We start from the raw sequence: 144179 nt of genomic DNA on the forward strand, positions 1-144179 counted from the left end.
AGAGATATTGTTCAATAGACTCACTAGGCCTCTGTAAATGTTTCCCAAATTGGTATAGTTCTAAAACTCTTGAAATATTTGGTAAATAGTGTAAGTCTAATTTTTTATGCAAATTTCGTACTCATTTAAATTATTACTCAAATCATCAGGCAAGTCAGGAAGATGTTGGAAGACTTCTTGCCCTTCTGAACCAAGACAATGAAGCAATAAAGCCGTCTTGCGTTCTGCGCTTAAAGATGTTCCACATACTCTTGAATAGTTGAAGATTTTTTTTCCCACTTTTTCCAAGGAATTTGTGGTTCTCCTGGATTCATGAGAAAAAAAGATGGAGCTGGAACGTTTTGCATGTTGTTGAGGGTGAGATACCTTATTAAAATGAAATATTAAAATGAATGTGTATAATAACAATAAATAGATATTTTGTGCATCCAGAAACGCTCCGCACGTAAAAGAAATGAGAAGTATGTGTAATTGAATAACAGTGGATAAGTTGTGTAAAATTGTAGTAGATAAACTGTGCGTATCAGCAAAGTTAAAAGACATGCAATAAACATAAACAAGAAATCACAAGCTGTGCATGTCAGCGAAGGTGATAAATGCTGAGTGTGTCAGCAAGAATGCAGTAGACAAGCTGTGTGTGACAGCGACGTTGAATAGAGCTGCACACAAAAACATTAAACACTGTGTGTGTCAACATTTCAGAAGTAAGCAATGAAATTGAAGTAAACAAGCTGTGTGTGTCAGCAACATTGAATATAGCTGCACACCAAAACATTAGACACTGTGCGTGTCACCATTCAACTGGAGTAAACAATTGAGAAGCTGAAAAATAACAGGCTGTGTGGATCAGCGATGTTGAGCAGTTGCTAAGAAACAGAGCAACGCCAATATCCGGTGCAGGATTGGCTGAGGAGGACGTGCGCATCGGCGGTGTGGAGCGGTTGCTAGGAAACAAAGCAACGCCAATACGTAGCGCAGGACTGACTGAGGAGGCCAACGTCGGCCCGAGGTGTCACGTCAGAATGGGCGTGTAAGGAGCGGCAAAGTTCCAATGAGAGATGACATCAGCCAGAATGTGAGATTGTCACGTGTGCTTCTCATTCACAGGCTCGTGCAGAGAAAGCGCGAGTGTCGTCACGCGAGTTCACAGGCCAGTGAGTGTTAACGTGGAGTGCGCGCGCCGACAGGCTCACTCTACCGGAGGACGACGGCGGGACAACAGGTACAAGGCAGGCACTGACCAGAAAGACTGTGAGTATGACAAACCTGACAAGCCTCCAAACAACAAACTGGGTAAGCGCACAGGTCCCTAACCCCTACAGCCTATCTCTTTTTCTCCCATAGGGTCATCCCCTTACCGCTTCCCTCCAGGAAGCCTTGGCTAATAACCCAAAGCGTAAGAACAATTTTCTTGCGCCCTGCCACACTAAGTCAACTCCTTTCAGTGTGATTTCCGTGTTTTAGCCACACCACGCTCCTAATTAGTCGCGTATTTTCACTCTGATGGCACCACCAGTACCATCACACCTAGCCGACTATAGCCCTCTCACCTTGCACTATAGATCTGGCCACCTAAGCATTGTTGACCATATGTCTAAATTGACTACTGACTCTCTCTGTAAATGTTTTGTCCTTGTTCTTAATGTTTGTTTGTACAGGTATGCATGAGAAGGGAATCCCCCTCTCACATATAGAAAAACGCCTTAGTGAGTGTATCACATAGTCTGTACCACAACACTAAGTCTGTTTTATTTCACCACACCTTTTTAAAAAAAACGGTCCTGAGGAAAGCCAGAATACTCTAAGGCACTGGCTGAAACATGTCGACCATCTGAAGGACGCAGGGGGCAGTAACTCGCCACCCTCACGCGTCCTGTAGCCTTACTTTTAACCGCTGGTGACGGCCCAGTTCTTAAAATTTAATTTACCCTCGGGTACTGGGACCACCACCAAGCCGTTTTAAATCACAACTCACCCAACCTCACTGCACTCTCAGCAATATACCAGCTCCGCTGTAATCAGGCATCGTAGCACACCCGGGACATACTAGGTGTCACTGGGTGGGCCCGATGATGAAGCATGCCACCAACTAGGTTGGTGGGTGAGGGCTTCATGAATACACCAACAAGGTGCCCGTGACAGAACTAATTTGAGTACTGTAACACTTTGGTCAACTTAAGCTAACTTTGAGCACTAACATTCGGTAACCTGGGACAACCAAGTAGCAGTCCCAACATTCTAATATTCTAGAGGGCTATCACTGATTCATGCTGTACATCAGTGTTAGCTATAAGATACTACAGTGCTGCATTATTTTCTTTTTCTTTCTGTATAATTTACTCAACCCTGATCCATAATTTGGTCTTCCACTGCCACGTAATTTGAGTGGCACTGAGTATAGGACCCAGTTTAAACCTGTACCTCGTTATGAAAATAGCACGCAATATCATTTTATATCATGTTGAACTAGTGTCAAATCTTTACATAGCATGATCCACCCACAAAACATATTCGCCATATGCCCCGTGACTCTGCTAATCAGTGCCACAGTTTGTGCTCAGGCTCTAAAATGGTAGTGGTTAAAATGTTTTCACCCGAAATGGCCTAATTAACTTCCCTGTAAGTCCATTTTAAGTGCTGCCTCAAATGTACCTACAGCATGGAAAGTAAAATGTTATATGTGAGCTGCAGTGTGCAGCATGTATTTATTTACACCACCTACATTACTAACTCTTACGAGCACCACTGTTATCTGGCTGGGCTGCAGTTTGAATGCACTGCCAGGGGTGGCTCCTCCGTAATGGCGGAGAGTGTCTTGCCACGGCCCAGAGCCAGCAGATGATAAATAAAATGATAATAGCACAATGTTATTATCATTTTATTTATCGCTGTCTGAGCCCCGCCATGACTATAGGGTGAGGCAGGGCTGGGCATGATAGGGAGAAGGAGTAGTGTGCACTTATAAGTGCGTATGTTAGTTTGGTCAGCCGTCTTAGGCCTGCCAAACAGACCTGTGCACTAATGTTTCTCCAACCCAGCTCTGTTGCACATCCGGGTTGGGCACTGCCTGAGCGGCAAACGAGCCCACTCAGATTAACTCTGGCACTTCTCTTGTGCTAGGTATAGCATGAGAGCAGCATCTGGATTGGATGGGGAGCCTGTGCTGAGAAGTCCCTTCCACTTTCAAGCCGGACGAGAGAGCAACGAGGCGGCCGGCAGCGTCAGTGGGAGTGGAGCGACCGTTGAGTCTTTCTTATTTTTATTTTATTCCCCAACCCCATCCTCTCATCCCCCGGACATCCTATCACTTTAGAAAGGCGATGGCCGCCACTGTGTATTTTACTGACAGATGGCAAAGAAAGCTGTATTTTGCATATAAGAAAAACAAATTATGTTTTTATAAGCCACCATAAAATGTGCTCTGCAGAAATGTGCGTTTGGAGTACCATCAATATTCTAAGAATTGGGTGAGGTTTATAGGGTCCAAGGGCCAGATGTACGACCCTATTTTTCATGCGCAAATGGGTTTGCGACCCGTTTGCGCATGTAAGATCTAATAGGGCCATGTACAATCCCTATTAAGTGAGTTGCAATTTTTTTGTGATTCGCTAAATAGGAATTATGAGTCACTTCCTGATAGTGAGTCAGAGGCCTATGTAACAATGTTTGTCAAACGCAATTGCGGTCGCAAAACACTCACAATTTACCACCCTCTTCAAGAGGGTGTTAAAGCACTTGTAAATGGGAAGGGGCCACCAGGGGATCCCTTCCCCTTTGCGAATTTAGGGCAAAAATATTTTTTAGGGGCAGGCAGTGGTCCCAGGGCCCACTCCCTGCCCTTAACAAATGAAACGAAAACGTTTCATTTTTTTTTGTTTAAATGCATCCCGTTTTCCTTTAAGGAAAATGGGCTGCATTAAAACAAAACTGCTTTATTTAAAAGCAGTCCCAGAAATGGAGGTCTGCTGAGCCTAGCAGGCCACCATACCTGGGAGGGCCAGCCATTCCTAATGGGGTCGCAAATTGTGAGTGCCTCAATAATATGCATGAGGCATGCAATTTGTGACCCCATTAAGGAAGCGCTAACAGTGTCTCAGAAACTGTTGTATATGGCATTTAGCGACTCGCAAATTGCGACTCGCAATTTAGCGCAATTTGAAAGTCGCTAAATGACATGGTCGTACATCTGGCCCTTAGTGCCTAGTATGGTCACATCACCACAAAAGAGGCACTGATAGCAAGCTTGCTCATCTTTAAAGAGTATGTAAGAGTGATAGATCACGTTTCATGCAGCCATGTTCCAAGACTAAGTTGAACTTTCATTCTGTGATCCAGAAAGAATCTTTAAGCAAAGGTGCATTTCTTAACAAGCACAAAATGTATAGCATAACTTCAATAAATTAGCTGACCCACCTCTTCATTCATAGGCTACCCAAAGTGCTGAAACATCTTTTGCTATGGATTTTTGTCAAACCACACATTATTATACACTAGCTTGTTTCCTAAAGGTTAGGCAGTCTTGGTGTTTGGAGCAAATATATTTTTGTGGTGGCAACTTAATTTTAGGCTACCCTGTCACCTTTTGTTAAGTGGTCACCATTTATGGACATAGCAAAGAGGAAACATGGAGTGGATGTATGATTTGCGGCAGAGCCTAAATAGAGACTTAGGGGCTCATTCCGATGTCAGGCGGAAAGCTTCCTGCAGACAGTCGGAATATCCTCGACTGCGTCGGAGCCCTTCCGACCGACTTGGTTGGTTTACATTCCAACCGTCCGATTAAGATGTTCGCGATCGGATTGTAAATCACGCGGTCATTCCTAATCGGTTCTGGGCGACTCGCAGAGTATTTCTGTTGATCAGAACCGCATCGTACATCCCTATGGACAGGGTTTCCGTCCTGGGGATTACGATGTTGATTTCCAACAGCCTTTCCGCGCTGTCCTTTCTGACACAAAAAGGCTGTCGGAAAGTGATTTTTGGGGCCTCTGGCAGGGCTCCCTAGGCCTTGCGGCCTATGGTTGATTACCGAGGGTTACCTAAGAGACCCTACTGTAAAACCCTGCACTATGTGGCAGGCACTTGTGGGTGTCTGCGACAGGGGGAAGGTTTTCCCCAAACACCCCATTTCCCCACAGGAGCCTGTGTTATTGCCTGTTTTGTGGTGGAACACGAGTTCCCATAGGGAACAATGGGACTCCGACCGAACAGTGTTTCGGTCGCATCGTAATCCGGCGGTTGGAACCGTCGACAGCAAGTCCTGATTCTGAGTTGGTGTCAGACAGAGACTTTCCGCCCCACATTGTAATGAGGCTCTTAGTACTAGATGGACGTGCATAGTCTGAGGGTGGTTCGAAGAACGAGCATTTGCAAGTTTGGTATGTTTTTTTGAAGACCCTGCAGTGAAAGTGTTAGTGCCAGTAAGGACATTCTCTGGTAAAGCTTTGTGCAAATGTAGGTCCATGAATGGACTCTATTGTTGATAACTCAACCTTGTTTTTGGTGAAGCCTGACCTTTCAGACCTTCATGAGCAAAAGCACGCATAAGAAATATTTACTCTTTAGGGGGGCGTGGCTTGGACTCCGCCGAGCATGGACGCGTGAGCTGAGAGCTCCGTGTCGGCCTCGGAAGTTATCCTGAATTAAAACTTCCCTGGCGGCGTTGCGGACTCCGAGGTGGTACCTCCGTGCTTGTGAGACGCCTGCCTGCGGATCGAGCGGGGTGTCGGGCCCGGGAGGCTGCGCTGCTCGGCGCTCGCGGCGGCTCCGGCTGGGAGAGGCCCGGCCATCTTAGTTGGGGCCTGCGCGAGGCCTGCCATCCCGGCCTTGCGTACATTGGTGTCCGGCGGAGAGGAACGGCGCCCCGGCTACAATGACGTCCGGCCCGTGCTGCGGTGCCCAAAGGCGGAGGCAGACGGAGTGACCTGTGTGGGCCCCTGAGGTCGTCGGGGGCTTGTGGCGGACTGCTGAAGCTGCAGCCTGCGACGGCTGCGGAGATCCGGGAGCGGCCGCAGTGCTGTCGGTGACCGAGGCGGACCGGGCCTAGCGGTGGCCGCAGTCCGCCCACCAGGCCTGGTGGGCGGACTGCGGCCTGGTGTGGGACTGGAGACGGAGGTACTGCGCGGGCGCGGCAGGAACTTTAGCCTGCGAGCTTCTCCCCCTTCGCCCCCCCACCTCTGGCGACATGGTCTGGGAGAGGGCCTGGCTGCGGGACATTTGGAGATGGGGGGCACGCTGCTGCGGGGGATTTTGCCCTAAAGACGTTTGATCCGTGTTTCCTTGCGGGACTGGTCCCTGGAGGGTACCCTGCGCTGCCTGCTTTGGGGACGCCATAACTTTGCTGGAGACGTGGTGTGGGCTGCTCCTTTGTGCCCCGGCCGAGCTGCCGCCCGACGGAGTGCGCCGATCGGGGCGCCTGGGAACTGGCTGGCTTCACCTGTGGCGGCGGAGGACCCCGGTGGGTGAACTGCGGCATGCCTGGTGTGACAGCTGCTGGCTTTGCGGAGGTGCCCGGGAATACTGCGCCCTGTGTCCTGGGAGTGTGGAGGGTGGCCGAGGTGGACGACTTCCGGCGAACACGAGGTTGACGTGGGAGGCTCTTCCCTGCTGAGGTGTGTCGAGGCTCTTGTGGTTGGCCCATGGGGAAGCCGCGGCGCGGCATGGGGGCGACCCCGCTGGATCGTGCGGAGACCCCGCCGGACCCTCAGGCCCAGGACCCGGCTGGAGCGCTAGTGGCGGGGTTGCGGCAACAACAGATGGACCGGATCCTCCAAGCCATTTCGGACTCGGGGGAGGCGCTACACTGGGACATAGCACAGGTGTCCACGAGCCTTGGGCTGTTGCGAGCTGACCATGGCAAATTGGCCGACCGCGTTGAAAATGCGGAACTTAAGCTGGTGGCGCTGGAGCCGGCCCAGAAGGCGACGGAGGCATTGCTGGGTGACTTATCGCGCAGAGTGCACCTACTTGAGAAGAGGGCCGAGGAGGCGGAATGGCGCAACAGACGCAATAATGTACGGGTGGTGGGCCTGCCCGAAAGAATCGAAGGGGACAACATGGTCGGCTATCTTGAGAGGTGGCTGCGAGAGGTGGTGGCGCCGGAGGGCCTGTCGCAGTTCTACACCCTTGAAAGGGCCCATCGAGTGCCGGCCCGCCAGCCGGCTTCGGGCCATCCCCCGAGACCGGTGGTCGCACGCCTGCTGCATTTCAAGGATTGCGACCTTATCCTGCGGAAGGCCCGGGCGTCTGGCCCATACAGAGTTGACAATGCTCTAGTCTCTCTTTACCCTGACTATTCCCAAGAGGTTCAGCGGACTCGCTTTTCTTTCATGGCAATTAAGAAGGCCCTTCGAAAGGAGGGGATCCAGTATGCCCTGTTCTTTCCGGCTCGATTGAAGGTGATGGCAAATGGGACTGCTCATTTCTTTGATGCACCAGATGATGCATGGCGCTGGTTGGAACGGTACCGCGAGCGTCAGGGCGGTGCTGGATGGCGAGACTCGGAAGCAGGGACCCAGCCGAGACCTCGTCGGGACCGCCGACACAGGAAGCGTATGGTGAGCGGACGATCTCCACCGCATTCTCAGACGGAGTTGGAGAGGCAGGCGGCTTTGCAGGCGATCTCCATCATTTCTGGAGCGGCGGCTGCAGCCTCGATAGCGGATTCGGGATCCCGGCGAAGCTCTGAGTAAGAGGAGTCGGAGGAGTTGGTGGCTTCTGAGAGAGCCGGTGGACACTTGCCGGAGGTCACGCCGGCCACTGCGGATGGAATGCTGGATGCGTGAGGCAGTCTCACTATGAACTGTATGCTGTGCAGGGTGGCGAGCCTATCGATGCTTTGTGGACCAGTGAGGGGCGAGTACGGTTCTGCTGTTGCTGTTGAGGGGCATAGTTCCTGGGTTAAGTGGGGGGACAGGGCTTTTTGCTTTGGGGGGCCACTGGGGGCGGGACGCTGCCGGGAGAAGGAGACTTTGACTCTTGAGGCCGACATACAGACTAGCTTGTTGGACCGCTGTCCGGCCCGTGCTGGTGTTGGGTCACCCCCTCTACCTCACACATATTATGAGACTCTGGTGGCTACCAGGGTACTTTCTTGTTAGATGGGTAACTGTGGTTTAGAGCCTGTTCTGGGGATGGGAGGGGTTTGGGCTTGTTGGGTGTGGTTTGTGTGTGGGGATTTGTCAGTGTGCCCGCTAGGTTGCTTTGGACTGTGTTCTGTGGTATACTTCCGTATGGCGACCCGCCCTGAATTGAAGTGTATCACTTGGAATGTGCGGGTGCTGAACTCCATGAGAAAACGTTATAAAGTACATGCATATTTGGTCCGCAGGGGGATACAGGTGGCCTTCTTGCAGGAGACGCATGTGGACCGGGCTGAGGGGCTGGCGTTGCAGAAGAGATGGAGGAGTCAGTTGTTTTAAACTACCTTTTCTGCTTTTGCTAGAGGAGCTTTGATCTGGGTACGCTCCGGGGTTCCTTTTCAACCTACAGCCACACTGGTGGATCCAGAGGGGAGGTTTGTAGTGGTGTCTGGTCGGTTAGATGGCAGGGACGTGACCTTCTGCAGTATTTACACTGCCTTCTTTGCACGGCTCTCTGGGAGGCTGGCGTCCTTTCTGGTTGGCACGGTGTTTCTTGGGGGGGACTTTAACTCGGTCACTGATGTAGAACTGGATCGCTCTCACCCCCCGCTAGCTCAATCAGCAGTACACAGGGTGGCCAAGGCAAGGCGGGACTGGCAGGCAGCCTGGGGACTTGTGGATGCTTGGCGGGTGCATCACCCGTCTGACAGGGATTACTCCTTCTATTCTGTGCCGCACGACCTCCATGTTCAGCTGGATGGCTTCTTGTGTACCCCGGGAGCCCTGGAACTTATGTGCCATAGCGAGTATCTGGCAAAGACACTCTCAGACCACAATCCCTGCTTGATAACGGTTCTCTGGTCCCAGCAGCGGCAAGTGATTCCGACCTGGCGTTTGAATCCGGTGGCGCTGGAGGACCCTGTGTTTCACGCGGAGCTTGGGGAGGGTGTGGAATGCTACTTTACGGGTAACTCGGGGACAGCGACGAGCAGAGCCCTTGAATGGAATGCGCTCAAGGCGGTGGTGCGAGGGATTTGCATCTCGGCCGTCGCCGGGACGCGCAAGGTTCTGTTGCGGGACATTGACCGAGCTGAGGCGCGACTGCGCCAGGCGGAACTCGTTGGTCATACTGACGGGGGCACCCAGGGGGAGGTCTTGGCGGCGCAGGAGGAGGTAGCCGCACATGTGGAGCGGCTTCGCTGCTATGACTATAAGGAATACATGGTCCGCGCGTACGCTGAGCGGGATAAGGTCGGGTCGTTATTGGCCTGGCTGGGTAACCCGGCTCTTAGGGGCACGCCTATACTGTCGCTGGCTACTCCCACAGGGGGCCTGGTTTACTCGCAACGGGAGATCAATGACCAATTCCGGGACAACTACTCTCGGCTGTATCAGAGTAGAATGCGGGCCCTGCCTGATGGGCTGGACGCTTACTTAGAAGCTGCTGAGTTGCCACGATTGGATCCGGAGCAGGGGTCTGCACTGGGGGCGGAGATCTCTATAGGAGAAATCAGAGTGGCAGTTAAGCACATGGCCCGGAAAAAGACCCCAGGGGCGGACGGTCTCCCAGTGGAGTTCTATGCAGCATATTTGGATGCCTTAGCTCCACGTCTGCAGGCGGTGTATAGGGAGGCGTGGGACGTGAGTAGGCTACCAGGTACTTTGAGGGAGGCGATCATAGTTCCGTTGCTGAACAAGGATGGGGTCCCATCCTCCAGGTCGGCGTAATGACCGCTTTCCTTGCTTTCGGTGGATTATAAGATCCTTAGTAAGATCTTGGCCACGCGACTCATGGACCACATGGGCGCATTGGTACATCCGGATCAATCGGGTTTCATTCCCAAGAGGAATACCGCAGCATGCATTCGAAGGTTAGTGCGGATCATGGGGGACCGGGAGGAGGGCCCATCGGAGGCCATGGTACTGTCGGTGTATATCAAAAAGGCATTCGATAGCATGGAGTGGCCGTATCTGTTTCGGGTCCTGAAGGAGTTCGGCCTGGGGGACCACTTTGTGCGCTGGACCAGATTGTTATACCGTTCTGCCATGGCTAGAGTCCGCACGGGGCGTACTATCTCGGCGGCTTGTCGAGTAGAGAGAGGCACTCGTCAGGGTTGCTTGTTGTCCCCACTTTTGTTTGCTTTGGCGATCGAGCCCTTAGCGGCGCATGCTCGTAAGGGACGTTTCTATGAGGGGGTTCAGTTGCGTGGAGAGCTACACCACATCTCCCTGTACGCGGATGACCTCTTGTTGTATCTAGCGGATGTGCGGGATTCTTTGCGGGGCGCTAGACTCCTGCTCCGGGAGTTCGGCTCCTTCTCGGGGTTGCACGTTAACTGGGCTAAGACTTGCCTGTTTCCTCTGTCCCCTGGGACCCAGGCGCCTTTGGCGCTTGCCGACCTCTGCTGGGAACCTGTTTGCCTACCATACCTGGGAGTCCGCATATTCACGCTCCTGCCGATCTTTTCGAGGGCAATGTGGGTGGCGCGCTGAGGGGGCTTAAGGGGAGTATGGCGTTCTGGCGCACCCTCCCGCTGTCGGTGGCCGGTCAAGTAGCGCTGCTGAAAATGGTAGCGCTGCCGCGATTGCTTTATTTCTTCCGCACTTTACCGATCTGGATTCCGGCTTCCTTTTTTAAGACGATCCGGGCGCTGATGACAGGGTTCATTTGGGGAACAGGCAGACGTCGGGTGGCGTTGGCCACTCTGATGAGACTGAGGTTGGAGGGGGGGCTGGCAGCTCCAGATTTTGAATGGTATTATTTGGCGGCGCAGCTGCAGTGGCTTACACAGGCCGTGGCACGCGAGTTCAGAGGCCTGAAGGGCCCACAGGGTAGGATCATCCCTAGACATGTGCTGTCATTCATTATGTTACAGCAAAGACTCCGGTTAGACCATCTCACGCTCGAGGAGCGCACGCTTCGGCTCTGCTGGATCCGCAGTCAGAAACGAACGGGCTTTGTGGCCCCATATGCCCCGGAAATTCCTCTGGGCATTTGTACGGCTCTCCCACATGGCGGAGACTGGTCGGCATTGGCGGGCTGGGAGGAATGTGGGGTTCACATGCTTGGGGATCTATATAGAGACGGGGTTTTGTTGCCGTTCCAAGAATTGCAGAGGGATTTTGACTTGCCGAGGGGGGACTATCTCCTTCATTCTGCCTTGGTGGCCGGGATTTGGAAACACTGGAGGGTGGGGCTGTCGGAACCCCCAACGTCCTTGGGATGCCAGTACGTCGTTATGGCGGCGGGCACCGTGAAGGCCATCACCTGTCTCTATGGGCGGCAGTCCACGGAAGGGCTCACGCCCCTGGCGACCCTGCGGGAGAAATGGGAGGGGGACCTTGGTAGGCCTATCCTGGAGACGGCGTGGTCACAGCTGTTGCGGTGACCCTGGAAGGGCACACGCAACGCTAGATTTCAACTGGTCCAATTCTACACTCTTCACAGAGCCTACTTAACTCCGGCAAAGATTTTGAGGTATTTCGGAGGCTCCTCATCGGGCTGCCCTCGGTGTAATACGGAGGGGGCTGACTTTGGCCATATGTTCTGGTCCTGTTCGGGTCTGGGCTCTTACTGGGCGGATGTGGTGGCGTGTCTGAATCAAGTGACTGAGCGTGAGCTGGCAGTGGACATGGGAGTTTGCCTTCTGCTTTGGTTCCCGCACACCCCCGTACAAAAATCACGAGCAAATTTATCGATTTGGGACTGATAATGGCAAAAAGGGAGCTTACCATGCACTGGAAGGCAAGAACGGGGCCGAGCATTCGGAGCTGTAAGGTGAGTTTCCTGGTTTGGGCGGGGACTGAGGGGACGCTTCGCATACAGTTGGCCAGGCGTGCTTCTAATGACAAGGTGCTAGACGATGCCAGGGTGTGGGGAGCTTTGGTGGAGGAGCTTTGTTGCCCGGGGGAGCAGGAAGAGGAGGGTGGGGATCAGGCACGCATGGCCCAGAATATGGGGAGTGAGGAGGGACCAACTGGGACTGCCGGGGAGACTGCTCAGGAGGAGGCCGCTTGAATATTTTCCGAGAGACATCGATATTTGTACCGTTTCTTAGGATGTGCAGAGTAGTCGAGCCGCGGGGTGGTATGCATGTGGGTGGCAGCGTGCAGCCTTTGGTCCTTTTGAGAACACTGATGGGGCTCGTCCCATAATTCTGAGTTCGGCTCCCTGGCTGCGTGGGGCGCTATGCGTCTCGCTGGGAGGGGGGTCCGATGCGGGCACACTGACAGGGGGGGTGGGGGTAGAGAGGGGGCGGGGTGGGTGTTAGGGATGACAATGCTGCGGAACTACTTTCTCCTGTACTGTCCTCAGTTGCCTAGTTCTCTTGCACAAGATTACTGTATGTAACGCTGATTTCATGCTGCAATAGTTGGGGGAAAAACCAATAAAAATTATTGTTAAAAAAAACGAAATATTTACTCTTTCTTACAGGTGCTTCATAAGTTGCCTTTTTTTTGTATGCATTTATGTCTGCTTCCAAGATGCTTTTGACTCAGCGTGGCAGCCTGTGCCCTCCGTCAACAATTCTGGAGTTAACCAGACAGAGTTCTGCACCCTATGCCCTATATTACATTTCCAGTTAGGCGCAGCTTTGATAGGCCTAGACTGCAGAATACTCACTAGAGCAGTCTACATCCGTCTGATCTTTGCTAAAAAAAACTGCCCTAAGTATCAAACCCTTGTGTCCCTATCCTCCCAGAAGCCCAGGCTCAGTAGGGAAATGAGAAACTGGCATTCTTCCAGCTCTCCCTCACACTGATACTCTCTGCAGTTATTGGCTCAACAAAAACATTATAGCTAATTAAACTGGTGAGAGGGGAGCTAATTTCTTCCGCATGCAAATTATATTGATTAGTGACAGGTTACAACAAGGACTCTGCCCCTCCAGTTCCATTGGGGCATACATCTGAGAATATATCAGCACCAGGACAGTGAGTAATCTGTCACCCAGCCAGACACAGCTGAAATGAAAAAAATCCTTAGCTGCTTTATGTGACATGCCAATGTGGTGCATTACCTGAGGTGTGCTAGTTGGTCCAATGAGGTGTTATGTGCAGATGGTTGATTGCAAAGTTTAGTCTTAAAGGTGTGTAATAGTGTTGAGTAGTGTGCAATATGAGGTGTGCTGGTGGTGCAGCTGGGCATGGTGTAGTGTTGAGATGTGCTCCATGTGATAGGAGAGCAGATCATTGATGACACTATCCACCTGAATGATAGTGCAGCCTAGCATTTTCAAAGTGGAGTATTCTAGTTGGTTTTGGTGGTGTTATTTGGGGTTGGTTAGAGTGCTGCAGTGGGGAGTTTTGTGTCGTTTGTAATAGTGTTGAGCAGTGTGGAATTTTTATTGAACTGGGTGGTCTAATGAAGTGCTGTGTTCCAGTCTTGGTGCATTGTAATGTAATAGGCTGGAAAGGTATGTGGTGTGAAATGATCTGCTGTTGTGTTTGTTGGTATGAAGTGAACTATGTAGGTTTTTATGATGTTAATGTTATTATGTGGTATGAAACTTTGGTTGTGCCTCGAGGGCTCCTGCATTGTTATGTATATATGATTTGTAGCAATATGGTTTTAGGATGTGTAGATTTGATGTAGTATAGCACATTGAGGTGTGAGATCTGATGTGGTGGTATATGCTGTGTTGTTGTATGGTTCTATTACTGTAATAATGTTGGGTGAGTTTTTAGAGTGCAGCATTAGGATACAACAGTGTGTTGATTTGGCGCATAGTGCTATAGTGCAATGGTGTGAAGTTTATTGTCTGGAGTTGTTGAGTGTCCTGTAGTGTCAGGTATATTTCAACATAATAGAGTAAATGTGATGTAAGGCATGCTGTTATTATTTTAGTTTGTGCTAATTTCAGTGATGTTATTGTTAACTAGTATTAATATAGAAAATAACTTCAATTATTAGGTGGATTAGGGCAGCTTCCTAGTACAAGAGTGAATAAAAAAAAAATAGGTTGAAACAAGTGGCATAATTAAGATGACAGTGTTGACTGACAAAGAAGCAATGATTTTATGATGAACCATAGAATATGGCTGAAGAGTCCATCTATGAGGGGCAGGGAGCAATGTATTGGATTAGGAAGAAATATTATCAGCTGAAGTACATTCTCTGAGGAGCTCACCCTGGAACATCAGTGAGCAACCCACAGGAATTGGCGCCACACAACCAGCAAAAATGGAGGGGCCATTGAGCAACAGAGGAACCACTATTATATGACCAGCAATTGTGAAAACCAAAGGAGTCCTCTCAAGACCAGAACATTAGTGACAAGTATGAATGGGGGTTATAAAACTAAGCGTAGCATATGTTCTGAGGAGTCTACTCAGGAGTGACAGAGAAGCAACCCAAGGGAATGGATTTATACAATCAAACCTATTATTTGTGAGAGGGCGTCAGTCTATGAGAGACTGGAATCAACATGTGGGAATTGACCTTACACAAGCATCCAAGGTATTTGCTGTGAGTCTTTCACCCAGGAGTGGCAGTTAAGCAAATTAAACAAACAACAGAGACCGCTCATGGGGTGTACCCAGGATTCCTGAAGGTACGACCTAAGGAAATGAGACAGTCCCACAAAAATCAGTAGACACTGCACATACATTGGTCTGCAGACCCCATCTAGGACCAATGATAGCACACCCATCAGTTTAGAGGACTTTTAGGAACTTAACAAGGGAGTGACCAATTACTGAATCAGTGCAAGGATTGCATTTCAGTAAGAGAACAAGTGAGGGGAAGGCAGGGGTTGTGGTAGAGGAAGGAAGGATTGCCCCTACAGGAAATCTCATACAGGAAGGCCCATACAGAAAGATGCCACAGAGTAAGAAACAGGATTTCTGGTTGTGGGGGTGAAACCTACTCAACAGCAACCACAATCCTTGTCAGGGTGAAGTCACAAGCAAACACCAAATTGACCTGTGCTCAACCCTCTGGTCGATTGGCCCAGAGAAGTCAGGCTTAACTTAGAGGCACTGAGTAAAATATTTATGCAGCACTTCAAAACGTAATAAAGTGTAAACAACACACAAGGAAATATCCCACCCCAAGTTAGAAATAATTGATGAAGCCTTATATATAACGAGACCAAAACAACAAAAATACAATCAGTGGAATCAGAGATAGGTGCAAGTTTAAATATGTAAGTGAAAATAGGTCCCAAAAGCACAAAGCGGTTATCTGGTTGCCCCGGACTGGGGCAAAGTCACAAGTTCCGGCTGACAGCAATAGAGCACGTGCCAGCTATAGGGACCCAGGCAGGCCATCTGAACAAGAGTACCTTCAATCCTGGCAGCTGTGATGCGAAGTCCTGCATCAAGGATGCCTTGCCAGCAGAGACAAAGTGGGTGAGGAGATACGTTGCGCAGCAGCATTTCTGAGAGCATCAAAGTGCAATGTGCAGTCATTGCATCACACAGCAGTGGAGCCAATGGGCTGCTGTAGGTGATACGAAGTTCTTGCATCAGAGAAGTCTGCGTAACAGAGGCAATGCGTCAGTTTTGAGGGCAATGCATCGAGCACCAAACGAGATGCACTGGTTCTGCGGGAGATGCATCACTTCTGCTGTATCCACAAATGGGCTAGCAGAGCACCTTCAGGCCCACTCCCAGTGGTCCAGGACTGAGGTGGCACTACTTGGGAGGGCAGGACTCACAGATGGCAGAGTCCAGGTGGTGGAAAGGACCTGAAAGGGGAGGTGGTGTGGTGGCTAGTACCCTAGTTAATAGGCATGAAACAAAACAAACAGCATCTAATAAATCATGTCCAGTCAGCGCTTTTACTTATAAAAAAGGAAAAGTACTTCATTACACACACTACTTAAAACTATCACTTACTTTACATATATATACATGATGGCAGATGGAAATACCTATGGTGACACCCTCCGAACAGTTCACATCCCGAGTGAGCTCTTAGCCCTCAAATCACACTACTCCCCATATATTTTAAACACAATCTAAGGGATGTAGTAATCAAAGATTGGCCTAGCAGCATTGTCAGTGTGTCATCACATTAATAAAAAAGTAATATATCACAATAAACCAATATAGCACAATTAAAACCACTAAGGATGGTACCATCTTAATCACTTAATTCCTGCAATGATTAACTGAAAGTTGTGTTTTGCGCCTGGTGGTGTCCCCCAGGCAACAAAAGTGGTTTCTTCAGGCCTCAGCCTTCTAAATTTGGTAATTCTTGGGAAGCCTGATTTTATTTCTGTAAGAGCTTTCACTTTCTGTACTCCCTTCTTGCACAGGACCCTTCTTGCACAGGACTACCTGGCCACCTAGTACTTCGCCTGGGCCAAGAGTCTTTTGCTGTAGCACTCCTAGGCCCCAAAAACAGAGTGCTTTCCTACAGTGTGGGATGGCCTTTGAGCCTTCGGTGGCCAGCAGAGGAATTGACTTGGCCCAGCAGGGTTATTTAAAGGTCCAAATCTCAATAGGAGCTGAGTCAATGAATAATAATACATTTTTAAATGCCACTAAGTGTGCAGATGTGTGTGTATTAATGTCAGATCTGGATTCATGATCCCAATGTACCATAATACTGATGTTTCAACTGGGTCTCTAGATCTAACTATGGTAAACCTGTAAGAAAGTGCAGGTTCTGCCCATAAGGTATAATAACTTAAGCACATACTCTTTTCAGTTAAGACAGACATACACTATAAATACCCCCTCACATTATAAGGCATTGCACAGATCAACACTGTAGGACTTGGCCCTTTTTGGCTAAAGTCCCTAAACTTTTTGATTTCCCCCTAGACCTTTTTCTGACATAGTGTTGCCAACTTAGATGCTTTGGACACTTTGCCACTGCTAAACAGTGTCAAAGTGTAAGTGTTCCCTGTATAAAGTAATGGTAATTGGTTATCCATGATTGGTATGTCTGCCTTGCTTGTAAAGTCCCTAGTAAAGTGCACTATGTGTGCCAGGGCTGGCAATGCAAATGCTACTAGTGGACCTACAGCACTATTTGTGCCACTCACACAAGTAGCCTTAAAAAGGGAACTCAGGCCTGTCATTGCAGGGCCTGCGTGCAGTTTGTGAAACTACCATGTTGTTCTGTCAAGTGCAGTCACTTGCCAGACCTTACCCGTCCCTTTCTGTGCACCTAAGACACCCCTATGGTAGGCCTGTGGTCTCCCTTGGACAGGGTGTAGTGCATGTGAAAGGTAGGACATGTACTAAGGTGTGTGTCATGTCCTGACAGTGAATTAATTTCCATTTTGTTTTTCACTGTTGAAAGGCCATCTTGCCCATAGGACAAAATGGGAGGGCTGTGTAATATGTTTTCCAGCCTGTCTTCCCAAAGGCTTAAGATGGAAAGGTGAAGTTTAGTATGCCTGAACTCACAATGTAATAACACATCTTTTTTTGTAGGTGGTGTTTGCATTGTGTGTTCAGAAGCCACTCTTTTGAAAGTGACTCCCTTTTAGTGCTCTGACATTTCTGTGTGTCTCTGCCTGGCTGTGAATTGACTGTCTGGATTTGAAAGCGATAGGATCTGGGTAATGTTTTCACCCATGGGAGGAGGTTAGACAGTAATAGGCTGACCTGCATCTGGAGTGTAGGAGGAGGAGACGCCCCTAGAGGTGAAGAGGCCTGGGCTGCTGCTATAAAACATCTCCTGCTGAGTGATTGGGAATCCAGATCTCCACTAATTAAAGGAAGAGAGGTGTCACTGGCAGGGAGGCATCCAGAACTGGTTTGAGCAGGGGTCAGTGCCCCCTGAAGCACAAAGACTTCAAAGCCATTGAGGGGTATAACTAAGAGAACTGAAGCCCCTGAACTTTGGAGAATGGCTTGATCAAGTGTGAACATGACTGGAGCTACTTCATGGTCAAGAGGACCTTTGCCAAGGACGAAACAACTGAAGAGACTGGTGGATAGGACTGCTCTTGCTGTGTGCTCTGGGGCTGGCCTGCAGTTTGCTGTTTCAACCAAGGAAAGGCTAAAGGGTTTTTGCTGTGTGCTGTGTCCCCCTGCTTGAAGAACTTTGCAGTGTGCTGTGTCCTGAAGTAACTATCCCCAAACACCTGAGGTGAGCTGGCTCCCTGTTCGGAAACACAGGAACACAAAAGTTTCCAAGGAAGACTCTCAGAGACGCTGTGTGCATGTGCTCTATCCAGCCTGAGATCTAAGTAAGGCGTGCCCTGTGAGCGTGGCACCTGGAGTTCTAGTGTGTCTCAGAGATGCTGTGTGCGGGGTGCTCTGTCTAGCCTGAGACCCTCGAAGGAGTCGCCATGTTATAGTGTGCACAGGAATCCAAGTGAGTCTCTAAACCATTGTGTGCGGGTGCGTTGGGCACCGTGAGAACTTCGTGAGGATTTGCCTTGTCATCGGGTGCACCGAAAGCCAAGTGAGTCTCAACGCCATTGTGTGTGGGTGCGTGGTGCACCGCGAGACTTTCGTGAGGATTGGCCTCGTCATCATGTGCACCGGAATCCAAGTGAGTCTCAATGCCGTTGTGTGCAGGTATATTGGGCACCATGAGACTTTTATGAGGATTTGCCGTGTTATTGTGTGCACCGGAGTAAAGTGAGTCTCAGCGACACTGTACGTGTGATCTTCGTGCCATCAGAGACTCGTGTATGGAGTGCCCAGTGATTGTGCACTCGGAGTGAAGGAAGATTCAGAGATGCTGTGTTCGTGTGCTTTGTGGCAGCCTGAGATCTTCATAAAGTGGAGTGGCCCGGACTGGCAGTCTTGGAGGAGCTGAGTTGCCGGCCCGAGCTGCCATTCCCATTCCACAAGCTGGTTGGAGGCCCAGCTGCTGGACGAGGAGAGGAGAGTGGGTTTGCGCCCCCAAGGTAACGTGTGTCGAGTCCTGGGGTGGGGCGCGGACTTGGAGGGAGATGTTCCCGGCCTCTTTCTCGTGTTGGTAGCGCGAGCCTCCACTTTTGCTCATGTAGTGGCCCGTATTGCCAAAGGGAGTGGCGGTCCCGGGGCCGGAGTGCGAAACTGCACTTTGGAATAACATTGTACTGTGTTGGGGGCAACTGTGAGAAGCTGACTGAAGGTCAGAAGAGGAGGCTGAGAAACCGCCTGAGGCCCGGTAATCGGGGCCTGAGTGTACTACGTAGTATTCCATTTCTGAGAGCGGAGTACTTGACTGACGTATTACACATTGCAACATTTCTGTATAACAAACTACTTGATTGTCGTATGACGCATTACCTTTTTTCCTGCATAACGGACTACCTGATAAGCGTATTGCGCATTGCATTATTCCTGCAAAACAAATTACCTGATTAAGTGTATATGCATTGCCTCATTATTGCAGAACAAAGTATCTGGTGGTTGAATTACGCATTGCATTGTTTTACCTTGCAAAGTGCCTGATTGTTGCGTTACGCATTACATTCTTTTTATTGCAGAGTGTCTGATTGCTACGTTACGCATTACAGTATTTTTACAATGCAAAAGTACCTGATTCCAGCATTACGAACTGTATGACATGTAATTAGGAGTACAGGAGAATGTTTAGAAGTGCTCACTGACACCGCCAGAACTTACAAGGGCTGGCTGGCCTAACAACCGGCCAGGAGAAATATTACACAACCTCATATGTTGGTTTTATATCGTGTGGTCTTATCGTATATCTTTTTACATAAAGTTTGTACTAATTTTTACAAAACTCCTGTGCAGTCTATTTGTGGTGTCATCATTGGATTATTGTGAGCATGGTTGCGAATACTTTACATATTTGCCTTGAAGATAAGCCTGGCTGCTCGTGCCAAGCTACCGAGGGGTGAGCGGGGCTATTTGAAAAGGTGACCTTCCTTTCCCTGACGTTGGAACGCAGGTCCCTACTTCGCCTAAGGTATCTACCTCAGCCAACCAGGGATCCCGGGTCTAACAAACACCAATCCCTGAAGGAACCCTTCTGCGGAAGGCTACCTTTGCACAGATCACTAGTTGAGTTAAACAATAGTCTCCCATACTCAGCTTGTATATGTGTACAAATGTGTGTGCACAGGTATTCATTTGCAAGGAACACAGAGGCTTTTACCCTGGCTGCACAGCACCACACCCTATCTTAAAAGGAGGACTGTGGCATATAGCACTCCCAATACAATATAACAGAACTTATAGTGAACAAGACTCAAGTAGTGAGACTCACTCATGGAAGAAGTGCATAAACTAGGTGGTGCTAAAAGCAAAGAATCTAAAGGGATTCAAAAGAGTGGAAGCCATTTCTCACATGAAGTAATGTGGGTTATATGGTCACCTTTACGTGTTTTATGGTGGAGTGGTGCATGGAGAGCTAGGGTGTAAAGTGTGATGGTTTAGAACATGTTACATTTGTGTGAAATGCTAGTGAGATGTTTCATATGGTATTATAATAGGAATCTGTGAACATGATATGAAGGGAATTCTGAATGGAAGTTTAGAGTACTCTTGTAGAATGTTATGCATTAAGTAATAGTGAGATGAAGTGACAGAATTATACCATATAACTTCCTTGGGTATAGGTGGTGGTATGTAAGTGTGATTAGAGAAACTCTTGGCTTCCTTAGATGGTTTTCAAGAGACATTCTTTCAAACTTGGTGTTGAGAATAAGTAGGGTGGGAGAATAGTACAGAGATTTATTTTTATTGATTTATTTAAGGGTTTTATGGATCGCTGGTTGGACCCGAGGGTATCATAGAGCTTTATATCAGTACATGCTTATATCAAAATAACGAGTAAAATCAGTACAGTTGAGTTAAATCAGATTAAACCAATTTTTGGGCACAAGGGAAAGAGAGTACGGGGAAACTGGGGGGTAAAAGTCCTGTCTGGTTGGTCGGTTGAAGTCCATTAGTTCAGATGCTGGTTTAGGAGGAGATCCTTCAGCTTTTTCTTGAAGCTCAAGAAGGAGGGGTTTGTCCTGATATGTGTAGGTTTTGAGTTCCATATTTTGGGGGCGTTGCTTGAGAAGGATTTTGGTTTGTGCACTTTGGGTGAGAGGAGGAGTAAAGTGTTTGAACTTCTTAGGTTTCTCAACTGGCCTGCCTTTTTCAGTTTTGAGCAGAAGTGGGCTGGTTTCCCAGTGTGAAGGGCTTTGTCAGGAAGACAAGCAGTTCTGAAGCTGCAAAGAGCTTCAATAGGGAGCCAGTTAATTTATTTCAAAGCAGGGGAGATGCGGTCATACTTTTTGTTTCCTGTGACCCTTATGGCTGCTGCATTGAGAGTGGTTTTAGGAGGTGCATGGTGGGATTCCGGAGTGCCTGTGAGGGTGGCATTCCCGTAGTCTAATCTGGATAGTACCAGTGATTGTGTGGCAGATTTAAGATCATTTAGCGGTAGGTAGGGTTTGATTTTGTTCAGAAGTTTCAGGTTGTAGAAGACGTTCTTCGCATTATTCTTTATATGACCTTTCATGGCCAGTTTAGAGTCCAGTATGATTTGTTAGATTTCAGTCAAGAGTGTGGACTTTAGCCATTCTTGCATCTGGGGTGACTGCTCTGCTTTTGATATGAGAAGAACTTCTGTCTTATCTTGGTTGAGTTGTAGGTGGTTGCGAGATAGTCCTACTTGGACTTCTTTGAGGGTGGCAGTTAACCGGTGTACGTTGTCTAGTGAGGAGATGTCCATGTAGAGCTGGGTGTTGTCCATGTATAGATAGAAAGGGATATTTGCTTGGTTGAGAATGATGGTGAGGGGCTCTATTTAGATAATGAACAGAGTGGTGCGAGGACAGAGCCTTGGGGGACACTGCTCCAATTACTATGATGTGTGTGCCCCAAGGCCTTTTTTATTTCAAGTGTGGTTTAAATTGGCCTAGTAGTTTATAAGTGCACAAGTCAGAAGAGCTCCAACTGTAACCCATAGCTTGCCCCTTGTTAGTACTAGTACTGTGTTTGAGACCACTGGTCTCAAAGGCAGTGAAATGTTTGTGGAAAAATTATCTTCTATTTTACACAGTGAATTTCAAAAGCAGCAGCTGCTTGAGGCTCAGCTCAGTGCAGGGTGCAGTTTCCAACTTGCAACTGTTGCCATTTTTGTCGGTACAGCAGAAGTGTTACACTGGCAACAAGCCTTTGCAAAGGACTCCCTGACCCGAAGCACGACCATGCTCTGAAGGCTCAAGCTTACTTGTGTCACACAGCATCAGACATTATTGGGCCTAGATTAGGATCCTTGCATTCTAGAAAGGCCAGGTGCTGCTCCTTCTTTGCCCTGTTGCAGAAAATATTTTTTAACCCAGCAATTCAACCTCCATTTGCTATAATATTTATTTAGGAGGGGGTTGCACATCTCTAAATTACCTTTGTATTGATTTTTTTGATTGCTGTTTTAAGACTATATTTCAAAGAAGAACAATACTGGATTTTACTGTTATTCCAAATGTTTTTACTGGTGTTGAAGTAAAATTAGAGGCCGGGCCAATAATTTATTGACCAGGGGCTGTATTATGGATATGAAGAAATGTACCACTCTGCCCGGCGGCAAACACTTAAGTTTGAGTGACGGGCACAGGCTAGAACAGTGCACCCTATCACAACAACAGACGCACCTGCACTTGGAACAGTGCATTAGGGAAAGGTGAGCTGACTTATTAAGCAGCCAATCCATGTTTCACTGTGTGGCAAACTAGCCTACATTTGAAAGAGGAGCAGAGACTCCATGTAGGAGGGTACATCGAGTGACTACACTCGCTTGTAGGGTGTGCCTCGGGGCCCCTGGGACCCACTTTGCCCCTTGTGAGGGGTTCCCTCAGGGGGGGGCACTGCCTGTGTGCCACCACAATGTGGCAACAATCAGTGTACCATATTGCAGATTTTTTTATCTTGCTACCAGTGTCAGTAAAATGCCACAGAGGCAAAGTTTTTCCTCATTTTCTTGAAGTCTGTCTCCATGCAAATGATGCAATGCTCCTTTACCTCTTGCCGGTGCACATTTAGTGCCAGCGCAATCTGTATTTCAGAAGGGAGTGCACAAGGGTCAGCATCTCTTTCTGTGATACAAAAGTAACCTGGGTGCACAGAAAGAATGTGCACATGCCCTTTGCACCCGCCCACCCCCAGGGCACTAAGCGGACTATAACCTCAGGTGGCAACCATAATTGCCCATTCATTAAAAAGGTGTCAGGCCGCATACTCTTGGCCTTTCCTCTGTTATTCCTCCATTGTCCTTGTGACCCCTAGCTCAGAGATTGCATGCAGGACAAGTAAACAGGGTCCTATATGAGTCAAATTTACTTTAACAACTTAACATCCCTTGTATCTTCCATCGCTCCTCGACAACAAAAAAGAAGACTGTTGAGGGGTTAGGAGCGCTACTTAATTCCCCTCCAATATGCACTTGGCAGCCTACTATGCAGCCTACTATTTGCTACTGGGAGTATACATAAGGAATAATGGGGGATACAACCTTAAGTAAGCAGGGTGTAGTAAAGGAAGAGACTGACATCCAAGAGATCTTCTCTGTGTCCATCACCACAAGGGAGTGCATGGCAGTGAAGTGGATCTTCACTTTTATAATCCTGGCCATGCAGCTTAGTCTGGCTTCTCATTGGGAATTCAGAGCTCCTGCTTTTCAGCTGCCATGGATATCCCAAGGGAAGCCTTCCTTGACACCAACCCTAAGCAAGAAACTGACACTCTGATTTTCATGAGCACTTACCAGTCTATGTCAGATAATATCAGAAAAATTGTCATTAGAAACTGGCATATTCTCATATCTAGCCAATTAGACTTTTAAAAACCAATGGACAGACTAGTACGCAGTAACACATGCAAGAGGAACCTGACCGCCAATCCACATTATGGGACCTACCCCCAGTAACAGGCCACTAGCCCTGTGGCAATTGTTCAGTATGCCCCACGACTGAACATACATGAACGCTTGACCTGGGTTTGGTGACAGCATAGGAACAGAACACCCACACGGACTGCAACAGCAGCAATGTGGTCGGCATGATCACATGCCCATGTGGACTGCGTTACATCAGTATGACGACCAGGAAAAGTCAAAATACGAAGAAGTGAACATAGAAGCACTGTGCGTTACAAAAAACTGACACACACTTTAACGGGAAGAGTCATTCGGACCAAGATCTAGGATGGTCAATCATTGAGAAACTGACCCCACTAAAATACATCACCAACAAGCTCTTGGACAAGTAACAAAGGTGGGTCTATAGGTTATGGACAAATGTAACAGGATTGAACAATGAGATTCCATGGCATCTACTGAATCTATGATAGAAACAGTGCATGCCCACCTTGAGCTGACCACACTCAGATATGAACCCATACAAGGCAAAATGTTTTTTTATATGGCAAAAGATTGATGTAAAAATATTTACTCAAACATCCTCAATAGAAATAGTAACCAGGCAAAAATACAGGGTAACAGCACCCCAAACTCTCTTCTGATCTCAGTAATAACATCTTACAGATCACCCATGCTAAAATTTCTCAGGGGTTCCATGGATCTTTAGAAGTTCTGATTAGGCCACTGATTACCAAAAGTCCAAGAAAACAAACCATCACCCTTGATGTCGGGTGATAAAAACCACGTAATATGGGCAGTCTAGACACACATACTATGAATTGACGTAAACTTAATAAGCATAGAGAATCGCATCTATAACTCGAGGCATATGCGATGGGACTACATATCCCAGAATGCCAGACTTGTCTTATGAAAGTGGGACTCCAAACTAACCAGCTACGTGATGACACGTGCCCCAGAACTGAGCTACGCTTCAATGCGGGGTCACGCTCAGGACAAAAAGACACACTAACACTTACCGAGCCACACTGACGCTATCACGGTGATGTAGAAACAGGCCAACCATATTGGCATGCACTCCTCCACATTCCCCAAACTCCTCACGCGGAAATACCTCTGCTCTGGCTCGAGCGCAAGGAGTATCTACCTGACTCAGCTAAACTCAATGAGAGCAGAGGCGAGAAAGCGCCTCACCAATCACGTGACCATGAAATTCCTCCCAGCTGGCAGGCACCAGGGGATATAATGAGCACTCTGGCTATTGCACGACCACCAGCCAGAGGGAGCAGAGTAACAAGCAGGTTTGCAGAGGGTATGGACCCTTGAACATGTAAGTAAACCCAGCCGTTGGGCCACAAAAAGGGTAGGATGGTAGACGATAGCACACTTCCGGTTTATTCAACCTGGGTTTCTTCTGTTTTTTTCTTCTCCTTTTAAATTTATGTACTAGAGTTTGACTACACGGCCTAACCCCACCGCCACTTTAGTAAATCTATTTACAGCTGGGGTAAGTCTGGATAAAACTACAGTAATAACACCTTCACGCACATTTTCTGAAACTGTTGCATGACACAGCCAAGTTGCTTTTTTTCTCCTGTTTTCTTTTGTATGTTGGGTTTACATTAAGAGCATGAGAGTGAAAGTCTCTTCTTTCAAGGTACTAAAAATGTACCCACAAAAAAGACTAGTACGAAAATCGTATGTATGCTAAAATGAATTAAAGCATGGTATACGAAACAAGACTTGCAATAATATTAACAGCAAGGCATAAATATAGATTATAAGGACACTATTCAAAGACAAAATATGTCTAAAACTAAAAATACTTAGAACATAAAGAAATCAGATTTACCTACAAATTTTATGTATGCATGGATTACATTGTAGTATACCTTTTGCTTTCTGTTTACTGGTACTTAAAACACACAGCAAGCACACCTATTTTGCATGCACAAGCTTATCTTTTGCATGCTGCACATCTATCTACAAATGTTGTAGGAGTGCGTCACTGGAGAATTATTTTTTAATAATACTGCCCTGAAGAAAGCGCAGGACCTTTTTAGGCCAATAGAGTAGGGCAGAAATATGTTGGTGTTTTTAGGTTAGGGTCATAGAACCACAGTATCCTGATTGCCTGTCATATTCATAGCTTTAACCATTCCCACTCACCCCACAAATAAAGGGATACCTTGGGGTGAATGCGGAATTCTTATATCTAATTGTATATAAACCCCCAAAACAAATACGTCTTCAAAGAGCTTCCTGGAATATGGTTGAGCCCACCCTGACCTTTAGGAGTCAGGGTGAAGCCGATGATGAAGCATGCCACTACTAGAGTGGGTGAGGATTATATATAAAAAACATTTTTTTCTTTCCTCACCTCTAAGTGTGGTGGAGTATAGGTACATCTTTGTCTCCGTATTATAGTGTGTTTTTTCAAGGGAGGAGTCCATTTAGGTTTTTGATCTCCAAGTTGTGAGCAAAGGAAGCAAGATAAATTATAAAAAGTGTTGATTCTTTGTGCGTGTGTGAATGCATGTTTGTGAGTGTGTTTTTATGGGAATGTGAGTGAATGAAATTGGCTGAGGGGAGTGTGTGTTAGCATGTTTGAGAATGTGAGTGAAAACACTGAGAGTAAAATACATTGAGTATAAATAAGTGAAAGTACGAGGGATTAGAAGAAGGCTTGTCAGTGGGTTAGGAGTGAGTGAGGGGAGATTGTGAGAGGAAATAGAAGTGAGTGAGGGTGTAGCTGACAGTGGTGCAGCTGATGCACTTGCCTTGGGGCCTACTGAATCCTCCTTGTTAAAGCAGATTGGCTGTACATCAGGTGTTGTGAGTGAGAGTCAGTGAGTGTGAACGGATGAGTCTTTGAACTAGTGAGTATGAGTATATTTGTGTGTGACTGTGATTGAGAGTGAGTATGAGTGAGAATGAGTAAATTAGAGAGTGTTAAAGTGAGTGAAGGTGAAGAGTGAATGAGAGTAGGAGTATTAGAGAGAGTAAGTGAGAGTGTGAGTGAGTAAGTATGTTTTTTGGCATGTTTTATGATTGAGAGTTTTGAGCTGTCCATGGCATACTCAAGATAATTATTGGCTTATGTAGGTAACAAATGGAAAATAATGCTCCTGGTATTGGAGGCAATTTTTAGTATAAGGGAGGGCATCCATGGCAAAATACAGACCCTGAAATACTGGAAGTAATACTTTGCACATGGAGGCACTTGTGTCAAAATGTTGGTGCTGGCATACTGGAGATAATTCTTGGTCACAGAGAGGACAACCATTGCATTTTGAGGTTAGAGAGCCGGGTCGGTGGAAGTTAACCATGATAAAATTGTAGCTCTGACATACTGGAGTCACTTCTTGACATATAGGTTACTCATGACATATGGGCAGTATCTATGGCAAAATTCTGGCACTAGTATATTGTATGTAATTCTTGGCATAAGGTGATACTGTGAGAAAGTGGATTATTAGTTATGGGGATGGTAGTCCACCACATGTAATAACGTCACTATTCTTGTTAGGTCCAGTAAAGCTTCAAGCAGTTTAAACCTGAGCTCAACCTCTGGTACCTATGGCACAGAGAGACATGCCTAACTTGACAAAATGTGTAAAACATTTAGAGGGACCAAAAAAGTTAATAAGTTGAAATCTCAGCACAATAAAAACCCTTCTCCAATTTGTAAAACAGAGAATATTTCGATGGACAAAATGATGCCAAAATGACAAAATTCCAATAAGGGGAACGGGAGATGTGAATTTTAAAGTTTTGAATGAAAATAGTATAAAAAAGCCCAAAGTACCAACTGAAGGCACCTGGCCATGCTATACTTAGACAGAGGTAAGTTTTAAGGCCAAGTGTAATGGAGTACAGGTCGGATACACATGTCTAAGTGTTCCAGAAAAAAATGTTAGCTTCACGCTTCAAACTTTCAAGAAGGTACAGTCATCAGCTTGGCTTGTTGATAAGGGGTTGATGAAGGACGAGGTATCAGTGAAGCCGTCAACAAAGGAAAGAAAAGCTCAGAGTGGGAAAAGCCCAGAGTTTATGCCCAAGAAGTTATCACCATAGATTAGATGCTGCTTGGCTTCTGGGTCAGTGTGAATTTCTTCCTTTGGACTTACTCTTTTCTGGCAGTTGTATTTCCTCAGCAGGGCAAGGCAGCAGGCTGTAACTAAAGAAGCTTCAATGTCATTGGATGCCAGTCAGAGTCAGCCTGCTGAGTCAGATTTGCTTCTGTGGAAAAGATTGTAGTGAGAGCTGTGGCAAAGTCAGGCCCACCGGCAATGCACCCTCAGCGGATCGCCTGGCAGCTTGGTTATGTTCCCTCAATGGTTCTCTTGGCAAAAAATTAGCAAAAGGTTTTAAGCGTCAGATTTTCAGATTTAGGCAGGAGGAGTACACTTTGACATCAGCCAAGGGTTTCAGTTCATCAGGAACAACACTTGGGGGTCGGGACTCACTTTAACAGAAGCCACAAGCAGGGTCTAGGGCAGATCCGGTTGAAACTGTTCAGCTGGGCTCTTCCAGGAAAGTGGGCTTCATGCAGCTTTTGTGTCTCTGTAGCTTAATAAGAAGCCAGACAATTTATCCTTGGAGTCCACTTCTTTGTCCTGGGTACAAGTGGGAGGAGGTCCAGCCCTCAGGGTTCTCCTCATAGGTCTTAACAGCAGGTGCAGTCTTTCTTCTCTCTTCCACTAGGTCCAGTAGTATTCTGAAGATAGTCCAAAAGGGTGCCGCATTTATGTCTGGCACTAGCCTGTGGGTGACTCCTGGCCCCTCCCTAATGAATAACGAAAAGTATTCCAGGGGTAAGCATACCCATTTTTCAACAGTTTCTGTGTGCATTCTGGAAAACAATCCCACAGTGTCCCTCTCTACCTAACACCAAGTTGCCAGAAGCTTTCTTCCTTGTGCAGAGCTCTCATGCCTACCCTAGATGAGTGGCCAGGGAAAAGAGCAACAACTCTGTGGTCTCTCAAAACCAGTACTGGGGGGCAGCTCCTCTTCCCCTGGGTTTGATGCTTGGCTGGCTAAAAGGACAAAAGAGTGATAGGGCCAGGTATTAGATACACCTGCCTGTGACAGGGTAGGCATCTTTAAAGATAATTAAGTTCCTTGACACTGCCCAGATGGTCATCCTGTCAGCGGAACTGAATACCTCCTCACAACCAAAGCCTTTGTCTCAGCCCTTGGAGCAAGTTCACACCTCATCCAGCAGCTATTCAGCTCCTGGGTGACAACTGGAAGCTCATGCAAATAGGCTTCTATAGGCTATAGGCAGATTAATGGTCAGCTTTTAAAAGTACTTTTTGTAAAATATTTATGACAAATTCGAATTTACAAATGAATTGGACTTGTAATAAATATTTTAAAAGGCCAAGAATCTTTTTTATTTTTGCTGGTTCCTAGACAGAGATAACACTGTTTAATTGTGATATTAATTCCCAATGCTTTCCCATGGAACAGCTTACCCTGTGGCTGAATGTTTCAAGCCTAAAGTAACTAAGTGATAGCAGGGCTGTCAATGCATTTCACGTTTCAGCTGCCTCTTACTTTGTTAATGCATGTGGTTCTTTGTGGTTTGAGTGTTGTGATTGAGTAATGATTAAGATACTGGTAGAGCTCTCAGCAGGTGGTAATGGGAAAGCCTATCTATGAGGTATTGAAGCAGGGCTACATTAATCATCTACCTGCCCCAATAAGACAGCACCTGCCTAACCTTTCTATGGTATTAAGGCCCAGAATGTTCCAACTCAGGAGTCTGAGTTTTATACCCGATTTGTTATTCCATTCTAGTTCAGCATCAATTAACCAGAAGAAAGCATGTATAAAATACATGGCACTTGCAACATTGATAAAGAAGTGCATAATACAATTTCAGAAAGCGAATGATTTGCTACTCAACATCAGTAAGAGCGATTACTTTAGGGTGTGGTTTTACCCATAATAGTAACATGCAACACCCATTTGAGAGTACAGCTACTCTTTATCAATATGAAATCCAAATGCCCATGAAATCTTTCTCTGATAACACTTATGTGAAGGTGAGCACAACCTGTTGCAAAAGAGGCTTTAGTGGCATGATGCAAACGTTCACCCTAGAGCACAGGTACTTTAAAATGTTTTCCCATGGGCCAAAACATTTGGTCTGTGGTGGGACCGAAACTGCACTGATGCCAGCAGAGTAGAGGTCAGGGGGTGTTGGGGAGGAAGTGTAATGTGGGCGTAGGGGAAGTGAAGCATCTAGTTGCTGAATTGCACAATGTGGAACGAGAAAACCTGGGATCAAATTCCGGCTTCCTAACTTGACCAAATTGTGGGATCCTAGGTAATTGCTTTATTTCACTTTGCCTCCTTCTTTTTTCTTCATTGTTACATATAAGAGGACCTCAACTTTAGGACGTGTGTTGCATAAAACCTTCTCTTGTGTTTGATTTATTAAACTATACTATTGCCCATTTATAAAAGCAAGCCAGGCCACCCAGAGTGAGCACATAAGAACCTCTTAGTTCACTGTTGGAATTGGTGTCAACATGCGGGAAAGCACAAATGTTCCTAAATTCATATTTGAGAACCATCACAATAGAAAAACGCTTCTCAATGCACTGATATAATCATGCATACTAAGGTGAAATGCTTTTGTAAGTAATTGAAATTAACTTTTTGAATGTTTAAGACATTTTATCATATTTTACACTTTTGTTGCAAGATGTCTTTCAGAATGAAGTTGCTTCTAAAGTTAAGTGTTGCATGATGCCCTAGATACTTCCTTTCTATCACTTCAGTTAACCTGTTTATTTAACATCTTTCTGAATGTTAGTGCTGAGGTAAATAAACAGCAGCCCAGTGCTGCTGTTCACCAAAGGGCCGCATGTAATGGCCAGGAGTGCTGCAATTGATCCATGTCAGTGCTTTGAATATCACTGTCCTAGAGCATCATTACATCTACTTTATGTCGAACAAAATAGTACCGCCCTTTTCTCATCCTGTCTGGGGCTATTGACGTCTGCGCTGTACAGCCCTAAAGTCTATTTTTCCAGTCTCATCCTGAACATACACTGCCATCACTTAGGAATTGTATCAATATGTATTGTGACATCACTTATTAGTGGTCCAGTCATAAAGAGTAGGACATCAAAAGTCACAAACACCCCAAAACATGAATCTATAACTTTACAAGCCCACATGTCTTTTCCACAACCACCAACCTCAATTGTGAGTGATAACACCTTACCTTACCCGAAGGCAGAGCCACAATGAGTAGACAGACTACATGCTGCATCGCATGTACACAGCAGGTAAGATGTAGGGGACCATGAAAGCTTTAAGACAGCATCCGGGCCTCACCATACGTCCAAAAGGCCACTACCAAATCATGGGGCTCTACTAACAATATTGAATGGGTCATGAGCGTATTCCCAAATCATCAAATAATACCCAAATGAGCAACCCATCAATTTCCCAACAAAGGTTGTTATTTTACCTGTTGATCTTTTTTTAAATTTTTTTATTTCAAAGTATTTTATTGACTTTAATTAACAGATACATCAGCATTACTGTCGCAGGGTTAGCCAAACTTAGCCTGTGTTACAGTCATTACAGGTATATGGGTATATGCCTAACTAAACCCCTCTATGTGGCTTGCAGGAAAAGAGAAAAAAGAAAAGAAAGAAAAGGGATAGGGTGATAGAAAGAAAGAGACAGGGAAGAAAGGGGTGAAAGGGAGGTACGGGAAAGGCTCTGTAGCGGTGAGTCTGACTGGGGCTGTAATCAGCTGACATCCCACTGGTTAACCTACGGCGGGAATTGCAGGCCCGCTAGTTCCCCCCCCATGGCGCTCCTTCGGCCTGTGGTGAGGGCGTACCCGAGTCCCACATTCCCCTCCCCCTGAGGGGGGCCGGGATGTGTTCAAGGGGGATTGTAAGAGTCTAGATATGTATCGAGTGACTCCCACATCCCCCTGGTTGCTGGCCTCCATGGTGAGTTCTGCAGAGCCATGTTGTCCGCGCCTCTAAGGTACGTCACCCAGTTAAGCCAGCCTTTGTATGAGGTTTTGGTTGTATCCTTCCAGTTAGTCAGGACCATTTTCACTGCAGCGGTCAAAAGCAGGTCAAGTAGGTCCCTGTCGTGTTCTGATCTTAGTTCTGTACGGTTTGAGCGAAGGGCAATAGTAGATAAGATGTGCTAGGTCCCCCTTTTCCTTGCGGCATTTCCAGCACATCTCATCCTCCCTGAGGCCTAGTGTATGTAAACGCGCAGGGGTCCAGAAGGCCTTGTGGAGTAGCCAGAATTTTGTTTTACAATAAAACCGGGGTGATTTTGTTACGTGAGGGAGAGGACCATAGTTTAGCAACTTGTTGCTTGTTGAGTGAGATCCTGCCTTGTTTTAACCACTAGTTAGTCGTTTTGTCATTAGGTTTGGTGGAGTTTGGGCATAGAAGTTTGTAGAGGTGTGATACCTGATGGCCTAGCGCAGTGGTTCCCAAACTTTTGACTCCTGAGGACCCCCATTGAGTCACCACTGGAAGCCGGGGACCCCCAAGCAATTTGTATGATATAAATTTCAAACATTAAAACAGTAATTCGAAAACAATAAACACGCGTGTGCACACAAAACAAATACTCGAATTACTAAGGATTTTAGTATTGTATATTGAAAGAATTTGCAAAAAACAGGAAAGTTGGTGCTGCATCTTTGTGACTAACTTTTAAATGGTTGGTTTTATTGTGCAGTACGAGGCTCCTGCCAGGGCCAGAATGGAAACCCAAAGCAGCCCTGGCAAATGTTTTCAGACCAGTCCCCATACAGTGCATGACTGGGGGAGAATGTTTTGATTTGTTCTGCATTCCGTCCATCAATAGGGTGTCTTTTGCTTTCTCGCCCTATGTGCACCCGGTATGCCTAGACGTAGGTCCCGGGCTCACTGTGCCACTGGAATCAAGCTATCCTGGCTGAAGAGGGACGGTCCAGGGAGGACCTGGCTTGGCAGTTCGGGCTGGACTGTTCCCATGAGGCACAGGGTCAAGACTGATTTGCATCTGGCCAGGTCTAAACTGGGGTGGCATGGTGAGCAAAAGAATGATGGATTTAACCCAGATCTCTTGACTGGGGGAGAATGTTTTGATTTGTTCTTCATTCCGTCCCTCAATTGTGTGTCGTTTTCTTTCTCGCCCATACAGTGCACACCAAGTGCACTGAGTGAGCCTGACCACTACAAAGGGGGCTTTGGGAGGCTCTCCCCCCCAAGAAAATTTAGGAAACAATGGTGCATTCTACAACAAATTTATCATTATTTATTGAATTGTATCAGTTTTTAAAGAATAGTAAATGATGACCTTACTATGCACCAGGATACGACAATCTTTGTTGGGGTTCTTCAATGATTCCCTTATTATCACCCTCCAACAGTGCCTCTCATCTTTCCAAAGCCCCTCTGTCACATGTATTTCATTTGTTTTAAAGCATCTCTCATACCATTGAAGGATGTCAGAGCTCTTCACATCACACACATATAGGGGCAGATTTACAAGCTCCTTGCGCCACTAGTGCGTCACAAAAAGGGACGCACCGGTGGCGCATTCTAGTGCCCCATATTTCCAAGGCAGGAAAAGCCACCCTGCATGACTTTTCCTGGTCTTGTCAATATGACTCATTTGCATACAGCACTTTGCGTTAAAGAGGTGTTCCATGGGTGTTTCTGTGGGTGTTCCCACGCAACACCCATGAAACCAGACACATTTCCAGATTTACTAGAAATCGTAAATCTGGAAATGTGTCTGAATGCTATGCCTCCCCAGGGAAGGCGTACGGAGGCGCAGCGAGGAGAAATGTATTAATTTCTCCTCGTTTTTTCCCTCTCTTTATGCGTGTAGCATTCTGCAGCATGCATAGAAAGAGGATATCACCTCTGGTAATTGTTTATGTACAGGAAGGTGTCCCTTCCTGCACATAAACAATCAGTAAAACAATGAAATTTTGCAAGTTCTATATGTGCTAATGCAGCACACTTAGAAGTTGAAAAACGCAATTTCTGATTGTTTATATGCAGGAAGGGTTCCCTTCCTGCACATAAACAATCTCCCCTCGACGCAGGCATCCTTGCATCATGGTGCAGACGTGCCTGTGCAGGCGCATGGCAGCAGTTTGTGCGCCAGCGCAGGGGGAAGCACAGAGATACGACATATTGTTGTAAATATGTCGCATCTCTGTGCTTGCGCCACATACTGAGTCACTTTCCTGGTAAATCTGCCCCATAGAGACAATGATTCATACGTGTAAATCAGTGTATAGAAAATGTTACATAAGGCAAATGTGACTACAAGGTGTAGGATTCATATGTCATTCATACTGGTAGGCATTTTTAAAGAGTGCTTGGTCTGGAGAAGCACAAACTCAGGATTCAGAACATAACACAGTGGTTAGCATTGACTTTAGCAATAAAAATGTATTTCCACCTAAAGACACCTTTTTAGCAGCATCAGGATAATGAATGACTTGGAAAAAACACATGTTTCTGACTTGTACCATGCAATTTAGCAAGCAGCTCTTTAATGACAGTTTATTGGTCACTGTGCTAGATTACAATTGCCACTTATGAACTGCACAGTAACAAAAGAATCTCTGTGACAAAAGCAGTAAACCACTAACCTATGCACATAAAAAACTGTTTTCTAAAATGCATGGTACACATTCTTTGCAGTAGGCATATTAACCCTCTGTGCTACATTAGCTAAGTCAAAGCTGCCACTTGACAAAACTCTCCTCTCTATCCAGCAGGTACATTAATCACTGACATTATCTTGACACTTTTATTGTTGCTGGAAAACTGCTAATTATACAAGGAACTTTGTTGTGCTTTCAAAATTACTGCCTAAGGACCCCTGGGAATGTGTCACGGACCCCTGGGGGTCCGCGGACCACAGTTTGGTAAACACTGGCCTAGCGTGTTGATCTTTGCCAAGTATTGTGGTAATGATGGTTGGGCAGGTGAGAGATTGGCTCTGGATAGGGCTGTTTTGATTTTCAGGAAGTTGTAGAATTCGATGTCTGTTAGGCCATGTCTAGATTTCAGTACGGCAAACGTGGTGGGATATCCCCCCTCCTCTAGCTGTGTTGGGTGGGAGATGCCTTTCTCTATCCATGAGTCGAGGGCTAGGGGTTTCCCCTTGTACCTGATCTTGCTATTAGCCCATAGTGATTACCATTTTGAGTCCTTTATGCTGATCTCCATTTTTTTGTCTATTCTCAGAAGGGCAATTTTTGTGTTTTTAAAAATGGAGCTCGAGGAATGAAGGTGCTTCTTGGCTGTTAACAGTGCCATTGGGTTTAGGTTGTTCAGTTTGGATCTCTCGACTTGTAGTCATACTGGTGTGTACCCACGATGGGGCGAGATCCAGCAGGCCCCTTGTTTTGCTAGAAATGCAGTCTGAAGTGTTCTGAAGTCTTCTAGATTTACCCCTCCCAATTTTTTCGCTAGTCTTAGTTTTGTAATGCTAATACGTGCCATCTTCCCCCGCCATAAGTATTTGGTGATCAGGTTATCTGCCTTACGGTGGAAGTCATCTGTGAGCAGGAGTGGGAGCATGCTGATCAGATAGTTGATCATTGGGGTGATCATCATTTTGATCATTTCGACTCTCCCCCACCAAGTTATAAAATTTGGGGACCAGGCCTCCAGTGTTTCTTAATTTTTTCTAGCAGGGATTTCTCATTGTGGGCGAGTGTGTCCATGAGGTTGTTCCCAAAGTGTATGCCTAAATATTTAATAAACCCTGTTTGCCAGGCCAGGCGAGAGTTCCCTAGGACATCCCTAGTGCAGTGGATGTTGAGGGGCTTACATTCTGATTTGTCCCTGTTGAGCTTATATCCTGAGTGCCTTGAGTATATTTCTATGGTGTCTATCAGGGCCTGTTGATGTTCTAACCAGAATTCCAATGATGCAAATCTTTTGTGCTGGGATTGGCTTTGATGATCTTCCTTTTATGGCACAGATTATATCCAACACCTTCCCTATCTTCGATAGCTTTACATTAGCGACCTTACTGTTTTCTTCAATTACTGAAATACCCCACTCAATCATATGAAGGTGGTGGGCATGCTTGTCATACTCTCTTTAATGTGCTCAAGTTGGGAGGCTAGATTTTTAATCTTATCTTCTATTGTGGCTGACTGGCATTCATGTCCCTCAGTAGAGCCTACTTTCTATTTCATTATGTATCCTTCTCCTGTACTACTGGCTAGCAGTGTTATTCTCTCTCAAATAGAGGCTTTCACTGTTCCTGACCATGCTTTCTTTATTGTAATGTGATAAAGGTGAGTAATGAGCACGAGACATAATTACACCACTATAAGGGGCAAGTTGATTTGGGGAAACCTGTTCACCTAGCACTCAATTAGCAACACTAGCAATGCTGTTCACGTATCAATAAGACAATTCTATCAATAGTCCAACAATATAGGAGCAGGAAGAGGGAGGCATAGTTCAGCACTAGCCAAGAACTGGTAAACCGCCACACAGGACCACAATGAGTTGATAGTCTGGACACCAGTACTTAATTTGAGCTGGTGGTTTCCAGTGCTCCGCACCAGGACTTAATTGGTTTCCGGGTCTCGTCACCGGCACTTAATTGTCAATTAGGCACTTATGGTAGTCTACCACATGGTGGCGCTGCTCATCTAATTTAGAGATGAGCATAACAACGGTTATTTATGAATACAATGTACATTACAAATTACTAATACCTGCCTCCCCAGCCATTCCTTTCACTTTGGGGACCTAGAAGAATTTGAACTGTTGCACTTGCAGGCGGGCGAGATAGCCATTCCTTTCGCTTTGGGGACCTGGAATAATTTGAACTGTTGCACTTGCAGGCGGGTGAGATGGTTAGTAGTTGCTTGGGCAGCGATGACAGTGGTGATGGGTGGTGCAATCTGCAGTAGCCTCCTGGTCAGGGCCCTGGCACTTATTGTTTTACAAATTAAGCACTACAGGGCACTGCACAACTTGTACAATGTAGATGAGATGCAGGGGACCTGGTGAGTTAAAAAATTAGTTGCTGAGCCTTCATATATGTGAAAGGAACACCACTTAATGTCGGTGCTTTGCATACAACAGTTAGTGGATCAAGACCTTGGGACATAGCTCTCATTTAACAAATCAGTCAAGGTAGGTACAAGAAATTATTGGTAGTGTTCCCAGGGAGGGCCTGCAGTAGCCCAAGGGACTACCAAACCCTAGCAAAACAGACACCACCAGCTCCAGGAGACTTTGTATCTCCAGCGATTTTGAGTCACCAGTAACATAGAGTGCTGGCCCCTTGTATGAGGACCCTTATGCAGTAGCTAGAGCTGGCATGTTGCCTCTACAAGTTGTCAGGCTTGCAAGGATCAGGATGGTGTTAGCGTCAAGAACTATGAGGTAATGTGTCCCTACAGACAAAATTCAAAAAAGCATTTCAAAATATAAATCAATAAGAAAGGACTGACTCGAAAAGGGAGTTTGAGATCAGACCTTTAGAAAACATCATGAAGGTGCATTACAAATGCAAAGTACTAGTAAGAAAAATGCAATTGCAGCAGTAATAATTAAAAAAACATATGAGTCTTTTGTCTTGAAGTATCTCAGTTATAATAATAAGCAGAAACCAGGGAAATAGACTTTAGTCTCAAAAGATCAGACAGCATCTCTAGTAGAGACACAAAAAGATCTGCCTTACCCCAATCCAAAGCTTTAAATAGCCATTTCCGCATAGAAAGTCATGGAAACTGCAAAGTCAGCATGGTGTGAGTATTATTATAGCAAATCACATTTCATATTTCTTAAATGTCTCATAACTCTACCATCTTAGCCTTAATCCACTACATCAATATCGATTCAACCCTTCTGACCTAATGTCATCCAGAGATGTCAGAACAAACTAGTTACTCAAACAAGATAAAACAACCATGAATGAATGCAATAGAATGTGCTAGCAGGAACAGCCTTAAAAAATGGTCAAAGGCTTCTTCCTGCAAGTTCATAGAGAACAGTATGCCATACAGGTAGACAGTGCACATCTCGCTGCATGTGGTGTCAAGCGAGAAATATAAATACAGAATGAACATCATGATATAGCAGCCATTTTAAGAACGATGGTAGGGTGTTTATTCTAAGTTATTCCTAGTTTAGGCTATGCCAGAAAACGCACTAAAATACATCCTAATGATTTTTTTTGAATTGCAATAGCTCTATGTTAATACACATATGTGAATTTATATATAGAACAACTAATATTAATGATTCAATAATTTACCGCTAATTTATAGGTCTTGAGACCTTCCCTTCGCTTTCCTTACTACTCTGAAGCAGTCATGCCTTCCCAGACAGCACAATTAAAAAGGCTTCTCCCATTCACGCACCTCCTTATGTACCAAGTCCTTAATAGTTTTACAGTTGGCCTGGAAACTGGGAGTGAGGGAGTGGCGTAAGTAAGGAAAGTGAGGGAAGGACTCATTGAAGTGTTACCAATCTCCCCACTTCGCTTTTGTTCCTTACTACTTTGAGATCTACAAAGATAAGAAAAAGAAAGCCAGAAAAACTGGAATGTGTATGCTTCATCAAATAAACTTTATTCAGAAATACACAAGAATTTGTACTGGAGGCACACTCTCTATTACTTCATAGAGGCTAAGAGCTATGAACCAAAACCACCATCCAAGTCTATGTCCTGAGCAAACAGACAGTGATTAATGAAAGTGAATGGACAAGGCCACGTCGCTGCCCTACAAATTTCTGTTATAGAGGCCCCCTGAAGTTGTGTCACAAAAGTGGACATGTCACAACTCGACCTTAAATACTACTCAGAGGCAGGGCCGGACTGGCTACCGGGCGTTTTGGTGTGCTGCCAAGCTGGGGGCTGATTTCGTTGATGGGGACCTGTGTGTGCTTAAAATCATTCATTTTGCTTTGTTTATTTAGAAGCACACGCAGGTCCCCATCAACGAAATTAGTCCCCACCACAGTAAAATCAGCCCCCAGCTTGGCAGCACACCAAAACGCCCGGTAGCCAGTCCGGCCCTGCTCAGAGGAGAGAGACCGCCTGACTTGTAAGCCATTGCAAGAAGAGAACTGACCCAATAGCTTAAGGAATCTACGGCAGGTTTACAATTTTTACATGCAGGCACGAAGGGATTCAGGCTGTTTAAAGGAAGATAACTTTCAAGATACATCGGGAGGGCTCTTTTAACATCCACCTCCTGAAGCTGTTCTTCATTCTCATTGGAGAAGGAAAATCTGAGGAAGTAAATCTCCTGGTCTCAATGAAAAGGCAAAATAACCTTTGGACAAAAAGAGGAAAGATATTGTAAAATGATCCTATTTTCAATAATCTTGCAAAAAGGATTTTTGTAAGAGAAAGCTGCCAATTCTCCTGCCCTAGAGGTGCAAGGGCTCTTTTCTGAACTACTAGCTGATGTGATGCTAACTGAGAAGAAAGTCTTCAATGTCAAAGTCTTAAGGTCAGTTGGACGAAGTGGCTCTAAGAGAGGGAATTCTAATGCACCCAGAACTAGCAACAAGACCCAAGAACAATTCTGATGCAGAGGGTCAGGATGGGGATTCAGCAACCCCTTAAAGTATCTGGAAACTAATACATTTGGGTGAAGATTACTCCAGAAGCCCATTGTAACTTCAGACTAGAGATTCTTAAACCAAACAACACCTCACCCTGCAAAATTGACATAACCTGGAACAAATCGGCCGTGGGTTGGTCTAATTGCCTTGGGCTACTCCATATACTGAAGGAATTGTAATGCCTGGAATAAGCTCTTAAGGGGAAAGAATGCCTAGATGCCCGTAAAGTATGAACCAAATTATCGTGTAACAGGCTCACAGAACAGAACACAAGTGGTGGAGGTGTCTACTTTGTTTATTAGGCACCTAGCATTATGTAAGGTTTAAGGGTGAAAAATAATGAGGAAGTGGAGAAACAGAAGCCATTCCATTTGGACTATCCTGGAGTTACATCACTCCTCTCTTGTGGTAGTCACCCTGGGGTTTCCTTTCAAGTGTTGTTCCCCTTTTACAGTATTCCCCATCAGGAAAATGACAAACCCTCGGGAAGAAACAAAGCAAAACAGGTCCTGAGTATCAAATACTTATTGCTTACTCTTCCCATCACCAACCAACAGTGTTGTGACTTGTGAGATTTAACACAAAAACAAGCCCTTAGGGGATCTCAGTGCCTTTTTACAGTGCACCCAGTGAATTTCAAGACTTGCCTTCTGTGCCTTCACCAACCTTCCGTCAGTCCCACTACATGTCCGGACACCGTGCTATAGCCACCACTCTGGTACAGCACAAATCAACAAGTGCCTGGTGCTATGGCTCGTTTCCTGAGCCATAGCATTACGGACCACAGCTTCCTCTCCCATTAAGTCTCCAGATGGGCGCAGTATTGCTGTTTGTAGGGCGTTTTTCTGTCTGTCTGTCCTCTTCGGAAGCCTCTGTCCCATGTCCCCAGGGTCATTGTCAATGAAGAAATCTGCCCCATCAGGCTCCATTTCTACCCTCTTGCCGCTCTCTGTCTTTCATCTCCTGTGTTCACTGTGGTCCTGGAATCTTCCTCTTTTCTCTTGGTGCCTTCCGTCTTCACTTTTGTGGCCATTAGAGGTGGTGCATTCTGTGGTTGCATTTGAGAGTGCAGAAGAGAGACTTGAACCACACTCTCACTGTCCTGGAGGCTGCCTGTGATAGCCATTTTGTAGTTTACGGCACCCCGCACGTCAGCCTTTTCGCAATCAAGAATGCCACTCCTACTCATCCCCCTCCTCTCAGTTTCCAGACCAATAGATGGGCTTCGTCAAAACCTCCTGTTGCAGAACTGGAAAGGCTAATCAAGATGGATTGATGGGAAGCCTCAATTTCTTCTCATTTTCAGAGATGTCAGGAGAGGAAATAAACATTAGTGGGCCTATGTCAGTGCAATCAGAAGTACTGTAACTCTTTCGCTTTTGAAACCTCAGAAGGTGAGAAAAGGGGGAAATAGCAAACAGAATACTGGAAGGCCAATGCCAGGTAAAGAATCCACTGCCAAAGCTTGATTCTCTCTTGCTCTGGAGCAGCATCTGTCCACCAGAGTATTAGAATTTAAGGCAAAGTGATCTATTACAGGTAATCCCCGTCTCCTGACAATCATGAAAAAGACTGAAGGATGAAGGCAAAAGTTTGTTGATGAAGGACTGTTCCTGCTCAATGAGTCTACCACAATGTTCAGAGTCCCCACAATGTGAATTGCAGAAAGAGATGTGAGATATCTCTCTGCCCAATGAAAAAATCAGATTGAAATCTTCAACAGCAATGGTGAACGTGTTACTCCTTATTTGTTAAGATAAGCTTTGGTGGTTATAGTGCCTGTTCTTACAAGAAAAGATTGCCTGAGATCTGAGGAAAGAAGGTTTTTAGGGCCAGCCGGACAGTTTCTAACTCCCCCCAGTTTGAGAACCTACTTCTCTGTGGAAGTGCCCATACTCCCTGAATTTGATGATGATCTAGCCAAGCTCCTCACCCAAGAGACTGGCATCCATTGTGACGATCAATGGGGGAGGGCTGAGGAACAAGAGGTATTCATTGGAGGAGATTTAAAGGAACAAGCCACCATTGTAACTGATGTAAGACTCTCTGAGATAAAGAGGTTCTCTGGTCAAGATTCAGGGAAAGAGGTTCCCGAAGAGACAGAAGGAATTTCACAAATAGCTGTAGATAGAACCTTGCCCATAGAACCAACAGAATGGTAGCAGCCAAATCTCCTTCAACCTATAGGCAGGTGAAAATTGGAGTATTTGTCTAAGCCAAAGACTGTGTAACCATGTCTGATGTTTTATCAGTCTTATTTGAGTAAGAGTCACTATCCCTGTGTCTGTGCAAATTGTGCAAAATTGTGCTCCTATGAAGAGCCTGTCGTGAGATGGAACTGCCTCTGGTTTTGCCCAATTTATTTGAAATCTGTGACATTGCAATAAAGAGAGGACCACCTGGGTATGCAAGTACGCCATTTTCCTTGACGGTGCATAAAGGAGTAAATCGTCAAACTAGGGATGAATCTAAATACTCTGAAGGTGGAGCAAAGCAATTAGAGGTGGAAGTACCCTTGTAAATACCCTTAGAGTGGATTTGAGCCCTAAAGGGAGAACTGAAAACTGGAAGTGTTGACATCCCACTGCAAACTGTAAATATCTTTGAAAGTTCACTGAGATAGGGATATGGAGATAGGCACCCGTAATATCTATTGTGGTGAGAAAATCTCCTTCTTTTACCAATGGAATTACAGATTCAAGGATACCATCTTGAAATGTGCAGCTCAAATCCAGGTGTTTACCCTCTTCAAATCGAGGACTGATGGAGGAACTCTTACAACATTCTTTTTCAAGAGTAGATCCCGAATTCCAGACAGAGGGTCCTTGTGTTTCATAAAATCCCTAGGAACTGGAGTGGGACAGAACCCTGTCCTGGGAGGAATGCTCAAAAAGTCTATCAGGTAATTGGTTTGGCAACCTGTAGTGCACCTTTGTTGCTAATGTATTGTTACCAAACATTCACAAATAAATGAAATCTGCCTCCAACACGTTCTGTTGCTCCTGACGACCCAGAATAATCAGGGTCTCTATTTAGATGTTTCTAGCTGAACTGTAGAATTATCTTTCTTCGGCTGCTTCTTAGGTTCAAATCTGTTATTGCGATAGGAGGATTCATAATCACATCTGGTTATGGAACGAGAAGATTGACATCAAGATATCTGATGGCAGCAAGAGGCGTAGGACATCCCATTAAAAGGGAGGGCATGCTTTCTATCTTTAAAAGCCTTTATGATCATGTCATTCGAACTTTCACCAAACAGCTTCCTGTTATAAAAGGGAAGTTTTAAAAAACTGATTTCTTCACTGCTTCTGCTTTCCACTTGTGCATCCAAAGGTTAAGTCTAGCGGCTATTAGTGCTCCTATACTCACCGAAGATGCTCTCGGAACATCTGAGGAGATGTCAGTAACATACTTTGCTTGCTGTTCCATGGCTAAAAGTCGGTCAGCGCAGTCCAAGCCATTCTTTATACTTATTGCCAGATTTCAAAGTCCTTCACCAATGACTGTGCCAAGTAAGCTGCATAAGCTGAAGAACTTAACAAAAGATTTTGAGGTGAAATGACCCTCTTCAAGGTGCTTTCAACCGTTTTATCCATAGACTCTGACAGAGAATAGTCTTCTGAATTCAAGGAAGTTCTTACAATGAGAGTGCCCAAAATTGTGTCCATCTGAAGAGTAGAAAGCAAAGTATCATTGGAATCTTTAAGAGTGTAGAGCTTCTTAAGAAAATAATAGATTGAAACTCGATCAGGCTCCATCCATTCACAAAAAATGAGTTCTTGATTTTAGAATGGAGTGACATAGAGATCAACAGAGGTTGAGCATCTTGCGTAAATAGCACATCCTCATTATCTTGGCTTGGAAAAAGCTGAAACCCCTGGTTGTTTCTGAAGTGCCCTAGGATCTTCAGCACCTCCACCCTCCATATATACTTTCCTGATGAAGTAGAAGGCCTTTCATCATCATATGAAGAAGATGAGTCCTGCGACACTTTCTGTTGACCCGCTTACGCTCATTCTATTTCTCTCTAAGAGCCTGAGTCACCATATCATTAATAATTTTTTGCACTTTTTCCACAGTGAATAAAGCAGGTTCATCTGCTGATGGCTGTGGCAATGCAGCCAGGAGATCTAATCCTCTTTGCTACTATCTGAGTCTCCTCTGAATAGGAAAAGGAAAGAAACCACATCTTGGGTCCACGATTGACTACAATAGCGTCACCACTAACTTACACCAAGAAAGGAAATTGTTCATGTAAAAGAATCCTTTACGAGCCTCAACAAATGACTAATAGAAAAATACTTTTTTCTCTGCCCACCGATAAATAAACTGTTTGTGTATACAAATAATTACAAAGCCTCACAATGCTTTGTAAAAATATATTGAGGAAGGTTGAGGCCCCAAAGTGTAACTTACCTTTTTCCCCAATTCTGAACACTGTCTAGTATGCCTGAAGACTCACAAATTTGGTCCGGCATCTGACACATCTTGCTCCAACTTCAACCAGGATGCGCAGCCACAGTCACTTCAGATCGGCCGTAACAACCAAGGTATCAGGCCCGACAAACCTCCAGACTGCGTCCCTCACCGCGGACAGGAATCCAAAGACAGGCACTGTCCCACATACCCCTTCCAGCCAAAACCATACTTAAAAATATTCAATGCGTCTGGTGCCCCACATCTGAATGCCTGGCTGCCTATGAAGGAAGACAGAAAAGGACAGGAGGGGTCTGGGGTAGAGGGGCTTTTATGATTATGGATTGGTGTTGCAATTTTAAGGAAGAAATGCGAGGGGGAAGATGGGTAATGCAAATTTTTTGTTAAATTGAGTAAATATTCCACAAAAAAGCATGTACAAGTGTAGTTCATTTGTATCTACCACTGGTGAGGAGTCACTTAAATAAGCAGCCATCTTCCTTCACATGTCTTTGGTGCCCGCAAAACAAATTGTTGAAGCACGATTCATACGTGCATTAGCAATGGAAAAACATCTTAACACACTGGGAACAAGCAGTGAAAATATCTTGATTAACAGAAACAGACCTCTTTGGACCAGTGTCAACAACGACCTATAAAGAGTCCAATCCCCAAAAATCAATTCTGTCTCATACATCCCTTATAATTGGAATATGTCTAATTACTGCTTACCTACTGCCCGTCTATTGAAATAGACATGTGATTGTGGCATTTATTATAAATCCATTTAACAGACATCACCACACTGGTCGACCTTGTCTCCTCTACTCTATTCAGTGATTGCACAACACCTGTCTCACTCTTATAATTTAAAACTTTAAATTATGTAATATATGTGGCTGTTTGCTATATGAAGGTCTCCTTAAAATTCCATTTTGTTTACAATGCTATGCTAGTTGCTAACTTGTAATGATTTTATATCCACTAAAAATGTTGAAGTAAAAACAAGCTTTTATGAACATAGACTTACAATTGTGCACGTTTTTGAGAAGGTGCATTCCGATGAGGTTTTATCCCTCAACATTTGTGTCCTCTTGCTAAAATGTATTTATATTTTAGTGGTTGTACTTTTTGCAAGGGAGGTCGTATAATCTTTAAATTTAACGTGGATATACTAATAAAAGAATTCTCCAAAACAAGGTACTGTAGTAAGGACTCCCTTAATACGTACATACATTGTTAAGTTAGCATAACCACGCTAGATGTTAGAAAGCCATCTTGCTGCTTTTGCGCACGACACTGCGTTCACATGTTATTGCTTAAACAAACTGCTGACTCGAGCTTTGCCTCACACGAGAGCAATCTGTTGTTACCATCCTGAGCTCTGCGCAGCGACCTTGGTCTGTACATGATGTGACAAACAGTCTGGGTTGTTAGACAATGCATGTTTTCCACTCTAGGTTGATCGACCCACTATTTAGCCATAACACACAGGCAGCTGCAATATACCTGAAAGTTGGTGCTTTTAATATGACAGCCCTCATGTTTAGTATTCAGACCGAAGACGAGCCTTCCTGCGAGAAGACTCCTGATGCTCCTGTGATGTGATTTCACTAAGCTGATCTTTGAGGTATGGGGTCCCCTATTCAAGCCTAAGAGACCTTCTATTAGACTAATAATAATATTAGCTTCTTAGTAAAGGGAAGGTGGGAACATGATCACCCCTTTTATATTCTATGGTATTGTAACGATGCTGATGGTTTTGATTTTAATCATTTGTCTGCTTGTATTAGCCAAAGTACTGCATCTTAGGACACGTGGTCTATAAAAATAAACTCTTTTTATTTTCACCGTGTCTCTGTTGATTCTTGTTGTGGACTGATGTAAGAATAATAAACGAACAGGTATTTCCGATTCCCACCATTTCTGAGAGTATACTGAGTCGCTTGTTCTGGGTTGTCTTTTCATTGGGATCGCCGAGCTAAACCTCGGATAATGAATGGGACACTTATGCTAGCCGGATACTGGGTTCTGGGTTCTGAGGTGAGTTTCTGGTACACCACAATTCACTGAGGTCCTGGGGTTCTACGCATAGTTCGGTATATAAGCAGAATCCCTGCAACATGGCGCACCTAAGGTTTGGTCTATGAGTTGAAACGCCTTAGTAGTGCTTATCTTAGTCCACAACACCCTCATTCTTGCTTCCGGATAACAAGTCTGACGGATTTAAACCTACCTATTTCTATTGATATAGGTTTCTTCAAGCTTGATCATTAAAAAGGTTATTGAACCCTTGTGCTACTGAATACTTTAAGTGTAGCTTGTCCTTATGGCGGTAGATATTGCGGCGCATAGCCGTGCAGCTCTAAAACGTCATTTGACGCAGTATGGGGTGCCGGACACTGGTATGAACGTCATCTTTGTGGTGGGAGCCGATGCGGCTCATCCCTATGAGTTGTTCTACTCTTGGGTGACGATTCCGGCGGTGAGTGAGGATGATAATACCTTTCATTCTTACACTGCCACTGCCGTGCCAGCGAACTATACACCGTATAGGACACAAGAAATATCAATATCTGCTTGGCAGCATCATATTTGGTTTAATGGCGCCCTTCCCCATGTGGTTATACCGCCGAGAATGGGCCCTTTATCAATTGCAGGGGCCACTTGGCCGGTACTAGCCGGATTTACGCCTCATCCCCGTTACCTCACGGTGACGGTGGCTGAGTTGCGTGTACTACACACTGCCCTTATTACGGTATATAGGGCGTTAGTGCAGTACGTGTCGCGCAATATGCAGGCGGGGGCGCCTGCTGTTGCGGGGCAGCCTACTGACCACCATGCGGTGGTCATTAGTCCTGTTATGGTTAATTCTGTTATGGGCAAGCGCCCCCAAACTAGGGATGATTTCCCCTTTTGGCTTGCTGAAAAATTTGACCAAATAGAAGCGGTATACCCGAATACGTCTCCTGTGGAGAAACACAGGATCCTCACCATTAGTTTGCCTAAAGACTTGGTCCCCCACATAGATGATTGCGTTACCTGGGGTAAGGTCTTTGCAGCGACGTACGCGCAGTGCTATGGCACTCCGTCTATGTTGCAGCTGCCCTCCGTTATTAAACGTGTTCAACAGAACCACGGTGCGGAGTCTGCGATAGAATTAGGGATGCGGCTCCTCGGGGAGTTTGACCTGGTGGCTACCATGATAATGGGTAACCTTAAGGGTGATGCTTTGCAATTCCAGGTTCGTAATGAACTGAAGAAAGTTGCTGAGGAGGATAAGCCGCAGGATTTTGCGAAAATAATCTCAGGTGCATACAGAGATTTAGGTCGTAGCTCTTTAGGAGTTAAGCCTGTGATCAAAACTCCCGATTTTAAGCAGCAGGGTAAGGCAGAAGCCTCTGGTAAGGATGACCGGCCAAACTTTCCAAAACAAAATTGGCGGTCTAAACAACAGGGAAAGCAGCAGCAGAAACAGGGCTCTCGGCCTGCCTCTCCCGTTCAGTCAAGTAGTGAACGCACTTATGATCTGCGAGATCGTGCTACTATTAAGTCTCCTGATAGATTTCAGGTTTCTGAACAACGTTCTCCTCGTTCTTCACAGGAAACATCGGCTTCACAGTCCGGTGGCGGAGGCGGTGGCAAAGGTCGGGGTGCACCACAAACACGTGACCAGCCCCGACAGACTGAGGGTAAAGGCAAGCAGGACGAATTTGCACGACAAAGACCCCCGTTTCAGAAGAAGAAAGTGGCGGCTCTGACGGCAAGGTATGCCTCAGATAGTGCGGACACAGCTTCGGAACCGGACATGGGCGCTGACGCTACTGGACAGCGCAGCGGAAATTACCATAGTCCGTCAAGCTCTGCGTCCATTTCTGGCGGCGACAGCAACTGATATAATGGTTACTGTTGAAACAGCTGACACCAGAGTGGCTCCCCCTGACAGACTTTATGAAATAGTCTTATTAATTGAGGGTGACATACAACGTACAATAAAAGGGATTTTTTGGGATAATCTGACTACCACCTATGATATCCTCCTAGCGGAGGCAGATTGGCCCTCAGCTTTCATTTTAGAAGCTCCTAGAGGGGAGGAGGTAATCCTCCCGTCCTTTGCGCACACGGTGCCTAAGGACCAGGCTGAAGTGTACGCTGAGGAGTGGGCGCTGGCGCTTGCGCCGGCGGTATATCGTACTCAGGTGGGATGGGACCGGTTGTCCCCCTGCCATGAGATTCCATTGCGGTCTATGCCCCAGCCTCAACCCCAATATCCCATGCGTCGTGAAGCTAGGCCACACGTCGCGGGCAATCCTTGAGCAATTGAAATATCAGGGTGTTATTGAAACTTGTGTGTCCCCTATGAATAACCCTTTATTCACTGTAATGAAGCCTGACGGCTCGTACCGTTTTGGTTTGGATTACCGGCACCTAAATTCCCATTGCCGGACCTGCGCGGTACAGAATACACACAGCTCGGCTCTTGTCGACAGTCTTGTGCGTAAAAGATTTAAAACGACACTTGACATTTCCAATGGCTTTTTTAGCCACAACCTGTTCACACTGAGTAGCCAGTGGACGGCATTTACTTCGGGCGGCAAACAAAAACAGTTTACGAGATTGGCCATGGGCTACAAAAATAGCCCTGGCGTCTTTTCCGCTCGCGTGGTCTCTCTCTTAGAGAGAATAGACCCCGACGCATACTCCTACGTTGACGATATCTACCTCACGGATGATGAGCTGATGCCACATCTGTCTCGAGTCGACAATATTATAGTGAGTTTTGCTGACTATGGCTTCAAATTTAATTTTGCGAAGTCTCACATCGCGGAATATACAGTGTTGTTTTTGGGCTACGAGCTCAACAATGGGGGTAAGGGATTAGCTCCTCACTTTCTGGAGAAGTGCGCATGCTTGCGCGCTCCTACAACGCTGAAAAAAATTACAATCTCTTCTGGGCTTTCTGAATTTCGGACGTACGTATATTCCTGATTATGCCCAGCGTATCAAACCGCTTTATGCCTTGGTACAACCTTCCTTTTCGAAGTCTAGCTGGAAGCTGGAACACTCTGCTATTCTACAGTCTTTACAGGCTGATCTTCTTGCTTCACAATACTTGCTGACGCGTGATAACCGCACTAACCTGGTAATAAGAATAGTACCGGGCGCCGTGGGTTTCACGTATTTAACGTTTAATGAGGGCGATACAGTCCCCATTGCGTATAAATCACACTTGTACACCTCTGCTGAATTACGTTTTTCCACGGTCGAGAAAGTTCTGACTGCTGTACAGATGGCGATCCTTAAAGAACGCGCGCTGTCGCATGGGAAACAGATTCTGGTTGTAACACCGTATCCTGCCCTAGAGGCAGTGACTAAAGCAAGTGTACCAAATTCTAAAGCTTTGCATCCACGGTGGATACAATGGGCAACAACTCTGACGTCACCAGATGTCACTTATATCTTTGACGCCTCATTACAGACTCAGGAGTACTTGCAGTATGAATTCGTTCATCCGGCTCCTCTGTCTTTGCGCCCGCTCGAAGAATACCATTGTGTCATATACACTGACGGCTCGGCGCAGCCCGCGATTGGATCAAAGCACGCTTATTCTGCGGCTTGCGCAATTGTCGTAGGTACATTCGTAAATGGTGAATTCCAATCTGATGCAGTGCATACGCAGTCATTGGGTGATTGTACCGCGCAATTGGCGGAGCTTCGGGCTCTGGTGCTTGCACTGGAGTTTGCTGATCCCCGTGTCACGACTTTAATAGTTAGTGACTCTTTTTATTGTGTCCAGTCATACAATGACAACTTACACTTCTGGTCTCAGAATGATTATCGAGACACCAAAGGTAGCACAATTAAGCATAAACTGCTTTGGGTTCGAGTGGCAGACTTTAAAGAGCGTCTCCCACTCGTGAATGTTATTCACACTCTTGGTCACCAACGACTTGGTGTCCATGCCGTCGGTAACAGCTTGGCTGACGAGGCGGCAAAAACCGCAGTGGCTACATACCTAGTGGCACCAGTTACAAGATCCAAAAGTAAGATTGATGATGACATCTTGGCAGCTATTGCTGCTACAGAGAAGGTAAGTGATTACCCGAAGGGTTTTCCTTCTCGTTATTTTTATCACTTAAGTCCTGATAACGTCCCGTTAGTGAGGATTAACGACGTTGGTGACAGAATTATTCCCAACGCGGACTGCAGACCGGCACTGATTCTAGCTGCACACGAGGGGTTGGCGTCAGCCCACGCCGGTGTGTCCGCTACTATATCTCTGTTACAACAACGTCACTGGTGGTTTGGTTTATATAAACAAGCGCGCGCTTATGTTCTTGATTGTGACATTTGCCAACAGATTAAACCTTCTACTGTTGCGCGTCCACCACAAACACAGTTGTATATATCTAATAAGCCATTTGGTTGTGTTTATTTAGATCACTGCGGTCCTTTTTCTTCTGATACTGCGTACAAGTATATCTTGGTTGCAGTGGATTCGTGCACACGTTTTCTCTGGGTATGGCCACAAAGGAGTGCTGATTCACGGACTGTCATCAGGGATTTGCGTGTCTTTGTGGGAACTTTTGCGTGTGGTACCTTCCATTCTGATCAGGGCCCTGCGTTCGCCTCTAAGGCTTACAAGGAGGCTATGAGAAATTTGGGGGTCCTAGTCAAATTTTCGTCCCCCTACCGACCTGAGGGTAATAGTGTGGTGGAGCGAATGAACCGTGACTTAAAGCAATCATTGACAGCACGTGTTTTAGGCACAGGCCGGAACTGGCTAGCCCATTTGTATAACGTCCAACGTGCACTTAATAATCTCCCTAGAAGGTCTCTGGGTGGGCGGACCCCGTACATGATGCTCTTCGGAATCAGAATGTTTGTTCCAGACCTTGATGGTCTAGACATGGCGGCGTCGACCGCACCCTTTGACGTAGATGATCACTGTGCTGTTTTGCAGACTCTACAAGAAGCCAGAGACTCTCTTTCGAAAGAACACTTGCCCTCCACGTCTGAAGCTGAGGTTCAGATTCCGGTAGTCGGCTGGCTACCCCGAGTTGGAGACCTGGTCCGTGAGAAGGTGGAGAACAAGAAGGAGTTCGGCCCCTCTTATCGTGCACCAGTTCCAGTGCTTGGAGTGCAGGGTACAAGAACAGTCATTTTACCTCCACTTCCTGGTCGAAAAGAGAACAGGTACATCTCTATTGACAATGTCAAACTTCAGCGAGTGGCCGATACTTCTTAGTCTGACTCCAGCAGTTTCATGCCAGACGATGCAAAGAAATTCAATGTTGGTTCCTGCTTCTACCACCTTGTCTGATGTTGCCATCGAGATGCAGTCAGTTACTGATCCCCTGTTAATACCACCGGCTGGTGGTCTGCCCGACGAGACTGAGTATGCTTATCCTACAAATGGTCATTCGCCTGTTTTACAATCTACGGCGCTTGACCAGTCCCGTTTCTCCTTTGACACTAATTCATTGCCCTCCACTCCCCCTTCGAACATTGCTGTTTTTGCTAGTTGGTTTAAAAGACATTTTTTGGTTAACCCTTGGACATACATCTGGCTATTGCTTTTCAGTATTTTTTTGTTTATGTCCATTGGATTTGTAATAGTGTTTTTCCGTCTGGTGGATGGCCACTATCTCAAAGAGAGATCGACAATTAGACTTATAAATGGAACTTTGGCCCCCCACTCCTCGTCCCACATCATGAAAAGGGACCAGACTTTTGTGAATATTACTGCCTGGCCCGTCATGGATGGAATCGCATGGGATGCTGTTAAATTTCAAATTCATGGGCCTACAGAGGTCATTAATGTACCTAATGTATTTCGTGTTTCTATGGGTGATGTAGTTAAACAGAACATACGTTCTGATGATTGGGATGTGCACGCCATTGAGGCACTGTTTTCAGATTTGAAATATTATGCCGCTTTTGATGCTGAGGATTTGTATGAAAATGCGGCTAATTATGCAGAACAGTATTGTTTTCAGCATTATGGCAATCACTTCCTGCATAAAGCGAATACATTTAGAAATTTTGTAAATTTTACCCAATGGGAACACTGTCCCACCCCCTCTTTTGGCAGTTCACATACATTAGTTGATAAGTATACTTATTTTACTGATTTCAGTGTTTCAGACCCGGCATCCTTTTATTTTAAAGTTAAGCCTGAGTCTCCCTCAAAGGTTAGACTGACACACACCAAATTGCTTTATTCTAAGTCCTTTATGGATGAGTTGTCAATCAAAGGTTATGATCTATGGAAGGCTACTATTGATCTTAAGTCGGTTTGGGGTTCCAAACCGTGGCAGGTTCAGGGAACTGAAGCTTTACACCGTGCCTGTCTAGTACCAAATCATATGTTGTTTTTAAATTCAACCATCTTCCAAACCACCTGTTTCGGATTGGCCACTTCTAAAAAACTAAATTCGCCTTCTGTGCCGGATCTGGGCGCTTACCCAAATTGGGATAATCACACAGATCTGTCCCTTCCTGCTTTGCAGTCATTAGTTTCTAATACTTCTTTCAATATTTCGAAATTTAGTAGTGAAGGATGGTTAATTTGGCAAAGCAGTTCTGATACCTGTCAACATCGTTTTCTAGGGCTGAAGCCGGGGTATACTCAGGAACGCGTAGACCCACGGTTAGAGTCATCACATACAGTAACTACATACTCTGTAGGGAAATTATGTCAGTCCTGGCTGCGACATTCCACCTTGGCATCTGTCAAAGTTCATTTATCAAAATTACATGACAAAATAGATTTGAATGATTTTGTTAAAGGTCCTGTGGGTGGCAGATCCAAAAGATGGGCGTATGCTATTTACAACGAAGTTTGGAAATTATCGCAAATTGAGGCAGCTTCACGATTGAGAGCTATTGATCAGGCTAATATGGAAAAAGTATTAGCAGTTATTGATAACAGCATTAGCACTCTTTCTTCTCGAATTTATACATTAGATAATATTGTTTCTTCAATTGTTGATATTGTGCATGATGATATGTCTGTATTGTATCATGGTCAAAACCAGTTGCGTTCTGTTATGCAGTTTGCATGGACATTACAAACATTGAAGGCAGGGAAGGTCCCTTGGGACTATCTGAATACGACATCATTATTTCTTCCCTTTAACCTTACTGACAAACAGCAGTTCATGTCCATGAAAGATGCTTCATATTCCTTGTTACATATTGAAAAGTTGGAACCGTTACATTTCTCTGTGGCGGAATTGGATTCTGCAGTGTGGTTATTACATGGGTTGATAACTCTCCCGTCGCCCTTTTTAAGTTTACCTCTTGTATGAAACACTATGCTCTGGGTAGATATGAACAGCTGGGTACCACTTTCATACATGAGGTCTGGTCCCTCCCTTTTACGTATCGATGTACTAGAGACGGTACTGAGGTTTATCTGAAAGGTGAGGAGTGTACGACGACACCTGATCATTCTGTGGTATGTGGGCACATTCAGTTGCACGGTGCGTGTAATGTGAACGCCCTGAATTTGGCCTGCGTCCTCAAAGGTATCCCAGTACCAGTGATTACACCATCTTTCACGCTGCTTGCAAACGGTAGTTATTTACTTTTAAATAATGAAGCTTGCTGCGGGATGTTAGTCGGGATCCCATATATAGTAACTGTATCGCAGAGGGTTGTCTGCTGCAATAATGTTCTGTTTCCTCCCCCGCATGGGCGGCTGGATGCTTCCATCTGGCCTTCGATTCCAACCTTGAAAGCAGAGTTCAACAAGATGAGCAGAATAAGAGCGCTATTGTCCCAAAAGGAGGTGCCATTGACTTCCTCCCGGGAAACATTTGTCCTTCACGTAGCAAATACGCGCACTGAGGTACAGGCGCTTTTGAATACTGACCTCCCCCTGCATTTTGGAGCTTTGATCCAAACAATTTTCAATGCCTCGTCCACGACCGGCCTGGCTCATTTTTTTAAACTTGTGGGCTCGGGCCTCGTGACCTCTTTCCAAACTATTTTTGGTGTGATTCCGGCATTTTTTCATTCTATTTTCTCGAGCGTCTTTGGAGGTGTCCCGTTGATTCTGGCGCTAGTGGCAGGTGTGCTACTTTTACTTTTCATCCTACGGAATGGCTGCTCTTTCTGTGCCACACGACAGCCTGTCCCGTCTGCAGCTTCTTCGTGACAGGATGCTTGAATACTATGGCGTCCTGCCATTGGCGACTTTGAGCCTGGCATATGGATTATCCTTCCGGTATTCCTACTTCACCTGTGTGCAACCTGTCTTTCACTGCCTAGATTGTCCCTTTGAATGGCCTATGGATTTGTGCTTAACCAACATGGTGTCTCCGGACCCGGATTATGATCGACTGATGAGGCCCTTAGTGTCTCACGAGTTCGCCTGTTCTGGTGTTCGGATTATGGCCTGCGGTGCGGCGCATGGTATCCTGGGTAATTGGGACATCGCAAGGGCGGCATATGACTTCTTGGATATGAGTTATTTGGAAGTACACGCTGGTTGCCCTCTGATGGTGCTAGAGGCTCCGCTAATGGAGGATCATGTATGTTCCTTTTCTTTGATTAACTGGATGGCTGAAACCTTCAGTGGCCGTGCCAATGATTTTTTGCTGGAAGCAGTGGCCACATATGCTGCATATACATTCATGGATTGAGTGAACTGTCGTCCACTGTGTTTTCCTCACGTGTCTTGAACAGTCCCTGTGCGTCTGCACTTCTGCCCGGTGAGGCGTTTTTTCATTTTTTCCACCCCCCACTGCACGTTTGAGGTTTTTTGTTTTTTCTTTCCACTTTTTGGTTTTTTCATTCTCGGACTTTGCCTGAACTGAACCTTGTTTTTTAAATTGAATACGCCTTGTTCTGCTCTGTCGCACTTGAACTCTGCGTTCTCTCTTTTCTTGCATACTAAGTAGTGCTTCGATCAAGGGGGCATGTAGTAAGGACTCCCTTAATACGTACATACATTGTTAAGTTAGCATAACCACGTTAGATGTTAGAAAGCCATCTTGCTGCTTTTGCGCACGACACTGCGTTCACATGTTATTGCTTAAACAAACTGCTGACTCGAGCTTTGCCTCACACGAGAGCAATCTGTTGTTACCATCCTGAGCTCTGCGCAGCGACCTTGGTCTGTACATGATGTGACAAACAGTCTGGGTTGTTAGACAATGCATGTTTTCCACTCTAGGTTGATCGACCCACTATTTAGCCATAACACACAGGCAGCTGCAAAATACCTGAAAGTTGGTGCTTTTAATATGACAGCCCTCATGTTTAGTATTCAGACCGAAGACGAGCCTTCCTGCGAGAAGACTCCTGATGCTCCTGTGACGTGATTTCACTAAGCTGATCTTTGAGGTATGGGTTCCCCTATTCAAGCCTAAGAGACCTTCTATTAGACTAATAATAATATTAGCTTCTTAGTAAAGGGAAGGTGGTAGTATCCACTGTCATTATAACATGATCACCCCTTTTATATTCTATGGTATTGTAACGATGCTGATGGTTTTGATTTTAATCATTTGTCTGCTTGTATTAGCCAAAGTACTGCATCTTAGGACACGTGGTCTATAAAAATAAACTCTTTTTATTTTCACTGTGTCTCTGTTGATTCTTGTTGTGGACTGATGTAAGAATAATAAACGAACAGGTATTTCCGATTCCCACCATTTCTGAGAGTATACTGAGTCGCTTGTTCTGGGTTGTCTTTTCATTGGGATCGCCGAGCTAAACCTCGGATAACGAATGGGACACTTATGCTAGCCGGATACTGGGTTCTGGGTTCTGAGGTGAGTTTCTGGTACACCACAATTCACTGAGGTCCTGGGGTTCTACGCATAGTTCTGTATATAAGCAGAATCCCTGCAACAGTACATCCGTGATGCAGCACTGCTAATCACATTATGACAGAAAATAGTAACCAGGCAAAACACTGGAGCTAGTTTACATACTCTTCTTGGTCACGGAGCCAAATTAAGGAAGATTTGCTTGTAACTCGCTCAGCAAATTAAATCTGCAAATGGGTGAGCAGCTTAAATTCATGTCATATAAATGCAGGGGCTTCTATGTTACAGAATGGGCAGTAGATGGCCATGTGCCCCTTTCTGTGTGTGAGTGCACATGTGCCAGCACAATGCTGCATGGTCTTACTCAGCTTTGGGTGTGTGCGGTCCATAAAAACTGTAGGAAGCCACCCAATCGTTGCATAAGGGTGGGGCACGTAGCACGCACTGTGTTGGCTAGCCGTGGCTGAGGAGATAATAGGAAGGTGGCAGGTTGGGGTTACTTCCATAAAGTAACCATACTGTGTGGAGTTTCATGTATATCGCCATACACTGAGGCCTCGATGGGAGACATTACAAAAAAATGAGGGAAATCCTTTTTCTTTCCAACCCAACATCATGCCTGCTAGAGGAGATATGGTAAGTTTTCCCCGCTACTCTTATCTTTCTACTCAGATTGATGGATCTTTGCCATTGTTTTAGAGAAGATCAAAGTTGCACGTCTCATAAATGCTTACATTCTCTATCTGTATGAAGCAATAAAGAGAGTTTGTTATTAATTAAAGGGCTTTATTTTCCAAAATCTTTAGTAATTCATCTTTATTATGTCACAAGTAAAATTCAACAATCTCAATCATTAGAATTTCATTAGAAGTCAATTAATCAATAAGAAATTAATACATTGTAATAAAATGCCTTAAGTGTGTTACATAAAGGAAAGAAAGTCCCTATTCTAAAAGTGAGAACAAAAAAAGTGTGGGTCTCAGCAACCCATAAAGAGTTCGGCTATTGAGAGGAATCTTAAAGCATAAAGCTTCTGCATTAAAGTTAGCTCAATAATCAATAATTAATCAAAGCAGAACTTCCCATAAAGAGAGGTTTTAGAAACTCAGTAGTCTCATAGCAGTGTGGAATGGGGACAAGGTGAGGAATATGGTGTAAGAGATTCCAGGTAAGAGTGCCCTACTCTAGGATCACACACCATTACAGACAAACAAAATATTGTTTCAATCTTCTTGTAGCTTCTTCTCTCTTCTGTCGACCAATCAGCTTCCGATGCGTGCATGGAAACGCGTTAACTCCCTCTCTTCTCACAGGAACACAGCATTCTTCAGACAGCGACTTCTAAGACTGCAACTAAGTTTTATCTTTTCTAAGTTTCTGATGTCATTCTCCCATTCATGTCTATTTTCCAATGTATAAAACTACATTTCTAATCTTCTAAATAACAAGTCTATTCATTTGCTAACAATGGTCTATGTGGAAGTTGAAACATCTATGTAAGCAGAAAGAAAACATTTTTGCACACCAACCATTAATTGAAAAAAAAACAAGTATGTTAAAAAGATCAAGATCAAATTTTAGTGCTGAATTTATGATTTCTTAGCTCCGTTAACTTTAATGTGGCAGTGTCTCAACGTATTAGGTCTAGCACGTAAGTACAATTGCCTAGTGCAATTTGTGCATTAAATTTGTATTTTAAGTCTCATTAGCTTTGCACATTAATTAACATTTTTCTCAATATTTTTAAAATGCTTCTCCATACTCAAGGTCTAGAGGTAAGGCGACTCTTTGGGGGTGGATTAAATGTGCAACATCTAGGAAGTGGGGCACAGTTAGATCACCCACTAGGGGGCAGGCCATTTCTACGTGCAGCCCAAGCTAGAGTTATGTTTCAAGAAACACTGCGCCATTTTTCACAGTTGCTCTCCAGAGCAATAGCAAAGTTTGTACCACTCTTGGAAATGGTTTTATAATATGATGCCTTGTCACTGTTATGGTCACAGTCAAACAACCTGATTTAACCCCTTGGCTGCGGCAGGAATTCCGCCGCAGCGCTGGGGGGGGGTTTGGGGGCAGCGCGGTGGGGCTGTGCTCATGACGGAGCCACTCCGTCATGAGTCACGGTTGAGCTGTGCTCATGACGGAGTGGTTCTGTCACGACTCCGCCCACTGCGCTAATCGCCCGCACAGGCGGGGAATTAGCGCCGCGTGGGCGGAGCGGCGGCCAACGGCCGCAGCATGACGGAACCACTCCGTCATGAGCACACGGCACCCGTGGCTCATGACGGAGTGGTTCCGTCATGAGCGGGGAAGGGGTTAAAATATACACATTATTAAATTCGAAGCACTGGGAAAGCGTGAGCATTCTGACATCCCACGTCTGCCGCAGCATAACGGAGCAGAGCATCATTTCTCCGCAAAGCCAGTTTTCGACCACTGGCGTGCAGAAGAACCAGTCACTTCCCTCTGGGTGCATGCCCATGGCTCCTAAAAAGAGCTCGTCTCCTATCAGAACAATTAGATGGGTAAATAGAGCCATTTACCTTGTGACACTGGTGAGACACAGGGCCAAATGAATTTCCCCTTAGATGCAAGGGTATGAAATTGGCTTTTCTGGAATGCACCTGTTCCATTGTTGTATCTATTATGCCGACTTCCCACAGCCCTGTGCAGCGGCATCTGTGTGTTGATTTTGTATGACAGTGGCTTGCTCTCGAAGAGCAAGAGGGACTGTTGGTGACTGATTCTTCTGGGGATGTCAAACACTTACTTTATGACGGCAGGGAATGACAGTCAATTTAAATCAGAATTTATGGCGAACATTAGAAGCTGGAAGGACTTTGGCTAATCACTTTAATGTCCCCATCGAATGGCAAATGAAAGTATACGGAAATTGAGTTAACACAAGTTAAAAGTTCACGTACTTATTGAATTACATTGCAGGACCTACAATTTAATTACATTATCGAATTCGACACTTTTTTAGCAGGGACAGTGCACAGAATCCGTGCAGACGTTTTGTCTTTTACCGGTATGAAAATACCTGAAACGGAAGTGCTGGGCTGAAAAGAGTGTTCATAAATCGGAAAACATGGAACATTTTCTGAGGTGCTGACTCCATGTTATGTGGTTACAATTACACATATGTGCACACAACAACATTTCTGGACCAGATATTGGCATAATATAGGGGGAAACATTCACCCTCATTGTGAAGTCAACAAAAAAGGCAAGTGAAATTTGTATGTTTTTTCACTGAGATGAATGAATAATAAGGTTCGAATTTCAAAACATACCAAATTGACACACTACAAAACAGGAGATTTTTTTTAAATTGGAGTTTGTTTTGCAAATTGTCTGATTTCATTCACAAATCAGTTTTAGTGTCATAGTATTTGAATAAAATCTGAAGCGGGATCGTCTGTGATTAATATTGCACAGCATTCTAAGTACTTTTAGAGGCTATTAGTGAGGTATTTTCAATATATGATGATATGTGACGTAAGCAGTTCCAATCAATCAATCGGTCGTTAAGCTCGACTACTCACCCGTAAGGGTCTCAAGGCGCTGGGGGTGGGGGCGTGCAGGTTCCAGTCCATTAAAGAGGGGGTCAGTCGAAGAGCCAGGTCTTGAGGTCTCTTACGAAGATGGGAAGTGATGTTGTCTGTCTGGGGTGAAGACAAAGGGCGTTCCAGACCTTGGCTGCGAGGAAGGAGAAGGAGCGGCCTCCTGATCTGTTTTTTCTGGTGCATGGGACTACTGCGTAGGAGAGCTGGGCTGATCGTAGGATCCTTTGGGGTGCGTGGAATTTGAGTCGGCAGTTCAGGTTTGCTGGTCCGGTGTCGTGGAGGGCCTTGTGTGTGTGGGTCTTGATGGTGACTCTTGCCTCGATGGGGAGCCAGTGAAGTGTGCAGTTCAGATTGATGTATATGCTTGTGCTAGTCTTGGGAAGGAAGAGTTTGCTAATAAGTAACCATTACCTGCAATGATAGCCATTTACTCCTTATATAACCATTTTGCAGCAATGTATGTAGAGAGTCCGCATAATATTCCTGAAAGAAGAATAACGCGGCAACATATAGATAATACAGCCTTAAACCTTCTGTCCAGCATTTTCCACATCATAAATAACACTTCCTGCACACTTGTTCCAATGCTCATTCGAACCAGTGTCACAGGGTGACTTCAGTAAATTTTCACTGTATAGTCAAGTGCACAGTATTGTGACTTTTATTCTCCTACACACAGCATGATGCCCAACGCATTCTTTGAAGCCTCTTTTGGCCCTGCAGTATCAGTTGAGACTATCAGTAATTTAGTAAGTACACTAACCTTAAGGGGCCATCCTTATTATGGAGTGATGTATTTGAGATTCATTAGACTGATTTAATTGAGCCTTCACTGGCAGATCATTGACGGTGAGCAACAAAGGACCTGGTGACTCAAGGTGAATATTATTAGGCAGGGAGTGGTCTAATGTGACCTCCATTAGATAAAGTAAAGCAAAAATACTTGGGGGCCAATTCACATTTATAAATGTAAGAAGTAGTACTGCAGGAGAATTATTCTGTAGTCTTACATGCTTTTGTGAATCACCCCTGAAATGTTCAACTCCCTAGTAGTAGTAAAAGAGGGTACAGTCTTTTCTATTTGTACTAATTCCATTTGAATAATTTCTTAATCGTCCCTTTTTATTTCCCTTTTATGTGTTCTGGGGCAAATTCACATAGTCATGTTAAGTAGACCAAAGAGTACTACAGGAATACTCTTTAGGTCCTTCCAAATGCCATTGTGTGTGGGCCCCATAATTGTAATCAACACATCCCGTAGCTGAAAATGAAACGTGATTCTGGCTGCATACATTTAAAATGTAGTAAATTGGAAAGGGAGAGCTGTGGATGCAGTGGCATAAGGTCCACATGACCTCTGGCTAGCTTATAACTAAACGTTCTCAACTTAAGGCATTTTGACTGATGATTGTCAGAGAAGGACCCTCCCACTCCAACCAGTCTCCAGCGTATTCTGCCTCACAATGTATTTTCTCTACCATATTCACCTTAAAGTAACTTAAGGCTGTGTACAACACTGTATAAATCGACCTAATAAAAAGAAAATCTGACTCCTAAAATGTAGGCTGGTTGCTATGAGGAATCTCTAGCGATCCTTTTGCAGTTGTATTTCTTCAGGCCATTAATGAGGAGTGCTGCAACATGTGGAATGCCCTAAAAGGGGCCAATGTGGAGTCTGAGAGACCATGGAGAAGGGCATTGACATCCTCCAGATGCAAGAGAATGAGGGATCGAACAGCAGTTGTGAAGTTGCTTTCTACTTGAAGTGCTTTCACTTTCTTCAAAAGAGAGAGTTGGGGCTAGGTCATCTTGGTTTTGTCAGCGATGTGCTCCTTGAGTGTGAGATTAGTGCTCTGGGTGAATGTGAGTGACTCAGCATTTGTGAAAGTTGAGGTTTAAATCCATTCAGGTTCTTGCTGTTGAGCCAGGTTTGAGCCAATTGCTGCTTGTTGATCAGGACGAACAGTAGGAATTCCGTTTTTCTGGGGTTAAACTTCAGTCAGGTAGGTGATGGACACCCAGGTCTGGATTAGGTCCGGGCAGTGTTGAGGTACTTGGTGTATGAAGCAGAGGAGACTTTCAAATATAGTTGTGGGTCGTCAGTGGTATTGGTGAATTTGGATGTTGTATGTGTGTAAAGCACACAGGGGCTCCATGTAAAGGTTGAAGATGATGCGGGGAAGATGAAACACTAAAGAGCTCATGTAATCTTCTGGAACTAGAAGTACCCAAGAAAATGATCTGGCATATATTGGGCAGATGGCAAGAGAACCAGTTAAGGACCATTTCAGTGAATCCATTGAAGACTTTAGGATGTTTATGAGGATAAGGTGGTAAGGTGGTAAACAGTGTTGAAGGCAGGTAGGAGGTCCGGTAATATCAGGAGGCAGGGCTCATCTTTATCTGTGGTCAGGAGGGTGCCACTGTGGTTTAGAAGGTAGCTATTATTGTGCTGCTGGGCACTTTGAAGCTGGATTGTAAGGCATGCAGCAGATGGTTGGTGTTGATAGGATCTTGAAGTTCTGTATATACTGCTTTTTTGATGGTCTTTGATGAAGGGTTAATGATCTTTGGGCTTTTGGGCAGTTAGCTTGCGAGGTTTCTTCAGGGGTGGAAGGGCTTGACCTGTCTGGAGAGCTTCTGAGAATACGCCTAGAGTTATGTATTTTTCATTGATGGTGTGGTTGATGGCATTGCTCTTGTCCATGGACAGTGCAATAGAAGGATCAGGGGGTTGATGCAGTGCTTAATCATTTTGAAATGTACTGCTTCTATTGGCAACTTCAATGATGGTGATATCCTCAGAATAATGCCTGTGGCACACATGTAACAACTAGATATAGCAGCAATACAGTTAACAACTTAACATGTGAACTCCAAGTTAGTTAGATAATAATCCAATGACTAAGATACCAAGTTGATCTAGGAACTATTTTGAAGTGATCACACTTCTCATAATGGCCACAGGAGCAACAATACAGTTATTGTTTGGCAATGTCCCAAAGAGTATGGTGAAAGAACAGGCTTTAGAAACAGATGTTCTACTCTTGGAAGATGAATTATTCAATTTGCAGGACATCTTCGTTGAAAAAAAAGTATCTTGGCAAAAAATGTAAAGATATTCATGGTGTTGTATCTCACTCCGACTGTGCTGTTTTTGCTGTCTGGTTATGTCCCCTGTCACCCCAAATTCAGATCACCCTCTCATCCCATTATCTTAACCCTCCTGGCTTGTCATACTCCTGCTCCTGATGTACAGCACTCCATCGCCCCACACTGTCATTGCTCTTTTAAATGTGGCCTTCTTCCTACAGCCATTGCCCTTTTAATTTTAGCCTCCTCCTTACAGCCCCTAAAAACCCTACCTACTCACATGGGTTTGGGGAGTGGCTACTATTAAGGGTGTGCCTCTGCATTTGCCAACTGCTTGGCTCTCAGACTTCCCAAGAAAAGAGTCTGTTTATCCTGAAGTCCTATTTGTTTTTTCAAGACTTGTCACCACTTCCATGATCCTGCGGACTTGACTCTTGTGGAATCTACCTTCCGTCCTGACATCTGGAGTTAACGTTTTCAGCACAAGTTGATCACTTGCAAGGAAAACAAAGGAGACAGTCATTATTTGCACTGTTACGCAAATTACCGCATGCTTGTGCTAGCCAGGAAAAAGAGTGCAGCAACTTAAAAAAAGGCGGGTTGGACGATGGTATGCTGAGTTATTTTTTAGGTATTTAGGTTAGGGCAGCAGGCAAAGGCATTCATAACGAAACGTCCGCAGCAATTCAGCCAGAATAGAAGAGGACCACGAAGGCAAGGCGCCCCTTTGAACTTTAAGAACCGGCAAGACATTTTGAAGAGCCCACAAATGAGGTAACTGATTAAAAGGGAATACACACCTCTATGGGTTTGTGTGTCTAACCCAGAGTCTAACTCCCTCCTTGTGTCTTGAGGGAATAACAAAACCACAGAACCTCATTTGGGAGTGAGTTACTTGATTATCAGCCACACTACTTACTGATACGCCACTACAGAAGAAGTCGTTAGGAGACCCAACACTTCATCCCTCATAAAAACAAGGTACACAACTAGGAAGTGGGGATTGGGTGGAACCTTGTGGGGCAGTATAATAGTTAGGGAGTATAACCTTTCCTCTATTCCCTTTTAGCAGAAGGGATCCTCAGTTCCACTGAAGGTGCGACCTTGGAGACCAGCGACCAAGGAAGTCAGATGATACCCACCCAGTGCGCAGAATAAGTCCAAAATCACTATTCCTAATGTATGAAACTCTTTACATTAGTGATATGCAGTGGGTCGCAAATAGACCTACCTCCTGAATATTAAGGAGGTAGGTCGCAATTTATGATTCACTGCCATCACAGGGATGGTGGCCTGCTGGGGTCAGCAGACCACCAACCATACTAAATAAAGCAATCTTTTTTTTAAGAAAAAACAGGGATGCTTTTAAACAGAATTTAATGGATATTTTGAAGTTTCATTTTTTTAACAGTAGGCAGCAGTTTCCTGGGCAACTGTCTACTCTTAATAAATATTTTCCCAATCATTCTCAAAGGGGTCGGGGTCCCTTATGGACCCCTTCCCATTTTTGAATGAGCTACCAGTGGTAAATTGCATATGATTTGCAAGGGCACTTTGGCTGCAAAACATTTGGACATAACATTGCGATTCAGTATTAGGTCGGGACGTCCTCAACACGCCCCTTCCAATGATCAAATCACAAAACCCAAATTGCAATTTGGTGACAAGGTACTGAATAGCAATTTTGGCGTTGCACATCAGAAACCGCATTTTTGAGGTTGTAAATGGCTTGATTCTGCTAATTGGGCCGTTTGCGAACCCCATAATGCTTCATACATCTAGCCCTAGTTTTGCTTGATTTTGTGGCTTTTAAACGTTAGGCAATGCTGAAACTTCATATATAGATGCATTCCCCTTAGTCTTTTGCCACACTTACCACAGGTCTTTTAGCTCTTTTGTCGTCCTTGCTTTTATTCATCCCATGAGCAACATTAGAAAGATACTAACCCAGACTTAACAACAGAAGATCTTGAAGTCCAATTATATACAGTTTTTATTAAATCTGTGCAATTAGAATAAAGGGAGAAGAATTTAACGTGAGTCCTTCACTTTCAACCAGCATTTTGAAAAACAGCAACTTACAGTTGATAGCAGAAATTCCCAACCAGTAGCAGAGAGATGTATGACATTACAACGCAAACTATTACAAAGCATACTTTTACAATGTGGTTTTCACAACACATCTTTCATTACAATGCAAGCCATTACAACGTCACTTACTATTCTAACACTGCTGGGTGCTTACCTCAGGGAGGGTGCTGGTCATATGCGTTGTCATTTCATGTGTTGGAATAGAATGGAACTTGCGTTGTAGTGGCTGTGTTGTAATGCCTGCATTGTAATGGATGTTTTCTGTGGCAGAGTCACATGGAAACATTTTAAGTAGTGTAAATTTATTTAAATATTTGTCCGCCATAGTAAACAATTTTCCTCAAGAAATGAGAAAATTCCTCCATCACCACTCTATCGACAATCTGGGTTTAGGGCAGCTTGTTCCCCGCTGGCCAGCACATTTTGTGCGTTTTCATTTTTCTGATTGCTGAGGTTACCTATCAAATCCCCAGCATTAGAGATATCAGTATGAGGACATCACAGTTCAATATCAGGTTTAGGCAAAACGTCATGTTTCTATACAATTTTGCACCTGTTCTTACGCAAACGCATTTGCTGATTGTGCACAGAAACTCACCAGGTGTACAGTGGCACTGAAAATTGTAGTTTCACAATATGTTGGAGTTTAGATATTCTTTTCCTTCAAAATTAACTGTTTTACCCAGAGCCTGTGCAAAAGTTGCACAGGCTCTAATGAAAGCAAGAAGGATGCTTCCTCTCCATTACCCAGTGCCCCAGTTGGGTTTTGATAGACCCCCATATTTATGGTAAATTAGGGCCACTGAACTTTCACTAATGATTGTCATGCGCCGATTCAGAAGGTACCACCAGTCCTCCTTTACTTGCTTTCTATTGCCAGTGGACTATCTTCACCCTACACCTGTCGAGACAGATGCTGTCTTCAGCATACAATTCATTCCATGAGTGCAAAATGTACAGTTATTAAAAGCTAAAAGTCAAAGTAAGGAATTCATTTCTTCTTTTAAAAAACATGACAAACGTATTCCTTTCGGAGCCAGACTCAAATTTTAATATTGTTATTTTATTCTTTTTAGGTTCAAAGTTAACTTCTTTAAAAGGCTGGTGGTGTTCCTAAAACTACTACAAATACTAACCAGTTCGTGTTTGACATAATTTCAGTCAGAATCTGAATATAAATGCGTAATTTGCCATCTGCTAAATAGAGCCACTAATTAGAGGTCTTCAGCGTGGCTAAATGTTCTCTTAATTATGCACAAAGAAAAATTAGAGAAATGGGCATCTTCATTTGATTAAATTCTGCCTCGTAAACAAACCAAAATAGTTCCTATTTATTTTCCAATTTTTACCACTTTTTTTTAGAATGTATTTCATTTCACTTCTCAAATTGTTCATGTGAATGTTCTTCCCTATTCAACAAACGATCAATAGTCGTTTTAGCTTCACATTAATTCAATATGAAATAATGTACAGTGACCTTAGGTTGCAGGCAGCGGTGGCCAGAGGTCTATAAATTAGGAGGTTCTTGTTCCATGCTGCTCACAGTGACTGACTGAATAGGCGGTGCTGTAGGCATCAGTAGATGGCACCAAAGGCCTGGACCTTTGGTGCTGGCTCTCTTCACCAACATCATGAGTAATGCAGGAAATGAGAGCGATCCAGCCAGTCATCCCAGAGCCGGGATCCGGCTGGTTTTAGTGATATATACTGCATTTGTCCAGGTTTAATTTTCCGACACTGGGGCATATTCAGCAGGTGTCCACGAGTTGACTGCTTTATTACAGGGTAGCAATGTGCGGGAGTGTGAGTGACCTCTTATTCTAACTTCCAGCTGGGCCCCCAGAAAAAAGCTCTACTTCAAGGGCCATCAGCCTTCCCTTTATTAGTGTCTCATCCTGAGTGGGAGCCCTCTAGAGCCTAGCACCTAGATGCCAATGCAATGGAGGGAAACAGAGGGGCCCTGCGTGCTATCACTTCACAAGTGCTTAAGAGAAGGTATGAGTTGGAGAAACGGTTTGCGAATTTTGTTCAAACCCTGTAGGAAAGAATATCAGATGTATCTGTCTGTATGAGTAATTACACTAATAACGATTGAAATAGTATTTGTAATGTAAAGTCTTGTGTAGTGCTACTCATCCTGAGGTGGGCTGTCAGAGTGCTTTACATCACACAAACATATTATACAGATACAATAAATCATAGACGTGTGTACATAAATGTACAGGGAATAGTACATAAGAGAATGAGGGATACAGGATGAAGAAGTCACATATCATCCATCCTGGTAGGCACTCAACCATCTTTCTTCTGATACACCTTGGCCCCCAATTTATGGGATCCTGGAGTAAATTATTGCCATTTTCCAGTGCTGATCATGAGTGCATGATGAATCAGCTGATTTCCTGAGGAATAGAAGAACGTGAGCCGAGAACGGCAAAGTGGCAGACAAGAGATTTAAGGCGTGGACAGTATATGTTTTGCATGGGAATGCATTTGTCTGTCCACAATTCCAAAAAAGCTCTGGCCATTCACTGTCCGAATTCTTAGCTTTGCAAAGGACGGGGACTGATTAGGCATTGTGCTAAACACAATATAGTGCACACAGCTTCTGGATAGCCGAACTATACTGATGTATATTCATTTCTGTTCCTGGCATGAGCAGAATCATCAATATGCGACATCATTTTCTTCATGGCTCATCATCTTGACTTCTGTAATTTCTGATTGGTCCCGGAATCACTGATGTACATTCGAGTTTCGTTTCTTGATGACTCCTGTCTAACATAGAATTAGATGAAGATTAATATCCAGCAAAATCAATACATTAATGATTGAATTGGTTAATTAATGAATCCATTAAGAAAAGGAAAAAAACAAGGGAACTGACCTTCTCCACAAATGCAAACAGAATATGGAACTGCATTCCTGTATCCATCAGAGCCACCCCTAACCTCCTTCAAATTTGGAAAAGTTAAACATGCATCTTTTTGAAGATTTACATTAGAGCAAAGTAACAATCTGAGGTGTGCCAGGCATCAATGGCATGGGGAGCCAACTCCGGAGTTCCCACCAGCGAACCCCATCCAGCACCACCCTGACCCTATCTTGGACTGAGGGGGAATCCAAAGTGTACCCTGCACACCCCTGACACCTAGAGCTACCTGGTGGCGTCAGGTGTCGGCTGGTGACCTAGAGGAGCAATTTGCTGGGAAGACAGGTCAGACCACACTTTTCAAATGGCGGCTGCTCTGGGCTTGTAAGAGAACCCCAGTTTGACCTAGAACACGTGTCTGGGCTCCCTAGACTGCTAGATGCAGCACAGTGGACCCTGGGGCATAGTCTGACTCGGGTTTCCTGACCTCAGCTGTGGAGGGGGCTCTGCAGGGGTGTATGCATGGCGGCAGCAGCGGCGGTGCATAAGAAGAGAGAGGCGCTCTGCTCCGGTAGCCCGAGTTACCACTGCCACCCCGGGGGTCCCACAGAGAAGTGCAGCATAACAGAGGCGAGCAGGTTGCCTCCTTCTAAAGGGAGTCAGAGACTGGCACTGCAGGCCAGCAAGTATGGAGCCATACATTAAGGCCTGTACTCCCTGGGACTGCTGCGACGCTGGTAGGCGGTGATCCATGATGCTTGCAGCATGGGCCTTGGGGGCCTTAGACCAACCCGATTACTGTGTTGATCTCAAAGGTGGTACGCGCGACAAAGAGGTTGGCCACCTCGGGCCCTGAGATGCTCTTTAGGGAGTCATTTCTACATCACCAGAGAGGTGAGGAAACCTTTGTTCAGTGGAATGAGGGGCCAATGGTGTGAATCTTGTGGGTGGATGCTGGTGACCTCCTCTTTCCTGTGACGGCGAGGACCAGTGCTGGGGTCCTGATATTCCGGGAGCAGATGCCTTGTACTATTTTTGAAGCACTACAGCAAGTGGGATGCACTTACACGACGCACAGCCCCCCACAACTGAATGCACCTATGCAAACAATACAAATACGACAGGGTGACATAAGAACTAAGAGCTGCACCCTTGGGAACCTACAGATTAGGCATATCCTGCAGGGTGAGTCCCCGCTGGGCAGTATCTAAAGCAACTGGGGCTCTCACGGCCAAGACCTGCAGTGCAATGGAGAGGCCTTGCGCAGACCCATGTGAGCCTCTTCGGGATACTAATTGGAGCCAGGAGCAGGTAAACCCATCTCCAAGGCTGTGAAGTTAGCTGACTGCAGGATGGGTTGAGGCCATTGGTCTTTTCTAGTTAAAGCCCTCCGACCCTGATCTCGAGCTGGCCCTAGGTCCCCCCAGGGGGTGTTTTGATGAGAGAGAGCTCCCACCCCATAATATTGGTGCCAGAGGACCCTGAGACTGGATGTGGGCTGCTCCACGTAACCAGACCACTGACGCTACCCCACAGCGATATCTGCTAGGCTCTAGAGATAGACTGGGTACTCCCTTGTAGCTGACATGGGGATAATGAAAGATGATCGTAGGCAGCTCATTAACCACGGGATGGTATCTGGCCGAGATCTCCCAGATGTGACATAGGAGACAAGAAAAATAACAGATATGGAAACTAGAATCTGGACACTAGAAGTCAGGGTAGAAGATGCACAAAACAGGTCACACTGCAACAACACCAGGGTGATCGGCCTGCCCGAATGAGTAGAAGGGGACCATATGTTGAATTTCCTGGAATACTGGCTACAAGAAGAAGTGGCACCAGAGAGGCTATCCCCCATTTATGCACTGAAAGAGCCCATCAGGTGCAAGCAAGACCCTCACTTTCTGGGGCACTGCCGGGCATGTTGATCGCCAGACTGTTGCATTACAAGAACAGAGATCATATCCTGAACCAAGACAGATTGAAAGGGGACATTAAAGTGGACAATAGTAAAGTTATGGTCTTCCTAGACTTCACTAATGAAGTACAAAAAGCAGTGTTCCACCTTCTTGGATGTGAAACACTGCCTGCGCCAGTTGGGTATCACCTATGCCATGATGTTCCCCGTCAGACTAAGGGTGATGACCAAGAGCAGAGAACCATTTTTCCAGACCCCAAAGGACGTCTGGGATTGGATTTACCAACTTCCACAACCTGGGTCACCCCGGGGATGGCCCTGAGAGAGGGCTGCACAAGTCAGATCAAAACACAAAGCCAAAAGCAGGAGCAGAGTGGTCCCCTCCAGGGTAGAGGCAGCAGGAATCACAGTGGGTGGTGCACATGGTAACGACAATGAGCAGCAGTGCATGAGCCCATCATTTATGGCAGGGGGTAATGGCACCTATGACTCTGACTCTGATCACAGGTCTGCCTCATCTGAGGTTTCAGAGGTCAGCCTGTCCAAAATGACTTCAGGAACTGCTGACAAACTTATCTAGTGTACCTGTGTTGTTGGTATCGTAAAACATTTAATTCTATTGAGCGGATGCCGTGCCCGTGGTTGTCAGTGGTTTGTTTTAACTGTACTTTGCTTCCTCATTGCCACAGAAGGCTATTTTACAAATGTACACTGTAGGGTGGTGGGTAGCCAGACGCACAGCTTCCAAAATGCTGCACCCCCTATTCTGTTAGTAAACATGAGTCAACCTAAGAGTGGTTGCTGTTTGATTGTGAGTTTAGATGAAGGTTTTTTTGTCTACTCGTCCTGGGGTATGGGAGTTGGATTTTTGTAGTTGGTTTGTTAAAGGAGGTATTATGAGCTGCCCCCCACTGGCCCTTCCCTCATTTTTCCATCCCTGGCTAGAGGAATCCAATGATAGAGCAGCGGCTCACTGGTGGGTGCTGCAAGGTGCTCTTAGATGCATTCGATGGTGACCTCCATAACTTATGAATTTGTGACCTGGAATTTTAGGGGGATGCAGACCATGACTATGCAATATAAAGTCTTTTCGTATCTCAGTAGGCAGGGGTTCCACACAGCAATATTGCAATAGACCCACCTTACCACTAAAGAAGGGACAACATTACAGAGGAAGTGGCGTGGACAAGCTTACTAAACTACATACTCAGCTTATGCAAGGGACATACTCATCTGGATACATCCAGGGGTCCCATTCCAACACTCTGGAACATTAGTTCATCCTGCAGGTAGATATGTGGAGGTAACAGGGCACCTGGCAGGGTGTGACATAGCAATAATTAACATCTATGCCCGAATGTGGATCAAGGAGTGTTTCTAGAGGACTTGTAAAGGCCCTTACCCCCTCACCTAGCACACTGTCATTATGGGGGGAGACTTCAACTGTGTGGCGGATCCCACTTTGAATTGCTCCTACCGCCCATTGCGACATTCCCAAGTTATAAGATTAGGACGTTCCTTTGCGTACTGACAGGACACATGGAGTTGGTAGACCCTTGGCACCGTATGCACCCCTTGATCAGGGACTACTCTTTCTTTTCAGGTCTCCATGAACTGCATGTATCGCTAGACACCTTTCATTGTACCCCAGATGTTCATGGATTAGTAAGAGATGTTGACTACTTGGGCAGGACCATATCGTACCATAACCCGGTTCTCCTCCACCTGTGCTGGAACACCTGTGGCACTGTATTCCTACTTGGAGACTAAAGCCGGAGACTTTGGAAGACCCGTTCCGTAGGGATACCACATGGGACTGCACGCAACTGTATTTGGAGGCTAATACTGGCACCGCGTCCTCCCCACTGGTAGAGTGGGATGCCTTTAAAACAGTGATCAGGGGAAAATGCATTTCAGAGACTGTGGGGGTTAGGCGTACACTGGTAGCTGAAGTGGTAGCCACAGAAGTCGAATTAAGAGACGTGGAGGTGCATCAACCGCGTCGCCCGCACCTACAGCATATGCTCTTTGATACTAAGGAGAGACTGGTGGGACGGGTTGAGAAACGTAGGCGCTACAATTACAAGGAATACATGGTCAGAGCTCATGCAGAGCAGAACCGCACTGATACGCTGTTGGCTTGGTTGGCTAACCCTTCCAAGCGCGGCTCAGTTATAGTGTACCTTAAGACTTATCAGGGGGCCAGGCTATATAGAGAGGCAGACATCAACCAACACTTCAGAGAATACTATACTGACCTCCTATGTGACCACATGGGGGAAACTAACGCTAAGGTTCCTGGACTACTTGTCTCTCTAGACTCTGACCCCTGAGGAGGCTGAGGGATTAGGGGGAGATATTCCAACTAAAGAGATAAGGGGAGCCCTGAGGAGAATGGCCCAAAAGAAAACACAAGGAACAGAAGGGTTTCCCGTCACGTTCTATGCCACATTCCCGAATCTATTGACTCTGAAGCTAGTGGACCTATACGTGGAGGCTAGGGAAGCAGGCCACCTCCTGCATTCTACCTGTGAGACAATTATAATCCCTCTATTGTAACCTGGCATACCAGCACATGATTGTTCAGCGTACAGGCCACTGTCGATGATTAACCTTGACTATAAGATCCTTAGTAGGATCCTCGCCACCAGACTACTACCATATATAACAAAAATAGTACATCTGATCAGGTCGGATTCATATCTCGCCGAAATACGGCAATCAACATCAGGAGACTGCTGACCCTATTGGAGGCGGACACCTATGGAAGATGGGGCTATCTTTGCTGTGGACATAGAGAATGTCTTTGATAGCCTGGAGTGGGATTTTCTGTACAGGGTAATGGAACGCCTGGGCTTAAGACGATATTTCTTTGTCTGGATCCGACTACTCTATACGAACCCTACAGCCAGAGTCAAAACCGGTTGCATCATATCTGAGAGATATGCCGTGGGAAGAGGAACTCCACAGGATTGTCCATTGTTGCATCTGCTTTTTGCACTAGCAATTGGAGCCTTTCGCTAGCTGCACCAGGTTGGGGGTCCACCATCAGGGCTTGATGGTCATGGGCCAACTGCAACATATCACCTTGAATATCTCCTACTATTCCTCTGTGATACAGCTGCAGACATTACAGAGGCCAGATGGCTGATGGAGTATCCGGATCATTGTTGGTACTGAAGGTCAATTGGTGTAAATCGAGGCTATTTCCAATGCCAGTGGACCAGCCACTACCTGACTGCCTGATGCTGCTCCAATGGGAACCCTGGTGCCTACAATACATAGGGGTCAAGATCTTCCATGGCCTGGTTGACTTTGTAGACCGAATGTTGGAGGAGCAGTCCATCTGCTTAAGATGTTTATCGATTTATGTGTGGTGCTCCTCTGGTTAATATATTTCTCTGTGACCGTGCCAGTGTGGATCCTTCATGCCATATTTCAAGAGCTAGATTCACTCATGGTGACCTTCTTATGGGGTAGAGGTTGTAGATGAGTAGCACTGACGGCATTCATCCTGTAGATGATGGAGGTCTGGCGGACCCTGAATTCGAGGCCTATTACCTCGCAGCACAACTTCAGTGGCTCACCCAGTGAATAGCATACAGGTCGTTTCCAGGATTTGAGGTGGGGCAATCTATCCCTAAGCTCCCACAACTATTTTGTGCGATCCTACAGATCGGTGAGTGCCCTGCAAGGGTTTCTACCGAATTCCACGTACTAAGACGCTGTTGGAACAGATGTTTACACAAACTCCACATACGGGGCCCATACTCTTCAGATATGCTCCTAGGCTTGCTGCCAGTATTACCAAATAGGGGGGAGTGGCAAGGTCTAGCTAACTGGATAGCCGCAGAAGCAACATGAGTGGGTGATATGTTCTGAGATGAGGCACTACTCCTCTTTGCGGATTTTCGCACGGAGATTAACTTTCCCCAGGGACATTTCCTGCTTCATAGAGCAGTGACTGCGGTGAGCAGGGCAAGGCGGGGGCAAGCTTATCAGAACCAGCACGCCATAGGACCTGTCAATATGTAGTTACATCCTAGGGCACCTTTAAAGCTGTTACCTACGTGGAGAAGTGTGGCTCACTGGTTAGAGTAGGCAGACCTGGAAGCAGAGGTCAGCCCGGGACCAGGGTTCAATTCCCGGCTCGGCTGGGTCTTGAGTCCATAAAAATTGTCCATGGACTCGATAATTCTCGCTCCAGTGCATACTCGATTCATTGGTTCACACTCTGCGACTCTGGGCAATAGCTTGCTTAATCTCCACAATGGCCCCTCGCGGCGGGATGCCTGGCTTTCACCTTGTGGATGCCCTGCTGGGTTATCTCACAGGGGAATACCAGGACGGGTTCCCTAAGCAAGCGCTTAGAGACTGGTTGGTGATTTGCGCTATATAAATATCTGCACATTTACACATTTACATATAGGGAGATGAGGAATGACCTGTTGCTACCATATGATGCATTAAGAGCCCGTTGGGAGGAGGACCTGGGTATTAAGGTACCTGAGGGTGATTATGTGAACATTCTAGGAGCTTGTGCCCAAAGTTTCGAAAAAACACCCATTTTAAGTTAATTAATTACTATATTCTCTGAAGAGCGTACCTCACGCCAGAAAGAGTGAACACGTATTTTGACACAGTCGGGGTGACATGCCCGAGGTGTGGAGTAGTTGGGGCTGAATTTTTACATCTGTTCAGGGACTCCCTGCAGTTGGTGTCCTATTGGGAAGAATTCATGACCACTGTGGCAAACATTACGGAGATGGAGGTCCCCTAATGCTCTGGGCAGTGCTTACTAAGCTGGTTCCCTGCATACAGCTAAGACTAAGGTTACTAGTAGATTACATGACTTGGCCTTCATCCTGACTAAAAGGGAAATTGTAAGGCACTGAAATGCAGCTGCGAGCCCATGGGTCATGGTATGTTACAGAGAGCTAGAAAGATGGACGGGATACGAAGCCGAAGTCTTGTCTAGAGAGGCTAGGCAAGGACGAGGCTCAGCGGATGTGGCCATAGCATGGGAAACACTGGTGGGTTGTTTAAAGGACCCAGATCCCCCTTCCCAGGACGCATCTCCGGTAGTTCGAAAACCCCGACAAATTAGTAGAATTGACAACCACACCTGCAGCCCTGCTTCGTGAACATTGCACTACACAAATAACTCCATGGCATTTCCTTTTGCTGTGCATTGTACATTGTACATTGTTTGTTTTGTTATACAACCATCGGTGGGATGGGTAAAATTGGTCTTCCACAGAGAGAGCGAGACTCAGGGGGAGGGGGGAGTTTGGGGGATGTTGTGAGTGAAAGATGGTCCCATTGGCACCTAATTATGTATTGCTTATTTGATGGGATGACAATATTTAAGCTGTTACTTCTAGAGAGCTCATAAACCAATAAAATCTGTTTTGAAAAAATGAACAAGGTAACAATCTATGTCTACTCTCAGAATCCAGTTTTCTCTCCAAATGTTTGCGCTATACAAATGCCACATTCAAACATACAATGAAAGCTTCAATTTAAAAAAGTAGGAAAAGCTGCAGTGTGCTGAGTACAAATGTTTTGAAAGGTAAATACCTAAAGGCAGGATTGACACTTGACTAAATTAAATGCTGAATGGAAAAGGGGCATTTGTGCATGATTCAAGTTATTAAATACCCTCCAGATCAATTGCTCTGACACATATGAATCTGCAGAAAGGACCTTCGAGTCTCTTCTGTTATAACAAATTGAGCTGAGGCACTGAAAGCAACATAAGCAGTTCATTATATCCAACCGAGAACAACATAGTCAGCTTGACAAAAAATAAATACATGAGAACATTGCATGGACCTAAAGGGTTCAATATGCCATACATGTACATAAACTATGTATACATCAGGGTTCTCCAAAGTCATTCCTGGAGGGCCGGATGCATGCCAGATTTTTAAGATAACTACATTTATCTAAATGGGGATATGCTAAAAATCTGGGATGGATCCGGCCCTCCAGAACCCTGCTATAAATTTAACACAATTACTATAGTAGAATTTCCACTACTCATTAGGAGCAAATAGAGTTCTCAGTACTGTGCGTCACCACAATTGCCATTCCAGACCCTTAAATTCAGACCTGGCTTAGGGTTGTGCAACACTTACTTTTTGCCTGCTTGGATTTAGGTTGCAAGGCAGAAGCTCATGCATCCATTTCCACACATTCCGCCACTCTGTCTGCATGGTATGATCTTTCATCAAACGTTTTAAGTATTTGTTAATAAATCTCAACTGCAGTTTATAGTTCAGTGGTCAACTAAGGCACTCTTGAACGTAATGGAAATGTCTGCCTGACGAACTCCTTGTATTTGTGTTCACGGTCATGGCCACTTCACAGTCACTGTACGCTTTGCAGATAAGGAAGACGTGGTATTGAAACAGCCATCACTTTCTGCTTTGTTTGGACAAGTAGTCACCCTAGACAAAACTCCAAAAGACCAAGAAACGCAACAAGCATCACCAGGGCAGAAGTTGTGTGTACACATGGGTAGACGGCATCCATTCACTATTTTCACAGGGTGGACGCTGCCCACCCTGGCAAGAAGTTGGGTCCAGCGAAAATATGCTGAATTCATCCCCGTGTAGGTTTCAGACACCGGGACACTTTCAGCAGTGTTTCCACATTGTCTGTTTTCATTTCGAGCAGAAACGCGCAGGTAGGAAAGGAGCTTTTTCTTATTTTCAATCCCAGTTGGCCCAAAACAAAGGCTGAAGTTAAGAGGCCGTCGGGCCCTCAATGGTTTGAGTAGCATGGCTAAGAGCTTTCAGCAGCCTCACACCTATATGCAAGGGAGTGGAAACAAAGCCACACTGTTTATCACTTCACAGGTACCCTAACAGAGTCATGCTTTTGACTTTGTTCAGTCCCTGTATATAAGACATATGCTTGCACTGCAAAAATGTGAGCTGTGCTGGTCTGTCCCAGTATTTACACAAATAACAATAAGATATTTTAAAATGTAGACTTTGCAACCAACTAAGCAGAACAGATTTACTGCTACATTTCTTCTGGTTGCCAGTTTCTTTGTGGCAAAGTTTTGTTTAAAAAAAATGTATGCATTAAGACCCAAATTTTGGGTCAGGTGGGTCACTGTTTTGGCACAGCCCAGATGTAAAATCTCACTCGTTTAATCTCGTAAATCTCTCAAATGTACTCATGATAGAACTGCTGAAGATGTGTCTGAGGTGTTAAGAGCTGATCTTCCTGTGATGTCACTTCCTGTGAGCTCATGGGTTGTGATGCCACTTCCTATGATATAACTTCCCGTGATGCTATGTATCATGTCATGCACCTTGATGTCACTTGCGAACTACCTAACCTGGTTATTCCTCCACTTCTGTTTGTTAGAACTTGTGCACAAAAGATTAACGTGTGTTGGTCGTATGGAGGATGAGGAATTTATAGGCTTTTCAAAAACCAACATGAATCCTACCTTCAAATAAAAAACAATGCATCTTTTTTTCGTAAATAAGAAATCAGTTCTCTAATGGTTCTACTCTGTGTCAACAATGTGTGATATTATAATATTTCGTAATGGATTCAAAATAAATATATCGGTCTCCACACCATTGTCGCACACTGCAAAACTGATGGCTTTTTTATTTTTTTAAATAGATGTTCCTGGATTTTGTTTTTACGGGGACAATATGTGACTGAAGTTGAGGCAAAATATATTCTTTCCAATCCCGCTGATGCTAAACACAGTGGCACGAATGCTCCAGATGTGTCTATGTGGGACATTTTGTTAAATTCACTCAAGAAGTTGTGGCTTGAAAAATAATGAATTCTGAATAAGGTATCAAACACATGTAACATTCAGTTTCTTTTTGCACTGCGACACATTCAGTTGATTTTAAATAGGAACGTCTCAGGGGGCTCCATGCATATGCAAGCTAAAACCACGGGATATTTTGGATTGTGACAACATGACACCCCGGTACCTGCTTCCCCAGTGTGCTCTGCAAATCATAATAGTAAAATGGTGTCCCTGTCAGAAAACAGCAATGAGAATGGATGCCTTGACTGCAAGCTCACAAAAGGGACTTTCTTTATCTCCAGACAATAGACTGAAGTGTGAATGTGTAAACAAAGAGCGGCACACCTTTTTGACAGTGTTCAAAATTGGTTGTCATAGCCTGTGAAGGTGTATTTTAGGAGCTCGTTTTTGTGGCTAGCAGATGTCCGGGGAAGAAGAAATGTATTAGAAATAAAGAGCCCCCTGCAGGCTCGCTTCTATCAGCTTCCAGCAAACAAAGAAAGCAAAACAGATAAAGATGGATGGCCCAGTCTGAGGGTGGCATGTGATTGCATGAGAACTTCCGGTTCGGTCCTTCTGCACTGGCACTCATGAGTACTTGACTTCATAAGGCAAACCTTGGCTCTTGATTGGGCATTATTAACATGACTCTTCATCAGGCAGTCGCACTTGCTTTAATAGCCACTCAAAATAAATCAGGGTTGTTTCAAGATTTCGGTTGCTGGGTTACTTCTGAAATTCAGTCATGTCAAAGGGATGCTTTGTGGAAATTGCAACTTTCATGTATTGTGCTGAGGCAGAAAATATAGAGACACTGTTATTGTTAAATTAAAAAAAAATGAAGATACCCCTAAAAAACAATGCTTCCAAGCGTTCATAATCCAAAGGAAATGTCACATGAAGATTTGACCTTAAATGTAATGTATTCCGTTTGTCTTTCGATTTTACATATACATTCAGGCTTGTCACGTGAACAATGACAAAGCATCATCGAAAGAAAGAAGCATTCAAAGCAAATACCGGGATGCAACAGAACAGCAGATATCAAGTGTCAGAAACGTTTCTGTGCAACGCTATGATGTGAGAGCTGCAGCTCCCTAAAACAGAAGTAAAAGATGGTAAGGGTTTCATGGGCAATTATTAATACGAGAGAAGCCATTGCTGTACCAGGAGTTCAGAATAAATGGTGCACCCCAAAGGGTCTGCTCGGGTGCTGCAGCAAGTCCTGGGTGAAGGGTTCTAACAGAACCCAGGGGGACCACATGATTGAACCATCCCTTTCAAGGCAAACCCCTAAAATAATGCACGGGCACTGCGGTGGATATGAGTCCATAGAGAGTATTCTTGTTGCCGATCAGCTTCTATTTCAACAAACCAAATACCACACCCTCCATTCCATAGGCCGACGAAGACTTCAAATGACCCCAGAAACTGAGGTCACTCTCCATGGATGCAAAACGGTATGTCTTTGCCTAAGGTATTCTCACTGCTTCTATGGCGGAAGCAGGCGTGTGGTGGAATTAAGAGCTGTCCCCTAAGTGCATATTGCAGCAGATGAAAAAAGGCCATTTATTTTCAGCTCATCTACCTATATACAATATAGCCTTACGTTAAGGAGATTTTCATGTAGTGAGATTCAAGAACAAACATTGCAATTGCCTGTATTTGGGTTTGTCTATCAAACACACCCGTTATCTCCACGTAACACAGACTGCTATATTTAAACACATTAGAGTCCCATGTAATCTCTGGACTGGTGTTTCAGGCTATTCTGACTGCTTATTAATGATGAAAAATAATGACCACGCATTTTGAAGTTTTTTTCTCTAAAAAATGTATTTTCAATTAAAAAATAAGGATTGAACATGATACAACATCAATTTGTTTAAATTTTTGTTGTGTAAGGAGCAGGAGGGTATAACAACATTTTGCTCATTTTTAAACAAAACTAATTTAAGGACAATATTTAATTCCTTAATACCATTATCAAGTTGTCATCACCATATGGAAACACATTTTCCCTGTCGTGATAAACTTGAAAGGAAACAAGGTTTGAAACAAATTTTTTTTTAACTCCTGAACAACTGTGTGTTTGGATCAGTTTTCCACGCTATGAGCTCTTAGAGCCTGTTAGACCTGGCTTGTCCAGTGGGTCTATCCCCAGACTTGTTGCTCTCCTGTTTCTAACCTGTTTTTGATGGTTTTATGACTCTGGGCACTTTACCACTACTGATCAGCGCTAAAGTGCATATGCTCTTCTTGTAAATTGTGTTTATGGATAGGTGAGTCCATGATTGGCATATCTGATTTACTGGTAAGTCCCTAGTAAAAGTGCACGGTGTGTGCCCAGGGCCTGTTAATCAAATACTGCTAGTGGGCCTGCAGCACTGCACTGATGGTGCCACTCACACGAGCAACCTGTAAATGTAACTCAGACCTGCCACTGCAGTATCTGTGCACAGTTTGTTACTGCCATGTCGACCTGATAAGTGCACCCACTTGCCAGGCCCTAACCTTCCCTTTTCTTACAAGTAAGACACCCCTAAGGTAGGTCCATGGTAGACCCAAGGGCAGGGTGTAGTGTATGTGAAATGTAGGATGTACTACGGTATGTGACATGTACTGAAAGTGAAATACAGTGTATTTCATTTTTCACTATTGAAAGGCTATCTGTCCCATGGGATGGAATGGGAGTTTATTTATAACATCTTACAAGCATAACTTCCCATTGGGACAAGATGCAAAGTTGGTGTTTAGTATGCCTGAAGACAGAATATAAAAATGAGTTTTATATTGTGTGTTTGAAAATACCACTTTTAGAAAGTGGGCTTTCTCTTGCTAAGCCATCCTGTGTGCCTCTGCCGGTTTGTGGATTGACTGTCTGGTTTTGCAGTGACAGGGGCTGGGGATAAGCATTCTCTCAGACAGCCACTGGGGGGTTGATGTGTGTTCTGCCTTCCCTGAATGAGTCAGGCCCATTGCTGTTTCGACCTGGGCTGCATTTAGAGTAAGGGGAGGAGATTTCCTTGCACCTGAAATGACCTGGTCTGCCTTACACAATACTGTCTTCACCTCCTGCCGGGCAGCTGCACCAGAGAGGACAGAACTGGTTTTGGCTGGGCAAAGAGCTTCTCTGCCACCAGAGAACAAAGGAATTTGTGCTATTAAAAGTCAGGCCCAGACCCCTGAACTTTAGATTACTGCTGAACTAAGGAACCTGTCAGGAAGAAGAACCGGGAAAGCTGGAGGAGGAGTAATGCCCCTATGTTGTGTGCTGTTGGGGTTTACCTGCAGTTGTTGCTTCTGTTTTGGGCAGGGAAAGGACTTGGCTGTGCTTTCATCATCCTGCTGTTAGAGTTTTCTCCAAGGGCTTGAAGTAGAGCTTGCCTCCTATTGAAAGTCTCAGGGATAGAAAAGACTTCAAAGATCGGTTTTGGACTTCAATAGGAAACTCTGCCAAGGAGGAGAGCTGGAAAAGACTGGACGGAGAGTACTGCCCCTTTGATGTGTGCTGTCTAGGGTTGGCCTACAGCAGCTATTTCTGCCAAGGAGAGGAATTATGTTTGTATCCGGTTTGAGAAAGTACCCCCAAGGGCTTGAAAGGGGAGCTTGCCCCTGTTCAAGAGGTCTCAGGAACAGCAAAGACCTCACAATCTTTTTGGGCACCGTCTCTGGAACCGCTAGTTTCAGTCGCTGCAGTAGAAAGGTGCAACCAACTCTGTTACTGAGTTAGTCGCAGGGTTCCATGTCGTGAAGGCACCGCAGAAGGCCCTGCTGCACTTCGCACCACATCCTTGGACTCACCGATGCTGTCTGGACGATCGTCACCGAGCCGTTGCTTGCACCGCATACTATGGGCACCGCACTCTGCACCGCACCACCTTGCCTCATCCTGCCTGAACGCCACTGACACCGTCGCTGCACGACCCACACAGCGACCGGCTCCGTCGCCTGCACAGCAATCTGCCAGCACTACATCTAGCACTGCCTCACCCTGCACCGTAAGCCTTGGGCTCACCGACACCATCTGGATGATCGTCACCGAGCTGCTGCCTGCACTGCATTTTGACGGAACTGCACCCTGCACCGCTTCCATTTGTTTGCAAAGAAACCACGACGGTCACCCTCAAACAACTCACATCAACGTGCTGGACGCAACGAGAAAGGTACTGTTCACGAGTCTGTCAATGCTTCAGCTGCCCCATACCAACGCAGTCAGCTGGAACTGTTTGATTCTGTTGTTTTCAGCATTACTGTAGCCCCGGAGGGAGCTGCTGGCTGGGAAGGACTGTGTTTTTCAGCTATTCTGCAACTTAAAGGTTATCTTGCAAAGGAATTATTTTTACAGTATTGTATGTTGGATTTTTGTTGGATTTGGTCTTGTTGGTTTAGATAAAGTTTTACTTATTTTTCTAAACTGGTGTGGAGTCCTTACTGTGTTACTGTATGCGTGTACACATGCTTTACACACTGCCTCTGAGATAAGCCTGTCTATTTGTGCCAAGCTACTAAGGGGGTGAGCAGGGGTTGCAATCCACAAACCTATATCTGTCTCAGTCACTTCTAGCTTTCCTGTGCAGAAATCTCTTTCACATGTGCAAAGATCTCTGCATAAATAAACCAACATTTTAGTAATAAAAATGGGCAGGACTGGAGGAGTGGTAGGAAAAAGAGAAGCACTCACTTTTGAATGGTTTAGGGAGCTGGAGTTAGGGTTTTAGACAAAACATGAAATTACAATCATCCGTCCACAAAATAGTATGCTCTTTGCTATTCACAAACTACACCTCTGAATTTACTACAACCAAAAAGGTTGCAAGACAGTAGAAAATGTACTCTAGCTCCTCCTCAAAGTAAGCCAAGCACCTGATATGGGCATCCACAGGTAAGCCAGAACAATCCTATGGAGATAACCTGATGCAGAAACTTAAAATCTGAATTGTATTCAGTAGGTCTGCCTTACTTTAAATGAAATCTCATAATATTGCCACTTTATGTTAAAAAAGCCTCAGAAATTCACAGAAAAAACAAAGGTTAAAGTGACATTCTAGATAGGTATGGTATATAGATAGGTATGGTATATTTCTCTGTACATTAAAATAAAAATCAGAAATTGAATGAAAAAAACAAAGGTTAAAGAGATGTTATAGTTTAATAATTATAGATGTAATAATTTAAACCCTAAAATACACTGAAATTCACCAGTTATAGTTTTATGAAGTAACTATAACTCACGCCCTCCCCATGCACTGCTGACGACCACACATAGTACATCACTCATGACATGTTCTATGACATCATTGATAACATCATTGATGATATCTGAAATTGCATAAAACGCTGTACATAGCAGGGCCGTGAGTTATAGTTACTTCAGTAATATACATGTATATATATTACCTAGTAGCAGTCTCACCTAGGTAGTAGTAAGGTCTGCTTTTCCTCAGAAAGAGCGTTTTTTGGTTTGCTAATAACGTTGGCCTCGCTTGGGGAATCTTCACAAAACCTTTAAAAAAAAAAGTTCATCTACCTCAGCTCCTTCCTAGAAAATTCTGGGGTGATCTGTCGAACAGAGGCCGTTAGAAAAAAGGGGGTCCTAAAACACAAAATACCCATGCATTGTCTATAGACTTCTTTAAGATGGGCTACAGCAAAACCTGCTGAACGGAATTACACCAAATTTGGCAGGAAGCTAGATCTTGGTATACAGATTGTGTTTTTTATGATTTGATGTATGTTCGATCAGTAGGTTTTGCAAAATTAAGGGTAAAAAATAATTGCATATTTTGGCAGATGGGTCTATGAGAGTCTTGAGAGACTTGTGGGAGTACCAGTTTAAAAATAGAGCGTTTGATTAACCCAGGGAGCTTTATTTCCCTTGGGCTATCTCATTTCCATGGGGTTCAAACTCCCACGAGAGCGAGTGCTCTGATTGATTGCCAGCAACATGATAAAAATGTTGCAGGCAGACATGCCAGGACTCAGTGACTTCGTCCCCTGTCCTGAAGTTCTGAAAAATAAAGATCTATGAAGGCAGGGTAGGGGTACCCTGACCCCCTAGGACATAATGACCTCGCCAGACCAAAAATTAAGAAATGCAAAAAATGCAGCAATCCCACGAGACTGTTGCGGGTTTGGAAATAAAAATGTTGGCCGAGCTGCATTAAGCAACCTATGCCCTCGGGGAGCGCACTCTGAGGGTGATTTCATAAAGGGGAGGGGAGCTGCATGGCCCCCTCCTGAGCCTTCAGAGGCCCTGGAGAACCCACCCCCAGGGCTGAACATTGTTTATATGGGGAGGAGGGACACACAGCCAGCTTTCCTGAGCCTCGAGAGGCCCAGGGAGCCTACCCTCGGGTGAACATTTTGTAAAATGGGGAGGGAGGGCAATTCAGCCCCACTCCCTAAGCCTGAAAAGGCCCAAGTGAGCATCCTCTGGGGCAGATTACTTTAAGGGAAGAGGACAATAATGGCCCCGGGTACCCCATGCCACAGGGCCTGCTCAGTGCCTATGTCCTGGGGAGCCCACCCCTGGGATATAGCAGTTTCCCGCAGCATTGTGGGCATGGAAACCTGTGCCTTGCCTCGCTTGGTGGTAGCATTTTCAAACACCAAGTTCACTCCCAGCTGGTGGGAGCTTCAAAAATGCTCCCACCTACTGGGAGTAATAATTCGATTTGTTTCCCTGCTTGGAGTGAAGCAGGTAGGAAAGCAGATAAAAAGATTGCCCCTGCACACAGGGTGCAACATTATTAGCTGCTTCTTGTGGGCAATGTCGGTTCTTGCTGTATGGCCCCTCTGCAGCTCCCAACAACACTATGGTGGGACCCCGGGGTGGGCACCAGGGCACCCCCATTTACCTTAGCAGGGCCCAGGGAATGGGGTCCCCGGGGCTGAAATTGGCCTGGGGAGGATGGCTGCATGCCCCTCCATCTGTAAAATGTGGCCTGACCCCAAGGGATGGAGTCCCCGAAACCGAAATCTGCTCGGGAGGTGGGTCACCTCCTCACCTTACTAAATGCCACAATGCACTGGGGTCCTCCGGGCTGAAGTTGGCCCAGGGAGGGGGGGGCACATGCTTCTTTCCACATGAAAACTACACCGACCCAAGAGGATGGTCCCTGTTGGCAAAATCACCCCAGGATGGGCCAGCATGTCCCCTACTCAAAAGAATGCCGGGCCCCATAGGATGGGGTTCTCATGGCCAAAATCAGCCCATGGAGAGAGTCATACGCACTCCTCCCATTTATTTAAAAGAGTGCCTGTGGGGGACGGGGTCCCCAGGGCCTAACCAGGCTCAGAAAGGGGGTCCATGTGTTCTCCCTCCCTTTTATTTAAATAAGTTGCCCTTGGCGATGGGTCCCTGGAGCCAAAAATTGCATCAGTGATATCATCATTGTTGTCTGTGACCATGTCATGAGAGATGTAATATGTGAGGTCATAAGCAGTTCATTTGAGGGGGGGGTGTAAATTCTAGTTAGCTTAGGTAGCTATAGCTGTTGAATTTCACTAGTTTTGTATGAATAAAATCTGAGCCTACCATACAGCTCCTACAATCTTTTTTTTCAGTGAATTTCTATGGTTCCTTAATGTTATTTCCTAACTATAACGTCCACGTAAACCTTGTTTTTTTCAGTGAATTTCTATGGTTTTTAAAACGCTATTTCCTCACTATAATGTCTCTCTAACCTATGTTTTTTGGTTGATTTTCAATGATTTGTTAACATTATTTCTGAATTATAATGTCCCTGTAACCTTTGTTTTTTTCAGTGAATTTCTAAGGTTTTTTAAATTTTATTTCCTAACATTAATCTGTAACCTTTCCGAGTCGTTCTGTGAGTGGATGTAAAGGATGGTGAGTGGGTGTGTGAGTGGGTGAATGATTGGCTGTGTAAGTGTATGGGGGATTGAGTGACTGTGTCAGTGGCTCTATGGATGAGTGGTTGGGTGTGTCTGATTGCCTGTGTGGCTGTGTCAGTAGCTGTGTGAGTGACTGGGCCTGAACAGAACCTCACCTACCACTTTATTCAACAAGAGTCCACAGTTTTGCATAAAATTGGAGTACTTTGTATTGGCTAATTTGTCATTGCTACCCAATTTGGTAAATGTCTAGTGCATTATCTACACAGCAGCTCCATAATGTACCACTAGGAATTGTCTCCAGTGACCTGGTGTGCATGTAATTTCAGAAATGTGATTGTTCCTCAAGGTCTTGGCCCACAAATCTATGATAACATGAATCCTTGCTAGGATGTGATTGCAAAACAATCAAAGTTTACCGGCTACATCAAGTAGGTGGTAAACCAGTCATAAATGGGCAGGGGTCCAGCGAGACCAGTTTTTAAGAGCAGGCAGTGGTCCAATGGACCACTGTCTACTTTTAAATAATAAAACAGAAACATTTTCTTTTTATTTTTTAAATGCATCCCATTTTCCTGTAAGGAAAATGGCCTGCAAGTATTTTTATAAAAGCAGTCATAGAGATGATGGTCTGAAGACCCCTGCAGGCCCCCATCCTTCTGAGTGCTGACCATTTGCAATGGGTCGCAAATTGCGACCTGCCTTAGGAATAATAATGAGGCAGGTCCCTTTCGACCCATTTGGGAATCGCAAACTGTGTCTGAGACCCTGTTGTACATTTCATTTTGTGACTCACTAACTACGAGTCGCAAAAAAAATTATAATTTGCGAGTCACAAAATGAAATGGTCATACATTTGGCTCTAACTTCTTCTTTGATTGGTGGAGATGTCCTCGTATTCCCCTGCATCAAGACTCTGTCACCAAAATCAGCAGGAAATACACTCTGGGGCCTTTTGGTAAGCTGTCGATTAACATAGAAAAAGGGGGGAAGAACTTCGCATACTGCTAAGAAAAATGGGGTGGGGCCAAACGGGCAGAGCATGCAGCTGATTTAGGGCATTTCCATACTCAGGGTAATTAAAAGAGCGAATCATGCACTCTGTGCTCACTAGGATACGTCAAGAAAAAAAAACACTTGTCACAGTCACTACAGATCAGCTTGCCCTCCAATACATCAAATATGCATTCACATTCTGTAAGGATTTCAAATCATTTGCCACGTGGAATACAAGAGAAAACACACTTGATTTGCCTTCAGTCCAAAAAGTTAAAATCATTTGTGCTTTACAGAAGTGGAGCTTCAACTGGGGCACCTGCTGTGGTTATATTTGTAAGTCCTTCCCATTGAGGTTTAATTTCTGTGAAATGAGCATCAGGGCCATAATGGAACCTCATTTTTTCCAAGAAGAGTCCACAGTTTTGCTGCAAATGTCTACTAAACTGGAGAACTTTCTACTGGTTAATTGGTAAGTGCTAACTCACTAAGGACCCGATGTAGGTAAAACCGAAATACTGAGTCCTTAATAGCGAATTTTACCGATTTGCTATTAAGGACTCGCAAAATTGAATGTAGGTAGGAATCGCTAAAATATTAGCGATTCCTTAACATTCCTTAATAACGAATCCCAAATTGAGATTAGCTAATAAGGAATACCTACCCATTAATTCCTATGGGCTAGGAGGCCCATAGGAATGAATAGGAAGATATTCACTATTGGCGATTCGGTATTAAAGAATGGCAAATAGCGGGCGCTATTTCAAGGGTGCCAGGGTGTCAAAAGGACACCCTGTTGCACCCCTGAAATGTACATGTGTGCACATGTGGCACACATACATGCCCTAAGGGCATGAATGTGTGCCACATGACACTTTAAAAAAAAGCAAAAAAGTGCTTTTTTAAAGGAAATCGCTAATTACCACCAACTTGAAGTTGGTGGTAATTAGCGATTCCTTAAGGTTAAAGTGCACTTACTTTTGTGCTACTTACATTGCATTTGAGGAATCGCAATTTCCAATTCTGTAAATGCAAGAGCAAAATAAGGAATCGCAATTTTGCGATTCCTTATTTTGCTAGTAGGTTTAAACTCACCTACATTGCTCGCAGCCAAATAGCGATCGGGTACGCTGGAATTCTGCTAATTTCAGTGTTACCGATCGCTATTTGGCCACCTACATCTGGCCCTAAATGTCTAGTACATATTCTACTCTACAGCTGTGTAAATTTCTCCAGTGACCTTGCGTCTATGTAATTTCAGCAATGTGATTGTTCCTGCAGTGTAATTGTCAGGTAAATTCTTTCTTTGTAGGAACAGATGTGCCCAGATGATTGTTTTCTATTTTTTTTTAATGTTCGCGAATCCTTTGCAAAAAGTCACAATATGTTCTTTCTAGCACCGTGAACATTTGGGAAATCGGCGTGATTTTTAGAAACATAAAAAAACATATATTCACATTATAAAATTATTGTTTGAGGTCAGTGCTTTACTAAAATGACATAAAAACATACTTTTTAATAAGTACATTTATGTTACAAGACTGTTTTATTACATTTCCCGAAAATCTTGATTACATCGATGTTTGCGATTTCCACATGACTATGTAATAAAGGGATTTCATTGGATTGGACACTTTTCATGCTTCTAGAAAGGAAGTCCGTACCCCAGTGTTCATTTCTTTTTATATCTGATTGCAGAAATTGGAGGCTATCTTTTCTACAGCTCCAGTTTTGTCATTAAAAATGCTCTATTTGGCTTTCTTCAGTTTTTTCATTAAATTGGCATCAGAGGGAAATGAAGACCAGTAGCTGGAGCAGAGAGATGCCAGTTCTTTGGAGAAGGAAAGACTTGCCAAAAATTAGTCTATTGCCTGCGATTAATTTTATCAAGGAACTATAAAGCACATCAAGTGCAACCTCTATGACAAGATCCTCTCTAACGGTACATTGGAAATATATTCTTGTGGGACACAAGTATGCTCAAACACTTGAAGACCAGGCATTCAAGCATTGGGTAAGGGCGGAGAGAGAGCGTTCTACATCTGGTCCGTCAAAATCATCAGTGACACCAACTGCTCCCAGGGACGCCATTGCACCTGAGGTCCAGCAACAACTACTTGAAAGAGCATCAGAATTGGGGAAAGGAGGGACATTTTTTAACATTTGTAAGAAAGTTTTGACTGTTGGAGAAAAGTCTGTTGCTGCAGTTCTGGAAGCAGTGTGAAACCACAAATGCAATTTTTTTTGTTTTGTTTGTTTTAGAATTACACTTGTTGCTCTAATTTGGAGAATCTTTTAAATTTTATTTTTCCCAGTTGCCATTTTAACTGAAAAAAGACCCAAAAAAATAATAAAATGTTATAAAGCACAAAACGTTCAGAAAAGTAAAAAAAAAAGGGTTATTGTTAGAACCACCTTTCTTGGTTTAAAAAATGAAAAATTGTATGTGTGTGGATGTATAAGTGATTATATAAGTGAGTGAGTTCCTGTGTAAGTGGCTGACTAAGTGACTCAATTGTTTTGTAGGTATGCAAGTTGATGCATGAGTGGCTGTATGGGTGAGTGAGTGGGTATGTGAGTGCCTGTGTGGGTGAGTGAGGGTGTGTATGAGTGACTGTATGGGTGAGTGAGTGTGTATGAGTGGCTATATGGGTGAGTGACTGTATGTATGAGTAGCTGCATGAGGGAGTGGTTCAGTATGTGAGTGGCTGTATGTGTGAGTGAGTGTGTATAATAGCGGCTGGACAGTGGATGTGTCAGTGACTGTACGGGTGAGTGAATGGGTGTGAGAGTGACTGTGTGAGTGAGTGACTGCACATGTGAGTGATGTATGGGTGAGTGACTATGTGTGTGAGTAGCTGTATGAGTGAGTCAGTAAGTCACTATATGGGTGAGTTAGTAGGTGTGCGACTAACTGTATAGGTGATTGACTTGATGTGTCAGTGACTGTAGGGGTGAGTGGGTGTGTGAGTGACTGTATCGGTGAGTGAGTGCATGTGTGATTGACTGCATGAGTGAGCGTGTGTGTGTGTGAGTACCTGTATGGTGAGTGAGTACATATCTGAGTGGCTGTATGGGTGAGTGAGTGCATGTTTTGGTAGCTGTATGGGTGAGTGAGTGGGCATGTCAGTTACTTTATGTGTGAGTGTATGCATGTGTGAGTGACTATATGGGTGGGTGAGTTTGTATGTTAGTGGCTATGTGGGTGAGTGAGTGTATGTGTTAGTAGCTGTATGGGTGGATGAGTGAGTATGTTTTAGTAGCAATATGAGTGAGTGAGTGGGTGTGTGAGTGCCTGTATAGGTGAGTGAGTAGCTGTGGGAGTGGGTATATTAGTGAAGGAGTGGGTGAAGGAGTGGCTCCATGGGTGACTGAGTGGCTGTGTGAATGGCTGTGTGGTTGAGTGGTTATCTCAGTGGTAGTATGGATGAGTGACTGGGTATATCATTACTATGTGGGAGTGATGGGTTATGTGAGAATCCATACAGGTGTGTGTGTGTGAGTGACTGTAGGCGCGAATACAGATATGAGTGACTGTATAGGTGAGTGACTGCATGTGTGAGTAGCTGTATGAGTGAGTGGGTGTCTGAATGGCTGTATGGGTAAGTTAGTGGGTGTGTGAGTAGGTAGCTGTAGAGGTCAGTGACTAGATGTGTGAGTGACTGTATGGATAAGTGAGTGGGTGTGTGAGTGACTGTATGGATAAATGAATAAATGTGTGAGTAGCGGTATGCGTGAGTGACTGTGTGTGAGTAGCTGTATGGATGAAAGAGTGGGTGTGTAAGTGGCTTTATGGGTGAGTGAGGGCATGTATTAGTAGTTGAATGGGTGAGTGAGTGGGTGTGTCAGTAAATTAATGGGTGAGTAAGTGCTTGTGTGAGTGACTGTATGGGTGAGTTAGTGAGTGTGTGTGTTAGGAACTGTATGTGTGAGTGAGTGTGTGTGTTAGTAGCTGTATGTGTCAACGAGAGCATTTGTTGGTAGCCATATGAGGGATTGAGTGGGTATGTGAGTGGCTGTATGGGTGACTGAGTAGCTTTGTAAGTGAGTGACGGTACGGGTCATCAATGGTTGTATGGGTGAGTGACTGGGTGTATCAGTGACTGGGTGAGTGACTGGGTTTGTGAGTATCTGTATTGATGAGTTAGTAGATATGTGAGTAGCTGTATAAGTGAGTGAGTAGATTTGTCAGTAGCTGTATGTGTGAGTGAATGGTTGTGTGAGCGTATATACCGGTGTATAACTCGGTGTGTTAGTGACGGTATCAGTGTGTGTGTATATGTCTCAGTAGAAGTATCACTAACTTCATCAGTGTGTACCTTGAAAATGTAAGTTTGTCCAGCAACAAAGTAACAAATAATTAGTAAAGTATATTACTCCAAGAGATAGTGCCATTCATCGGTATTAAAAAAAATATATATAAGTTAGTATTACACTTTACAAAATTACACCAAAAATATCTCATTTTTGCAATGCATAAGTTCATATTATAAACAGAACATTACACAGTTCTCATGCTGTAATAGTATCCTACATTACATTTTATTTTCCCTTTTTTACTGTTCTCAGCTTCTATACGTGTACACCATAAACAATGTACTTTGTAAAGATTCATTCTGGAACAGTGGGGAAAAACAATCATATATATTTTAGACACACCTCCCCCCAGAACTGCACAGTATATCACTACACATAAGTGACATTATGCATTGCACTCACTACAATTATTTAAGCACCTGTTTTACCTGTAGACAAAGAAATAATCTAAAGAAACGTATGTTGAAAATAACTTCTTTATTATTAAAATGGTATAATACTACTAATAGATATAAAGGACACTGGAATAGGAGAACCCTTATGAAGAGATCAACTGTGGTAGGCCAAATGCTGTCATAAACACTGACGACCCACGAAGAACAAATACTTGACTATACCACTTTTTTAACAGTAATCGTCCTTAGAACTTTGGTTGAAGAAACATAAGGTAAGAATTCGGTAGCTTAAAGGGCAATTTTTGTTTGATTTAAGGTTGATGTCATTACATTCTGTCCATCCAGTATCACTTTTTAAATAGACAGTATAGTGCCCAGATGTTACACTAAGTTCTTCGTGAAAGATGATAGCCAAAGTAGTATAAGTTCTTATATAAATCGATATTTGTCCAGCCTTGCAGTTTGTAATCTCTGTTTACAATTTACTTCCATCTGCTCTAAATTGTTGTGGCATTAACATAAGATACTTTCCATTCCTGTGTGCGTGTAATGTTGACATAACATCTGATTGACAATTTGGGCAGGTATTGTTTTAGTTAGCTTTTCATAACAGTCTGTCAAAAGACACAGTTTTACAATCCTGTAGTGTTAAATAAACAAATCGCTCTAAATCTGTTTGTGCATTTCAAATGGAAGAGCAATCTTCACACTGATGGGTCCATGAGTAGCTCAGTCCAAATTAGTCATCAATACTTATTTCTTCTTCTTTTAAAGCTTCAAGGTTGACCATTTTTAACTCCTGTGCATCTTGTTGAGTGTTGTAAGAACAGTGTACCAATCTACTACATATATCTACTAGATCTTGAATGCATGAAGCAAAATGTATTACAGTCCTATCACTATGTAAGTGTTGCAGCAAACTACACAGTGCAGCACCTAATCTCATCTGTGGTTTCTGTTGAAATGAATTTACAAGATGTGGTAATTAAAAGACTGCATTGAGAATAACAATTGCATAGCAGTTCACACCAGAAAGCTCTGACAACTGAAAACCTAGAATATCTAGGAAAGCTTTTGTTTTTTGACAGATTATACGTGTTCCATAAATTGGATACTGTCCTAAATGAGGAGCACATACACTTCTTAACCAATTGTATTCTTTAATACAACTTGGATCAGAACTTACTTTTCTGTCATCAAAACCAAACAAAAACAAACTGGACAATGTTCTAACTCAAGATAACTCTAAATATCCCATACCTTCTTTAAATACAGTAGTACCAATATTAATAAAAATTAATAAAATCTGCGTCCACACTTAAACCCTGAGATTTGCGTATGCTAGAGAAATTGGAAACTGTTGCCACCCAACATACAAATCTTTTACAAGAAAAAAACTTACAGAGCACCTTCCAATCTACTTTATGCCATCAATCTGATCAAATGTTATTACTAAATAGTGAACCTCATTCCTGTTTGGGAAATTAATGAAATCAATTAATTTACCAATAGCACCATTTACTAATCCTTCCTCTTCAATTAAATTTCTACTCAAAATTACTCTACAATTCTGGCAAACAGTTAAACGTTTCTCTAATTCCTCAGTCCTGGATACAGACTTTTCCAATGAACCCAGTTTCACTTGTAGTTTTTAATTTAGGAGTACTGTCACACCCTGGTGTTCCATTTTGTCTATTGCTGTAAGTTGCAAAATGTCTTCTTTCTCTAATGTTAGTAAGTGTTCATTAAAAAGTAGCACTCTCGATTCCTAGATATTAGGCAAACAATCAAATTTTCTTCTTAAATGAAACTAAACATTAGCTCTGCTACTGTCTTGGTTGAAGGGAAACATTTGTTAAAAATAATTTTCTAACTGCTGTTTCCCCTCTTTGGTGAAAACTCCTACTCTATTATCCTTGCGAAAATATCCATATTCAACGTCAGATGATTGCTGCATATTCCTAAGTAGTTCTTTGTATTGGAAGCGTAACCAAGTGTTTACTTTTCCAATACTTCCCAGTGAATTCTGGGTTTCATCATAGTGAAGTGTCTTGAACACAAGCTGTCATTTCACTGGGGTAAGTTGTAGTAGATCGCCAAATACAATTAAGTGCTTTCCTCCAAACAGCACGTCATAGTCTGTGTTTGAAATCTGTTGCATTCTTAAGTGTAAAGAGGCAAGCATTCAGTTTGAGAGCATGCTTACCACATCAATGAATAACATTTTTACTTTCGTCAATACTCTTGAGACTTCATGACAAGCTTCACCGGAAAACTTTTGGTACTCCAGTTTGTTGTCATGTTCCACTGGCAGCATAAGATATCAATGTAAAGTAATTCCTTTAATGTTGTGTGAAGCTAATCCAGTGGGTGCTGTTACTGCACACCACAAATTAGAGTATGTAGACATCGGTAAGAAAGCAGTGAAAACTTCAAATAAAAAGCTTTTACTGGTGCCAGCTTGACCACTGACATACAATAATATTGGGTTAAATGATTTGCATGTATACTGTCCCTTTTACTTTCATATATATTTATTTGTGCTCGTCATTCAGTTGGTCAATTAACTGCTCCAAATCAACACTTTCCTGTTTTGCTTGGTGCATTGCACTTTCCGCCTCATTCATGGCTATGGCAGCTTCATTTTCATTAATTAGTTGTCCAAGAGGATCTTCCCTCACTGATCCTGAACTTTGGCTCCTTTTTTAACTCTCCGTATCTATCTCAGCAGCCATCATTTCTGCTCATTAGTTAACATTCTCAAACCATTTGCAAACACTGAATACTGAATGTTGTCTTTCACAGAGTTGAAAAAAATCTTCATTAAAAAAGTTGAAAGAATCGCCATAAAAAATATATAAGGGGCATGGTAGGGATACCCTGTCCCTCAGGTCTGGTGGGACCCAAAACCATATACATTCTTTTGCCTGTTGCCACAAGTTCTCTCTAGATCAGAGAATCTGCAGCAAAAATCTTTTAAAAGTGCATTTCAAACGTTTCATTGCTGGAGCAGGATTTTCTAATGAAAATCTATAGGGTTTTGAAGCTCTGGTTTGTCTATTTGTCATGATTAAAATTAATAATCATTAATTAATAATTATTTGTTTTGTGTAAGTGTGTGTTTAAACTTACCAACATACTAATAAGAAGAAAACCGACACGTGGGAACGCTTTTGTATTGCTATTAACAGTGTGCATGTTTTATTAAATAAACGTTGCTGAGTGCTGTTTATTTTAAGCACGAAACGCTTTTGAATTAATGCTTTTCTATGTTGCTAAAGCTAGATAATTACATACACATAAGGGTATTAGTGGGGTTAACACTGTTCAATCACTATGCTGTGGTAACGTTGTTTTTGTCTCTTTTAATTAAGATGGTCCATTTTGGCCTAACCAAAAATGTCCGCCGTTTGCAGCCTGGCCTCGAGTGAGAATTTGTGATGAGAAGGCCTTGCTGAACACATTTGATCACAGTCCTTGCCTGGTTAAAACTTTCCGTGAGGACAGCAGCAGTTCTGGGCAGGTTTCCAGCTGTATTGGACAGCCTTGGAGGACAAAGGAACTGTTAAGAAAGAACTCTGAGCATTGTGTCATCGCTGAGGAAATGTGGACTGTGAAGAGATACATTTTTATTTTTGGTTCCTGTTCTGTCTTTTTATTTTTTGTGATTTTCCTGAGCGGAGATTTTCCAAATGTAGCGATGCGACATCCTTTCCTTCTCGCTTTGCTCAGAGGTTCAGCGGATGCGATGAATACTTTTTTGTTGCTTTCTTTTGTCTAAAATATTATAAAAATTGTTAGCCTAGAGAGGGTTTTTGCCACTTTGCCATTTTCTTCCCAAACCTGCGTTGGTGAGGATCGATGCTGTGAGGACGGTGACTTGGGAGATTTCTACTGAGAGACTTGTCCTTATGACCCATTCTGACATTTAGCTAGAATAGGTAATTATGAGAAAATGATTTATTCTGATTAATTTCTTTTGACTAATTTTAGATAAAGAATCATAATTTTAAATACGGTGTTGGTGATTTTTTCTTGTCAATTATTGAGTACTCTATTTGATTATTGATGTATAGATTGTTTAGATTATGACAATTGCAATAGCTAGGTCTTATCGACCTCGGTGTAGATGTGGGGTTCAGGAGTTTTAGAAGGTTTCTTTCCACAGGTTCAATGCTGGTAGAGTATTTGAGTGTATGTTAGTGAAATGGGCCCTAGTGTATGGTGAGTGTATGTGCGTGTAACTGTGAAATTACTCTATCCGTGGAAGTAGGGAGATTTTGTACACCCCAATCTGCATCAAGTTCCTGGTAGCAGAGGATGGTTATTGATGATTGTCTTGATCTGATTAGATTGCTTGTACATTAGCTTATTGATTATTGATTATTGATTGATGTTGGTATATGTACTAATACTATATGTTGGAGTCGTCATGTTGAGTTATATGTAGTGCTTCTGGAACTTGGGAGCTAGTAGCAGTTCCGTAGTAGGGCAGAGGGAAGTATATGCTGCTCTCGGGAAAGACGGGATTGTTGGTCCTGTACGTATGCAGGAAAATTCACATTGTCTGGGTTCGGAATCAGTGACATTGTTATATGTTACTATTAGATATATTTCTGGTATATAAGGAGTGCGTATGGTAGTGAAGGTTATCTGTGAAACTCTGGTTTTAAGTCCCAGGGATCCGTAAGGTTCGCCGTTAAAGCTTATCGCGGGAGAAGTAATAGGTATTCTCTGAGCTTGTTTGAGAAACTGGGTAGAAGTAAGCTGCTTGGTTAATGTGTGTTATAATTCTGTAGTAGAGCAGATTGTTCGCTGTTCTCGGGAAAAGCAGGATTCTGTGTGTATGTACTATATTTTCTTGTATGAATATGCGTGAATGTTCGTATATTTAGTTGACTGTAAGACTCTTTGGACAAGTCCTAGAGGAAACAGTTAAGGAATGTATGAAAGAATTTCGTTGATTCTTGTGAAATAGATTTTCTTTACTATTCTTTGGTTAGCGAAGCAGACAATGGAGATGTTTATATGTTGTAACTAATAGATTTTGTAGAAATTTGACACGGAGTCTACTGAGAAATTTTGTAAAGGAGGGGTAGACGACAGGCAGGGGACAGAAGCGACTGCAGCGACTGCTGACGTCAAACAGACCGCGCTCTGATTGGATATTAGATCAGAATAGTGCTCGCGCTGAGATTGGTGCGTTGGTGTGAGCCGTGCAAGGATTGGTGGAGCTATTCTAGTGACGTAACGTTCCAGGATTGGTGCGTTAGTGTGAGTCGCGCTGTTATTGGTTGAAAAATCATATTGTGCAGTTGTATTCCGAAAGGGATTAGAAAGTTTTGGTAAGCGTTAAAATGTATTACCAAGAAGAGAAAAAGAAAAAATCTTTGTTCAGAAAGATTAAAAATTGGTTTGACAAGGATAAAGATGTTAAAACGAGAGAGGGTGAATTGTTACCTCCATCGAAAACGCCTGCATCCTTCATGCATGCAAGATATGGGTATCATACCTGTATATGGTTGGGGAATTGGGTTAGGTATACCAAAGAAGATGGAGTTTTAGCATTTCCAGAACATGGTTCATTTAATCTGGTCGTGTTGAAAAATTCACGGGAAAAGATGTTATGTCTTGACCCAAGACCAAGGCCGACACAGTTCGAGGCTTTAGTGGAATGGGAAGAGGAAGTGCATGAGCGAGAGAAACAGAGGTCTGGAGGCAACTATAGGTATATGTTCGGGAGGAGACATGGTCGTGAAACTCATCATGATCGAATGACGAGATGGCGAGATGCTAGTATGTCAGAGGGATTATATCCTGTGAGAACAGTTGAAGAGGGAGCAGAAAGGGTTCCTGAGGCAGAAGTGAGAAGATATGGAGTTAATGAATATGAGGATGAGGTTTTGAATGACATGATTTACAAAAGACCACCTCCATATAGACCGGAACCAGAAGAGAGTAAACCAGTTGTTTCTCCGATAAGAGATACGCATTGTATCATTGAGACAGAAAATGTGACACCTGAGTTAAGAAGTGGTAATCCTTTCAGGGAGAGAGAAAATAGAAGCAGTGGCGAAAATACGAGAGAATTAGCCAGAACTACATCGGAGCTGACTGAAAGGATCAAGGAGCTGACAAAAAATCTAGATGCTGTTACGGTACCCGTAACCATAGGTCCGGTTATGCCTGTTTTTGATAAGCAGAGGAAGGGTGAGAATGGTTTGGTTATTCCATATGTTGGGAATAGATTGACAAGTTTGGCTGGTCCTTCAGGAGATTCAGGAAAAAGGGCAGGAAAATTTAGACATGACACATGTAGTGAAGGATTAGAGGAGTCTAATTCAGGACTGGATGCTGGTGAAGCTAGTTGTTCAGGGATGCCAATTTTAGAACCGCAGAAGAAAGTGGTTCCAGTGAGAAAATCTACTGAAATAACAGCTGAAGATTTGAATGAATGGATGAAAGTTCTTCAAAAGAGGGATAAAGATTCACAAGCAACTGATGTTGCTAGGTTACGTGTAGAATTAGAAGAGCTTGTTGCAGGGACAGTTCCAACAGAAATTCTAAAAAATCATCATGATGGTGAATTATTGTTTATGTGTAAGAATATCACCTGGAGAGCGAGAAATACACATGACAGATTAAGAGCGATAGCAAATGACTATGGAGTTGACATTGATAAAGTGAAAGTTTTGCAAAAGTCTTACAGGATGGATTTCACAGACAAAGACATAGAAAATTTGAATGGTACTGGTAGAACAGGACAGATTAAAGAGATGATCGCTTTATTGCGAAAATGGGGTGATGTTGAAAAATGGAAGGATAGATGGTACAAAAAGAGAGAAGAATCAGGGGATAGGACTTATTCAGCATTTCCTGTGAGAGAAAAGGAAAAACCAGTGGATACTTATCCTATGAGAGAAATACCTGGAGGAGGATATGTACATGTTCCATGGACCAGACAGGATATTTTATCATTTACGAATGATTTCCCTCGACTGAGAGAAAAGCCCGTCGAGTGGTATAGGCAGGTAGACAGGTTTGTGAAATTGTCAAAAGTGCTGTGGATTGACCTGAATAGTCTGTTTGATATAATTGTTCCAGCAGACTTGTGGGCTGAGTGTAAAATAGTTGTGAGTTGGCCTACTGAGGAATATCCAAGAGATCAGAGAACAGGAGCACCAGATCCAGAAGTAATGAGAAAGTATGAGCAGGTGATTGTATACCTGAAAAATAAAGTACCTCAAAAAGAAACAGACTGGGTTAAAATAGATCGAACACATCAGGAAGCAAAAGAATCAGTTCATGCTTTTTACGAAAGGCTGATACTGGCATTTAAACAATTCAGTGGAGATGAACACCTGGGTGACAAGGATTTGAGTCATTTTGTATACAGATTTGTATATGGCCTGAGACCTGAGATTAGTGAAAGAATTCGTGAGCATACTGTGGATTGGCAAAGTAAGAAAATAGATGAGATTCTGAGACATGCAAAATACTTCAGTGATGAGATTGAAGCAAAACAGAGAAAGCTGAAAGAGAAAGCAATGTGGGCACAAGTGAAAGTTGCGGAGAGACAGGAAGCACAGTTGGTGGAACAGGCGAATAATGCAGGAAATAATGCAGGGAATAGACCTAGGTATGCAGGGAAAGGAAAGGGGAATCTTGAGGAAGCTAAAAAAAAGTTCCCATGTCACAACTGTGGCCAACTGGAACATTGGAGATCAGAATGTACCAATCCACCATTAGTGAATAATGAGGGAAAATCCTTAAATCAACAGGTGCAGAACGAAGGGAATAATCAACAGCAGCAACAGCAGAAAGTTGTGAGACAGCAGAGTCAAGAGCCAAAACCGCCCTTGCCGCAGAATAGAGGAGCACAAAAGTATAATCCGGATTTGGGATTCTACAATGATGAGCAGGTAAACAAACCAAGGCGTTCTAACCAGGTACAACAGTACTTGTTAAAGAATGAAGGGAGTGAGTCTGAGGGTGATTATTGACGGTGCCGAAGAGAGGAGGAAGAGTGCATACTTGGTGCAACTCTAGAAATAGACCAGGCAGGACCATTTGTGGATGGAAAAATAAATGAAGAAGGTCTTACTTTTTTAGTAGACACAGGTGCGACAAGATCAACTGTCAGGTCAACAGATATTAGAAATCTTCCTCTCTCGGATGAAGCAATCCAAGTAGTTGGTGTAGCCAATACACAAATCAGAACACGTCTTACTGAACCAGTAAGAGTACAGATAGGGAAATTCTCAGACATGCACAGATTTATCGTCTGTGACACAAGTCCAGTGAACCTGTTAGGTAGGGATTTGTTATGTAAAATGAACTGTACAATTTTTTGTACACCAGATGGAATAGCTTTTGAAACACCAGATGAGGATGTTTTGTACCGAATGACTCTAGAAAATAGAGAAAGTGAGTTAATTGGTGCATATGCTGTGTTTGATCCGGAGGATTTCCCTCAAGAGCTGAGAGACCCAGTGAAAAGGACAGTTTGGGATTTTACTGGAGAGGATGTGGGATTGATGAATAATGTAGATCCTGTGAAAATTTCAGTGAAAGAGGGAATTACTTATCCTAACATTCCTCAGTACAAAATGACACCAGAAATAATTGAGGGAATAACTCCTATAATTGAGAAAATGATTCAGCAGGGAGTTCTGAGAGAACTACTGAGTAGTCCGTGTAATTCACCGATAATGGGGCTAAAGAAGCCTAATGGGAAATTCAGGATCGTACAGGATTTGAGAAAAGTTAATCAAATTGTGGTGGCATGTTGTCCTATTGTGCCAAATCCATCAGTGATTTTGTATCAGATTCCACATGATGCTGAGTGGTATACAGTGATTGATTTGTGTCATGCTTTCTTTTCAATTCCATTGCATCATGACAGCCAGCCGATTTTTGCATTTAGATTTGGCCAGCGTATTTTAGCATGGTGTCGTATCCCACAGGGGTATACAGAGAGTCCTTCAATATTCAATCAGTTATTGAAAAAGTCATTGGAGAGTTTGATCATGCCTGAAAGTTCAGTATTAGTGCAGTATATTGATGACCTACTTGTGGCATCAAAGACACGTGAAGCTTGTGAAGTAGATACTATAGCTTTACTGAATCATCTGGCAGATGGAGGGTTAAAAGTATCTCCAGCTAAATGCAATTCTGCAAGAAAGAGGTGCATTATCTTGGACACAATATTGAGAAAGGTCTGAGAAAAGTGACTGATGACAGGATCAAAATTATCAGGGAAATGAAGGCCCCAAAGACCCAGAGAGAAGTGAGAATGTTCCTGGGAATGGTGGGTTATTGTCGTCAGTGGATAATTAATTTTTCACTGATAGCAAAGCCACTGATTAAGCTGACAAAAAGTAAGATGACAGACCCATTGGAACTAGATGGGGAACAAATGGCAGCATTTGAAGAGCTGAAAAGCAGAATGTGTGAAGCCCCTGCTTTGGGTATTCCAGATTATGAAAAAGAATTTGAATTGTACTGCAGTGAGAGAAATGGATGTGCACTTTCAGTGTTAATTCAGAAGCATGGATTACTGAGAAGGCCTATTGCGTACTTCTCATCGACACTTGACCCTGTAGCTGTGGGTTTACCAGGTTGTCTGAAATCTGTGGCTGCAACATGCAGAAGCCTAGAACAGAGTGAGGGAATCATAATGGGATATCCTGTAAGGGTATTCGTACCTCATAATGTGGCAATTCTTTTGACGAGAAGCAGAACTCCGTACATGTCACATAGTCGGTTGACTAAATATGAGAAAGTCATTCTGGGAGCATCAAATGTGACTCTTGAGAGATGTGTGAATGTGAATCCAGCGACATTGTTGCCGGATATTGAAAATGTAGGTGTGAAAACAGAAGATGATCACAATTGTTTGGATGTGCTTGATTACTGTACGAAACCGAGACCAGACATAAGCAATCTTCCCTTGCATGAGAGTGATCATGTGTTGTTTGTGGATGGATCATGCCTGAGGAATGATGAGGGTGTGCTATGTGCAGCATATGCAGTGTGTAAGGTTTCTGAAGTAATGGAAGCGTCATCATTGAAAGGAGTGAAATCTGCGCAAGTTGCTGAATTAGTTGCATTGACAAAAGCTTGTGAAATTGGGAAAGATTTGAGAACGACTGTGATGACTGATAGTCAGTATGGATTTGGAGTTTTGCATGATTTTGGCCAACTCTGGCTACAAAGAGGTTTCTTGACGTCGAGTGGGACTCCAATAAAGAATGCTGAAGTGATTGGGAAATTGCTTGAGGCGATACAGCTGCCTAAAGAATTAGCAGTTGTGAAATGTGCTGCTCATGGACAAGGAGATGATTTTGTGACAGTTGGCAATAGATATGCTAACGACATTGCACAATATTGTGCAAAGAATAACCAGTCTATTAATCGGGAACGAGAGGGTGAAATGTCTTTTTGTTCCGTGATGTTTACTAATGTCTTAGAGACATGGGATGAAGTGAAACAGTTGCAGGATGAGGCAGAGGAGGAAGAAAAGAAAGATTGGATTAAGGCAGGTTGTGCCCCGAGAGAGACAGACCATGTTTGGGTCTATAGAGATGGCAGACCAGTAATGCCGAATTCCATGCTGTCAGCAATGGCAAGGATGTATCATGGCCACGGACATTTGGGAAGGGATTCAATGATTAGGTCTTTTAAGCAGACCTGGTACAATGCAAAGTTCAGGACAATTGCAGAAAGTATCTGTCAAAGATGTTTGATTTGCCAGCAATTTAACACTGGGAAAAAGACAGTGGTGAGTCTGGGAACAATAGACAGAGAAGGAGGTCCTTTTACAAGAATGCAGATTGATTTCATTGAAATGCCCCAGGTGAACAGACTGAGATATGTACTAGTGGTAGTCTGTTTGTTTTCAAGATGGGTTGAGGCCTATCCGACTAGGAGAAATTATGGAGTAACAGTGGCAAAGTTACTGTTAAGAGAGTTGATTCCTAGGTACGGATTTCCGGTAACGATTGAGTCTGATAGAGGTGGACACTTCTATAATGAACTTATGAGTTTGATTTGTGAAGCATTAAGCATACAGCAGAAGCTACATTGTGCATACAGACCAGAGGCTTCTGGTGTGGTTGAGCAGATAAATGGCACAATCAAGAACAGGATTGGTAAGATGTGCTTAGCCACTGGCATGAAATGGCCAGATGTCTTGCCTCTAGTGCTAATGACTATTAGATCTACTCCAGATAGAACTACTGGTTTAAGTCTGCACGAAATCATAATGGGACGTGCAATGCGACATGCATATGTACCTGTCAATAAGTTGATGACAATAACTGATGACATGATTTTGGATTACTGTAAAGGCCTGGCTGACGCAGTCCATTCTGTGTTTCACCAGATTGGAGAAGGAGCTACTACACTTGAGAAGAAGCAAGCTCATGATCTGAGTCCAGGAGACTGGGTGAGGATTAAAGTTCACAGAAGAAGAAATTGCTTGGTTCCAAGGTGGGGAAGACCAAGACAAGTCATTCTAACTACGACGACTGCAGTGAAGTGTGCTGGTGTGAAAAACTGGGTGCATGTGAGTCATACTCTGAGAGTTCCAAACCCAAAGGATGGGACTGGTAGAGAGTATTTTGAAGAGTCAGATTCCAGTGATGATGAAGACCCAGAACCAGTGAGAAAGAATCAAAATTCAGGAAAAGAAGCAGAAAAGGCTTCAAGTTCAAGAGAACCATTGAGAATTTCAGAAAGGAGATCTGATTCTGAGAGAGAGCCTGAAGTTCCAAAAAGCAGTGGAGGAAAAAGAAAAGAAAAGAACAGTTCCACAGAAATTACTCCTGAATCAGAAGAGGAGGAGATTGAAGAACCACTTGAGATTATATCTGAAGAAGTAGGGTCAGAAGAAGATAGAGAGGGACAGATTGCGGAAGACCCCCGAGGAGGTGTGGGGAACACTTCTAATAAGCTAGGTGAAGGGACAAGTAGACAGCAAGAAGATTGCGTGTTGGAGACCCGAGGAGGGAGAGAAGTAGGGAAGTCTCAAATAGTGGTGAAAAAGACTGTGGAGCGAAAGAAAACTGCTGAAGAACAAGAGCGAAAGAAAACTGCTGAAGAACAAGAGGCATTTGAAACAGAATTGGATGAAAGTGAGGGTGGAAAATCAGAGGGTCGAGTTCTGAGAAAGAGAACTTGGATTGGAGAAAGAAATAATACAGAAATAAGACCGAAAAAGGTCGTAAGAGGAGATTTTTGGCCTAACAACAGAGTAAAGAGGCTGAGATACAGACTGATAAGAGGAAATACATCGAAAGCTGAACAAGTGAATGAAGTGTCGAGTCAAAACGAAGTAAAAAGAAAGGAACAAAAGGAGTCAAGAGAACCTGAGGAAATAAGGAGAATTAGAAGACCCAACCAAAAGTACAGATCACCGGAATGGTCTTATGTGGCACTGTCTGAAGAAGGAGAAGAAGAAACAGTGACTCGAGATAATCCGGAGGGGATCTTGAGAAAAGTGGTTGAGGAAAAGGAAGAATCTGTTGGAATCTTAAAAGTTATCCTGACTGACATTGGAGAAGAGTCAGATGCACAGGATGTTGTTGATGATCTGATACAATTTGATGTTGCTGAAGAAGAAGGAGTGAAAAGTGATGAATATCCAAATTGAGTGAACTGAAGAAATCACTTGGAAAAAGTGAAAAGGAGAAAGTCTGAAACTCAGCTGTCTGAAGTAATCCAAAGTTTGAGAAATTACAGTAGTGGAGTAGTAGAGGCTAAGTCAAAAGACAAGGTCAAAGTAATAAAATGGCTAACATAGAGAATAATCAAAGTAGATGTGCCTTCTTAAGAAGATGGTGTAGAATGTGCTGCTGCTGTACTGGATTATTAATGCTACTATGGGGTATTTTAGCTTTATTAGTTACATTTAGAGTTTCAATAGGTACATTTGAAATACATACTGAGAATGAGACTAATGTAGAGAAGAATTCGCAAAAAGTAGTTCCAACTAGAATTAGTAATACTTACATGCATAAAGATAGGTCAATTAATGATTTTTCTAGTAATGTTTTTTCAAAGTTGTTATACGAATATGTGAAAACAATGGAAGTAAGGGATTGCTACGTTTGTATGCAATTACCTGCATCCGTTTCAGAGGGTGTTACTTATCACCATTTACCAGCTACGTATGGAATTTCTTGTAGTGTATTAAGTAGTGTTTTTTATTTGTTAGGGAAAATAGATTATAAGATGTCTAACAAAGATAGTATTTTTGGGCACTTGCCAATGAACAAAGAGCTGAATCCAGCTAAAGAAGCTAACATTTTTGGTGAGATTTTTATTGAGAAAGAAGAATTAACATTAGATTACATTTTTAAGAATAATTTAACTTGTAGTTTGGAAGAAGAGGAGAAAGCTTTCCTGAACATGGTGGAGGAGAGGAGATTAAGTATGCATGAAAAGGCAGGGAAATATAAAGTGAGTGAGACAATTTGGGACATTGAGATGGGAAAAGAATTGAGAAATGGAGCTAGTCCAACTTTAGCTTTAGATGCACCACAGAAGGGTAAGCTGTGCATTACAAGAGGGAAATCCCAATATGATACATATTTTGTTGGGACTAGTGAATGTCATGATACATACTTCATTGCAACAGGATGGGGTTTCAGAGGTGGAGAAGATACAATTTTTCCAGGAGTGTATTATGTTTGTGGGAACAAGGCTTATTACAAGTTGCCTGACCATTGGTATGGCACGTGTTATGTGGGCCTGGTTTTTCCAAAGATTTTTCATATAGATAGAATAGAAGATGTAGAACATATTAATTTACTAATGCGCTTCAAGAGGGAAACTTGGTCTGAAATTGTGGGTGACATTTTTGGAGCTTTAATTCCAGCAGTGGGAATTTCTTTAAATGCTTATGGGATTCGGAAACTGTCAACAGTGGTGGATCGCTTATCGACAAACACCGCTGGAGGGTTTCTTTTGGTGAATACGGAACTAATTGCCGTACGTGCCATGTCTATGCAAAATAGACTTGCTCTTGATATTCTATTGGCTAAGGAGGGTGGAGTTTGTGGAATGCTGAAAGTTCAACATTGTTGCACTTACATTCCAGACGAAAGCAAAGACCTGAAGGTCTATATCAAAAATATTACTGATTTGCATGAAGAATTAGTACCACTTGAAGCTGAAAGTATCTGGACTAAAATAGCTAATAAGGTGATAGCTGTTAAGAGTTTTATTGCAAAAATAGGTAGTACTATTATAGGTAAGATATTGTTTCCTTTAACTTGTATAATTGTTGCTTTATTAATATTGAGATTGGTGTGTTTGTGTTGTAAAAACAGGGGAGGGAAAAAGAAATTAATTAAAAGAAACAATGAAAAGAGAAATAAAAGGTTGAAAAGAGAACTACAAGAAATTGAATTAGAAGAATTAAGGGAGAGTGTCTACTTAGAAACAAAAAGGGATGATGAAAGAGTGTCTGGTGTGTAGTGTTGTGTAAGGAGGAAAAAGACATTTCAAATTTCTCCTAAAGTGGGACTAAATTTTCACTAAATTTTTTTTTTGGGTTATTTGGTGATAAAATCACCAAAGGGGGGATTGCTGGAGCAGGATTTTCTAATGAAAATCTATAGGGTTTTGAAGCTCTGGTTTGTCTATTTGTCATGATTAAAATTAATAATCATTAATTAATAATTATTTGTTTTGTGTAAGTGTGTGTTTAAACTTACCAACATACTAATAAGAAGAAAACCGACACGTGGGAACGCTTTTGTATTGCTATTAACAGTGTGCATGTTTTATTAAATAAACGTTGCTGAGTGCTGTTTATTTTAAGCACGAAACGCTTTTGAATTAATGCTTTTCTATGTTGCTAAAGCTAGATAATTACATACACATAAGGGTATTAGTGGGGTTAACACTGTTCAATCACTATGCTGTGGTAACGTTGTTTTTGTCTCTTTTAATTAAGATGGTCCATTTTGGCCTAACCAAAAATGTCCGCCGTTTGCAGCCTGGCCTCGAGTGAGAATTTGTGATGAGAAGGCCTTGCTGAACACATTTGATCACAGTCCTTGCCTGGTTAAAACTTTCCGTGAGGACAGCAGCAGTTCTGGGCAGGTTTCCAGCTGTATTGGACAGCCTTGGAGGACAAAGGAACTGTTAAGAAAGAACTCTGAGCATTGTGTCATCGCTGAGGAAATGTGGACTGTGAAGAGATACATTTTTATTTTTGGTTCCTGTTCTGTCTTTTTATTTTTTGTGATTTTCCTGAGCGGAGATTTTCCAAATGTAGCGATGCGACATCCTTTCCTTCTCGCTTTGCTCAGAGGTTCAGCGGATGCGATGAATACTTTTTTGTTGCTTTCTTTTGTCTAAAATATTATAAAAATTGTTAGCCTAGAGAGGGTTTTTGCCACTTTGCCATTTTCTTCCCAAACCTGCGTTGGTGAGGATCGATGCTGTGAGGACGGTGACTTGGGAGATTTCTACTGAGAGACTTGTCCTGATGACCCATTCTGACATTTAGCTAGAATAGGTAATTATGAGAAAATGATTTATTCTGATTAATTTCTTTTGACTAATTTTAGATAAAGAATCATAATTTTAAATACGGTGTTGGTGATTTTTTCTTGTCAATTATTGAGTACTCTATTTGATTATTGATGTATAGATTGTTTAGATTATGACAATTGCAATAGCTAGGTCTTATCGACCTCGGTGTAGATGTGGGGTTCAGGAGTTTTAGAAGGTTTCTTTCCACAGGTTCAATGCTGGTAGAGTATTTGAGTGTATGTTAGTGAAATGGGCCCTAGTGTATGGTGAGTGTATGTGCGTGTAACTGTGAAATTACTCTATCCGTGGAAGTAGGGAGATTTTGTACACCCCAATCTGCATCATCCCCACTGGGAGGACCACCACTGTGTGGCCAGCTCAACTGATTTTGAAGTGGGGGGTATGTGGCCCCCTCCCTGAGCCTATTTAGGTCCCAGGGACCCCACCTTGTGGAGCCGTCTTATTGTAGAAGGAGAGGAGCGTGAGGCACCACTCCTAAGGCTTTACAGGTCCAAGGCACTAAGGGGCATATTATCAAGAAACGGCTTTAAAATTATCACTGCTTTAGCGGCAGAAAACTGCTGCTAAAGCGGCGATAATAGGCTTGATAATATGCCATTGGGAATTCCAATAGAAGCCCATGTTCTGGTGTCAACATGGGCTTCTATTGCAATTCTCAAGAGCATATTATCAAGCCCTTTATCGCCGCTTTAGTGGCAGTTTTCTGCCACTAAAGTGGCAATAATTTTAACGCCGTGCTTGATAATATGCTCCTTAGTCCCCCGAGATTCGTATAATTTTTAAGGGGAGTGCGGTACACTGATCCCCCCATGTGCCGATGCAGGCCCGGGGGACCCCATCCTCTGGGGCTGCATTTCTTTTTACGGTGAGGGAGGTGCATGGTCCCCCTTCCCATGGCTGTTGAAGTTCTGGGAACCGCATTCCCCAGAGCGGAATTTATTAATAAAGGTGAGGGAGGCTGCATGCCTCCCAACCCGAGTCGATATCAGACCGAAGGACCCCATCACCCAATGCCCAATAAATAATAGTGTCCCAGAGAGCTGAGCCATATTTCAAATAAACAGTAAGGGGTCCATTAGGATGGCGGGCGGACTCCAGTCCGCCCGCCACCCTATCGGTGCTGGGACTGGCCGCCAGTGGTGCGGCGGTCCCACACCGCCAATTAGGATGCGACCACCACCCTAGCTGTTGCATTCTGCATATTCAACATTGTGGCGGGCGGTGCTGTGAGCAGCACCCGCCACAATGAAGGAAATGCATGTCATGCATTCGCATGCACAATGCGACAGGCACGCACGGTGCCTGCCACCTTGTGTATGCCAATGTAGGCGGGTACCATGGGTACCCCCCAAGTGCAGCCCAACCCCCCGGGAGCCCACAACGGGCCCCCAAAGTGATACCCGCATGCCTTTGCATGGCGGAGTCTCTGCCATGGAAAGGCATAACACCGCCCACATCATAATATGGATAGCACCAGGCACCGCCACCATATTATAGGACTTTTCCGCCCAGCAGGCAATCGTGACGATTGCCTACCAGCGGAAATCAGCAGACAGTCTTTCCGTCCGCCGCAGTACCCCCGCCATGCTAATGTGGCGGGGGTAAAAGGCCGTCCGGCGGGGTGTTTTGGCGGGCGGATCGCCACCGCCGGTCAGACGGTGGCGATCCACCCGCCATGCTAATGGGCCCCTAAGTCTCCTGGGTCATTAAAACCATGACTCCAGGAGAACTTACCATATTTTTCTGATGCACTCATAGCTGTAGCGTTATGCTCTTCATCAGGAATGCAAGGCCCTTTTATGGTTGTTTTTATGATTGCAGTATGTGGGCTGAAAAATAAGGACTCAGAGACATGTTGACTTTATAAATATATATTTTTTGAAACATGTCTGAGTCTTTCTTAAAATATTTTTCAGCTCACAAAATGCATCTATAAAAACTATGTTAAAAGAAAGTCTCAGCGACATGTTTTTATTTTTTTAATAAAAAACTTAAGTAAACATTTTATAATAATCACTGTTTTATTTAACATTGCATTGTGGGAATAACTAAAATATAAATTTGATTACAAATATTGGGGATTTTTGAGGAAAGATGATAGATCTGTTTTATATACTCATGCATTTATAAAGCCAATAGGCATACTTTTTATATTTTGGTGTTGTAACTCATTGACAAAGTGAGTAAGTTTACTTGAGTGCGGCCAGTCACTGTGAGACCAACCGCCGGCTTTGCTTGCATATGGTTGGGAAATAGACCTGCCAACAGGCAAGACCCTGCACCCAATCCTAGGCTGCGCATGGCCAAAGGCTGTGCACAGCGAGGTGTAGGGTGCCCACTGGGGGTTGGGTGCCGGGTCTGGCTACAGGCTAATTACCAGCACATTTTCACAGAGACAATGTTCTCATCGGTAACGGCGTCAATCACCTCTTTAAGCAGAAGTGGTTTATGTGTCTTTATTACATACCTTTGTTTGAGTGGCATCATACAATTGTTCGCTCTCAACTCTACCGTGGTATTAAGTATACCACAAGTGGCTGATTATCATATTCAGTTTTTGTTGATGACGATACATGTTTCACTTGAAGGTCTTGTGGTCGCAATTCACTAATCACAGTCGATATATAAGGCTTTCATTTGTTGTTGTTGTTGTTGAATAATCTTCCATCAGCAACACTATTGAAGACTTTTATTTACAAATTCCCCTGAAGAAGGGATTCTTTGTAATCCCGAAATGCATTGGGCAGGATTTGTAACAGTGACAATAACTTTCATTATTTATGTTTGTTGCTGATGTTTTCATGATACACGCAGAATTGCTGAAGTTATGTTCTTTTTCCTGTTAACAAGCTCAATCATCATGTGTGAATAATTTTTCTATTAATTTCATTATTTCCTAATGATTTAATAACCAAAACAATATAAACATTGTTAACTAGCACGAGTTCTGTTGCAATTGGTTTCTATTTCACTCAATATATGTGTAAGTTTATAAAAATAATATTGTTGAGTGCTGTGCATTCAGAATACGGGTGGTGGTCCACCTGTCTCTTTTCTTGTACCCCAGGTTGGCTACCTTTTATCTGGTTTGCACGCTACACTTTGTACAACAAGTTTAAATGATTGAATTATTTTGCTGCATCATTTGATGCTTTTTGTTTAAATGTTTGAGTGCGCTGACTAGTTCAACATTTTACAGGCTAATTACCCCACATAATACAGCATTCATGATACCATCTATGATATCATTGACAGCATGACTGCAACATTTGAAATGATAGCATAGATGGTGACTGTACATGACTGTTGGTACTTATTGTTAGTTTAGTGTATAAGTTATAATCATTTGAGATGACTATAACTGGTGAATTTCAATGGTTCTGTTAATTTAAAACAGTAAGATTTAACTAAACATTTTCACCTAACTATAATGCCCCTTTAAACTTTGTTTTTTTCAGTGAAAATATATGTTTGTGTGTTTGCATATGTGTGTGTCGGTGTGGCTGTATGTATAGATTTACCATTCCATTCTTAACTCTACACGTGTACCTTGTTGAAATATATATCTACAAGTAGAAGAAATAGATCTAGGTCAGAGTAAGGATGCTGATTGTTGCTACTTTTGAGATCGGGGGGTCTCTACAGTTGAGAGTGATTACAAAAGGATGTTTTGCTTAGCATATCCAGTTAGTGAGCTCCTGGTATATGCTAAAATCTCCCTCATTTTTGTTGGGACATAGCCTTTGCATTTAGGCCATTTTTTGACAGCTGTGTGTACCAGCTTATATATTTCAGGAAGGTGTTTAGGCCCCTTTAGCCAGTAAATTACGGCCCTGACAACCAACATTCCGTTTAATCTTTTTAGTTCATCCAGCTTCAGGTTGTATGACTTGTTGATGGATTTGATTTGGTTTACTCATACTGATGTGGTTCCACCTATTTAGGAATTCAAGAGTCTGAATATGTTGAGATCTCCTAGGTTTTCTTCTTTGAAGTACTGAACTAAGATGGGTTGTGGGTTCATTCATGTGCAAGATCTTAGGTGAAACAAACTTCAGAGGTCAAAAGACATAAAGAATGGTGTTTGCTGTTGTAAGACCATTTTGGTGGCTTTTTTCCATGTACGCAGACAATTGAGCTAGTGTTCAGCTGTGTGAATACATATCTTACAACCTGGGTTAATCTCAGTGCCTACATATATCATGAAAGTGCCAGTGGCTGACATTGGGTAGGATTTGCAAGCCCACAGGATATAGATTCTTCTCTTAGCTCCTATGTGCAGGTTAGGACCAGTTCATGAAATTCACCCATGGTGTGCGGGTTGTAGCCCAAGGGTGATATATTGAAGCTCTGATGAATAAGCTGTTTAGTTTAAATGAACAATTATTGAGCATTCTAGAAGGATGAATCTGATGTAAAGCAATTATTTTGTCCATTTAGCTTCTTATCTGTACAGATTTTGAATTGCAGTAGGTTTCACTTTTTGAGGCTGTTGACCACATGTTTCAGTTCATTTTATTTTCGTGACATTCATTGTTGATTTTTATATTATTAGTGTCTAGGATTTGTTTCTGGTCCAAATCATTAGTGATGAGGACATGATAAGTGCTTACTTGGTTCCAGGAGATTGCTGGCCTTGAGAAAGGCAGATGGGTCTGAGTCTTACTGGTGAGGGTTGAACTGGGTTGAGATCTGCCAGGACAGGTGCTTCAGAGAGCAGTGTGATGCGGAATGTATTGTTGTAGGTTTGATATTTATGGATCCTTTGTTCATTGTCCGTTGCTCAATGCCCTTGCAGCTAGGTCTTCTCTACTTAGAAGTGTTTTGTAGATTTACATTTTATGCATCATTAACAATGTGCATTATGCATTTATAAACATGATTTCACATCTTCAGACTGATTTAATACAATTACGTTTGAAACAATTTTCCTATGATGTGTATTCCAATGTGTTTTAGTCAGGCCATATTTCTGTGCAAATCACCATTTTAATTAGAATGGAAGTTGTCTCTGTCACTCACTTGTGCTTCCCACCTGTGCACATTGTCTCCCAACCAGCTCCGCATCACACAGTTAAGCAGAAGTCAGCATAGTTTATTTTCATTGGTGCTCTGCTCACGATAAACCTTCTACAGTTTGTATGCAACATTGTAACATGTAGCCACATAATTCGCTGTTTCAATGAAATCTATTCATTCAAATGGTGTGACACTGTAATTGAAACTTGTTTGTTAGAACAACTCCGGATGACCGTATGGAGAGTGCTGAATAATTATTCAGGAAAATAGGATAGTGCATAGGTGTTAAGGTAATGAGTTTTGTTTTTTCTTGTGTTCTAATTTTCTTCAGAAATTAAACATTTTGCTCACACCACGAGATCCCTATGCAAAAATTGTGTATATAAACACCTTGATTTTGGGGCTTAGTCAGATTCTAAAAGGCATTCCTTGATGCTGCTAGGAATGCTGCCTTTTACTTTCTGATTTTGCTGCCCCTTGGTACTTGGACTATTCTCTGATTTTACATACTCTGTATAACTTTGCCTTTAAGTGTCTTCTTGGCACTGACTCTGTGTCGGTTATTTTGGAATTTTGTGATGAAACCTTTTACATTTTCATTGATCTAAAACTCAGTTACGTGAGTGGACCCAAAATATTCTTAAATTGGAATTATTTAATTACATTTTATTTTATTGATTCGGTTGTTCTGGGAGGTGTCTTAATGCGGGACACATTGCCTCATGAAAGTGAGGTTTAACACAGTCTCTGATCCAGTAAATAATTGGAGGTCTGGTTGAGGTAAATCTTTGGGGTGTATCAATTTAGGGGTACCCTTGATTTGCTCCCACAGCTATATAAATACCTAAAATAAAGAAATAAAATTGTATTAATGTTATTTGACCGTTTAGGTTATGAATCTGTAGTGATAGGGTTGTAGTGATGTTCCAGTGAAAAACAGTTATTAATAGGTGGCAATATCTTTATTAAAGGAAATGTAGCAGTGTATTGTTGTCCACTTTCGAGTATTTTTCAGCTCTCCTTTAAGGTTGTCAGGATTTGTCATTAGACTGAATCTTAACTCTACCAATGACATCGACATGATTGCATATTTGTCATGGGTGCTGGTATTGTCAATCAGATTCACAAATGTAATCTGGTTTATGTGAAGAATCCCTGGCTCACCCTTCATAGCTCATCACAAGTAGAAAGGTTTACTCAAGTGGTTCATTTGCAACAACTAGCCAACTAACAATGCAGTTAAAGAAAAATAAACTTAAAATCTTCAAAATAAGATAGAGATAGGCATTTAACAAAAAGGAACATGGTAGAAAAGTAAAAAAAGCTGTAAACTAGGATCAAATATCATATGGAGATCAAAAAATGCCTATGGGAAGAATTTGGAAAACCATAAACTTTTATTTTTCATGAAATGACAAATATTTGAAAAATAATGCAGTGCCTACTATGTAGCTGTCTGGATGTAGACATTTTCTGTGGCTCATCAGCAAGTGAATGTAGTAAGATTAATGGTGATGGATGGACTGCTGAAAGATTTTACTTTTGGATTGAGAAGATTTTCTCGACAGTGGAAATCTTCAGAAGTGAAATTCTGGACTCTTTTAAATGCCATATACATTGGACAAAAGATCCACCTGTAGCCTCGAACTTTCTAACAAAATGCTGTGGTTGAGAAAAACTGGTAGGTTGAAACCAACAAGATCAACCTGTCATACCGGATCCTCCCTGAGCCGGTACACAAGTGCCTAGAACCGGTTCACCCTAATAGGGCTCATCAGCCAGGTATAGCCAAGTAAGGCATGGTGGGCAACAAAGTATGGCTAGGGATGGGGCCAGAGTGCTTGTCAGTGGCTCAGATTAACACAAGCAGTCAATCCATCACTATGTTTTTGATGCCCTATGTGTGACAGGTATGCCCCGACGTGGGTCCTGTGCTTACTGTGCGACTGCAACCAAGCTATTCCGCATCCCCGTGCACAGTCTTGTCACCTCACTTGCCACACTACATTAACATTAACTCGCACTTTCGCTATGCACTGGTTATACCCTTGCATATTATGACTTAGATCATTCATAACAACACCTATGACATTTCAAATGTCGTTATATCTGAGAACACAGTAAATGATAGAGTGGCGAGTTATAGTTAATGTAGTATGGTGAGTGAGGTGACAATACTGTGCATGAAGGTGCACGACTTGTAGTAAATTGAATTAATTGAAATGATACATTTAAGCTATAATTATAACTTAAACATTTCTAGTGTTTGTTTTGTTCAAGTTGGGTTTGTATAAAAGGAACAAATAAGGTTTTCCTAACTATAACTTATCCTTTGTTCTTTTAATTAAATTTAAATGGGTTTTTATTTTTTAATAAAAATATGTTTCAAATCGTAGGGTTGAGTGTCATTCAGTTCAGTATTGTTAAGTGGAGTGTCATAGAGTATTGTGGAGGACAGCATTTCCATTCTAGTGTTACAGAGTGTAGTGATGTAGAGTGGAATAGAGTGGTTTGGAATGGAGTGATGTAGCAAATGTTGGAGTAAAGTATTATACAGTGGAGTGCCATGGTGAATTGTTTAAGGTAGTAGAGTATGGTAGAGTGGAGTGGCATGTTACACAGTGGAGTGGCGTATAGTTCAGTACAGTTGAGTCTCGTCGACTGCAGTGCCATAGAGTTGAATGTCATGGAGTCGAGTGTTGTACTGTGGCATACAGTGGAATTGAGTGTTATACAATATAGTGGCTTAGAGTGGAGTACAGTGGAATGAAGTGTCATACAGTAGAGTGACGGAGAGCCTCACACAGAGTAGTGTCATACAGTGGAGTGTCAGAGCAGTGTAGACTGTGGTACAGTATCATACAGTGGAGGAGACATTCGTAGAGTGGAGTGCCATGCCATATAGTGGAGTGGTGTGTCATAGAGAGGACTGGCGTTTGCCGGAGTGTCATACAGAGTAGTAGAGTGGCATAAAGTGGAGTAGGGTGGCATAGAGTGTAGTATAGTCTTGTAGAGAAGAGTTGCATGGAGTACAGTGGGGTTTTGTACAGTGGAGAGGCGTAGGGTGGATTGTCATACATTGGCATAGAGTGAGGTAAAGTGTCATGCAGTTCAGTACACTGGAGTGGAGTCAAATGGAGTAACATGGCATGTAGTAAAGTAGTCTAGAGTGGATATGTGTGAAATAGAGAGGAGAGGTGTACTGTAGAGTCAAGTAAAGTGTCATAAATTGTATTGGTGGTTCATACAGTACAGTGGAGTGCTGTGTTGTAGAGTGTTGGAAAGACTCATAGAGTGAAGTAAAGTCTTGTACAGTTGTGTGTACAGGCATAGAGTGGAGTATACAGGTACACAGTAGAGTGTACGGGGATACAGTGTAGGAGAGTGTAGTAGAGTGGTATAAAGTGTAGTAGAGCTTTGTGGAGTATAGTCATATAGAGTGGAGGAGAGTGTCATAGAGTTAAAGGTCATAGAGCGTAATGTTGAACAGTCTTGTGGAGTGGGGTAAAGTATCATGCTGAGGAGTGGATTGGACTTGAGTGGTGTCACATGAGAAAGAGTGGAGTAAATTGTAATAGAGTGGGGTGTAATGTTATAGAGTAGAGTGGCATGGAGTGGACTCTCGTATCTTACAGTAAAGTGCCATAGAGTTGAGTGCTGTGTCATACAGTAGAGTGGACTAGCATGTCATAGAGTGTTGGAAAGTGTTGTAGAGTGGCGTGGAGTGTTGGAAAGTGTTGTAGAGTGGTGTGCACCAGAGTGGATCAGAGTGTACTACAGTGGAGTGGCATGGAGTAGAGTGGGGTACTGTCTGGTGTAGTGAAGTAGCATAGAGTCTCGTAGAGTTGACTGGTACAGAGTAGCATAAAGTGAAGTGGTGTATTCTGGAGTAGAGTCATAGAGTGGAGTAGTGTCAAATGAAGTAGCACAGAGTGAAGTGCAATACATTTGAGTGGCATACAGTGGAATAGCATAGAGTGGAGTGGTGTAGAGTGGAGTGGAAAGGAAAGGAGTACAGTGAAGTGGCGTAGAGTGGAGTATAGCACAGTGTTGTAGAGTGTCATAGATTGTAGTATAGTGTTGCAAAGTGTACTTGTATAGAGTAGAGTACAGTTTGTTGTATAGTGACGCAACATGGAGTAAAGTATCATGCAGTGAAGTGGAGCTGAGTGGTGTACAGTACAGTGCTGAGGAGTGGAGTGTACTGTAGTGGTGTAGCATAGACTCAGTTAGAGTGTTATTGAGTGGAGTGGTGTGTCCTACAGTGGAGTGGTATATTGTGTCATAGAGTGTGAGCAACTGTCATAGAGTGGAGCAGGGTGGAGTTGCATAGAGTGGAGTACAGTGTTGTAGAGTAGAGGGTGGTAGATTGTGGGGCAGTGGAGTGGCATAGATTGTTGTACAGTCAGTGGCATACACTGTGGATGAGTGGACTGGTTTAGAGTGGGATAGTGGTGTAGAGTGGAGTATCGTGTTATAGAGTATAGTGGAGTAAATTCTGGTGGAGTGGCAAAGAAGGAGTTGTATCGAGTGTCTTAGAGTGGAGTAGAGTGTAATACAGCATTGTACAGCGATATAGAATGGAGTACAGTGATGTACCTTGGAGTATCATAGAGTGGAAAGACTCGAGTGCCATAGATTGGAGTTTTGTTATACAAACAGTGGTCCCACACAAAAAGGATTAGAAGAAAGGTCAATATAGATATACAGTGAGATCTATATTACGTTGTCTGTCCGGACAAGATTTCTTTAATATATTTATATTGCAAAAACACAAATAAACCATAAAGTGGAGCACAAACATTGTGACAATTAAAAAGAAGAAAAAATAGGCTCAGGCATTTCTGAACACTTAAAAAGGAGTAAACAAAGCAAAAATAAAAACAAGCATCATAGTACTATTAGTTAGATAATTTATATGAGTGTGTAAAGGTGTCAAAAGTCGACGACGTATCAATCCCAAGCAAAGTACCGTGATCATTATCAGGACATAGGCATGTATGCCTGAGACTAATGCCTGTTGATCATACACAATAGCAGTTATGGTCCGCCAGGGTAAAAAGAAGAACTAGAGAGACAAGCACGGTAGCACGTGCTCAACGGAGGTCCACTCAGGCAGTCTAGTATCTCTAGTTAATTGGAATATATCAACAGGGGAATTGTAGTAACAGAATGCCAAGATTGGCAATATTCTCGGAGGCTGGACGGTTTATTATGCAGTGTATCCCGTTTCTGCAGCAGGGATCTAGCTCTATATGATGCGGGAAGAATAAACCGGGGACAAAAGGCATTAGTTTCAGGCACACATGCCTATGTGAGATATATATCTATATTCACTGAAAAAAACATAGGTTTCACACACATTATAGTAAGGAATTAGCATTTAAAAACCTTGCAAATTCACATAAAAAACCATAGGTTTCACACATGTTATAGTTAGCTGGACATTTCACTCGTAAAAAAACAATGAAATTCCCCCATTATAGTTACTGCAGGCAACTATAACTCACGCGACCGCAATCCTCTGCTGATGACGTCAGATATTACATCACTGTATTTAGACACTTATTTACCCATGTCTTCTTCCATTAATCTTTAGCTATTCAGAAAGACACATATGTCATCAGTGATGTAATATCTGACGTCATCAGCAGAGGATTGCGGTCGCGTGAGTTATAGTTGCCTGCAGTAACTATAACGGGGAATTTCATTGGTTTTTTACGAGTGAAATGTCCAGCTAACTATAACATGTTTGAAACCTATGGTTTTTTAAGTGAATTTGCAAGGTTTTTTAAATGCTAATTCGTAACTATAACGTGTGTGAAACCAATGGTTTTTTCAGTGAATTTGTACGGTTTTTTAAATGCTAAGTTATGTTTTTTTTTTGGGTTTTTTTCAGGTTTTACACCGTGCGCGCTTCGCGCACCGAGCACCCACGATTCGCAGTGCACGCAGGGTGCGCGCACCTCGCGATTTAAAAAAAAAAGAAAAAAGTTTTTTTCTCCCTTGGGGGTTCTTCTGTGACCCCCTGACCAAGGCTAGGGGGTCAGGAACTGTCCACTCTGCCCCCTTTTCACGTTCTCCACCTTTGTTTTTCACCCCCTCAGACTGCGAGAGACAAAATGGCAGCCGACACTTCCTGGTTTCGACCGATTCGAATGTTTACCGACATCTAACAACCAATCAGAATTGCGCTCGCGCACGGCAGGGTGCGCGCACGGTGCGCGCGTATAGATATTGATATGCTTTTAAATGCTATTTTCTCAGGAAATACTGAACAGATTTACACCAGACCTACAAAAGGCACTTCCTTGACCTTATGGCTACCTCTCTGCCAAATTCCACGTAATTCTGTTCAGCCGTTCGGGCTGTAGCTGCGACTAAAGGTCCTATGGAAAAATGCATGGGGAAAACGTGTTTTGGGACCCCCCCTTTTTCTCGGCGCCCGCTTGACGAATCACCCCGAGACTTTCAGGGTAGGAGCTGAACGGAGCGCCCCATTAGTTTTGAAAATTTCGTGAGGATTCGTCAACCGGCGCCAAAGTTATTCAAAATAGAATTTTGAGATTTCCTATGGAAACTAGGTTGTAACTATAACTATCTACTGGCGACTGCCAGTAGATAATATATATATATATATATATATATATATATATATATATATATATATATATATATATATATATATATATATATTCACTGAAAAAAAACATAGGTTTTAGGGAAAGTTATAGTTAGTTGGAGATTTCACTCGTGCAAAACCATAGAAATTCCCCCGTTATAGTTAGTTCAGCTAACTATTCCTCGCGCCCCCGCAATGCACTGCTGATGACGTCACATATTACATCACTCATGACATGGTCAGTGATATCACTCATGACATCACTGATGACATCTCAAAGGACATCACTGATAACATCATCCAGTGACTGTCTGTTTCTGTAAAGTTTAACTATGTTTAATATATAGAAGGAAAGGCGTATTGAAGAATGACTGGATGTATAAGTGTATGAATGGATGATTTATTTAGTGGGTGCGTAACTGAGTCTATAAGTGAGTGATTAAACGTATCTTACTGAATGCAAGGGTTGGGGAGTAAACTGTGTGAATGTCTGTAACCATCTCTCTGTTGGTGTGTAAGCGGCTGTATGGGTTTGTGAATAGCTACATGAGTGTCTATATGAGTTATTGATTGGTTGTCTGACTATCTGTATGGGTGGCTGAGTGTTTGTGTGGGTGGGGTGTGTGTGACTCTGTGCATAGATGTGTGAGTGGGTGACTCACTGGGTGCATGGTTTCAAGAGTGCATCTGTGATGGACTGCATGGGTGGGTGAGTGTGTGTATGGGTGTGTTAGTGAGTGAATGTATATCTCAGTGGTACATGTGCAAGTAACTACATATTTAAAAGGTAGTATATATGTGTGTTAGAGTATTTAAATGGCTATAAGTGAGAGTGTGTGATTGTGTGAGTGGCTGTATGGATGAGAGTGTGGTTATAACAGTGATTGTATAAGAGCATAAGAATGTTCTCATATTTGTATGAGTAAGTGAGCAGGTGTGTGTATAACTATATAGGTGAGTAAATGGGTGTGTGATTATGTATTTGCATAACTGACTAGATGTGTGAGTACCTCTCCAGATGAGTGGTGGTGTGTGAGTGTCTATATAGGTGTATGAGTGCATATGATAGTCCTGTACTGGGTGACCATAAGTATGAGTGACTGTACGGATGAGTGAGTGGATGTGTGTGTAGACCTAAGAATCAGCGAGTGGGTATGTAGTTATTGTTGTTGGAGTGTCAATGGTTTTGAGAATGGTTGTCTGTAATTTAGAGTGGGTGTATCAAAGGTTATATTAGGGTGTGAGAAGATGCATCAATGTAACACATGGATGATGTCATCAGTGATGTCATTTGAGATATCATTAGTGATGTCATCAGTGATGTCACTGACCATGTCATGAGTGATGTACTATGTGACATCATCAGCAGTGCATTGCGGGGGCGTGAGTTATAGTTAGCTGAACTAACTATAATGGGGGAATTTCTATGGTTTTGTACGAGTGAAATGTCCAACTAACTATAACTTTCCCTAAAACCTATGGTTTTTTCAGTGAATTTCTAAGGTTTTTTAAATGCTAATTTCTAACTATAACGTGCCTGAAACCTATGATTTTTTCAGTGAATTTCAAAGGTTTTTAAAATGCTAGTTTCTAACTATGCCTATAGAGGTAGGACATGTGAAGAAAGAAGAAAAAACGCACAGATAGAAGCAAAAGAAATGCCGAAAGAAGCCACAGAAGTCCACAAAGACAAAGAAAAGTGCAGGAAGAAGGAAGACGTGCAGAAAGAACTGACAGAGGAGCAGAAAGAGGCCTTGTTGCAAAATCATCCTGTGCCCACAACTTTTTCAGACGGATACTGGTGGTAACTTAGTCTGACTAACCAGTCCTAGAGCCAGTGCTATGTTAAAAGACACTCAGAATACAGTGAAAACACCTACATACACGAGGGAACACTATGCGTTGGTGTCCCCCTGTGATTAGCGTGACCTCCTCTGTAAGCCCCTAGTATATAATAGGGCAGGAGATTAAAATCACCTCTTAAAACGTGCCACAGGGCATGTTTGCACACGTCACCTCAGGCCCCGTCCCCTCACTTCCCCACTGTGTAAACACGCCCTGTGGCCGTTTTAAGTTGGGAGATTAAGTCCCCTTGAATCCTGAGGGTCCCTAGGGTCCAACTAGACCACTAGGAACCTACAGTAAGCTCCACAGATCTGCGTTGCAGAGAGATGTAAAAAGGGGCACGGCCTAGACCACCTCTCTGCAACGCAGCGCAGTGGCACTTACTAGAAGCACCTGGTGGGCTAGTTAGCCCCCAGGGTCCCTCAGGATTGAAGGGGAATTATTTCCCCGACTTAAAATGCGCCACAGGGCGTGTTTGCACACGTTAACTCAGGCCCCGTCCCCTCCCTTCAGCACTGTGTAAATACGCCCTGTGGCCGTTTTTAGTTGGGAGATTAAGTTCATTTTAATCCTGAGGGTCCCTAGGGTCCAACTAGCCCACTAGGTACCTCCAGTAAGCGCCACAGAGCTGCGTTGCAGAGAGGTGTAAAAAGTGGCACGGCCTGGACCTCTTCTCTGCAACGCAGCTCAGTGGCGCCTACTGGAAGCACCTGGTGGGGTAGTTAGCCCCCAGGGTCCCTCAGGATTGAAGGGGAATTATTTCCCCAACTTAAAACATGCCATAGGGCGTGTTTGCACACATCACCTGAGGCCCCAACCCCTCCCTCCCCAACTGTGTAAACATGCCCTGTGGCCGTTTAAGTTGGGAGATTAAGTTCCCTTGAATCCTGAGGGTCCCTAGGGTCAAACTAGCCCACTAGGTACCTCCAGTAAGCGCCACAGAGCTGCATTGCATAGAGGTGTAAAAAGGGGCGTGGCCTCAGAACACCTGTCTGCAACGCAGCTCCCTGGCACATACTGGAGATACCTGTTGGGCTAGTTGGCCCTCAGGGACCCTCAGTATTGAAGGGGAATTAATTCCCCAACTTACAACTGGCCTGGGGGCGCGTTTGCAGAGTGCTGCAAGGAGGGGGCGTGGCCTCTGGCACGATGCCGGTATTTAATTTATTTTATTTTTTTAAGAAGGAGGGCTGTGTGGAGCCCCCTTCTTTTTCTAATTTATTGGCCCTGGGGACCCCATCCCCCAGGGCCTGCACCCTAATTTTTTTTGTTGAAAAAAAGACATTTGCCCTCCCAAGGCCTTAATCGGCCCCGGGGACCCCAACCCCCGGGTCATGGCCTTTTTTTTTTTAATACTCTTTAGGAGGGGAGCTGCGTTGCCCCCTCCTCAGGCCACTTATGGCCCCGGGGACCCCATCCGCGGGGCCGGCCTTTGTTTTTTATTATTTCATTTTTAATTATATTTATAGAAACACTGGACAAACCGTACGTATCACCATGACGATTTGCATGATATTCATTAAAAGGCGACTATGCATACAATGAATCCACGTGGAATGTATTTACACCGCTAGTGAAGCTCTGACATGTCTGACGCCCTACCGTGCCTAATCCCGGCGCCCCGGTGGTTACTCTCCAAGTAGACACCCTTGTCATTTATTTATACAAACATGGGTAGCTATTGACGGGCACATTTAATACACACGCACACCAAGCCATTCAAAGGGGATTCGACAAAAATTCAACCAAACTATGCAAGAAACCCCCCTCACGGTTAATAAAACACACATCCATCACCGTATGTGTAATACTTTTTATTTTACTCTCTGGAAAGGAGACGAACCTCACTTGAGAGTCACAGCGTGCTCCTGGCTGAGCCCAATGCTGTGTTACACCCACCAGTGCCCGCCGAGTGCCACACAACTCTGTGTTGTATTTCCACCAGCTAGTGCGTATGCTATGACACTCTCTAGCCCATGTGCACTGTAACAACACCCCGTGAATATGTCATGCCACACTTGCCTTTGCACGGGTTATATTGCCCCATCCAATGCCTTCCTCGATGCCTATGTTATAACGCACAGCGCTATGCCATACATATTACAATCTGGGATCCATATCTTTGTCACAGTGCATATGCAATGTTACACTCCTCAGCACATATTTTATATTACAACTTTAGAGACTAGTTAGGTTACACAACACTGCCCTGTGCATATTACACTCCAAGGCGCATATCACATAGCATGCGCTAGTGCCTGTGCTATCTCGCGCTCTCCAATGAATCTGTCATTGCGCACAATGTATTGCATATTATATTTCACACCCTGGTTCATCTTATATCACACTTTTTGGTGCATAGTTTATACCATATACTATATCTAGTTTTCATTTTCAATCGTGCTCTCAGGACTATGTTCTATATAACACTGCGTCCACCTACCCTTTTCACGGGCATTACATTTTGCGATGGGGGTGGAGGGTCAGGGGGTGTTTCTGCCAAATGAGCCCAGAGTCACAGTCACAAACGTCCTCTTCTTCCTGAATAAAAGTGAGATTATGCTGCATACTTGTTCATATTTTAATTACTTCGCACAGACACACATTTTAAAAACAATAAAGTTCCTAATACCCACCTTCTCTGAACAGTTAGCTTGCTGCCCCATCCACCTCCTCCCTATCCTCTGTTGTCTGAATCCATGGACTAGCCTCCTCCCTCCTGCCATGCATGGTCTGATGTGCTGCCACTGCCCTCCATTTAGCATGATGTACCAGTACACTCCTCCTGCCCTCCATTGCCCTATTCTATGGCCCATCGTTGACCTCCTGCTTAGCCTCTGTGCTTAGCCTGCTGCCCCTATTCTCCTTCCCCCTGCCCTCCGATGTCTTTGTGCATGCCCCTGCTACATCCTTTTTTCCCACCATGTTCCATGGACCTGTCACTCCTATCTACTCTGAGTGTTCTGTTGAGCTGCCACTCCCCTCCCACCTCCCCTCCCACCTACCTAGCATTGTCAGATGACTGTAACCTTTCCCTGCCACCTCCACCCTGCCTGTCCACATGCCATGCCCCTATCCCCTTCCTCCTGTCCTCCATGGTCCATTTTACTGCCACACCCTTCTGCCCTCCCTGGTCTGTTGCGCTGCAACTGCTCCTCCTGCCTGCCCCGCGCGGTCTGTTGTGAGGCCCCCTCCCCTGAACTCTCTTGTCTGTGGCCAGGTACTGACCCTCCCTTCTATCCTCCATGGTCTTGTGAGCATGCCCCTGCACCCCCCTTCTTGCCCATCATAGCCATTGTGCTGCCACTAACCCTCCCGCTTGCCATGCATGGTCTTCTGTGCTGCCATGGCCCCTCCCACCTTCCCTGTGTGGTCAGCTAGCTGCCCCTGACCCCCTCCCACCTTCCCTTCATGGTCTGTGTGTATGCCATCATAGTCTCACTGTTGATCTCCATGGTGTGTCTTGTTTCTAGTGTCCATCCTGCCTGACCTCCATGGTCATCTTGCTGCTCCTGCCCCCTTGCCCCCAACCCTCTGTTTCCATGTGCAGACCCCTATTCCCTCCCTTCTGGCTTGTCTGTTCCATTGTAATCCCCCTGATCCGTCCCTCCTGCCCTTTATGGTGTGTTATGCAGCAGCTTTCTCTCCTGTCTGTCCATTATGGTCAGCTAGCTACCATTGCCTCTTTCCCCTCTGTTCTCTGTTGTCCATGCGTATGGTCCTGTCCCCTCCCTATTGCTTTCTATGGATTGTTGTGCTGCACTCCCGTCCCGCATGCCCTGTGTGGTGTATTGTGCTGCTGCAAACCCTGATGCCTGCCCTGTAGGGTCAGTTTGGTGCACCTCTCCATGTCCCTCCTGTCCTCTGTTATTCGAGTCCATGTCCCTACCCCAATTCCTCCTGCCTACCATGATCCAATGTACCATACTTGCGAACATTTTGAACTTGGTAAGAGGGAGATTTTGAAAAAAAATGGGGTATTGATTTTCCCCTTTGAGTTACATTGAAAAAGAGGAGATTGTAGACAGGAGACAGATCAAATAAAGCCCATTTGAGCTTAAAAACATTGGACGTTTCCTGGCTCAAACGGGTCTGTTGGCATGTATGGTTCTACTACCACTGCCTCTTCCTTCTGCCCACAATGGTCTATTATATTGCCACAGCCTCTCTTGCCAGTCCTGTATTGTTGGTTTGTTGCCCCTGCCCCCTTTCCACTGCCCTCCATAGTCTGTTGTGCTGCCACTGCCCTTCCTGCCTGCCCAGTGTGGTCAAATTGTTGCCTCTGCACTCTCCTACCTGCCTTCAATTTTCAGAGTCTGTGCCCCTCTCAACAGTATCCCAATGAACAACTAGATTGCTAACATTCTATATTTATTACAAAAGTGTGGAACGCTTGACGTCATCTTGATGTAATCAAAACTGTAATACCTAGAGCATTTCCTTTAGAAATTACATATATGAGAGGGTCTTATTTGCATCATAATTATGGTTAGTGCTCTAAAAAACTAAAATGAGGACATATTTTCTGAGTTTTCAAATAGTGACAAAGAACTTTTAAATCATTTGTAATCTTTATGTTTTTTTATCCAGCTGACCACTTGATTAAATGTTGCACCTAGGGGAGAGGATGTGGTGTTACTTCCAGAGCTGCAGACTTTGCAACTGGGGAACCAGGTTGGAGTTTCTGCTTCAGCTCAACATTCTGTGATTCTGGTCAAATCACTTAATCTCCCCATGTCTACAACCAAAATGAATTTGATCTTGAGTGATGTAACCAATGCTCATGTAAAGCACTCCAATGCCTGACAAGTCTGCACTATATAAAACTGTAAATACACAAAAAATAAGTGTTTTGCACACTTCTGTCATTGGGCTACATGTGGGCTACATCTGGGTGATATTTGTGCTGCATTTGGGCTCTTTTGTCTCTGGTGGCCATCTTGGGAGATGTATTTGTTATGAAGTTTCCTAAGTTCCTCATTTACTGCAGTAGGAAATGCTTTCAGTTTTTTACTTTGATTCCATCAGGAAGGTATTCAGATATGTCACACATTTGCCATAAATTCTGAATGTTAGCACTCTAGTTGCTCATTAGATCACTGTAGTAAAGCTACTGCTCACCACGGAAGTCTGCTGCTGGTATTAAAAGTGCATGTTTCAGTCTGCATATCAGAATTTTTTAATGAAATAGAAGAAGATTTGAGAAGTCACTCAAAATGTGCCCTACTTTTTCTTTCTTCAGCACTAATCATAATTTCTATGGCAAAATTGTGTTCCTTTTTAAATTAAATGTTTTAAGTGTTACCAGTTTATTCCAATCAAGATGGCTTCAGGTGTGCTATAGTTTTGTCATAAATAAGACAGCAAGCGCTCTAGTTGTTCTTAAAAACACTCTGGGACATTCTGTCATTGGGCTATACTTGGGCTACAGCTGGGTGATATTTGGGCTACATTTGGGCTCTTTTGTCTCTGGTGGCAATCTTGGGAGATTTATTTGTTATGAAGTTTCCTAATTTCCTCATTTACTGCAGTCTCCACTGTAGGAAATACTTTCAGTTTTTTACTTTGGTTCCATCAAGAAGGCATTCAGATGTGTCACACATTTGCCATAAATTCTGAATGTTAGCACTCTAGTTGCTCATTAGATCACTGTAGTACAGCTACTGCTCACCAGGAAAGTCTGCTGCTGATATTCAAAGTGCATGTTTCAATCTGCATGTCAGAATTGTTTTATGAAATAGAAGAGGATTTGAGAAGTTAAAATGTGCCTTAATTTTTCTTTCTGCAGCACTAATCATAATTTCTATGGCAAAATGAACCCCCTCATTGTGTTCCTTTGTAAATTAAATGTTTTAAGTGTTACCACTTTATTCCAATCAAGATGGCTTCAGGTGTGCCATACTTTTGTCATAAGTAAGGCTGTTGTTCGTTAGAACACTCTGGGACATTCTGTCATTGGGCTATACTTGGGCTACATCTGGGTGATATTTGTGCTACATTTGGGCTCTTTTGTCTCTGGTGGCCATTTTGGGAGACTTATTTGTTATGAAGTTTCCTAATTTCCTCATTTACTACAGTCTCCTCAATATGAAATACTTTCAGTTTTTTACTTTGATACCATCAAGAAGGCATTCAGATCTGTCACACATTTGCCATAAATTCAGAATGTTAGCACTCTAGTTGCTTATTAGATCACTGTGGTAAAGCTACTGCTCACCAGGGAAGTCTGCTGCTGGTATTGAAAGTGCATGTTTCAGTCTGCATATCAGAATGTTTAATGAAATAGAAGAGGATTTGAGAAGTCACTCAAAATGTGCCCTACTTTTTCTTTCTTCAGCACTAATCATAATTTCTATGGCAAAATGAACCCCCTCATTTTGTTCCTTTTTAAATTAAATGTTTTAAGAGTTACCACTTTATTCCAATCAAGATGGCTTCACGTGTGCAACACGTTTGTCATAAGTAGGACTGTTAGCGCTCTACTTGTTCTTTAGAACACTCTGGGAAGCTGCAGTAGAACACAAAGGAATCAACTGACAGTCTCTGCCCTTGTTGGATGTAAATGTTTTACTGAGAATGTCAGACTTCATTCTCACATGACTGAGAAAGATAATGTGAATTTACAGAAAATATGCTCTCAGCTTAACTTATAGATCACCTTCCAAACCTCTGTGGGAAAAGCATGAGAAAATAGTTTGCTCTCAAACATGATTCATGATATCACAGCAGAAGGCTTTTTCACATGGTAAAATCACCTTAGAACACACCACAATTCCAAAAATGAGTATGGTACCATCAAGAAATTATTAATAATGTAACTACAGTCTTAAAACCTTCAATTAACTGCAATGCTTTTTAATGAGGTGCTATCAATTATATTCATCCCAAGATGGCTGCCAACACTTCTTGGATGAAGTACTGACAGCCAATCAGATCTCACGATGAGACGTGTGGTTAGGCTCCGCCCAGATATATCTATCTTTTTAACTCTAATTTTCTCAGGAACTAGTGAATGGATTTACACCATTTAAGCAAAAGGCACGAGTCTGAACTGAGGACTACCTCTTTGCCAAATTTGGTGTAATTCCGTTCAGCAGTTCGGGCTGTAGCTGCGTCAACAGGTCGTCTGGGAAAATGCATGGGAAAAATGCGTTTTGGGACCCCCCTTTTTTCTCAGCCCCTGCTTGACGAATCACCGTGAAATTTTCAGGATAGGAGTGGACCGGAGCTGGCCAAAAGTTTGGAAAATTTTGCGAAGATTCGTCTATCGGCGCCAACGTTATTCCAAATAGAATGTTGCGGATTTCCTATGGAAAATAGGTCCTAACTATAACTACCTACTGTAGGTAATATATATATATATATATATTAGGCTCGAACTTCCCTTGCAAGACAAAGGAATAGACCGCACTCTTGGTGAAAGTTGATTATACGCCATTTTTAATCAGTTCAACCAAAGGAATGTTTCCGGCCAGCGTGAAGGTAACCATAGAAATCAATCAACACAATGTTAAGGCACACTTTGTAGATTTGTGGCGGCCATCTTAAGCTGATGAATGACTGTATATTGATCATTATTTATCTAAACCATTTTTACATGTAATTTGAGCATGTTACAAGCAGAAAATTTGGCCCTGAGTGGGCAATTTATGCAAAGATCCTTTGTACAAAATTATTTACAGTGATTAGAGGATGCGAACAGTATTTCATGCTAAAGCTTTAAATGACGAAAAATACTTTGCCCTATATATTTTTATATATATATATCCAAAGAAGTGTCTGCCAAATGCCACACGCCTGCCCAATGTGCCGGTGCCTGGCATGGTCGCGGTAACCACAACTAACGAGAAGCTGTTCGGACCCACAGGAATGAGGCAGCACACTGTCCTGATGTTACGAGTGTTTTAATCGCTCACAAAAACAACGCGTTTCAGCAGTAAACGGCCTTTGTCAAGTTAGACTTCAAAGAGTTACTTTTCATACGTGATTCAATGCTCACAGAAAAGAGAAGAAAACATCTTTTAGAGCTCATATGCATGATTGATAATAAATACTCGAACAGAAATGGCATGTTTAGAGTACACAGAATATCAAAATAAAATAACAATCAATTCTGATCTTTAAATTTTGTCCCTTGCGTGAGAAAATCTGGGATATGCATCCTGCATCATACCAATTCATAGATATGGAAGAGTTTATCAGATATGCAGAGTAAATCGCTAGTGCGCACAGCGTTTCAAATGCTCGGGGCAAAATTACGATTCCCTCAATATTACCCATCTACCTTTAGAACGTAATATGGAAAACATTCAAGAGACTCGAATTTAAATGCTAAATTCATTGTGAATTTCACATTGAAATATTATTTCTGAATTCATTATATTCAACATACATGCGAGTCACGTGATCAATTCGTAACACCTTCCTTGTATAGCCTAAACACATATGAATCCTGATTAATACACTCTGGAAAAATAGAATGAAATGCCAAGTCGCATTAATGTGCAAAATGTGAATAAATCAGTGATACAGGTAAAGGTGAAGACAAGAAAGTATATGTACTAGCTTAAAAGATGCAATGTTTGGACATCTTCCCCAACAAGCAGCTAGCTAAACATGTTCATGTTAGAAATAAATGTATCATTTAGTAGATGCCAAGGCCCACAATGGAACACAGCGGAGGATTCTTAAAAATAATAATAATGATAGCCTCCTAATAAGGGGCAAGTGCCCATATATATATACGCATCAACAACAGATACATATCATAGCCGCCAGTCATGATATTCAAAATGATAGAGTTACAATCAAGGACCAATGCCCACCTATGCAACCAAACCTGGAATCAAGTCAAGACCTATGTGAATGTGCACCCAATGTAAAATTCATATATTGCGGAGGAACCAACATCCCCCACCAAGGAAACAAAATGAGAGGAAAATGAAACTTAGTTAAGAAAAATAGATAGAAAATAGAGTAATAAAATGGACAATAGTCCTATATAAACGGGTAGACATTAGACAGGCAATAGCGACCAATATGTGTATTCAATTCTTCCTCCCTATGCAGACCATAAGGCATCCTCGTGTTGAGGTCGATGATATACCTTGATTCAAGGATACATACTTGTTTCTCTCTGTCCCCACCACGTGTGTGTTTCATTATTCTGTCTATTCCACAAAAAGTGAGCAGTGTGTTATTGCTGTTGTGTGAGTTACAGAAATTCTGTGCTATCGGATAGCTGAAATCATGTTTGTTATGGCTCTTGGATGTTCTAGGATGCGTTTCTTGAGCAGATGTTTTGTGCTCCCTATGTAACGCATACCACACTGGCATTCCAATATTGTCTAATGGGTTTGTCCCTGCCATCATGTGTTTTGTAAATTTTACAGCAGACAGTGTATCTGCAGATTTTGAACAAATTGCATTTGTGAAAGCCATCTTTGACATGTAGCCAAGTCTCAGTTGGTTGAGTCTGTTGATAGCTATGAACCAGTTTGTCCTTGAGGGACACAGGTCATCTGTATGTTATGGACAGTGCTTCCCCCACTTTGTTACCAATTACGGGGTCAGCCTTAATAAGGCCCCAGTGTTTTTTCATCATTGCCCTTAGACTGCCAGATTTCACATTATATGTGGTAATCATACGTGGATCACTGGAGGGCATATCTTTTTTGGATGAAATTTCTTTGTCACAAAAAAGGACCTCAATTTGTTTGGTGTTGCCCAGTTTGTCAGTCGCTTGTTTCAATATTTTATCAGTGTACCCACGTTGCTTAAATCTCTTGATCATGGTACTACTCTCCATTTTAAACCCTTATCAGTGCTACAATTGTAGATTTGGCCTAGGAGTGTATCGATGTATTATCAACTAATGACTTGATCCTAAGTTTCATTCATTCCCTTAGTGAGACTTCATGTGATTTTTTTTAGATATCAGAGTCTCTGTGGATAAAACAAACTCACAACTGCCCTTTTTAGAAAGGAAACTGCAGGCAATGTCTTATTACATGCGCGCAGTCATCATCCCCCTTCTTTGATTAACAACATTCCCTATGGGGAGATACTACGGGCACGTAGGAATTGTAGCACTGATTAGGGTTTTTAAATGGAGAGTAGTACCACTCATGACATGGTTAGTGACATTGTCGATCCATGCGCTAACAACAATGCCATGATTGGCTGCCTGCAACATGAGAGAAAAGTTGTGCTTGCCATTTTGCCACTGCTCCCGGTGGGAAGGGAAATAAAGTGAAAATAGAATATAAGGGGTTAGGATAGAGGTATCCTGACCCCATGGGACAGATGGAGGTGTCTGTGAGGGACCCTTCAAGGGCAAGAAAATATGGGATTTTTTTTTGGTGTGTGCTAGCATCTGCAGGCCCACTGCAGTGCTCAGCATGGCCCCTAGTGCGAATCTGCAGTGGATCCAGGCCTCAATGAAAAAATACATATAACCACTTAGAGACCCCCTCATGCACTCCCTCACATCCCAATCAACCACTCACACATCCATTCACCTACTCATGCACCCACTCACACACCCATACAGTCACTCACACCTACATTCCGAGACCCAGAGAACCACTCATACACCCACTCACAGACCCACACTCCAACTCACACACCCACCCGCACATCCACATACACACCCATACAGCCACTTACATACCTACTCACACACCCATACAGCAAAACCACTGAGACTCCCACTTACATACCTATACAGCCACTCACACACCCATGCAGTCACTCACATGCCACTCAGACACCCACACAGCCACTTACAAACCCACTCATATGCCCACCCACCACACAATCACAAGTCCACTTAAACGCCCACACAACCATTTGCACACCCATACAGCCACTCACACACCCACACAACCACTTAACACCTTCTCACAGATCCATACAGCCACTTACCCACCCACTCACAGATTCAGAAAACCAATCACACCCACACAGGCACCAGACAGCTACTCACACACTCACACAGTCACTCTCACACCCATACCACCAGTAACACATCCACTCACACATGCATATAACCCCTCATACATCCACACAGCTACTCTCGCTCTCACACACAGGCAGTGAAACAGTTATATAAATTGTAATAGGATATGTTTGTATTAAATGTGTTGTTGTTTTGTATTGAATGTGTGCTCTTCGTTGGGAATGGATCTGCAGATCTGTTGCGATTCTGCCTGCAACATTGCCCCATAACCCTTATTTGGCTGAGGATCCATGTGGGATCTGAATGAGAAATTAGAAAAAAGGATTTTAAAACAAAAAGGTCCAGTGTTTGGGAAAAAGGTTGGCTCTGAAAAGAGCCTTTGTGTTTATGCTGTGTACATGATAATTACACATAGAACAGGATGCCGTCTGGTGGCCTCGCAATACCTCTACGCCATCTACCTTTTATTGAAGCACTCAGTCACTTTCATGTTTTAAACATTTTAATTGTTCTTTATTTGTTCTTAGCTTTCATTCTACTGCGTATAGGAGGGAGCAATACATTTTAAGTTTGGGATCTGCATTTGTGTTTTTTCCTGTTGCTTTGTTGCTAGGCTTTTACTCTGCCGGTAGTGCACCTCTGCATGTTGCAGGGTGCTGGAGCCATACTCTGGTTCTCCCCTCTTACCAGGACATAGCTGGGTGGAGGGTTCTGTTCTGCCCCTGCTCCGTGTTCATCAGTGGAGTTGCAGTCCCTGCGTTGTGTGGTGGCCATCTTTGGTTCTCTGAGGTGGACACTTGCGGACACCATCTTGGGTCGGTGGTCTAGTTTTTCGCCTGACCTCAAGAACTTCTATTTCATGGCTCCCGTGTGGCAGAGGCGCAGCGGATGGACCGCGGCCAGCACCAGCGACACTGCATCTTTTGTCCCAGCAGCTAGATTAGCCTGGACAAGGGAGCAGCTTTTAAGTTTGAACACAACAAGGTGTCTTGGGCCTCCGTGTATCGACCTAAATACCAATATGGACTGCCAGGATATGCTAGGTCAAACGCCTCATTGTATCAGCTGCACCTTTTCTTTGAGGTACAAAGAGGGGTAGAATAACAGTTGTATCCCCCCCCCCCTAAAGACACCCTCAATACATCATATGGCCACAAGCCATGAACTCAAGGCCTGCCTGGTAAATTGTAGATCTCTATCAAAACTCGCTGATGAGCTTTGGCTAATTCTTGGGATCTTATGTTTTTACCTGAAACATGGTTAAAAGATAGCTCCAATCCTGACATTTTCCTGGCGATACCAAGGGGTTTTCAGGTTGTCACTTACAACCGAGTGGGCAACCGAGTGGGGGGTGGGCTTGCCATAATTCTGAGAGATGATTGGGAAATCGCAAGCAAGAGAATAGACGGCTCTGGGATGATTGAGACCCTGTCTTTCTGCATTAAAACTTCCCTTGCATCTTCCATAGCAGGGTTACTGGTCTATAGACCCCTGGATACTCCTATCAGCCACCTGCTTGAGCTGTGTGGTACTATTGAAGACCTGTCTCTGAGGCGTCCCAACTTTGGTGTCCTCAGAGACTTTAATGTCCATATGGACAACAGCAACTGTTCCTTGGCCTTTCAGTTGGCAGATACTCTTAGGGGCATGAATCTAGCTCAGAAGGTGTGCGCTCCCACCCATAAAGCCGGACTCATGCTGGATCTTATCTTTACCAATGATCCCACTTTGGAAGTGGAGGCTCCGCTTCCTTTTACTTGGTCAGACCATTGGTTAGTTCTTTTTAGCTACATGGTTAAATAAAGCTAGTTCCTTGTATGAAGAAAGGAGAGATTGGAGAAAGATCTCCCCAGAGACTATGGGTTCCATGTTACAGTCTGACCCACTTGAGCTGTGGGATGACCCTTGTAGGGATGCATGTTCCTTCAATTCCTGGGTCACATCAGCCTTGGACAAAGTTGCCCCAATTAAGATATTGAAACAGGCCAGCAGGAAACCTTCTGCCCCTTGGTTTACTGCTGATCTACGGGTTGAGAAAAGCTCATGGAAGAAGTTGGAGCACACTTGTCACAAAGCCTATGATCCTGAGGCCAAGTGTGCCTACCGAACAGCTTTAAAAACATTTCACAAGCTTAAACATAACACCATCAGAGACTCTATTGCCTGCCAAATTCAGTCCTCCGACAATTCACTCAAAGAAGTTTTTAAGATTGTCCTACGGCTTTGGATATCACTATTGTTACCTCAGCTCCCCTTTGTGAGGACCTATCTCTTTTTTTCAGGAGAAAGTGCAATCCATCTGCTACTCTTTATCCCCAGCTGGGGCTCTTCCAAAACCCTACTCTAGACCTTCCAAGGTGGTGGTCTGAGTTCAGCCCATTTAGCCTTACTGCATCCCAGCTTGAATTGGGCAAATGCAGGTCAGGTTCACCTGGTGATCCTTGCCCGGCTAAGTTCTTTAAACTGCTTGCTGATGGGTTGAATCGGCAACTGAACCCTATATGGAACTGCTCCCTGAGGACGGGTATCTACCCCTACATCTGGAAAGAGGCCTACGTCCTGCCAATCTTGAAAAAAGCGTACGCTGATCCTTTGGAGCTCAAGAATTTTAGGCCTATTTCCCTCTGCCTGTCCCGTCCAAGATCCTCGAGAAGGAAGTTCAGAAGCAATTATCTGACTTCCTTGAGTCTAACAACTGTTTGCATGACTCCCAATCAGGCTTTAGAATGGGTTACAGTACAGAGACAGCCCTTCTGGAAGTGACAGAAACTGTATGTGAAGCCTTAGATCAGGGTAGCTCAGCCATGCTTGTGCTGTTGGATCTCTCTGCAGCATTTGACACTGTGTCTCACCAAATCTTACTGGAGAGACTCGAGCACCTGGGAACAGTTCTGGCTTGGTTCCACTTGTTCTTAGAGGGCCGGTCGCAGCAAGTCTTTCTTCGCCCCCATGTTTCCGATCCTAAATCTCTTGTGTGTCGGGTGCCCCAGGACTCTGCCCTGAGCCCCACCCAATTCAATATTTATCTGGCCCCGCTGGCCTCCCTCGTTGAGCATTGGGGAGTGAAAGTTGTCTCCTATGCAGATGATATTCAGCTGGTGTTCACTTTCAAAGAGCATTCAAAAGCAGCATTCCTATAAAAAAGCTCAGATTTGCAAGTCTCTTCGGGTTGCTTTTAGAAATTGAACGCCTTGCGGAAAGTTCTGCATTTTCTTCCCATGGACTGTCGGAAGACTGTAGTCCACGCCATAGTAACATTAAGGTTAGACTATGCTAATAGCCTGTATTTGGGTCTTCCTGCCTATCTGACTCAAAGACTACAGGTTGTTCAGAATGCGGTGGCCAGACATATTAGAAATGTGCCTTTTCATCATCGTATCTCTCCCCACCTGTAGATACTTCACTAGATGCCTGTCCAAAAAATGATAGAGTTCAAGGCACTCACCATCGCCTATAGAGCAGCCAGGGATAGGGGCCCGGTGTACCTGTGACAGAGATTCTGGAAATACCACCAAGCAAGGACCTTGAGGTCTAATCTTAAGCAATGTCTCTGGGTCCCACACTTCTCTAAAACCAGGATTGGTGGTTGAGCTTTTTCAGTGAGAATCGCATCATTGTGGAACTCCATGCCTGTCTACCTTAATAAGGCAGAGCCTGTGTGTCAGACTCTAGTTACGGTACTCAACTACACAGGAACAGAGATGCTAGTTCCCAAATCCACCCCGACAGCAATCCAGAGCTTAGTGTGACAAGTCTCTAGAGTGGCTATCTTGGGGGAAGGGGGAAAATGGACAAAATAACAAAAGAGAGAAGAGACTGTTCTGCGGCTTCCTTCAGGAGTCCGTCCAGCAGACTTCTATTGCTGAAGAGGTAACCTGTAGACAAGAGTTATTGTTATCATAAACTTTTAGTCCTTAACCTCTCTTATCTCTTAACCCCTATTGCTTTATTTCCTTACCATGCCAATTCCAGAACTCAGCTTCTCTTCTATTTCTTTTTTCTTTTCTGTGTGTGCCTTTTATTCCTTAACTATATTCTTCGTCTGCAATTAAAAAGGAAACAGCTAGAACCCAAAGTTTATCTGCCTCATGTGAATCTTTCTCCCTGTGCTCCTTACTTACTTTCTTATTTTTCTTTTCACTCTCCTATGATTTATCTTCCTTGGTATCTGCCTTAGTTCACAGTTTCTTTTTCTTTTTGCACACCTGCAATATATTTACATTTATCTGTTAAGAACTTCTGCCCTCTTTTAACTTGGTATTATCTATTTTAATTTGGTATTCTACTTACTGAGTTTGAGGTCTTTTCCTATTTGTAATTATTCATCTGTGTATTTAATGTTTTCTCTTCTTATTCTTTTCGTGGTGGTATTTTACTCTCTGTTCTTAGCTACTGTCCGACGACTTATTTCTGTGGTAAGTATTGTTTTATCTTATTCTAATTATTTGTAGTTGCTCAAGCGTTCTAACATGTAATGCAATTCTCTCTTCGTTTTTTCAGGACTTGCCGTTACAACTCGTTACCTCTGTGAAAAATTACTGTAAAGCCACTTTCCTCACAGTAAGTTCTATAACTCTATTGCTATCAGTAATTTACTTCAGTTCTCTGACGTGACAAATATACACTCGTTAACTTAGCTTTGTTTTTCTTTTTCTTCCTTCAGATGCTCCTGTAGACGTTGCTTCCTCTCCCTGACGACTCGGTGCGAAATCTTCACAAACTGAGACTTGCTGTTCTCCACAAACATCACTCAACTTCATTGAACTCGGATTTCTAACTTGTATCTACAGACTTCCGAAAGCCCTTCAGTTTTGATTATGAAAAGCCTTCAAACAAAACCTGAAACTCTTTTTGTCAGCGCGCTCTGAAGTGTGCACCTGACTCTCTAGAATTCTTGGTGAAGTGCGCAGTTCCTAAGCAGCGCGAGCCTCACCTAGGATTCCAGCGCGTTCTCTGCCAAACACTAGAACGCTAACAGCTACTCGGTTCTGGTGGCCTTTTCCGGCGCCATTTCCGAGTCAGCTCCACCCATGTACCTTCCATTGCTCGGGGTGTACAAACTTTGAGTCTTCGATGCGCAATTAAACCTATCTGTAATCTTGGAGTCCTGACAGTACCCTCCAACAAGGTAGGTTCTCTCCTCTGGGGTTTAGTTGGTGATCATATGTGAAAGGCCTTAACTAATCTTGGAGCATGGACATCTTCATCTCGTTCCCAAGATCTTTCCTCGGGCCCATAACCCTTCCAGTCCACCAAATAGTATAACTTCCCTTTTTGCATTTTGGAGTCTAGAATTTCCTTGACTTCAAATTCAGTACCAGTCTCTAGCTGAAGAGGCCTTGGAGGCAGGTTTTTTCGTAGATTTTCTGGAGCCTTCTTCAACAGAGATATGTGGAAAACTGGGTGTATTTTCAACCTAGGTGGCACTTGAACTTGGTAAGTCACCGGATTTATTTTTTCCTCTACCAGATATGGACCAATAAATCTCAGTTGAAACTTCCGATTACCTTTCAGTCTCAAATTCTTAGTACTGAACCAAACCCTGTCTCCTATTTCCAATGAGGGGCCTACTCGTCTCTTTCTGTCTGCATAACTCTTATATTTTTCTTTAGCTAGTTCAAGATTTTCAATTGCCCTCTTATGTACCTGATCTAACTGTGTTACGATCTCCTCCACCACCGGAACTGAGCTCTCGGTTTGCCTGAGGGTCGAGTTGGGATGTCTTCCATAATTCATAAAGAAGGGGGAATACCCAGTGGAAACATTCTTTGCATTATTATGGGCGAACTCTGCAGCCCACAAATAGTCCCACCAATTTCATTCTTGTTTCAAAAGAAACAATCTCAAATACTGTTCAAGTTCTTGGTTCACCCTCTCGGTTTGACCGTCAGTTTCTGGGTGGTAACTGGTGGAAAAACGGACTTCTGTACCCAACCCTTCCATGAAAGATTTCCAAAAGTGGGAAATGAACTGTGGACCCCTATCTGTGATTATTATTTTAGGGATTCCATGTATTTTCACTATTTGAGCACTAAAATGAGTCGCCAACTGCTTAGCTGTTGGCACTCCCTTTAAAGCTGTAAAATGAGCCATTTTAGAAAGGGAATCTACCACTACTAAGATGGTATTGTAGCCCTGACTAAGGGGTAAGTCAGTAATGAGGTCTAATGTAACAGTGTGCCAAGGATAAGGTGGAGTGGGTAAGGGCATAAGTAAACCTTTTGGGGCCTGCCTTTCGGATTTTTTCTGAGCACAAATCTCGCAAGTCTTAACATATTGCTCAATACTCTTCGACATTTCAGGCCACCAGTAGTGTCGCTGGATCAGTTCTCTGGTCTTTGCCTCTCCCTTATGCCCTGCCAACTTTGCATCGTGGCATTCCTTGATAATCTGTTGCTGCAACTCTTTAGTGGGAATATACAGAGCTCCTTGGAAGTAGGGCAACTGATTACGAACTTCTCTTGCTTCCTTCTTTGCCCACTCTTTCAAGGTCTTTTCATCCATTGCATCAGAGATACCCTGTTCAAGATCAACTGAAGTGATTGCTCCAATAATCTTTTCACTTGAGATAATGGATTGATTTCCTAGAGGTGTCTTTTGATTTTCTGTGTCTATCCTAGACAAGGCATCTGCTTTTCCGTTCCGGGCTCCTGGTCGATAAGTAATGACAAAATCGTAATCAGCAAAGTACAGCGACCATCGCAATTGTCTTGGTGTTAAAGTTCTGGCTGTTTTTAGAAATTTTAAATTTCTATGGTCTGTATATACTGTGAATTGATGCTGTGCCCCCATTAAATGATGTCTCCAATCTTTGAATGCGTCTTTTATGGCCAATAGCTCCTTCTCTGTGATTGTATAGTTTATTTCTGCCGGAGTTAATTTTCTTGACCTATAGGCGACTGGATGCAGCTGCCCCGTTTGTGTGCTTCGTTGGGACAAAATTCCTCCCACCGCCTGATCAGAGGCATCGGTCTCCACATAAAATGGTTTAGTCGGATCTGCATGTTGTAGGATTGGGGCTGATGTAAAACTTCCCTTTAGGGATCGGAAGGCTTCTTCAGCTTCAGTTGTCCATTCAAATTTGACCCCTTTTTTCAATAGATGGGTGAGTGGTAAAATCTTATGCGAAAATTCTCCAATGAATCTCCGGTAAAAATTGGCAAAACCAATAAAGCTTTGTACTTCTTTGACGCTCCCGGGGGACTTCCAATTTATCACCGCTTTGATCTTCTTGCGGTCCATAAGAATGCCCGTTGGTGAAATTACAAAACCCAAAAATTCAACCTGAGAGACACTGAAAGCTTTACAAACAGTCTGTTTTCTCTTAACTTCTGTAAGACCCTTCTAACCTGATCCTGATGTTCTTCCTTGTTCTCAGAGTAAATAAGGATGTCATCAATGTACACCAGTGCACACTGGTCGATGAATTCCTTCAATACATTGTTAATGAAGTGTTGAATGGCTGCTGGAGCGTTACATAGCCCATAGGGCATAACCTGATATTCAAATAGGCCGAACCTCGTTCTGAAGGCTGTCTTCCACTCATCGCCCTCCTTCATTCTCAACAGATGATACGCTCCCCTCAGATCCAACTTCGTGTAAATTGTTGCTCCTTTCACTTGATCTAGCAAAACAGATATTAGCGGCAAAGGATAACGGTTCTTTTTTGTAATCTTATTGATGGCTCTGTAGTCGATGCAAGTCCTCAAATCTCCTTCTTTCATTGGCACAAAAAATAGGGGCGAGGAGACTGGGGACTGCGAGGGACGAATGAAGCCGTTTGCTAGATACTTATCCAAATATTCCTTTAGGTGATGGTGTTCTCTTTCCGTAAGGGCATACACACGGCTGCAAGGTAGATTTGAACCGGGTTCTATCTCAATTTTACAATCATAAGGTCTGTGGGGTGGTAATTGTTCTGCCTCCACTTCATTGAAAACGTCTTCAAAATATTGATATTACTCTGGTATGTCTTGTACATGGATTACACAAATTGATCCTCCCGTCTGACACAACGAATGTGCAGGATTCACCTCTTGCTCCTGCAGCTGGCCTCTGAAACAATTTCCCAAACAATAATCTGATTCCATCTTAATGGCTCTGGTACTCCAGTTGATTGTTGGATTATGTTCAGTAAGCCAGGGAAGCCCAAGGATCAACTGGAATTGGGGGGCATCGATCAAGTTAAACTGGATCTTCTCCTCATGTCCGTCATTCGAGATCAGATGGATTAATTCTGTGTGACTGATTATTGGACCTGAGGACAGATTGGTTCGATCTACAGCCCTAACGGGCTCAGCTTTTAACTTTTTGATGGCTTCGATTCCCACCTTGCTTGCAAACCTTAGATCGCAAAAGTTTCCGGTGGCTCCTGAGTCGATCATCACTGAGACTTCCCTCAGCGTCACGTGTCGGAATCTGATTTCCATTGATAAAGTTAGATGTGGCGCTGCAGACTGTAGAGTATTGGCCACCCTATGTTCTTTTGGAGTCTGATCGAAAATCGCATCCACCTGTTCAACTCCTCCAACAGATGGTGCCTTTAGTTTTCCTTTGGCTTGAAACTTCCCTTGTGTTTCTTTGGACACGCGCGTACAAAATGACCTCCCGATCCACAGTACATGCATAGGTTGTTGGTTCTTCTCTTTTCCTTCTCTTCTTTGGAAAGAGGACCCCGTATTGTACCAATCTGCATTGGTTCGATGCCCTGCTGACCTTCATTGCTTCGTCCTCCTTCCGACCTTACTCGATCAAATCTTGGAATCACTGACTAGAAATCTTTCCTTTTTTCACCTTTTCTTTCTCCATGACGGAAATCGATTTCCAGCACTAAATCCACCAACGCTGAGATTTCTGTGGGTCTATTGGGTATTCCGGCCAATGTATCCTTTAACTCATCTCTTAAACCTCGATAAAACACCGCTGCTCTCTTACTCTCAGGCCAGTTGGTTTCCACCACTAGTTTATTGAATTGAGCCAAATAAGAGACCACATCGCGGTTCCCCTGTTTCAGGTCGAGTAGCTGGTTGTCTACGGCTTGGGATATCCGCCTTCTGTCAAATATTCGAAGAAACTCTTCTTTGAAGTTCTCATAATTCCGCAATATGGGAATATGGGATCGTCCTTTGAAATCAGAGGCAAAGATCTGGATGCTGCATCCCCACTTAAGTATGACAACACAAAGGCCACTCGAGACTGAGCATCTGGAAAAATGGAATGGCGGCACATGAAGTGTAATGAGCACTGCGTAATGAATATTTGAGCCTTCTGCGGATCCCCACTAAAACGCTCGGGTGCCGCTAATAGAATGATAGGTGAGAGGGAGTGAATCACCTGAGTTGTCATCCTATTAGTCCCTTCTGTCAATGAAGCTTGAGCATCCGACCCTGAACCAAAAGGTTGTCTAAGCCTTTGTGCCAATTCTGCGGTTTCTTTTCTAGAATTTACTACTTCTAATCTGAGGCTCTGGTTTTCCTCTCGGACTGCACTTAACTCTTTTTGTATGGTATCTAATATAGTTCCTAAACCTTGTACGTCTATTCCCTCAGCCATCTCTGATCGGGTGTAAAATGCAACGTGGGCACTTCACTCTGTCAGACTCTAGTTACGGTACTCAACTACACAGGAACAGAGATGCTAGTTCCCAAACCCACCCCGACAGCAATCCAGAGCTTAGTGTGACAAGTCTCTAGAGTGGCTATCTTGGGGGAAGGGGGAAAATGGATAAAATAACAAAAGAGAGAAGAGACTGTTCTGCGGCTTCCTTCAGGAGTTCGTCCAGCAGACTTCTATTGCTGAAGAGGTAACCTGTAGACAAGAGTTATTGTTATCATAAACTTTTAGTCCTTAACCTCTCTTATCTATTAACCCCTATTGCTTTATTTCCTTACCATGCCAATTCCAGAACTCAGCTTCTCTTCTATTTCTTTTATTTCTTTTCTGTGTGTGCCTTTTATTCCTTAACTATATTCTTCATCTGCAATTAAAAAGGAAACAGCTAGAACCCAAAGTTTATCTGCCTCTTGTGAATCTTTCTCCCTGTGCTTCTTACTTACTTTCTTATTTTTCTTTTCACTCTCCTATGTTTTATCTTCCTTGGTATCTGCCTTAGTTCACAGTTTCTTTTTCTTTTTGCACACCTGCAATATATTTACATTTATCTGTTAAGAACTTCTGCCCTCTTTTAACTTGGTATTATCTATTTTAATTTGGTATTCTACTTACTGAGTTTGAGGTCTTTTCCTATTTGTAATTATTCATCTGTGTATTTAATGTTTTCTCTTCTTATTCTTTTCGTGGTGGTATTTTACTCTCTGTTCTTTGCTACTGTCCGACGACTTATTTCTGTGGTAAGTATTGTTTTATCTTATTCTAATTATTTGTAGGTGCTCAAGCGTTCTAACATGTAATGCAATTCTCTCTTTGTTTCTTCAGGACTTGCCGTTACAACTCGTTACCTCTGTGAAGAATTACTGTAAAGCCACTTTCCTCACAGTAAGTTCTATAACTCTATTGCTATTAGTAATTTACTTCAGTTCTCTGACGTGACAAATATACACTCGTTAACTTAGCTTCGTTTTTCTTTTTCTTCCTTCAGATGCTCCTGTAGACGCTGCTTCCTCTCCCTGACGACTCGGTGCGAAATCTTCACAAACTGAGACTTGCTGTTCTCCACAAACATCACTCAACTTCATTGAACTCGGATTTCTAACTTGTATCTACAGACTTCCGAAAGCCCTTCAGTTTTGATTATGAAAAGCCTTCAAACAAAACCTGAAACTCTTTTTGTCAGCGCGCTCTGAAGTGCGCACCTGACTCTCTAGAATTCTTGGTGAAGTGCGCAGTTCCTAAGCAGCGCGAGCCTCACCTAGGATTCCAGCGCGTTCGCTGCCAAACACTAGAACGCTAACAGCTACTCGGTTCTGGTGGCCTTTTCCGGCGCCATTTCCGAGTCAGCTCCACCCATGTACCTTCCATTGCTCGGGGTGTACAAACTTTGAGTCTTCGATGCGCAATTAAACCTATCTGTAATCTTGGAGTCCTGACACTGTGGCTGTGAAATGGACACAATATTTTCTGTATATTTTGTCCATATTGAAGAGTAAGTTTTTATGGTATATAGAGACCATGTTGTGGTCTCAGAGAAATGCTGAAACAGCTTTAGTGACATGTTTCCTGGTTTTCTCCATCTGTGGACAAAATTGGGGTGACCCCTGCCACTTCTGTCTTTGGAAAATGTTAGAGAACACCAGCAGTATGTGGGAAAAGTGACATTAATTTAGCAAAGGTATCCTTCATTAGGACTTCCAATCCTACCCCAGGAATTGTGCCTAGGCCATTGCCACCGCAGTGCTCAATGGTGAGGTCTGGATGTTAGGAATCTGCAATGCTTTCAACCGAAGGCCACAATTGATGCCACTTTAACCCTCTCTGGCCAACCCAAGTAATATCTACATTAGATAAACCTAGGTCCCAATCAATGCCACTCTTTATAGCATGCTCTCTGTCCCAAAACACAAAACTATGGTCCGCAATCCAGACTCTGACCATTTTGCAGACAACCAGGAGTAGCACACAGGAAAAGGCTGCAGCAGGATGAGGTGGTTTTGAAGATGAAAGGCAGTTGCAATGGAGGACAGAACGTAAAATATAAACTGAAATATTTGATTGGATGGGGGAGATGTGCAGGGAACTAAAAATAGGGAGTGACTTTAAGAAAAAAGTAGTGAACTGTGTGTTTAGCTTTGGAAATAAAAGTTATGTTGTTTGGGATATACTTGGAATTGCCAACAGTCAACCACACATGCTACAGGTAATGTGAAGCTAGTATGCTGTTGAGAGAAAGTCTTGTGAAGGTTTGACCTACTGGTAGACAGAGATTATTGGAAACATGATCACTATGAAAACAGAGCTAAAAGAGTTTGGTGGAACGGAACAAAAGAGACTGCAGTATGAAACTAAAAAGCAGACTAGTGTACACAAATTGCACAGCAGGGAAAATATGCCTTGTAATTGACAATATTTTACAAAATAAAATATAAATGAAAAGCTTTAACAGTCCATTGTGTAATGCTTATAAGGGATTTTGTGAGGATCTGAAGATCTGACACAGATTCACATGGGGGGCCGTGATGAGCCTCATGGCGGATCCATGGATCCATGAATAAGCTACCAAATTGGGCTTCTATACAGGACACATAGAAAGGGTTAAAAATAGTGGCCATTTAGAAGTGGTTTAACAAAAATAAAAGATGAAAGGAAGTCTGTGATTTGCTAAGCATAGGAGTATGAGTGAGAGCACAGTGGAACTGGTAGCCATTATTAGTACTTTTGGACTGAGAGAGGTGGATTGCCATATTTCTGACTTGAGATTTGCAGCAGAAAACAGATATTAAAATAAAAATTGGACAACAGCAAAGAGATTTTACAGGTATGTTAATTAGGTTGTACTATAAAAATCTATATTAAAGAGAAAACCCATGAGTGTATGTAAGCTGAAAGAAAATATGTAGCTTCTAGACACTAGAGTAAAAGGCAAAATAGAAGGGAGGTTAAATGAGAACATTAACTAAAAATATAGTGAGCAGCAAAGGAGGAAGAGGAATTGCTATATAGAAAATATAGTTATTTTATTAAGCCAGTATGAATTAATATTTTGAAATTACATATGGGTGCTTGCTTATAGTTTGTAATTTAATAGTATGCAATGTGCACCCATTCACAGAGTCAGGCAGGCCCTTGCACACCTGCACACCCAGTAACACTCCCACAAAAGCACTTATGTACCCACCACTCATATAGCCAGACAGTGGCTTACATACTTAGTCACACAACCATAAAACCACACACACATGCCTTTACTCACCTATACATCCACTTACATAGTCATTCACACACCCATGCAGGCACCGTCACACCCACTCACAAACCTATACAGCCAGTCATGTACCCAGCACTCAGACAGTCATTTATACATGCACTTAAACACCCATGCATCCAGTCATACACCCAGTCACCTACCCGTATAGCCACTCACATAACTATTCACAAAACCATACAGTCACTCACAAACTCAGTGAGTGATAAAGGCACTTACACATCCACTCCCACACCTGTTATATATCCACCACTAACAGAGCACCTTACACACACAGTTGCACACACACTACCCAGTTACCAATCCATATAGCAACTAACATACGCATTTAGATACCCATAAAGTCACAAACACCCCCCTTACATTTTCAGTGACACACCCTCAGAGGCCCTGAGACACTCACATACATAACATGTGTATTTACAAAGCAAACTTTCACCCGGAAGAGTATCTTGGCACTCAATAACAGATTTTATTGTTACCCAACTCAATGGTACTCATTTTATTGACCTCAGATGGATGAAAGGCTGAGTGGGTCCACCAGGATTTGAGCCTGTGACCATGATGTCAAACACAGGCACCTACAATGGACGCATAAGTCCACTAAGCCACCAGATCTGGCAATCTATTCAACCATGCACACACCCAGTCGCCAACCCTTACAGCCAGTTAAATGCCCATTTATACACCCATGCTCAGACACTTAAACAGTCTCTTATATGCTGACATAGAACTTAT

The sequence above is a fragment of the Triturus cristatus genome, chromosome 2_2 (assembly GCF_964204655.1).
Source record: "Triturus cristatus chromosome 2_2, aTriCri1.1, whole genome shotgun sequence".
NCBI lineage: Eukaryota > Metazoa > Chordata > Amphibia > Caudata > Salamandridae > Triturus > Triturus cristatus.